The sequence below is a fragment of the Poromitra crassiceps genome (genome assembly GCF_964638095.1).
Source record: "Poromitra crassiceps genome assembly, chromosome: 9".
Classification (NCBI taxonomy): Eukaryota; Metazoa; Chordata; class Actinopteri; order Beryciformes; family Melamphaidae; genus Poromitra; species Poromitra crassiceps.
Window position 1 is genome coordinate 51,015,063 of NC_139630.1, and position 106,958 is coordinate 51,122,020.

At 43.6% G+C, this 106,958-nt stretch overlaps 7 protein-coding genes across 10 annotated transcripts; 4 read left to right on the plus strand and 3 right to left on the minus strand.

Moving 5' to 3' along the window:
* Positions 1-2,565: 2,565 nt before the first annotated feature.
* Positions 2,566-20,996, minus strand: LOC310782698 (jun dimerization protein 2-like). The gene is made up of 5 exons (XM_083643423.1): positions 20,886-20,996; positions 19,905-19,957; positions 9,584-9,801; positions 4,562-4,666; positions 2,566-3,636 (listed from the first exon to the last, which is right to left on the minus strand). Exons 3-5 carry the CDS (start codon positions 9,776-9,778, stop codon positions 3,445-3,447), a joined length of 492 nt encoding a protein of 163 aa, XP_083499549.1. The 5' UTR covers positions 9,779-9,801; positions 19,905-19,957; positions 20,886-20,996; the 3' UTR covers positions 2,566-3,444.
* A 9,716-nt stretch (positions 20,997-30,712) lies between these two features.
* Positions 30,713-33,257, minus strand: LOC310782619 (protein c-Fos-like; the record flags this gene model as incomplete). The annotated part of the gene is made up of 4 exons (XM_083643302.1): positions 30,713-31,399; positions 31,687-31,791; positions 32,390-32,608; positions 33,126-33,257. 4 exons carry the CDS (start codon positions 33,255-33,257, stop codon positions 30,713-30,715), a joined length of 1,143 nt encoding a protein of 380 aa, XP_083499428.1.
* A 4,897-nt stretch (positions 33,258-38,154) lies between these two features.
* On the plus strand, positions 38,155-40,555 carry fosab (v-fos FBJ murine osteosarcoma viral oncogene homolog Ab). Its single transcript, XM_083642545.1, has 4 exons — positions 38,155-38,425; positions 38,887-39,117; positions 39,236-39,343; positions 39,456-40,555. Exons 1-4 carry the CDS (start codon positions 38,291-38,293, stop codon positions 40,116-40,118), a joined length of 1,137 nt encoding a protein of 378 aa, XP_083498671.1. The 5' UTR covers positions 38,155-38,290; the 3' UTR covers positions 40,119-40,555.
* Positions 40,556-47,888: 7,333 nt separating this feature from the next.
* On the plus strand, positions 47,889-59,333 carry tmed10 (transmembrane p24 trafficking protein 10). Its single transcript, XM_083642827.1, has 5 exons — positions 47,889-48,116; positions 48,937-49,057; positions 50,077-50,150; positions 57,487-57,613; positions 57,860-59,333. Exons 1-5 carry the CDS (start codon positions 47,940-47,942, stop codon positions 57,979-57,981), a joined length of 621 nt encoding a protein of 206 aa, XP_083498953.1. The 5' UTR covers positions 47,889-47,939; the 3' UTR covers positions 57,982-59,333.
* A 607-nt stretch (positions 59,334-59,940) lies between these two features.
* Positions 59,941-64,612, plus strand: eif2b2 (eukaryotic translation initiation factor 2B, subunit 2 beta). The gene is made up of 8 exons (XM_083643185.1): positions 59,941-60,178; positions 60,975-61,095; positions 61,575-61,726; positions 62,118-62,281; positions 62,823-62,918; positions 63,582-63,719; positions 63,832-63,898; positions 64,428-64,612. Exons 1-8 carry the CDS (start codon positions 60,007-60,009, stop codon positions 64,583-64,585), a joined length of 1,068 nt encoding a protein of 355 aa, XP_083499311.1. The 5' UTR covers positions 59,941-60,006; the 3' UTR covers positions 64,586-64,612.
* Positions 64,613-69,898: 5,286 nt separating this feature from the next.
* Positions 69,899-86,441, minus strand: zc3h14 (zinc finger CCCH-type containing 14). 4 transcript variants are annotated; one of them, XM_083642784.1, is made up of 17 exons: positions 86,307-86,441; positions 85,911-85,953; positions 85,525-85,639; positions 85,282-85,322; positions 84,972-85,152; positions 79,384-79,717; positions 78,563-78,732; positions 77,526-77,626; positions 77,265-77,429; positions 76,612-76,692; positions 76,070-76,211; positions 72,634-72,845; positions 72,183-72,324; positions 71,868-72,007; positions 70,603-70,682; positions 70,331-70,437; positions 69,899-70,117 (listed from the first exon to the last, which is right to left on the minus strand). In XM_083642784.1, the coding sequence occupies exons 1-17, from the start codon at positions 86,340-86,342 to the stop codon at positions 70,114-70,116; spliced, it is 2,094 nt and encodes a 697-aa protein (XP_083498910.1). In that variant the 5' UTR covers positions 86,343-86,441; the 3' UTR covers positions 69,899-70,113. The 4 variants fall into 4 exon arrangements, with proteins under 4 accessions (XP_083498910.1, XP_083498909.1, XP_083498908.1 ...); XM_083642783.1 differs by having other exon boundaries at positions 78,563-78,729; positions 79,384-79,720; XM_083642782.1 differs by having other exon boundaries at positions 76,612-76,689; positions 79,384-79,720.
* Positions 82,357-83,944, plus strand: LOC310782959 (cornifelin-like; the record flags this gene model as incomplete). The annotated part of the gene is made up of 4 exons (XM_083643737.1): positions 82,357-82,468; positions 83,111-83,247; positions 83,506-83,598; positions 83,870-83,944. The coding sequence occupies 4 exons, from the start codon at positions 82,357-82,359 to the stop codon at positions 83,942-83,944; spliced, it is 417 nt and encodes a 138-aa protein (XP_083499863.1).
* Positions 86,442-106,958: the final 20,517 nt, after the last annotated feature.

Here is a 106,958-nt window from a genome sequence, read left to right on the forward strand (position 1 = left end):
CTGAGGCGTGAAACCACAAGCTCCAACCTGCTTAACAGCAATCCAACTGACTGAGCTACTGGGTCATAATGCTTATGACAGGTTTTTCTCAGAGCTTATCAGTTTTTCCTCTGGCTCGCAGCTTTCAAAATTCACTGACTGTGGTGCTGGAGCGGGAAACAAACCTGCCACGCTCATGTTCCCAACAAGTCCATCCATCGCACCACCAACTCCCCTTCACACTAGCAAATCTTCTCTGGGAGCTCTTGTCTCTTTCCTCTGGCTGTCACCATTCAAAACTGACTGAGGCTCGAACTGCACAATCTGGCCAGACTTCTTAAGCTGGGTTTTCTCAGGGCTTTCCACTCTTTCCTCTGGCTGCTGCTGTTCAAAACTGACTGAGGCTCGAACCTGGCCACCCTTTTCTCCATATTTCTGCCATGGAGGCCTGTAATTTGATTGATTGATTGAATGATTGATTAATTGAACTAGTGGGGGGGGGGGGGGGGGGGTAGTACTAATCATGAGCCCAGTAAATTCATTAAAATATTCAACTTGCACCATGCTCTTTAAACACAGCACTGCAATATACATACAGAAAACATCAGTCACATAAAGTTAGCTGCATTTTCACCTAGTCCATCTAGCTTATACAGTTCCAGGCAGTATGCTAGCTTAACGAGCCATGAGGTCAGAAACTATTAGCTTGCTGAACACACATAATAAATTATCTATGTAATAAATTATCTATGTTGATATCTCCAACATACAGTAGGCTATAACCACAACAATGACATGTTCACCTTAGCAAAATAACTAAAAGCTATGCTTATCACAAACACACACAAATGTCTGTGGCCTGCAGCAACTAGCAGCAGAGCGAGCAGCCGATGATGTGACGTTCGCGAACGATCCGAATCTATTGAACGGCTCTTTGCTATGAACGAAGGGAACCGAGTCCTACTTGAGAGCCGTAAATGTCACTGCCTGGCGCTCCCCACCACACACACAGGGTATACCTCCCCTCCCTCCCTCTGCTAGCCCGTGAGCCGGGAGGATATTTCTGAAACCAAATAATATAATAGTAGTAGTGTTTTCCAGCAGTTGACCTAAAACAAATTAGTGCACAATGGTGTAGTAGTTGGAGAAGAGTTCCTCCCCTGCTGCGATGTCTCAGAAAGGAACGGAGCCATAAGATCCGGCTCCCTTCAAAGAGCCGTAATTCCCATCACCATGTTGTGGCACGCATTGAGAAATTCCAGTCAGTACCTCCCTCTACTGGCCACAGTCACATAGAGGGCAGCACCTGAGGCTTCTGCACACTGCTGTTACCCTTTTCATAATTCAAGTTTTTTTTTAACACAGCAAACATCGCCCCGGCCGTCTCTATACGAAATTACACCCGCGACCGCGAGACATGGATAGTGATAGCCTCAACGCGAGACTCTTCAGTCATTCTTCCTTCAGAGTCTCGGATGCGTGGTCCCCACAGCCACTGCAACCAGCCGGCTTGTGGCTGCACGCGATATACACGTTATCAATCACAATAAAACTGTACTTACCTCCGAGCCAATGTTGTTATCCAAGATGACGGTGCCCTGACACTCCCAAATAGTGCGTAGTTTCCAATACCGAGCACTTTTCACATGCCAGTGCCGAAGTTTTTATAGGTGCTCCACAGCGCCGGATGTATCGGTTCGGTGCTCAGTGGTTGGGAGGGTGTAGTGCAGCTTACAATTTTGAGCATCGGCTCCGCCAGCGTGTATATCGCGTGCAGCCAGGGGACCACGCATCCAAGACACTGAAGGAAGAAGTGAAGAGTCTCGCGTTGAGGCTAGGACAGTGCCTGAGGCTATGAAGTCATCTGCCCCCAAAATGCCGTCCAAATTATAACGTTTTTTTAAGCGTTGTGTCACTTTTTCTGAGTGTAGAAAGATCACCGAAGAGCCACAGAATTGAAGAGACAGTGTTGCCTAGGTGAAAGAATCACATTCAATTCACGAGCAAGGATCCAGTTCAGCAGGCTGATGTTGACAGACACCACAATTATGTAGTTCTCCAACAGCGCCACTAGATGGAGATGTTGACCGACCGTGAGTAAGATGAACACGTTATGTGAGTTACATGTTACATTAGTTCATGTTCCCTGATTAGGATTGCATGTTAGGCTTCGTGTTTGTGTGTGTGTGTGTGTGTGTGTGTGTGTGTTCCCCTTTTTTGTAAATAAATGAAATCTGTGACAAACCACTGAATTCTTACATTCCAAACTGATTTGAGTGTAAGATTATCCATGAGTGTGTGTTGTCTATATCTGTGTAATATATCTATGTACATGAGACAAAAGAGAAAATGATTTCCAAGGCAGTGACACTTCAAACTATAGTGACCTCTTACTGCTGACATAGAAGATGGGAGTGTTTGCTGGCCAGCATAACGAAATCCCACCAGATCCTCCTCTCCTCTCACCGAACACCTCGACTAGCCTTGCAAATTACCGTACATGATGCCGAAAAAAGAAATGCTATCTTCTGTAGTTAGAAAATAGAATTTAATCTATTCAGAGTAACAAAGTCATACATAGTAGATACAGGTCCAAAACAGACATTGAAATACTGCTCAGCTGATAAGATTTCTGCTTATTTTCACAGCTGTTTGACAGCGCAATATTGATGACATAGAAAGACTGGAAAGATCGAGAAGTTAAAACAAATCACATCAAGTGATTAACAAGCATTTATATAGGTTTATGTATATAAAGCAGTATAAAACAAGTACAATAATGGACATACAACAAGGCAACAACAAAAAACAATAGTGTAAACATTTTGTGTATATGTGCTTTTCATGACGCCAGCGTCACCACAGATCGGATCAACCGGTAACTGCCATCGTCAAGGCAGGGTATAAAAATCAACGTTATAAAAACAAAAACTCTATTCCATCTGGTGTACATGTATCGAGTATCAGATCCTAAAAACACTACACCTGTATATTTCAGCTAGCATACAAAGGAAAACCGCAGAACACTAAGCCTTTGTGGGGCCTCTAAATCAAAACAATGCCAAACAAACCTACTCAGGGCTTTTTGTAACAGAGCACCATATTGATATTAGTGTGTTTCCTCAGTGTTGTTTCCAGTTGTGCACTACTTTTCCATCGGTCCCTTTATGTAGAGATGGTTGAAGTAACAACGAGGCACGGCGGGTGTCAACGACAACACTTAATGCAGAGATGAAACCGGATTTTGTTCCAGTCTTCCAATGGACAGAGCCAGCTCATGTGGCAATACTGAGGAAAGCCCTCCAACCTCCAGGTCTTTGGGCAAGAAGAGTCTCCGAAAGTCTCCAGCTCGGAGCTCAAGTGCTTAATTAGAAATGTATTGCCAGTTCTGTTTCTTTTCCTTACAAAAAATGGCTGCCACGGCGGTGCTAAATGTTGGGTTCCAGAGATTCTACATTCCTGGTTTCACTTGGCGTCGGCGGCCAGCTGCTCCAGCAGGGGGTTGGCTTCGCTCTCGGGCGTTTTGACGCTGTCCGTCCGCACGATGCAGGTGGGCCGGTGCAGGTTGAGCATCACCATGAGCTGCTGCCTCTCCAGACGCAGCTCCTCGATCTGAGCCTTCAGATCCGAGTTCACCATCTCCAGACGCTCCGATTCCTGCACAGAGATGTTCAATTGATTAGTTTACTTCAGGGTTCCCACACCTTCTTACAATGTCAATTTCAAGGACTTTCCAGGCGCAATTCCCTCAAATTCAAGGACCTAACATGGAATAGTTTGAGACATGGATCAAGGTTAATTACTGTTTTTTATTTTTATCATGAGAACTAGCAGGCTTTACAGAAGCTCACTGCTCACAGACAACAATTAAAAAGAGAGAGCAACATTCGTGAACACTTCTCAACTGTGCTGTGTTAAACTCATTACACACTAGCTGCATTGTGTGTGTGTGTGTGTGTGTGTGTGTGTGTGTGTGTGTGTGTGTGATTCATTTGCACGCCAATAATATTTTTCGAACCTATATCCAGTCAATGCAGCCATGCAAAGTTTTGCTGAGCGATTGCGGCTTTTATTTTTTCAGACCAAGGTCGATTTTTCAGAAATTCGCTTCTGAGTTCCGACATGTACACATCTTGCTGTGATTGACAGGTAGGTCAAAATGTGCCTCACAATTTTCTGCTGAATATTATGCTCTTGGTGTGTAACAACGGTCTTTACACATTAGGTTAAAAAAAATCAAAAGAACTTCAATTTCTATTCTTGCACAAAAAGTATAAATTCAAGCACAAAGAGGGGAGGAAACTACTAGAAAATGGAGGCTAGTGAAAAAGACAAAGTTTGCCCATGTTAAACAGATTTAATTAGTGGAGAAAATCGTGAGGGATTCATCTGGATCGTCTAAATAAACAACCTTTTCTTCCGCAGATTCAATTTAAACTACTCTACAGGCTGGAATTAAGAACGGAAAAGTCAGCCAAGGGGAGTCCCCACTTGACGAAGGGAAATATTGAGGCGTACTGTATAAGGACTGAGGCTGCTCTGCCCCTTCTCATCAGTATGCTGTGCTGCCTTGTGAACTCACCCTTTGAAGGAAGTCAGTCCTTTCCTTCTTTTTGTTTCGGCATCGCGCTGCTGCCACTTTGTTCTTCTCTCTTCTTCTTTTCCTCCTTTCCTCATCCTCATCCATCTGCAAAGAGGGCATCACATGGTTAGCCTTCTGGAGATGGTGAGGCTTAGGTTGGATAACACACAGCATGAACAACCAGTAACAGATCTTATATCTCTAGATTACAAGATGTTCTGAGAGAGGCAATATCATATTATTTACTGTAGGGATTTTAGAACAACAGATATTACAGGTTTATATTTTGTTTCAAAAGGAAATCAGAAAATTATTTCAATTACAATGATTAGTTCAGCCTGAAACAGTGGTAGTGACCATCACCATGAAGCAAAGACTGTGTGAAGACAACTTCTGTGGGAATTCATGTTGTGTAACCTCTAAATAATTCCTGTATCGAACACTAGAGGGGGGGAAATCTAAACCTAAAGCTCAGGACTTGTACCATGACAACTAAACACATGGGCAAATATATATGTAATTTATTTAAATGGATTATGCTATGCTAGTTTTACTTTGTCAACTTTTTAAAATAACAAGCTAAGTGAGCCACTCTGAGCAGTGCATCCACAACAACATTATTCCAGATATGTTCCATTGATGTTCCACTTGAAGGAAAAAGTTCAGAAGAAACCTCTAAGGTTTACTGATGCTACATGATGAGTGATCCAGCTCTCTGGACAGACACAAATGTTTTGATACTGATGTTTGTTTCGGAGAAATTTGCAATCCAATATGAAGACATTTCAGTCCTTTCAAAAAGCTTTGTTTCCTATTCTATATGAACTGGCAATCTCGTGCTCGGTTCCTAGGCTCGGCCGCTGCGCGGGCATCGCGGCCTCGTCCGCCCTGCAGCTCACCCACTGTGTGTCGCATACGCAGCTCGGCCGCTACGCGGCCTCGCCTTCTCTATGACATCACTGATGACATCATCACTGATGACATCATCACTGAAGTTATAGCCTCAGCCAGGAAGGATAACATCACTCAAAGTTCCAGCCTAATTGCACGTAAAACGGCATAGCCGTGGCCGGCCAGAATTCTGCTCACAGGCACACTTCTCATTCTTATTATTGGATACGTGTTCAGTTTGGTTTATCTGAATATGGGCCATGTGGGCACGGTGTTGTTCTCGCTGGGCGTCTGCATGAGCTGTGTAGATGCCCTCGTTCACGCACTGTTGCTCCTGAATTTGATCTGGCTGTTGTGCACTGTGGTCAGCCAACTTAGGCCGCTTTGATGCCTTTCGTTTCTGGTCAGCTGTTTTTTTTTTAAATAACGTGTGCTTGCGTTTAATCGGTGCTGGCTTTGACCTGGTGACTTGAGTTCCATTGGAAGAACATGGTCCTGTATGTATGTTATTCATTTTCAGGATATTTTCCCACCACTATGATCTCGGATTGATTCTCCCTACTGAGCTTAGTTGTAACAACTTAAAGAGAGCCTGGAACGGGATGAAAACCATAACAGGTGCTCAAGTTAAGCGTGACAAAAAGGTTACCCTGGACGGTTATACCTCTGATAAACCCCTGGCTGATGATTTAAATAGTTTTTATTCAAGATTTGATCACTTAGATTTTACTGCTCAAATGAATGAAATAAGAGAGGAGACCACCACCCCCCCATCATTTGATATAAGCGCGACTCGAGTGGCAAACCTTTTCAGGCGTTCCAAAAACAAAAGTCCAGGCCCTGACAACATCTGTGGCCAGGTATTGAAAACCTGTGCTGACCAGCTGTGCAATATTTTCCAGTTCATCTTTAATCTGTCTCTCACACTACAGAAGGTTCCTAAATTATGGAAACACTCTATTGTCGTCCCTGTAGCTAAATGTAATAATCCTAAAGTGTTAAATGACTTCAGGCCTATAGCCTTGACCTCATTAGTTATGAAATCATTTGAGAAAATAATCAAGTCTGAGGTCCTAACGCAGGTTGAAGAACGATTAGATCCATTACAATTTGCTTACAGGCCTGGTAGAGGTGTGGAGGATGCTGCTGTTACTTTGTTAAACTTTATTTACAAGCATCTAGAGGGTCCAAAGTCTCATGCTAGACTTCTTTTTATTGATTTTTCTTCGGCCTTCAACACCATTCAACCATTTCTGCTTGCCGATAGACTCCTCAAGAACTTTAATCTTGATCCAAACCTGATTGGTTGGATCATAGATTTCCTAACGAATAGACCACAGTGTGTAAGAGTTAATGGTGCTCTTTCCAACCTGCTTTTCTCTTCCACCGGTTCTCCTCAAGGTTGCTGTCTCTCCGATCTCCTTTTTATTCTGTACACTAATGATTGTTGTAGTAACTATGTGAACAGATACATTTTAAAGTATGCCGACGATTCTGTCATTGTCAGCCTTTTAGAAGGGGAGAAACAGGACCATGGGCCGGTTGTAGATGATTTTGTTACTTGGTGTGATCAATCTTTCCTCCAGTTAAATGTGTCCAAAACTAAGGACATGATCATTGACTTTAGAAAATCACCACCCAGCTCATCATCTACTGTGATCAAAGGTGCTGACATTGACATAGTAGATAACTATAAATATCTGGGTATTGTTATCGATAACAGACTGTGTTTCGAGTCCCATGTTAACGCTACCTTCAATAAGGTCCAACAGCGCCTTTTCTTTCTGAGAAAAATGAATTATTTTAGTGTTTCTACTGAGATGATGACTCTATTTTACAAGAGCTTCATTCAGTCCGTTTTAACCTTTTGTTTTATCGCTTGGTTCGGCAACTTAAATTTGTCAAACACAAACAGACTTAATAGTCTTGTCAAAATATCGAGCAAGATCTCTGGGACCAACCAGACCAAGCTCTCAGAGATCTATTCTCTACATGTCCTCAGAAAGGCACACGCCATTCTGGACTGCCAGAACCACCCACTACAAAGTGAGTTCGAGCTCTTACCTTCTGGTCGGCGTTTCAGAGCGCCTGCCAGGCGCACAAAGAGGTTCCACGCCTCTTTCGTCCCTAGCGCCATCAACAAGCTTAACAGCAACTAGCTCCCCACTGCACTCCTTTCGGACACTCGCATATTTGCACATTATTTTTTGCACTGTATCTACACTTGTGTTTGCTCTGCGGTATGGGTTTGAAAATGACGTTGTGTGCTCGAACTCCTTGTTTACTTGTTTGCTGTTTGCCGTTTGTCATGCTCTCTTGTTGTCTTTGTTGTACTTTGTTTTGTATTTTATCTTGCTGCAAAATCAATTTCCCCTAGGGGACAATAAAGTGAACTCAACTCAACTCTACTCTCCATCTCTTAGGCCACGTTCACATTACAGGCAAATCCGATTTGCTGTTGAAGTCATTAATCATCATTATCTTGATTGGTTTCCTAAATCTGATTTGGGAGTGTGTCCGCACTGCCACAAATCTGATTTGGGCAAGTGTTCAAGTCGGATCTGTGTGTCCAGATACAATGAGCCAACAATGTTTCTGGCAGTGTTTGCATGTCTGCTCTCTGCTCTTCAAGTCTCAAATCTGATTTGGGTGATCAGCGCGTCCACACTGAAGTCACATCAGTCGAAAGCAGATTGGAAACTACCTCCATAAGTGACACAAATCAGACTTGGAGCATCCAGACTCATAAAACCAATCTGGATAGAATCATTAATAGGTCATTAAAGTTCACAAATCAGATTTGGCCTCCTAGTCTGAACATGGCCTTATATAGCCTCAGAGTGATGACATCATCACTGATGGCATCATCAATTAACTTATCCACCTTATTTCTAGCTGCCATGATGCCTGATGGGTGCTTCTTCCGCTTCCGGTGTAATAGACTGTTTTACAGTCTATGGTTTTAACTTGACAAAAAAAACGTCTATGAAGATTTTACAGCAGAGCCATTCTGCTCTACAGCCGTGTCGTTTGGGTGCTGGGATAACATAATGCATTGTGGGTAGTCGGCTACTGTGGCTAATGCTAGCGGCTAGCATTACTTTACATGGCAGTAAAACGCCACTGAATGACCAAATTGATTTAACTTTTATCCATTTCGAGTAACACTGTTTCCATACGGAACCCCAGCGTTGGTTAGTTGTTTATAACGTGACTATATTTATAACTTTTATAATGTAGCCTACTCCAGTTTCCGGTTTATAATTCGGGTCTGCAGCGTCTGCAGCCGAGTATAACAAAGGAAATGGCAAGCTGCAACAATAAGTCACGTTAAACCGGACCTTGTACCCACAATTATTTTTTACAGTGGGGCATTCAAAAATAAGGTGGATAGCCTCAGCCAGTAGCCTCAGACTGATGACATCACTGATGACATTATCACTGAACGGTAAGGACCGGTTTCAAACAGGGCTTTTGAATTATCCCTCCTCCTCGGACTAGATGTACAGTATGTCTTTCAAATGGAATGCATATATATACTGATGACATCACTGATGACATCATCACTGATTACATCATCACTGAATGCCTCAGCCAGGAAGGATGACATCATCACTGATGACATCATTGATAACATCCTTTGGTAAACATGGTTGCATTGCATTGTGGTATATGGAAGAAAATGTAGGGTACATTCCCTGTTCACTAGAAATTCCAGTGCATTGTGGGCATTTTATAGTGGACAGTTGACAATGTGGACACTAGTAAAAAATGGCGAATACATTATATAGTCCACTATTTCTGTAATAAGGACCGGTTTCAAACAGGGCTTTTGAATTCTCCCTCCTCCTCGGACTAGATGTACAGTATGTCTTTCAAATGGAATGCATATATATATATATATATATATATACTGTATATATTAGTGGCTGTATACATAAGTAAAGGTAAAGGTAAAGTCCCACTGATTGTCACACAATGTGTGAAATTTGTTCTCCGCATTTGACCCATCCCCTGGGGGAGCGGTGAGCGGCAGCGTGCGCCGCGCTCGGGAATCACATGGTGATTTAACCATTGCTTGCGTTACACCAACTGTACTCCCTAGCTCTGCACTCTTTCCTCCTCTCTCACCTCTGTCTTGATGGCCAGTGGCCTCTTCCCCAGCCTCCCCAGGAAGTGCAGCGGGGAGAGCATGGCGCCCAGCTGGCGGAAGTCGGCCAGCTTGAGCTGATCGGTGAGCGTGGTGGCCGAGATGCCCGCCAGCGGGCCCAGGCTGGGCAGGGAGCCCGCCGCCAGCGAGGGGTCAGGGATCTGTCCCGGCATCATGTCCGCCCCGGCCGCCACCGCCGCTGTGGGGGGAAAGGGGGGGGGAGGGGAGGAATGGGTTGGGAGAAGAGAGTCAAGATTAAAAAGAGCTCACTGACAATGAAAGCACTAGGGCTGCACGATAAATCGTATTTTCATCATCATCACAATGAAAAATATGAACACGTGCAATATGAACACGTGCAATAAATACATTGCAAAGACTGCCTGAAATGCAATGAATAACAAAAAAGACATTTTATTTACACGTGCCATGCATTCACACTCAGCATGCGATCGTTTTGTCTTGTGTTGTAGATCCAGCACACACCTTTCCCTTCACCCCTCCATCAAAACACGCTGTGTTTCAGCTTGAGTCATGACAGATGCTTGTGGGCATCATAGGCTGCTATTCAATGATTGAGGTCTATGTTGGCAGTATTAAAGCAGAAAAGTGTATAGCTAATATGCATAGTTCAATATTTGTTTGTCGCAGGTCATATCGTCATCGCAATATTGAACAATGTTATCACACATCGCAGATTTTCCTCATATGGTGCAAGTACTATGCAACTTAAGTGGCTACAAAAGTCTACACACCCTTTTAAGTATGCATTATGTATTGCCTTGTGGGCTGAAATATAAAAGCTCATGAAATCTTTCATTCAGATATCGTAAACAGCAAAATCAAGGTACAAACAAAAGGCCTAAAACATTTAAACCTCAGTTTTGTAAAAAAAACAAAAAAACAAACAAACAGACAAACAAACAAACTTGAAAGCATCTGCAGACTTTTGATATCCACAATATTTGCAATCAGCGTTTATATGTGCTGGAAATGCATGCTACAACGGCTAGGATTAGGCTTGCATTAGCATGTGCATGCGCTGTGTGCTGGCCCGAAACGCAGCATCATTTTCTATGTGATCGTGTTGTATAAATAGAAACATTTTTCTCTCATCTGTTCTGTGACTGATCACGGTCATAGTGCGAGCTGTAAAGCTATATCCTTCATCCACTGTCAGACTGTAGTAATGCAACAGTATCCCGTGTGCACAAAGTAGCTTCACCGTAAATCCACAATAAGTCTGATTTACTACCTGCTGTTCATGTCATACAATACTTAACTAACTGCTAGTTGTGATATCCAAGACTACGTTCAAACGTTGACAGCTGTGTTCTAATCTCTTCTCAGTCAGATATATAATATAAAGTAAACATCACACAGTCACACTTCTGTAGAGCTCGACATGAAAAGAGACGCTATGAAACACATTACTTAATACGATCACATAAACTGAGGCTCAACTCTCGTGTTAACAAGCTTCCCGGAATTCACCGAATTAATTCAGCTTGAATATTCATTGACTTTTTTGTGTGTGAAGCGAGTTTAAGGGACATCAAAAGCATTCATGTTGGGACAGAGGGGATAACACTCATGCATTCCACAACCACCACCCTCTCTTTCAACAATTTTGGGCAGTTTGGAGGGTTTGACCACAGCACTTTTTTTTTATGTAATCAGGGAGGAATGGAGGGGAGTAAGGAGAAGAAGGAGAGCCTGTGCAGGCCTGGAGGAAGTGGCTGGGGAATTAAGACGTCTCTCTAATTACTGTAAGACCAAGACTTGGAAAACCTCTGATGGCCAAATAAAAAACAAATGTTACAGATGGGAACAGTGCAACATGAGCCGACTCTACCCTGCCCATCCCTGCAATCTCCACGGAGAGGCCATACCACTGGATTTCAGAAGTCAGTCTACAAATGGTTTCTCCCTTACCTTATAGTGTTTGTTAGGGAAATCAACATGATGCGTTAAGTCATATCCAGATCAATTATGTCAAATGAATAAAAGATGGAGGCGAAATATTCAGCTGCCATCATGGATTTATGCTGAAGAAATGGTAGAAAAGCAACTTGCTCAATGGATCTTTCTTTTTTTTGCGAGACCCTAGCCATGACTGAGACAATTAAACAAATAGTCGTTTTGGCACACGGATATGTCAGCCAGGATTACTGGCCATACCTCGAAGCCATCAGGAAGGAGTTTAAAAAAAAACGCCTGATGATATCGACACGTCTGGCGCATTAAAAGCTTAAGTCACATTTACCTCCTGAGTACGCAGCCCCGCTGCTCAACCTCCACAGGTTGGGCACAAACTGTACAAAGCACCTCTCTCATATGGGCCCAACAAAGACATGTATTGTGAGCTGGTGCGAGACAGCTGACTTTGCTGGTGGGTGACTCGCTGACAGGCTGACTGTATTGTAAGACCACGTTTCTCTTTCTTGGCAGCAACGGATAAAAAAAAAAAAAAAAAAAAATCACTGCCTGCTGAAAGACTCGCTCTATTACAAAAGCCATAGAGAAGGTAATGAAAAAAGAAGCAGGGTTATGTAACTCTATTCTAATGGACTCCACCCTGCTCAAAGTGTTGTTGGAGTGGGACTGGAGTTTACTGTCGAGCACGGCGAGACCGAATCAGCTCGATTTGACTGGGAAGTGAAGTGATCACTTTCAATATCTCTTTCTGTTATAGCATCGACATTACAACTCCTTTGAGTTACAACAGTCAGAGACAAGTTGATGGGGGAAAAATAGTCAAACAAATCAAGTTTGAGGCAGAAATACACACAGAATCCATTTTCCTTGCCATTTTTTGCTAATTGGGCAATTATGTATAACCCGGCGTTGCGAGATGGTTTGTTTTCACATGACCGTCTGGGAACGAGTCGCTCAGGAAACCGTTTCAAAGGGGCGGGCGCCTTCAAAAAAATACCTGGCAGGTGATTGGATGAACCATCTGTCTATCAGGGGGGCTCTCTCTCTGCAGCGTCACGCCAAAGCCGCCTCGTAGGGCGCTGATTGGTCCGAACCGCAGGTGGCTTCAGATTCAAACCAATAGATTGGAGCGTGACAAGATGAATTTGTCTCTCATCTGAATCTCATGATCTCACGTGAATTCAGCTGCCTCGCACGGTTAAATCATGTAAGCAGCATCTATTAACAGTTGGAGATGCTGCTAACCATCCAACATGAAGTCGTTAAAACATCTTTGTTCTAAGATCATTATACAGTACATCTAGATTCAGCTATGGTCAAAGACCTTCTCAGTTCATCTCCAGACTTCCCTTGACCTGTCATCTCCCACCTTCAGCCCAAATGATTTATTGGCCCCAAGGAGGAGTTGCTGTGTGGAGCCAGTCTGCAACGAGGCATTTTATTATTTAATTCCTCTCTCTCTCTCTCTCTCTCTCTCTCTCTCTCTCTCTCTCTCTCTCTCTCTCTCTCTCTCTCTCTCTCCCTCCCTCTCCTCTCTCTCTCCCTCTCTCCCCCTCCCTCTCCCTCTCCCTCTCTCTCTCTTTCTCTCTCTCCCTCTCCCCCTCTCTCTCTCTCTCTCTCTCCCCCTCCCTCTCTCTCTCTTTCTCTCTCTCCCTCTCCCCCTCTCTCTCTCTCTCTCTCCCTCTCTCTATGTATACTCCCATTTACACTGCACTTGGCAGCCGCCTGTTGTTTTTTCTGGAGAGGAAAAGAACAAGACAGCCCTGGTAAAAATCTGCCTCAGACAAAATTCCCTCTCTCCCAACTCCCAGCAGAGGTTTAGGCCTCGAAAGGTGCCAAGGTCTGCTCATTCTACACGGGGACTGTCGAAGAACAAGGCGAACCATATGCTCGCGAACACAGAGAGAAGGAGATGATAAAAATAGCCAGACAGCGGTAGGAACTGTCGGACCGCCGCAAATTGAACTGTCGCTGCTCAGGGCCCAGACGTCCGGGGCCCACATCACATCCACCATGAAGTCTTTGTTCGAGACTTAACCTCAGTCAGTCCGTTTACAACACAATGAAATCTGTACTGTAACATCCATTACTGTATTCCGGGCTGTCCGCCATCGTTACCGAGAGCCGTGTGGTGTCAGAGACTGAAACCATCATCATTGCTTTTGAATAACCACAGTCCCCCTACAGAAGAGAAAGTAGACTGACCTTAATGTGAGTTTCTTGCGTCTAGTCTCGAGTTATGTCGATTCTACTCTGTCCAGAAGTCAGGCAAACACAAAGCGTTAAAGATGCTGACTTTGGATTGAAGAGCTTGCTCGCTCGCTGTGTGTTTCTCTCTCGCATTGCTCATTGCTGACCGATAACTGCGCTGGAATTCAAAAGATGGAATCCATCTTGGCCCCTGAGCCAAAAGAACAGCCACAGGAACTAAAGCGCCCATTAGGAATGACTGAGCAAATCGCTTTCGGAGCCAAAATGGAGTCCAATATCCCGAGTTGGCCAGACAGTACAGGACCGGTTTACAGACATGGATTAGCCTCTGTCCTAGACAAACATGATTTTTCAATGGAAACTGACACTAACAAAATAAGTCAGTTAGTGACTAACCTTATTTCATGCCTATTCTACTGGCTCATACACAGAACATTATAATGTACTGTATATTTGATGTTTTCACTCAGACACATGGCGAGGAAAGCCCCCATTCTTGAGTGTGGCTTGTTCAAACATGCTAGCTCATCTGAGGCCACCTCTGCTGCCACCGAAGCCCCTACCTCCCACCCCATACACACACACACACACACACACACACACACACAGATATCTTACCAGAAAATGACGTTGGGAAAAGTTAAAGTCACCTAGGCTATTAGAATATTACTAGAGTAAATGTCTTAAAGTGCCTGATATTACTACTAAAGTAATTTTCTGATAGCCTATTAAATGTACTTGTGTATTGAAAGTAAAAGTACAACTAAATGCTGTGAATAAAAAAAGCAAGCTTCGTTATGACCGCATTACCGCAACAAACTGGAGTGGGGATCGTGATTGGTAACATAAATTGCAAGCTAGGAACACTGATTCGCCAAACCTGCTTGGCTACCAAATGTCTTCTGATTGTACTTTGTAACTAGGATGCTTAGGGGAAATGTAGTGGAGTAAAAGTATCTCACTACTATAATCAGGTGGCCGGCGGTTCTGCATGGTGCACAATTAATGCACTTCGCATGCTCCCGTGAAGCTAGACATGAGCGTGCGAAGCGCACAATATTTCTAGTACATTATATTTAGTAAAAACGAAAGTTGACAGAAATATCAGTACTCAAGTAAAGTACAGAAAGACACTCCAAAAATACAGTAAAGAAGTATTATTACTTTGTTGTTACATTACACCACTGCACATGCACGCACGCACAGGCACACACGCACGCATGCACGCATGCACGCACACACATACACACACACACTCACACACATAACCTGTTGTCTAGTGTTTATCTGCATGAAATAAGATCGCACGAATTAAAAAATCCACAGAGAGGAGAGATTTGCCAGAGGGTTGCAAAGTACAGATGGAACAAAGTATATAAGATTCCTTTCAATTATGAACCATAAAAGCAGATCACACACCATTCCAGACGACTTCTAATCCTGTTGTAAACTAAAGCACAAGATTGACTCTTGACACGGCTGGCTTTGGAGTTCAACTCCACTTTTAAGTCAAGTTGAAAGTTTGTTTTGTGTTTAGTCTGTTCAGCCTCTTTCAAACCTGCCACAAAAGTATTTAACCCCCACCCCCCCCCCACCCCCCGCTTGCAAAACCAACATCGCTTCAAGCCTCAACAACATGCAGTCAAAACATGAAAACCCTAAATAAGTCTCATCTGTGCAACACGGGGGGAAACTTCGCTCAGGCGTTTCGCTGAACTACGATAATTACACCCAAAAGCATGAGTCAAAGAGATTTGACACGTTACAAAAGAGAGAGGTATTTCTTTTTCTCTCTCTCTTTTTTTCGGTCAGCAGCGCCGGCAGCCTGCAGCCTGCTGCCTGCTGCCCGGGCTTAGTGGTCAGCGTTTGATGATGCAACGCCGTCACTGTGTTTTTGCAGTGGAGCAGAAAAGCCAGTGGCTCGGCGTCGGCCCACTCTGCCCCTCAGACAAAGACACCTACACAGCCCAGCAGCAGCAGCAGCTAGCTAACAGCAGCAGCAGCAGCAGCGCTGTGGGGCCACTGCAGCTAAGCTAGCTGCTCGGAGGAGAGCCCAGCGCACCGAGGAAGGCAGGGCGGGGAGCGGAAATGTCATGTATTAGTTATGAAATATAGAACCGCGCTCAAAGCCGGGCTCCGCCTGGCAGCCGCCCAAGACCAATCCAACGGCATGCGGCGAGCCACGGCCGGGCGGAGGTGTGCGTGAAAAGAGTGTGTGCGCGCGTGTGTCAACCTGTGTGTGTGTGCATGTGCATAGGTGTGTGTGTGTGTGTGTGTGCCAGGGGCCGTATAAGCGAGTGTGCAGGCTATGGCCTATATATATATTTACAATCCCCGAGTTTCTCCGCTCACGTACTCTATCTGTCTTCAGTTCAACCCAATGTGTCCATTTCCTCCTCAGCCATTCCTGAGAGCAATTAGCGGCACTGAGGAATTCAGCCCCTCGCCGATCGCCAGCAGCACGACTGGAGGCCCTATGCTCCCCGTCCCCTATAGAGAGGGTGTGTGTGTGTGTGTGTGTCTGGGTAAGTGTCTGTTCACAGAGAGAGAGAGAGAGAGAGAGAGAGAGAGAGAGAGAGAAGAGAGTAACCGTAAAGAAACAGTGTGTGGCAGCAGCACAGAATGGTCAGCAACACATTCACAGTTGAAACTGGGCTAATCTCTCTGACACACTGCTTGGTGTCTAAAAAGCAGGAGTCAGCAGGAGTGTTTGCTGGCAGCACTCAAACTAGCTAGAAAGAAGCGACGGCTAACTTGGCTTTGCTCTGGGGAAAGCGACGTAAATCGCTTGTGCTTCCGGACGGCGTCGAGTCACGCTGCAACACGGGGAAGAAGTTCAGGCGCGCTTCTCTCTCCCAGAAACGCCTTGTCCGCTCTTTGTCACCATACTTTATCGACTCCCATCTTGGAGCGAGGCATCGCTCGGCCCGCGCGTCTCGCAAATCTCGCCGTCGACGCCGCCGGGCGCCCCCCCCCCGATCTCTCTACGCGAGCGCTGCGAATGAACAATGAGAGCGAGGCCCGGGGCCAAGGCACGCTCTCTCGCTCCCCGGCCAAGGTCTGGGCGATCATCATTACCGTCTGTACTCAGTCAGGCTTGTGTGTTGAGTTACAGCCTTTCGCAATCCTCTGGAGAAAAGCAGGGAATTTGGCAGCGTTTTTCACGAGGACAGGACAGTCCAACTATACAGTATCAACATTCCTCCGGGGCCCTCGCTGTATTTTCGTTGGAGCGACGGGACGAGACGCAGGCGGGGAGGAGAGACGCGGCTCTGATCTGATCACGCCACGGTCATCATCTCTGGTCATTAAACTCAAGGTTGTGTGTGTGTGTGTGTGGGGGCGTGGGTGTGTGAATAATATCACAACAGAAAAAAAAACAGGATCTCCTTCGCAGCTTTCAGTTCTCTTTGGAACCTTCTCATGGGCTCATCAGCAGCTCTTCTTGGACGTGTGCGGCCAAAGTTAGCCCCCGGCCAGAGAGGGAAGGGAACCGGTCAAAATGAGACTTGTGGTGGTGATGACTAAACACTCCTGACACCATTCAATGCAATTATGAGTGTTTAACCTCGCGATACTAGTGTCAACGAGGATGCTGATGATGATGATGATGATGGGCCCCCCAGCTGCAGATGTAATTAGCAAGCTTCATTTACCTTCACAGTTCTTCTGGCTCTGCTGCCTCCAGCAGCAGCAGCAGCAGCAGCAGCTACAGTACAGTGGCTGATGATCTTTTGTCCACACTGAGATTACTCCAGGTCACAGGAAGTTGAACTATTGCTACACTGTTGACTTTTTTCCCCGGGAAAACGAATCGGTACATTTTTCAGTCAAATCCAAGCACAAAGCACCTCCAGATAAGCACAAAGCACCTCCAGATAAGCACAAAGCACGCCGATCGCGGTTACCTACAATTCAAACACTTATTATTACACGGCTTTGTTGAATACCTTATATTATTACCTTACCCGAATACCTTTGGGGTAATTCAGTCCCTGCATGGCGCTGTCGGGGGTTCATTTTGCAATAATGACCCCACTCGCTGTGTACATTATCTCCTACTTATGTGATCACTGCCTGGTCTCCTGCTTGGCCTGCTCCATGCCATCCATCCAGACAGGCAGACATCTATATTCTTCAGCTGGGTGGTCCAGCCAGGTTGAGATATTATATCGTTGCTACTTCTCTCCAGGTTGTAACTCAGGATTAGACTCTGCGTGAGGCAGATTTGGCTCGGCTCAGCCGTGGATTAAATGAATCAAAATATGATACGCAGACAATGGCTGCTTCAGATCTATGGCGTTGGAGCCCATGACAAAACCCTGGCAAAGTTTGTGCAATCCTTGACATTGAACTTATTGGCCAACCAAGTCCAGAAAATGAGATTTAATGCCATCTGCTGAAGCAATCAGCGTTATTATGTAAGATGTGGTTGTCACTTCAATGTTTCATACTTTGTCCTCTGATATTAGCTCATGTCCTACCAGCACAACGTCAGACAGACAGACAGACAGACAGACGTTTGTCCTGATTCAACAACCTGCCTGCACTGTATCTTCAATCCCTTTTGTTGCTCTCAAAAAGGAAAGTGTTTGCAAGCTCGAGGTCAAACTACACTGTAGGCTGAGATTATGCAACGAAACGGTCGTCTTTGTGCAGGCACAGCAAATTGGTTTCACTTCCAAAATGCTCATACTGTACAACAAAGGAATTGAGGAAACCTGGAAAGTCATAACTATTTCAATGCCTTTTAAAAAAGGACCTTTTCCTGCGCCCGTTCAATTTGCAAAACCATGTTTTTCCAACACTGGCTCTACAAAAATGCCTCTTCTCTCAGTTCCACCCTTGTCCTTCTGGGTGTTTACCTCCGCAACATACTTTTAGACTTGCTTTGATACAGTGTTTTGACATGGCATGTGGCGAGGCTTACGGGGACTTTGAAATAACAACATGAGAACCACAGCCCTGAGTAGCGAGCATTAGTATTAGTAGCATTGAGCTAGCTGTTGCGTGGTTGGCTGGTTCGCCTGCAATGCGTCTAGTGTCTATTCAGTGTGCTGCTGGGGTGCAGCTTGGCAGTTCCAGCTCTCCAGAGAGGCACTGGAAGGCATTTCTACTTAAAATAAACCCAGTGCGCCCACGTCCAGCCTCTCAGCCCTGTCGGCCCCGCGCCGCGCCGCGCCGCCTGTCGGATTGCCAGCCCTTCCCCATTACTCCACAATGCAGCGTTCCATTTATGCGGAAAGCCATCCTACGGATGTGCCCGGGCAGGCACTGGGGCATTTAAACCCTCTCTGCAACACACGCTCCTCCACTTAGACACACACACACACACACACGCACATAAACACAGACAAAGGGCCATGCGCACGTACAGTACACACACCCACCCACACACACACGCACGCGCACACGCACACACACACGCACGCACACGCGCACGCGCACACGCACACACACACACACACACACACACACACACACAGATATGTCTGCACTGCATGGCATGTACTTGTACATGCAAACAATGCACCGTCCGGAGAGCAGTCACCATATGAAGGCGGAGAACTAAAGCTACCTCTGGCCTAGATAGAGTTTACTGTTCCAGAAAGTGTCAATCTTTCTGAAGCCCTCCATGTACTGTGTACACACACACACACACACACACACACACACACACACACACACACTGAAGCCCTCCATGTACTGTATACACACACATAACATGATAGTTACTCAGTGCTGCAGCTGGGGGAAGAAGACAAAGCACTGCTGTAGTGATCGATCATGAAGAAGTGTAATATTAGAGTCTGGTGATCGTGCGAGTGCACGTGTGTGATCTACGCGCACACACATGCAGTTTCTGTTGCTGTGGATATACAGATAAACATGCTGAGTGAGTAAACTTTGCTTGGCCAACAGAAGAAGATATATATACCGTATATATATATATATATATATATATATATATATATATATATATATATATATATATATATATATATATATAGACATATAAATGATAATTGATATCACTTGTGTTATAAGGTGAATTAGCAATGCAAAGTTAAGTTTCAGTGCAGCAGGAGCAGGAGCAGATCAACACCATCATCAAGCTTTGACAGTTTTGAGATTGAAATGCAGGATACTTACTCAGAGAAAAGTTGTCAGTCTTCTTCTAGCAATGATGCAGTTGTGTTTGGACGCTATAAGAAAGCATTAAGAGTTCATTATTATTATTATTGTTGTTGTTGTTGTTGTTGTTGTTGTTGTTGGGTTCAATCTATCCACAGGGAAGCCCCTCACATTTATAATGAAGTGTTGTTCTCCTTGTAGCCTGTTCATAAAGTTTTCAATCTGTTGAATTTCAATGAGGGGTTTATCAACTGCAGTAGATTATACTATAATAACAGTTTAGTCAATTAGAGTCCACTATGGTTTCCTTTCTATCCTCTGCTACAGCACTGTAGACTAGCAAAAGGGCCATGTGACTTTATACAGTCGAATTCATTTCCATTGGCCTATGTTTCTATTTGAAAATTAAACACACCGTAGCACTCCACCAACATCGCGAACCCGTTTGTCTCGGTTGTCTAGCTTGTTAATTTGGTGGGAAAACTCACAATGTTGCGTGAATCGCGTTACATAACTCAAGTAATTGACACTTCACGTGTGTGGCGACATTGAAGCGAAAAATCCCGGGAAGAAAAATCTTCATCCTATAGAATTTAAACGTGGTGTGTGTGTGAGTGTGTAGCCTCCTATGTGTGTGTGCTAACCGAGTCTGTAAATAACGAGCCGTTAAGCTAACAGTTGTTGCAACAGTTGTAACAACAATGTAACAGTTGTGGCAGCAACAAATTGGCTACAATTACGCGGCAGACTTTCAAAGTATTAAGACCCGCAGACTATTTTTATAATAATGATCACCAAAGGCCATTCACAGAGATGGATACTGGCTGCCACGAATAGCGCTCAATAACGAGCCTATTATTACATACAATTCAGCTTATTAAACCTAGAAAGCCAACGTGAGGGGGGTAAACAAAAGTTTTTCGAAAATTCAGATGTATCCACCCTGCATGTGCTGCGATTTACTATCACAGAAGAAGGAGACGGTGTAGGCAGACTTACCTGTTATGCGTCCAAAATCCGCAGTAATATGGGAGGGTGCTGGAGTTGGGAATCGGATGTAGGTTTGGGGACTGGAAGTCGTTGCATCAGCCCGTTTAAGTACTGATCATGTCTGGGAGGGCGCAGGAATGCGGAACTGCCGTCCCAGACGTAAGCATGGATGAAAATAATATGAGAGGCGGGCCCAAACCGACAGAGGTTTGTTTGCTCCGCCCCCTAGCAACCAGAAAAACATAATAGAGAGGAGAGGAAAGTTTCAGCCTAGAGGAGAGTCTGGCAAATGCACACCCCTTGCTTGTACCATCATAAACAAGTCAATAAATAAAGCTAAGGCTATAAACACATAATACATACACCACTTGCAAGTGCTTTATCGTTTGACAGTAAATGATGGTGACTTTTTATGTGGCCCTTGCAAAATTGTAAAATGCTTCACCATCAGCTCTAAAGAGAATAGCTCCAACTTCATATCAACAAAACTGCAGCTAAATTGTCAAAAAGATCAAAGCAGCACCAAGACTCGACAGATAATTCAGGTGGATCTGATGATAACCTCCAGGCATGTCCATGTGAGCAATTCAGTATATTTGGATGCATTAAATATAGCTAGAGTGGAGGAAGCTCCATCCAGGCTACATCATTTTACCATGCACCTGTTCTGTTTCAAAGGCAGAGAGAGGACTCTGATGATGTCTTACTCAAAGTCCTGCTATTTCTGTTCAACTGCTCAAATCAGAGAATGTGTGTGCAGCTTATTGCTTGATTACATTTAGAGGAAATTTTGCTTATGCTTATAAAGCCCCCCCCCCCCCTTCCACACACACACACACACACACACACACACACACACACACACACACATACACAATATCCATTTGACAGTCTAATGTTTGGAAATAGTTCCTCTCTCATATCAAATCAACCACCTCAAATGAGAACAGCAAAGCCTTTCAACTGGTTATTGTACTTGTCGCTTACAAATAAAATGAGTCATTTAGAATATTTATAAATGTTTATGTAACAGATGCTTTCAAATCCTTAATTGTCCACTGGCCTAAGAACAGGTGTCACCACCTGTTAAGTCATTTTTACTGCGGTGCTGGAGCAGCGGGGTCATGACTCAGGAGATGGAAAATTCAGGACAGGACAGTCAGTCAGTCAGTCAGTCAGTCAGCCAGTCAGTCAGTCAGTCAGTCAGTCAGTCAGTCACACACATGGACATTTAGTGAGTTTAGTGGTTAAAAGGCGATAGCTAGGGATAGGAAGGTACTAGAGAGTCGGCAGCAGTGGACCTGGCTAGGGGAATATGGGTGGTGTTTGGGGAGTGCCGTGTGGTCTAATAGGTTTGCACTTGTTACCTTCTTACTTGTTGGTTGTTGCTTTTGTTATTCTTAATGTTGAGGCTAAAAGGCATATGCAGAATTTTGTGGCAGTGAAAATCCTATATCAGCAACAATTATGATGTTCAAGTTAACAGTAGTTTTTCAATGTATTTTCACCCTCTTGTCCATTCTTTAACTGGAGGACATTTTGGCCTTCGAAGTTACCCGTGAGCCTTCAGGCTTTTGTGGAGAGTTATCCCCAATACAGCTATAACAGCCATAACATTAAGATTTATAAGACTGAGAAGGAAACCCATCATCGTTTTTTCTCAGACAGATTCTCAGCAAAAGTGAAATATTAGAATTTCAGTCGGCACAGGATATTTGATGCCTTAAATAATTCAATAAATCTTTCAATGTTCACATAGCTTCAGCCGCAGTGAGATCCCATTTTCTTTTCTTAGATCTCCCCTTTATTTATGTTATTTGATCCATAATAAAAAAATATTTTAGGGGAAAAGCAAAACTGCTAAGCTAAAACAGGCATGCACTACATCATAATGTGAGTGCATCAGCGACTTGGAGGTTCCAGAAAGTTCCATAAAAAATATCCTGACACTAGTCTCCCTGCTGCTTCCCTCTAGTGTGATCAGCTGTAACTACATGATAACCCCCCCCCCCCCTCCCCAAAAGCATCTTAGTATTAAGAGCAACAAGTTCATCATCTAAAAGTACCAAAATCATCTCATGCCATGATGCTGCTAGATGTTTTGGGGGGAATTAACATGCTGTTTTTTGTTTTTGTTCTTTTTTATCTTTGATCTTTGATTCTCTGGTAATGATACAAACAGTCGCAAAATATTACCACCACCAAAGGGTAAATGAATTTAAAAATAACAACATGATAATAATCATGATAATAATAAATGAGTCACAGAAGCATGGCATCCAAAGAACGTCTCACTTCTTGGGTATCATGGTCCTTTTGAATTAAATAAAGCTTCTGAGATCATATGAAACATCTGGTGACGCACCTTGAGCAAAAACATGTCTCATGGCCATATATATATATATATATACCGTATATATATATATATATATATATATATATATATATATATATATATATATATATATATACAAGTTGTTTTTTACAGTTTTACTGCCAGGACTGAGAGTGTTAGTCAAAGCAAGAGTTTTACACGAGGCCATCTCAACTGTTCCACCTGGAACAAGCAGCTATCAGAGTCTCACCAAAATACCCCCTTTACGCTCTTCCTTTTTTAGATTCTAATTTGGTTCGTCTGTGATTTATGTCTAGCATCTGAGAGGATGAGGGTGGTGGTGGTGGAGGTGGGGGGGGGGGGGTGTTGCTATGTGTCAGACTCTCTTAACATAGATGACAAGGTTTGTTTTTTTGTTTTGTTTTTTGGGGGGGGGGGGCACTTCTTGAGGACCATGGTGTTCAAAAGCAGAACTGAACCAACATGCAGACATGCCACTTTGGAGCATCTGGAGACAAGACACCTCTCCCTCTCTTTTCAGACAGACACTTACCTGAACCCCCTGCCCCCCCCCCCCTGGACGGCAGCCAGCAGAGATATCACTCAGTACATGGACACACATGGGCCAGTTGGCGCTTTCAACTTTCAACGGGGGAACTGCCCCTGCCAAAAACAATAAGCCTTGATAATGACACCGTAGAGAAAATATACCAGTCTGGGTATGCAGTCCAAATATGCAGAGTAATTTGTTCAGTAAAAAGGTGAATCAAAGAAACTGATTATTACCTTGCTTGCTTTACTAGAAAAGAGTCTTATCCGTTTCAGGATACAGAGGAATGCCTGGAACTATTAGAAGTATTAGAAAAACCAGTGAGACAATCACATCTGATTTGACCCAGCAGGAGAACAACAGTGAAAAATGAGCATTTCAAAATTGGAGTTCCTGTGCCCAGTCTGGAGCTTCAGGCCCTGACCTCAACACACATATCAGGAGCTTCGTTACGTTCTCCTCCAATCCTCCTTAGGTCTTTGCATTTAAACATCAGCTGAGGTGCAGATGCCAGCAGCTGCCCAGATGATGAATGGAGGGCTAGAGTGCAGTTTGTGGTTTTTCAGCTTTGCCAAATTCAGGCAGTGTTCTCGCCATGAGAGTGTCAGTATATAGTCAAGATGAAAACAATGAAGTGGCTTTTTCCTCAGAGTGGTGCTTTTCTCTGGACTTTTTTTTCTTCTGAGTTACACAGATATGTGTTTAGAACCATTTCTGATAAATAAACATCCCATCCCAGGGTGATTATTACCACAATATAGGCAAAGAGATATATTTTAATTTGTTTAACTCACTTTTTAACTAATCATTTTAACTAATAATCAATAAGTTCATGATTGGATAAACATGTTTTGACATTATATTATCTACAGTCACATCAATGGGAAATACCCAGACAGACACCTCCAGACACGATCCTGACTCATCATCTATTCACCACACTGCAGACTCTATAGACAAACTTTATTTTTACCATGCGTACATTTGATTCCCTTCCTTCCTTTTTTTCCATTCAAAATACTCTCTGACCGTTGTCGATCACGTCAATATATGTCTGGCGACGTGTAAAGACGAACACTTGCAGACAAGCTATTTAAAACTGTACTGGAGAAGTTCTACATTTTGCCATTTTGGAAATCAAATGTGGAAATGTCTTCTGCAGAAAAAAATACATTCAGTTTGCTGACGGCAATGAAAATCCCAACTGAAGTTTGAGTAAGAGAAGGTGCAAAAGGAAGTCAACGTTGAAATTCGCTTATTGGTCAGAATCGTCCATGGTATTCCTAAATGACTCCAATCTGTTTACCCATGCTTATAAACACATTATAAACATGTAAGCACATGCATATACACACACACACACACACACACACACACACACACACACACACGAAAACATATACACATATAAATGTTTCATATGATGTACACATCTGGTACGGGAACTGTACCACCATGGACCGCAGGGCGCTACGAAGAGTGAGGCGCGCGGCCCAGCACGTAACAGGATGTGAGCTGCCAGAACTGCAGGAACTGTATAACCAGCGGTGCCTCAGGAGGTCCCTGAAGATCATCAAAGACACAAACCATCCCCACAACAGCCTGTTCTCCCTGTTACCCTCAGGGAGGAGATACAGGGTCCCAAAAGCACACACAAATCGCTTGAGGGACAGTTTCTTCCCGCAGGCCATAAGACTCCTTAACATACACAAATAGTGTAGTAGCTGTACTGTACCGTACTGTAGCTGCTACCATTATGTATGCCTAATGTTTAATTGTATGTTTAATTAGATATATGCTATTTGCACCTGTACGTCAAATACGTTGAATTTAAAATGTTTAAGCACGTCTAAAGTATGCACATGACATGTGCACCTATGTGCAGTGAATATGCCACTGTCTCTGACTTGTCTTATCACTATACTGCCTTATTGCTTGTTGTGTCTCTTGTTGTTTTTGCACTCATATGCCCTGTTATATTTGTACTATGTTGTAAACGGAGTCCACAGCACAAGAATTTCACACGTGATACTTGTACTACGGAGTGACAATAAAAATCTTGAATCTTGAATCTTTTCATCATCCATCAGTGTCCCAACTCAGATGTTAATGTTTTATTTTGCAACATCCTCCTTTCCTTCCACATGCATGAACATGACAGACCACCCACCTATGCTCACACAAGCACGCATGCGCACGCATGCGCACACGCGCACGCACACACACACACACACACACACACACACACACACACACACACACACACACACACACACACACACACACACACACACACACACACACACACACACAGCAAAAGTCCTGTTGACAGTGGCCTGAACTGTCATGCTATAGCAGCTTTTTCGACTCCATCCAATGAGATCAACAGTCGCTCAGCGCACCAATGGCATGCAAGCACCGAATCCCCCGCAAAGCTGTCAAGTCCTATCATCTCTCTCTCTCTTTCTCTCTCTCTCTCTCTCTCTCTCTCTCTCACACACACACACACACACACACACAAACACACACACACACACACACACACACACACACACACACACACACACACACGCACACACACACGTTCTGTTCCATCTGAATAAATGCGTCCAATGTTAGCGGTGCTAGGAGACATAGATTCACTGTTTGGTATGTGCAAAACCAACAGTATCACACACAGTATCTAAGTCTATTAATAGAAACATTGCTTTTCCTAGAAGAACTGGATCCTTTACAGCAGTTGCTCTCAACATGGGGTGCAGGGAGCACCAGGGGTCCTTGAGGGGGTTCTAGGGGGTCCCCAGCAAAGCAAATGATAAAGTGTTAAGCTTCAGAAATATTTAATTTACAAGAAGATACAGTAACACAATTTGAGAATGTAGAAGAATGATTATTTTGATCATAGTTTCACTATGCTCTCTGTAGGCCTATAGGCCTACCTAAAATAAATAGTCATGGAACTATGGAACATAGGCTACTACCTGGTAGTAGCCTAGCGTAGGCGTACAGATTTGGGTCTGAAAGACAAAATCTCATCAAATGGGGGTCTGTGGCTCTAATGTGGACTAAATAAGCCTTGATATGAAAACGGTTGAGAATCACCGCTTTAGCCTCCATCTCTCATTGACAGTAATCAATTGCTACTGCAGTTGAATAGTATAGTACTGTATCTATGGAAAGAGAGTGAGATACACAAGAGTCGTGTGTAAACAAACTAGGCCTACTCCATCAGCACCAGATTGCTGTATCCTAGCAGGTGTCATCTTTACTCAGAACTGGACAGTGCCGTTTGTTTGATCTGATTCCATACACATTAATAATATGGCCTTTGGCTCCAGGAGGTTGCTGATGTGTCCAAAGCGTCACCCACAGTCAGGTGACCCAGTCATCCCAAACCCATGTGACATTGATTTATCCATGTAAATATAGCACTTCCTTGGGAATATCACAGCCAGTGGGAAAGGAGGGACGGAGAATGAGATAACAGATTTGGAAGGAATGAGCGCACACTAAATAAGAGAAAGGTAGAGTTCTGTAACCAAGCAACATGAGAGATACAGTACATGTATGACAGGGTGCTGGTGTTGTCGAGGGATCTCCCCCTGAAACATTATATGAGGGTGAGCTGACATAACCTTTTGTTTTGAAGTTTACAAACAACCAACAAACATACAGCTGTAACAGCCAATTCACATTGTTTGAAATCTGATAAATCTATATTTTGGAATACCGTAAGTAATATTATAATATTCACAAATAGTACCGTAGTAATATTGCACTATTTTTTGACACCCCCGATTGAATCTAATTCTTGTTTTTTCATTCTCTTAAAGCCATTTTGATTTGATGGTTGAAATTAGTTTCTTAGACCAAATATAAACATTGAAGTTGTATGAATTTCTTTGCAAAGCCGTCGTCTTTCCATCAAAGCAGAATCTAAAAATATAAGATAGCTTTGATTTGTTTAACACACTTTTGGTCACTGCAAAAAATCACACACACACACACACACACACACACACACACACACACACACACACACACACACACACACACACACACACACACACACACACACACACACACACACACACACACACACACACACACACACACACACACACACACACAAAAGAAACTGAAACATGTGCTAGCTAAAGGAATGCTCGCTTGCATTGTAACTGATAATAATAGCTTCACCCTGAATGGTTGCAGGCACTAATTTAGGAATAAATGGGTGTAAAGCAGGAGGGGAATCAGGTGCACTTAGCTGACCTGCGTTTATTATTTTTAATAGAATTGACCTAGCTTTTTACAAACACATGTTTATGAAGTCATAATGTGTATAGGCCTACAGTATACCATCAACGTGATACGGGATATTATAGGATAGGGTCATTTGAAAGATTGAAAGAGGAATGCTTTACTGAAAGTAGGCTATTGATAGTATTCTGTTACATCATCACACGGCCATCTTGGTAGGAAAATCACAGGTGATTGTAATAAATTAACAGGTGATTCCAATCAAAGGACACACAGCCAATGAGCTGTGTGTGTTGTAAAGCATCATATTGGTAGGAAATGCATGTGACATCATGGAATAGTTCATATGGATTGCAATGCAGTAGCCTAAAAAAAACAACAACATCCTAAACTCTCTCAACACGTCTCTGACAAAGGAAGGCTGTGGCCTGGTGGCTGGTTGTAAACTGATGACTGTATGAGATATTTTACAACTCTAACACAGGGATATGTGTAGGAGATGAGCAGCACCATAGGCATAATCGTAGGCTATGTTTTAATGTGAAGTCTGGAGTCTGAGTCAGAAGATATGTGAGTTGTTGACAGGCCCATCCATCACAACACTAAAATAGCATGGCGCTAATCACTAAACCAGTGGTTCTCAAAATCGGGTCCGGGAACCCCCAGGGATTCTTGAGGGGGTTCCAGGAGGTCCCCAGCAAATAGGGGTAATTTATTTTCACTGGAATTCAATCCATAATCAGCACAAGGACAAAATGTTTGACTATTTTGCTCATAGGTGTCATACATTTTCTGTAATAAAACATCTAAAAGTGTGACGACCCTCCCACTCTCCTGGGCGTCCTGAACCTGGTGTTGTGGTCGTTGGGTTGATTGGGTGCATCTGGGCCCGGTGCTGACCCCAACACCAGGCTCCTGCAAAACAGGGCCAGCAGAGTGGGAGGGTCGTCACTCGTCACAAACGCTAACATCTTATCAGAAGGGGCCCAGGGACCAAATCTTATCAAATGGAAGTAGCCTGTGTTATAATTTGTGTCGGTTAATAGGGGTCCTTGACGTGAAAAAGTTTGAGAACCACTGCACTAAAAACACATAGGCCTACTGCTGGATAAAAATGTGGGTAGCCTACCGGTGGTCCAGTTGTTTTGCCACAGCTCGTGCTGCAGCGACCCCTATCGATGCCATACCAGCAGTCAGACAGGCATCTGCAAACCCGTCACAACTCTGTGACGGGTAAAAATGACACAAAACAAAGGTAGGCTACACAAATAATAAATAACTAAATGTTGCTTGAATTTGTTATGTTATTGTTGCCTTGAAACAAAGAGCACTACAAATAGCCTATTTAACGTGCCCAGATAGCCTTCAGGCAGAAACTGCAATGCTTGCTGTTCAAGGCAAAGTAGATTAGGCTACGGTACTTCAGTAGGTCTACTTGGCAGACCAATTATCATTATGCACGAAACGTGATGCTGCCCGCTCTCGCTCAGTCGCTCTGTCATTTCTAAGGTTTCATTTGTTTCTCTTCTCGACACGAGGCTCGGCGAGACTGCTTCGTCTTTTTCCGGTAAAGAGCCTCCAGCTCGAAATAGGACACCGTCACCATAGAAACAAAACAACTGCATCCACCAAATATGGGCAGGGAAGTGAGGCGATTGTGGCAATCGCGTCTTGACGTCACGCACTGCACGCAGACGCACTTGCACGCAGCCAAATCTACGGCTTTGCACGCAGCACGCTACGTGCCGGTGGAACCAGATTCCCTTGACCGTGAGGAAACTGGAACGACGAACAATGAATAAATCATTAACTCATCTTTATGCTCCCACTCATTAAAAACATGACAGGAGATAGTCTATTGTGCACGTTATAAAAGTCTAAAATTGAAATATGCATATTCATGAGAACAGTTGTGGAAAAGACAGGCTATAGGCTAGGGGTTGATATCTCTTTTTATTTCCAGCATTATATATTATTTTGCATCTGAACGAGTTTTTCATAAGTAAAAAAATAAACTATGTCATAAAATACATCTCGAAAATAGCCTACATGACATGATGTTTTCATGGAAAACTTGAAAATAAATGTCAAGTCAGGGGACACACCATACAGCAAGATGATACACTTACACATCAGTAACCCTGCTATTTTCACTTGTTACAACACAACTTGTTAACAGTAGTACACATATTGAGCACAGTCTAACTTCACAAAACATTATAGAGATGAAAAATACTAAAAATACAACCTTTTAGATCATGAATGATTTATATTTGCATGCACTTTGATGCCAGCACAAAATCTCATTCCAGAGAATGAACTGCCATTGCACCTGTCAACCCTGTTACAGTCACAGAAAACATGTCATGACCTCGAGGTTAAAGGAGAACCTCGCTGAAAAACATTGCTGATTTATTTTGCACATGATGCAAAAACTGTCAACCATTTTGCAGGTACTTAGTTTGACAGTTAGTTTGATTAAGTTGTGGACCAGTGATGTCATTTGTGCATGATATTATCATCAGCATTGTTTTTGGTGAAATTCTCCTTTAAGGTTTACACAACATCGAAACTTAAGCTAACGTTACACTACAAAAGATTATTGAAGAGAGACCATAGCTTTGTTGGCTGGTTACCAAATACAGTTACGGTAGGCTATGTCCAATCATTGCATAACTCATTTTGCATTCACAAGGCCAGAAGTGTTGGAGAATTAAGACTATCTTTCATGAGCTCGGACGCAGCCAGGCCACTTTTGAGGCTCTCGCAGCCCTCAGCCAAGGAATCAATCTCAGAGAAGTTAAAAGAAAACACTGTGCGGTAATTGCTACAATTGGGACTGCAAGACATGACCGGTGTGCTCAGAGACTCCAGGTCGTTCGCCACCGACTTGTACAGGGTCTCCCAGTCTGAGAGACAGAAGGGCCCGCCGAGGTCAATGTCGGGGACGGACGCGGCCGCCTCATCGGCCACTCCACCCATCTCCAGGCTGGGCACCAAGTCGTCCAGGTCATCTCCTTTCAAGTCCTCCAGAGGTTCTTCTTCTGCGCTCGAGCACAGGAGGATGTTAGAGTTCCCCAAAATGGCTGCTGCGGAGATGCAAGGGACCATACTGTCCATGTCTGGGACAGCGTGGGCTTCTTCCATCGCTGCGTCACCTTCAGGAGTTTCGCCGTCCTCGAACATGGAGAGCAGCTGCGGGGAGGCTGGGGGGTCCAGATCATCTTCATCTTCCACCTCTTCGTCATCACCGTCAGCTAGTTTGCAGGATGGTTTGTGGGAGGCTAACATCTGCTCCAGTCTCTCCTTCTCTTTCATGAGATCAGCTATCTCGGTCTGCAGAGCGGCCTTCTCATCTTCAAGCTCGTCAGTTTCCTGAGGCCATGAAGGGCAAAATGAGAAATTAGACTTGGCATGAGGATGTTTGCCCTATGGTGTTCTGCAGTCATCTCTGCTGCTTGTTAATACTACACTAAATATAATTATAAAATATAATAAAAATATATTATATTCTTTAATTATTATAACAAATATTAACAAATTTCCAATCCCCATAAAGATGTTTTTTTTTAAAGCATTTTCATTAATATGCTGAGGCCCCTAGTGCCCCCTGGTGGCCCCCGGCCCCCACTTTGAAAACCACTGATTAGCCAGATACTTACAGCTTGTAAAGTGTCTGTGAGCTCCCGCCGTCTGTTACGACACTTTGCTGCAGCAACCTTGTTCCTCTCCCTCCTGATCTTCCTCCGCTCCTCCTCTTTGGAAGGCTAAAATCAATCACAGAAACCCGTTTAAATGACCGCGCATCCTGCACATTCTTGCAGTATCATCATTTGGCTCGTGGAGATAATTCGCTTGCCAATGAAATAATCTTTCTTCGTCGCAGTGCCGAGAAAATTGTCGGTGCAGACTCCGATTCTGTCCAGGCTACAGCTGCACCACGGGCACGCTCTAACCGGCCACGTGAACGCGCATTTTATGTATTTTTCCCATCCACTCATTCATAACAGTGCTGGCTGTGCTCGTTACTTAGGCTATAGCCTAATAATGTAGCCTATAGAGTCTTTGATCGTTACTCGTTGCTTGTAGACCTATCAAACGTAACGCTCCTTAAATGAGCAGTGATTTGAGGTAGCATGCTATACAGCAAAAACAGATCCTATGGGCAATTTACCAAAAAAAACATGTCAAATTAATTCATCTCACTCAGGGGGAAACGAATCATGGAATGTGCAGATAGAGTGGGGCAATAACAGATTTAGCATGTTAATTGCTTGATTGATTGCTTGATTGCTAATTTAAACAAAGCAATTCGTCGCAAAAACACTGTGTGCTGTTAAAGCCCAAATCCCTGCATGCCTATACCTGGTTTTTCTGCCCTTTCCTGCTGGAGGGCTGCGCCTTGGTTGCACCTGCTGCCGGGGAAGACGCCCTGGTGACGCCGTGAGCTTTGGGCTTTGCTCGGCTGGATGAGGGGGAGACAGACGTGATGACTGTCGGCTGCACCATCCACCTCAGGTCCGGAGAGGTTGAGATTGCAGTCACAGTCGGAACAAAGGAGTCTGCTGCACTTGTCTCAGTATCCTGGAAAACCCACATACACACATTCGTGCAGTCAAACTAACACTATTTTACATTTTAATATTTTATTTTCCTGCAGTAGGCTATCTGAGCTTGTTGCTGTTTGTATTGTTCTAAGAAAAACTGCAAAATAAAATATTGAGAAGAAACAAATCAATAGGCCTGGATATGTCTATGAATCCATCAAAAAGCCTCATCATCTGCTTCATTCATCATCATCATCACCTTCATCATCATCAAATATTGAAAGGTCACGAACAGGACATGTATCTAAAAGGATGAAAAAGGCTTAATCGACAATAAGATTGAAGCTATTTTTACACAATGCGAACCTGCGCGTTACACACGGAGTTATATGGGCACGTCATTCTGTCAGGGAATCTCTATGGAATGTGCTTGGATATGTGTCAGGAATTCGATCAACCGCCACATATCAGCACATCAGGCTTGTGCATGAATTGTCCTGCTATAGATGGTGATGTGGATTTTTTTTTTCATGCAAAGCATTATCCACTTGTACCTTGGTGCTGTCCATTGATGATGCGCTACAAATCGAGTCAGGAGGATGGCTGCACCCAGGGGTGTCCCCACCAGGCGATGCTGTGCTACAGCTGGACGACGAGTCGTATTCAGGGCTGGAGTTTGTATGCATGTTTAAAATCATTCGCAGCATAAAAATACAGATTATCTTTTGCAAGTAGAAGATCGAACACCTATAGCCTAGCCTATATCACTTGTATTCCATTTGCCATGTTCATAAATGGTAACTGTGCAGATAATGGAGAGGCCCGCCTTTTATAGTGAGCTGGAATTTTATGAATGAAATCTGTGTGGTGAGACTGAACCATTTCAGACAAGGAGAGGTTGAGAAAGGGCTAAACGAAGCGAGCAGATGTTTTCCAATTTAACAATTACAGCGCTAAAATAGCCTACCTGAACATGTAATACTGCAGCAGCCCGTCCATGTGAAATAACCATCTTTATTCAAATATGATACAAAATTGCAAGCATGTAGGATGTAGTGACCCCCCCCACAGAAGTTCCCACTGCCTTATTATGAATGAACCACGTCACTTAGGCTATGCAGCATCTGCATCATGTAGGCACATTACGTTCCCAATAGGTCGGCGCAGTTTCATCACATCCTATGGCTATATAGGCTATTATGACGTTTCTTTAGCCTATCGATATAGCCTACCTGCTCTCTGAATTCAAACAGACCCCCCCCCCCCCCGACAGTAAAAGCGATAATCGGTAGACCTCGTTATTGCCTTATATTAATCAATTGTTGTCATTGGAGTCAATCTGATTAGAATTAGGCTATTATAATACCACAACATTATTACCTCAGAATGATCAATAGGCCTAAATTTGTATGTGAAACCTGCATGATTACATTCGTGCATTGGATTTATTTTAGACTATAAGCCAATAACCTCTAATATTAAACCTACTTATAGGCTAACCTATATGAATAGAGCTCCAGCAGCAGACTTGTCGCTGCAGTAAAGTAGCCAATCACCAAGTCGACCGGCCCAACCATATATGGCATTTCCGGTTCTCTGTGTGTGTGTGTCTCTCTCTCTCTCTCTCTCACACACACACACACGTCTTGCTAAACATACAAGCGTGCTCGCACGCATACGCACACGCACACGCACACGCACACACGCACGCACGCACGCACACACACACACACACACACACACACACACACACACACACACACACACACACACACACACACACACACACACACACACACACACACACACACACACACTTGAAACATGCGCATGTCTTGGCTACCTGATAACAATTAGGCTAATATTAACTGGCACTAATTTAGGGATAGGCTATGGGTGTAAAATATTAACAGGCACTAATTTAGGGATAGAAGGTAAAAGGGGATAAACAGGTAGGTTATAAACTCAGCTGACCCGCCTTTTTATTTTAATATAATTCTCCCCTGCACTTTTTAAGGGACTAGCCTACCTCCCGCTGCAGCCTCGTAGGGGGAATCGAACCCAGGTATTGTTATTGCTCCTTTCATTAAAGTCGTTTCATTAAACATAGCTTTTTACCGATAGCCTTTAGACTAGCCTACTGCATCTCTTTCGTTATTTGCCTTATCACTGTTTAACATGAGACTAGAATAGCCTACGTTATAGTTGTCCGAGCTTCCCACATGCATGTCGGCTCCTCAGATGATAAATATCTGGCATCTATCTTCTATATTTAGCCGTCAGATGAGCTCACGGATCCTCTCAAGTGAAAGTGATGGGTCGTGAATGGAGGGGCCTGCCTCTCCCCCTTGCTCCGCTTCCCGGCAGTCCCAGCCCCTCTCTGGGGTCATTTACTGGCACATCATTAGGTGGTCGTTTAGGCGCATTCAGCAGCGGAGAGTTCAGAGGTTGGGCTTAGAATTACACTCCGGCTCAAAGACGTGTTTTCATCCAAACAATTTGAGCGTGAATGTGGGAAACCCGGTGACGTTTATTTTTAGACTAGATGACATCAGCGTTCAAAGTTCAAGCGTGTAAGGAGCTAAAATTACAGGTCTCTATGCAAACTCCAGGTTTAATCATGCCAGTGATTTTTATGGGTTTGTGTCTATGCCAAAAATAGCGTTAGAAATCATGTCCGATTACAATGCATGGACTGGGGTAAAACAAAACTTGCAGCCTATAGTTTATCCACCTTTTAGCCTATGAGGAATAGTAGCTAGTGAATCCAGTTTTTCAGTAAAATAAGCAAATATCAAAATGATGTAGGCCTATATGCATATATAAGGTAGCCTATATGAAAATAGGTTTTTGTAATGCTTCTTCTTCTGTATGCTCCTACTTGAATAAGTTAACTTATTTATGTTTTTGATATGCGTGTCTTATGATCATGGTTTATTATAATATATTTGTTGTGTCTTGTAAGCCCATCTGGGCGGCTGGGCACTGTCAAAAGTGCATGACACAATGGGGGGGGGGGGGGGGGGTGTCAAATAGCCTAGCCTACTAGGCTACTTAGCCTACATCCAGTCGAGTCTAGTCGCGTAAAGGAGTTAAAACCTCTGCCTGTCAAACGTCCGCAAATGGATTATTCTAGATTGCAGTCTTGCCAACCGGTCAACCAAACTCAGGGTCACTAGGCAAATTGGCTGCATATGGTGTCCGATTGCACTTCGCTGCTCGGCAGACAGACAGCAGAGAGGAGAGAGAGGAAGGGGGGCGAGAGAGAGAGAGAGAGAGCGCTGATAAGAGCTCTCACTCTGCCGCCGTTTCCCGGTGACATAATACCCTACCGCGCTGTTTCCAGACAGCCACTGTGACCACAGACTGTATAAAGATATAAATAATAAGTAATAATAAAGACGGGTTTGGCAGTCTTGTGCTTTTGTTTGTTGTGTTTGTTTTGTTTTGAATTGTGTTGCGTGCCTGGGGAAGTAGGTCTGGTTTTTTCTTTACGAGTGATTTACGTCACATGCGATCTTTGACGCTAAGCAAAACGTGAACGTCACTGACGCGAAGGGGAGGAGTGTTGCTACGGCAACCAGGAATGTTCAACAAAACATGGACGCGGGGACAAAGTTATTTTGTCTGGCAAACATTGCTGCGTTTGTCCCAGAAACAATTGCTTACCCATATTACAATAGATGTAACACTAACGCAACTTTAGTGCAATAGCCTACATCAACTGCTTTATGTTTAAATAGCTGCCCAGCCTGATTGAATGTTGAATAGTGATTATAGCACTGGTTAAAAACGTGGGGTTCAGGGATCTAGAAGGGTCGTTAGGGGTTTCCAGAAGCCCTCCAGGAAAATGAGGAACCAATTTCACTATGCTATTTCATTCAACAGCCTTCTGCATATGAGAGAATGAATAAGATAATGAATAAAATAAAATAAATTTATTTTTAACAAATAAAAATAGAAGCGTCTGCTAAATGACATAATGTAATGTAAAGAGAGACTGGGGGTTTAAAGTTTACTCAACACCTATAGATAGTTCTAAGTAATATTGCTAGCGTTGGTAATGTTTGATGGGGTTCATTACTATACAAAATCTTCATCAATGCATTTCTGGCAAGGAGTCCTTGACTTAAAAAGTTTGCATGGATTTCTCAAAGCTGCATCTGAGGCATTAGTCTAAATCACAGAGGGGGAGGCCTAAGGATTCCCACACCACACCTTGGCTTAGATAAACAACCATGGGGAAGACCTTTATGAACAATGTAGGCCACCTGGGAAAAGCAAGCACCTGCGCATGGAAAAATACACACAACAAAGCAACTAGACACACCCCTGCCTGGATTGCAGCACACTGGGTACAAACGTCGCCTGAGGACATAGTACACATACTAACTGGGTCACACGGATCTTGATGTGACATCAGCATAACCGGTGTGGCTTGTGTTGTGATAATCGTTCTGGGCGGCGTCCAACTTGGCCACACTCCTCTGTCTTCTACCTCAACCAAATACATGTTCATCCTCGGTGTACTATGAGACTTTCAGGAGAAACTGACAAGAATCATCTGGAGGCATTAGGGGCTGGGGGTTGAACCTGCAGCTTCCCTAACCACTGATATCGTGTTATAACACCCTAACACACAATCATATATAGCCTACATCTATTTTTAATTTCTATGAGAAGTGTGTATAGTAGCCTATGCCTCAGTCAATGTGCTGATATAAAAATGCACCCGACTATTTAGATTGAGTTTCGAACCAAGATGTGTTAAAATCAAGAATATTGTTGTAAATGCGTACTAGCATGTTAATAAATGAACTATTTATATAACTGTTACTTACTTGGTCATAGTAATGATATATTGATATATTGATTTTGTTGCACCATAGCTACTTCATTCACCAAATCCATTGGGCTGAGATCTATAATGCATGTAATAATACTGGGTCAGATTTAAAACAATAATAATAATAATAATAATAATAATAATAATAATAATAATAATAATAATAATAATAATATCATTTCACCTGCAATTCATTTTGGGTAGCCTAATAGATCCAAAGACTACTGACACTGAAGTAAATAATACTTTAGTGTACCGGCTGTAGGCTACTTTTGCTGACCATTATCCCAGTTCTTAAGTTTTCACAACAGCCTCTGTGTTTGTTGCCTTACATAACGTCATGTCGCTGTGGTCCAATCCTCGGATGAAGCATTTCCCAGCATGACCCGCCCATTCACAGGATGCACCATATATGGAAAATGACGTACTGGGGATCCCGTTCTGGAATATTCCACTTCTTGAACATGGGTCTCCACTGTTTTGCAAACGTTTACTTTAGACCTACAATAACATCATAAAGTGGCATCAGTGTTTGAGTTATATTCTATTTTAATAATTAGGGCGCAGTACGTGGCATAATTACTGCGTCGTTATCTCGTTTCTTACCGTTTTTTAGCGATCTTATTTTTCTCTTGCTGAAGAGCACTCCCCTACCTGCCTACGTCATTTGATTCCGTCCGCGCGGCTATATAAGCCGGAGCCACCACAGTTGGCAGTCAAACTTTCAGCAACTAAAACAACGACTACCACAAGGGGAGCAGAGCTCAGGAGTAACCCACAAACTTACTAAAGGGATTCCCTCACTTTACATCCCACTCAGTAGAGTTTGTCTGGATCTACTGCTTTCTTCTTCTTGCCTGTTTTTCGGAAACGATGATGTTCACCGGTTTCAACACGGAGTGCGACTCCTCTTCCCGCTGCAGCACCGCTTCCCCAGCCGGTGACAACCTGGGATACTACCCGTCTCCAGCGGGGTCTTACTCGAGCATGGGGTCTCCCCAGTCTCAGGTATGCAGTCTAAAATAAACTGTTATTCATAATTGTACAATAGCATAAAGTAGCCTACATCAGTTTATGTGTTGTTGCTTGACATGCAATTAGCATGCAAAGACGAGCATGGGAAGATACAGCTGTACAAAGCATCCAGTCAATTAGCCATGTATTAATTCAATCATAGTCAACAGTATAATTATGATCAATATGAATACTGACAAATATAAAACTATGAAGCAGCCTGAGCTGCACTTAGAGTATTGAGCTGCAACATCTTCATTCATTCACTTAGAAACTCCAGGGAGAAAATGTAACGTCATGGCTGACATCACATGGATATTTATAACCCCTGCAGCTTTTTATAGACCTCCCGCTTCATTCATATCATATGTATCGTGCAATGCCCCACCCACCCACCCACCCATACTGAATATAAACCCAATGTGCTGATGATTCTCTTGCTTCATTCCTTCCAGGATTTCACTGACCTGACAGCAACAAGTGCCTCGTTCATCCCCACCGTCACGGCCATCTCCACAAGCCCGGACTTGCAGTGGATGGTGCAGCCTTTGATCTCCTCGGTGGCCCCTTCACACAGAGCGCACCCCTACAGCTCAGGCCGCCTGCCCCCCGCTTACTCCAGAGCAGTCATGAGTTCCACAGCAGCCAAGGCTCACGGCTCTACCAAGAGGGGCAGAGTGCACCAGGTAATTACCATGTTCTTCCAGGTGTTCCATAACAACAAGCCACCGCATTACAATGTTTCCTTGCTGCACGGATAGCCCAAAGAGCTCGGGACTTAATGTCTTCTTGTATTCTGTGCAGGTTTCAAATGAGGAGGAAGAGAAGAGAAAAGTTCGCAGAGAGAGAAACAAGCAGGCAGCAGCAAAATGCCGCAACAGGAGAAGGGAGCTTACCGACACCCTGCAAGCTGTAAGTATTTCACAAACCAACCATATCATGCCTTAAGACATGTTTCTCGCCAGCGCTATTAGCGATGTTGACCCAGCAGCCAAGCTAACGCCATTTCCTCTTTTTCTCTCAGGAAACAGATCAGCTGGAGGATGTGAAGTCCGGCCTGCAGAACGACATCGCCAACCTCGCCAAGGAGAAAGAAAGGCTGGAGTTCATCCTGGCCGCGCACCAGCCCATCTGCAAAATCCCCTCGGAGCTGGACGTCACCTTCTCCGTCGCCTCCGTGTCTCCCGCCCACTCCTACGTGTCGGTGGGGACATCTCCCCCGCCCCAGACCTCCACTTCTGTCTCCACCTCCAACCCTATCTTCTCCAGCGGCTCGATCCTCTCCACCGCCACGGTGTCCAATGTCCTCTCCACCGCCACGGTGTCCCACAGCACGGTGAAGATGACCGACCTGGACGCCTCCGCCCTGGAGGAGTCCCTGGCTCTGCTGGCCAAGACGGAGATAGAGACGGCGCGCTCGGTGCCCGAGGTGGACCTGTCCAGCTCCCTGTATGCCTCTCAAGACTGGGAGCCCCTCTACACCTCGGCCAACGGCGGCGAGTTTGAGCCCCTGTGCACGCCCGTTGTCACCTGCACCCCGTCCGGCACCACCTACACGTCTTCCTTTGTGTTCACCTACCCTGAGGCTGACACCTTCCCCACCTGCGGCGTGGCCCACAGGCAAGGGAGCAGCAGCAACGACCAGTCCTCCGACTCGCTCAGCTCGCCAACCCTGCTGGCTCTTTAAAGACTCTTCCAAAAACAATGATACTCCCTATCAAGTGCATATTATACTCAATGTATGAGGTAGATGTGCAGATCACAGGGCTATGGGATGGACTTGTACTACTACCAGGAAGCAAAATATTTAGGATTTTATTTTGCCTTTATCTATACTTGCCTATTACAACTATGTAGCAAGTCGAAGCATGTTTCAACTAATACCACCTAGTCGTTTTCTTCGAGTTTACAATTAATAAGGAATGTGAGAGTATTGTACTGTTTGTGATATTTAAAACTGATGTGCTTTGTCTAACCATGGTCTGAGTGGTCTATCTTAGAATGAGGTTTTCTGTGAAAACATTTGTGGTTTTTAATTTATGAAATTCAATTTTATTTTTTTACATAGAGAGTAAAGAGGAAACTGTTGAATGTCGTTTGTAAAATGTGTAAATAAAAAATAGCAATATTTAAATTAAGTTATTTGCTTGGTGTATTCTCTACTCTCTCCCCCTTGTGCACGCACGCACGCACGCGCACGCACGCACGCACACACACACACACACACACACACACACACACACACACACACACACACACACACACACACACACTGCTGTTAACAAGTTGCCATTGTGTATAGATCTTTAACACTTAGATGGAATACCAGTTGCAGCGATATTCATTAGGCAATTAAAATAATGTCTAAAATTAGAGTTCACAGGGGATAGTGGTCTTTTTCCTGCACCTCACTGGCTCTATTTATTGTTCCGTCTGTTGCCAAGGTTATGTACGTCAGGGCGCTTACGTCAGTGCGTTCTTTCCATTTTTTTTATCTGCAAGGCAAGCGCGTTGACGTTTCACTTCCGTGCCCAAATATAGATTTCTGCAACAGCTCACTGTTTTCTTCCAGCAGCAGAAGGTATTTTGTCGACGTTGCCCCGGTCAGAGCAGACGCGGGCGCCCTGCTCGGTCATTTCCCACTAAAACACGTGCACCTTACAGCCGAAAGTCTGCTCATTTCTGTTCGAAACCAGATCAACCGAAAAAGTCTCTCCACGACGCGTCTAGGAAGGGAAAACGTGCTTCGAGCGCTTCCCATATCGACGCAAGATGTGATTTTGCAAGACGCTGGCCGCACAGATATGCTGATCTTGAGAGGATTTCGAAAGCTACATTTTAACGACACTGACGTGACGTCGGTTTAATTTGTTCTGTTCTCTCATAGGGGCTGAATTGTGTAACTACCACATTCAAACAAGACGCAAGAAGTAGGATAGGCTAATAATAGGCAACGCGAGCGAAAGCCTTTGGGGGGGAAAATCGCATTTATTGTGTGGTATGATTAATAGGCCCCTATAATTTTTGCAATATTTATTAATTGGCACCCAAGGAACGAACATACTTTGTCTATCCATTACATTATGAATCTGAAAAGATCTTTCTGGATGTAAAATGTGATATTGAATATTTCCAAAATACTTCAGGAGCCATAGGAGCCTACTGATATTTTCACAAATTGGTATACAAGGTGGCCAAACTATTTAGCTATTTTTGTCTTCCATATGTCTCTCTATTTTTACAGTCAATGCCAATGCAGTAGGCTACAGTAGTTTATTTTGGTATGATAACCCTGCTTATCTTGTAGCTTAAAATCACTGTAAATAAACCAGATATAAAATGACAAAACTCTGATTTATGTAGTCCTATTACTATATCATTAAATTAACTTCTAAACAATATTTTTTGGAAACCAATGGTCTTACAAACAGCAAATATGTTTCCAATGTGTGTTTTATCTTTCATACACACTCAAGCATTGGTATAAAGTTAGTTATAAGAGCATAAGCAGATACAACAATGATGAGAAAAGGACAAAAGGTTACAAGCAGTTTCTTCCCCATACAACACTTTTCAAGAGAGGCTGTTATCTCATCAACTCTCCTCTACTGACTCTTCAATCTCTGTTTGCCGCAATGTTGCCTCATTTCCCCTTTTCTATGGTTATTACAACGGACACTGCTCTTCTGAACTCTCACATGCCTCCTCCTTTAAGGAAGGGGCAAAACAGGATCACACCCATTTTCTATCTAACTCTCTAATGCAGTGTTTCCCAAACTATGGGTCAGGACCGGGTCTTTTGTGAGTTTTTTTTAAATAGCTCATCAATAGGACGGTCTAGGTTGAAAGTGCTCAGTTTGCCAAATCAGCATTTGTAATATTCTTTTTACAATTAGCTCATAATGGAATAGCTATATGTGTCACCCCTAGAAACTAAGCCAAGTGATGGTCAAGTGACATAGTCTGTAAATCCAGAACCTGATCACAATCTGTCTCATGTAACTCCTGGTTTATGTGTTTCCATTACGGTAGTTTGCATCATGATGAATGGAGGGGATTTTTTTCACGGGCCACTTGGTAGACTACTGAGTCCCTGAAACATAGAAACTGACTCAACACATGGAATTGTATGGGACGGGTTTGTTTTCAGCGATTCTATTGTTTGAGGTGGGACATTTATAGGAGGTGCACAGAAAGTCTCCATCTCTCCGCCAGTATCAGGTTGAGCTCTACCAATAATCTGGAACGCATACACTCAACATTCAACAACTAATGCCATAGACACGGTCATGATTTGTCTACTTGATAAATATTCAAGTAGTAGGTGAATGTAGATGAATGTGACAACATGGTAATACTATATCACAGTAGACAATGTTGTGTTTTAAAGTAGTTTTGATGAGCAGGCCTGAACCAGTAGAGCAAGTCTTGATGATCATTTTGGCCCTTAAAATGTTCAGCACTGGTAACTTTTTCAATAAAGTTGCTGTCTGAGGATTATGATTACTCAAACCTCACCCACCACACTCCCTTCTATTGGTCAATCTTTGAGACTCATTTGCTCATTTCGTCAGTATCAATACTCCACCTTGTATATATTCATCTGAAGGCAGATTACTTCATGGCTGTACCCAGGAAATGCGTTGTGTGTGTGTGTGTGTGTGTGTGTGTGTGTGTGTGTGTGTGTGTGTGTGTGTGTGTGTGTGTGTGTGTGTGTGTGTGTGTGTGTGTGTGTGTGTGTGTGTGTGTGTGTGCATGAGAGGCGTGCAGCGTGGAAGTCTAGCACACAATAATGCAACTTCCGCATTCTGACCGTTTCAACCCTTCCAGTGCAGACACACCCTTCAGTGCAACATGGCCAAAGTCTCAACATCAGCTGTAACACTGCTCCCTTTACAGATAGGAGGCTATAGGACTATTCTTCCAAAGCACGCCCCGAAACAAATACACATTTTAAGGATTGGCTCGCTCTAAAGGGTTAAAACTGCACCAGTACAGTGCTACATCCTTGCCTCTTGCTTGAAATGCCTGGATTGAACCTCTCTTCCCAACAAACACCTGTGTTCATAATATGACACCAACACCAAACGGTTAAGCCTCTTGTTTCATAAGCACACGGATGGTTTCATAACTGCTGAATTCTGAGTACCCCAGTTCCCCCTTGCACTTAAGCCGAGCCCCCCTTCTCCCCCCAATAAAGCTTCCATGTGCGATCATGCAGCATCTAATAACTGTCTCTATTATGATGACATCCTTGCTGGCCTCAGGGATGCGGGGTGGCAACAGAAATAGCAGGTGCCCGTTGCTTCTTTTAACATCAGCATCAACAGCAGTAAAATTAGACCACTATGACGCCAGCCTGCGTCTGTGCTGCAACCCAGGGGAGGAAGCAGGCAGCGTATGCCTGAGAAGAAGAGTGAGGCGAGGGGAGGAGGACGAGGGACAGCGATGAGGAGGAGGAGTGTGTGAGGTAGAAGAGTGCGGGGTGAGCGAGAGACAGCGAGAGAGAGAGAGAGACAGCGAGAGAGAGAGAGAGAGAGAGAGAGAGAGAGAGAGAGAGAGAGAGAGAGAGAGAGAGAGAGAGAGAGAGGGGGAGAGAGACCCTGGTTGGGTGTAATTTAGAGTGCAGCGATGACGAAACAGCTGAGTTTCGCCTCCGCGCGCGGCGTGCTACGACAACCAGCGCTCAATTTGGATCATCTCCATATTCACACTCACAGAAAGCCATCCCCTGACACCTCTGCAGGCTCTCCAGAGAGGATGCAAATGCTTTAGGGATCCATAAATACTTCAGTGCCTTCCCCACTCTGTGCCCGTGTGTTCTGTCTGACGGCCAAAGTGATACATACAGTTATTCAATAGTGTGAGCAGCACACTTACAGTATAGCAAGCAGGCATTTACTGAAGCAAGTAATAAAGCACATTCAGAGGATTTGTGAAACTCACAATTCACATCGGTTCCTGACATTTCAAAATGCTTTGATACAAATGTTCATACAATTTCTATATGACACTCTATGTATATAATTATATTCCAGTGGTTCTCAATGTGGGGTCTGGCCGGGGACCACCAGGGGGGGGGTTCCAGGGGGTCCCCAAGTAAACCGACAAATTTGTAGACTTCACGATTATTTGACAAGAAGTGAACACAATTAGAGGATGTAGAGGATCTAGACAAAACCATATCTAACAATAAAAATGTTCTCAGATTTGGGTCAGAGAGACAAAATCGCATCAAATGGGGGTCTGTGGCCTTAACGTGGACTAAATTAGGGTCTTGATATGAAAAACATTGAGAACCAGTTATAGACCCTTATCAGCAAGTAAAAAAGGTATAACCAATGCCATTAATGATGGTATTTGGGTGTTCCAATGCCAGGGCCCTCATTAATGTTCTTGGTGACACCTGCTTTACTTCCTGTTGTATCACCTAGAAACGGTTGTTGCTTCATGTTGGGGTTGCCATCTGAAGCAGCACCCAGAGGTGATGCAGGGTTTGTCATCATTACTGAGACAGTGATCTAACAGGCATCCAGATTGCAGTGTCGTTAAAACATGGCACATCTCCAGAAAAGAACGGAAATCCACACCAATCGCAGACATACAGAATGTGATGTTTGCCATCTTACTTTTATTTTGAAAGCCTAACAGCTCTGTCGTGTGTAGGAGTGTGTGACATGCTATTCTTTGGAGGGTATTTGACGCACTAAGCTACAATACAAGAGGGATTTCTCTAACAAATAATTACTGTTCACACGACAGACTCCCCACTCAGCAAAGCATCCTTGTCTCATCTCGTGGGATCAGTAACATTAATGTTTCCCTGGAAACTGGACAGCTCTATATGTAACTGGGTAATCCCTGACCTGCTGACAGAAAAATAATAGCTTTTGGGATTTTCAAAATACCCCAGCCAACAGAGTTGGCCCCACAAAGGAATACATAATATGTCCACTTATTCCCATTTGATAACATTTCAGTGCCAGAAAGATTAATCTGAAAATATTCTTCAATTATAATGTAGGCCTACTGCCAAAAAAAATGGCACAGCTGTGTGATATGATATGACTTTTTTTTATGCGGATTTACCACTCATATACTCGATGGGTTATTTTGCGATTAATATTAAAATATATTTTTTAAAGAGTGAAAGCTAGTTAGGGATAGGTAGGTCGTAGAGAGTCTGGATTCGAGGGGTGAATAGGGAGATGTGGATGGTGGGAGGGGGCGTGGTCTGGAGGGGGGCTAGGGAAAAGGGGCTGTTGGTGGCTGGGGGATATGGGTGGGTCTGGGTTCGAGTTCCGATCCGACTCACAAAATGTGCACATCATAGCAGATATGCGCTCTCCGAGTGCACTTCTAGTTGTCAATTAGCTAATTGTAAACAGTTATAAGGCTACCTCACCAAAATGATGATAAATCAATGTTATAATTACGATGTCTGATCTGAGGATCATTGATCTATTTAAGGACCAATACGTTGCTAGAGAAGCTAAAATGACAGAAGTCTCCCACAAAACATCTCAGAGTAAGGCATTGTCTGCAATGTCTGAAACAGGGCCAGTCTATCCACATGCATCCGGGTACTAACGTAAGAGACCAGACTCCACGCCACAGAACAGCAAACACCTAAACTACCAGGAAACTATGAGGGAATTGACTCCCACTGTTAAGATGCCCCACAAAGGAATACTATTATGTCCACTTATTCCCATTTAATAACATTTCAGTGCCAGAAAGATTCATCTGAAAATATTCTTCAATTATAATGTAGGCCTACTGCCAAAAAGATTGCACAGCTGTGTGCTGTAGCTCTGCGATAGTGGAGAAAGGTGAAACCTATAATCAACCGACCTATGTGTGGTTTGAACCACAACCATCCATTACTTACAAGATCAGCACAACAGGGCCAGTGATTGGACTATTCACATTTACATAAGGGGGTTCACAGAGGGGGTTTATGACTGTCAACATCAGGGCCAGTGATCGGACTAGGGAAAAAGTGAACAGTGAGCACACTCCAAAAAAATATATATCACTTCGGTGCAGGGCACAAACAATATCAAGTCACAGCAGGAAACGCCAGCACACAAAAAAGTATTTTTGAAGGTTTAATACTGTACCTGTAGTCTGGGTAGGGCAGCAGCACAGCACAAACAGTTTCGGCACACAGGCCTGAGGAAGGCCTGAGGAAGGCCTGTGTGCGGAAACTGTTTGTGCTGTGCTGCTGCCCTACCCAGACTACAGGTATTAAACCTTCAAAAATACTTTTTTGTGTGCTGGCGTTTCCTCCAGTGATCAGACTATTCACATTTACTTAAGGGGGTTCACAGAGGGGGTTTATGACCGTCAACATCAGGGCCAGTGATCAGACTATTCACATTTACATAAGGGGGTTCACAGAGGGGGTTTATGACTGTCAACATCAGGGCCAGTGATCGGACTATTCACATTTACATAAGGGGGTTCACAGAGGGGGTTTATGACTGTCAACATCAGGGCCAGTGATCGGACTATTCACTTTTACATAAGGTGGTTCACAGAGGGGGTTTATGACTGTCAACATCAGGGCCAGTGATCGGACTATATTCACATATACATATACATACATGTATAATGTAGGCCTACTGCCAAAAAAAATTGCACAGCTGTGTGCTGTAGCTCTGCGATAGTGGAGAAAGGTGACACCGATAATCAACTGACCTATGTGTGGTTTGAACCACAACCATGCATTACTTACAAGATCAGCACAAGACTTGTATGAGTGAATTTCAGACAGTTATATTTCAGACAGTTATATTTACCCAGATATTATTTAACACGTCCATCTATGTTTAAACTGATTCTGCTACTACAATCAGACAGACAAAAAGTCATGTGTAAATTAGGTGCCTTTTTGAAGAATGTCCTGCCTTTGTTCAAATGACATGCTCTAGCCATGCCGTGTGCCATTGTATATTGTTTTTGTATGTTTTGTTTGTGCTCCATACCATGTGATCATGGTCAATGAGTCACATTAAATAAATAAATGAAATGAAATGAAATGAAAAAGGGTAAGGCTAAAGCATTTCCATCCTACTCAGTACTATTACTTCATTCCAGGCATTGCATTGGAACCTATCCAACCTATTGTGTGCCATGCTGTTTGAATGTACATACTGAATATGTGTTTGTATACAGAGTGATATGTATACAGAACTCGATCTCAATACACCTGTCTTGCTGAAGGAATGTCCTTGAGCAAGACACCAAATTGCTCCCAGAAACCACCAGCCCTCCTGCTCTGTGTTCTGACCTTCATGTGGAGGTGTTCAAGCAAGTGGTTGTAGTAGTAGTACTAGTAGCAGCAGCAGGCAGCAGCTAGGTGTGTTCTTCCAAGTTCCTCCAAGTCAGCGGTGGCGCCACAATGTCCAAGCCGAAGCAGTAGCAGGCTCAGTACTTCCTGTGTGCAGCTGCTGCTAGGCGCTTAGCTAGCTGCCTGGCTGGCTCGCGTTGGTTGAGGGTAGCCATGGCTCGATTCGCCGCACTACTGCTGCTACCGGTTCTCATTGAATCGGTATTTTCAATTTCTTTCTTTTTACCGGTCAATTCAAGAAAGTGTTTACGGGAAGAGATCCACAAAGACGTACTTGTCACGGGGGAGTATGAGATAAGCGAACAAGCAAACACCAAAACTAATCTGAAGGTGAGCAAAGATCTGCAGCTAACGTTCACTAAGCAGCTAGGTTAGCTAGCTGCGCGAATAGCTTACTTTTGGTTAGGCCGTAGAGTCTTCAGTCTCCGCCTGTCACCGCTCGAATCTATGTTGTGGATGAGGGGTCGATTAAAAGTTGAATTCACACTTGCGTTCAAGGTTCACGATAGTTGTAATTACCGGTAGAATGTGGCTAGTATGTAACGCTAACGGGATTGACAGCTGTTATTCTCGGGGTAGCTTGCTACTAGCTAACGTTAGCGGAACCGGGGCCTATTCGTCTTCCTGGTTTTAGTAATTAACGTTAATGATCGTTTTAACTGTTAGTCAAAGATATTTGTCTTTTGACTTAAACTTGGGTTACTTTAATATTGATCAGGGCCCATTTCTTCGCTAATACTGTGTATTTTATAGCACAATTGTGTGTTCTTGCACCTAACGCTAATCTCGTTTGCTGCTCACTCGGGATGTTACACGTCAGTCTTATCGTCCATTCAGATGGCAGCTACAAGCTAGCACCTTTAGCACACACACGTAACGCTATTTAATTACATGCTAATACACGCTTGGTTTGTGATTGTGATGTTAAAGGTACATACGGTATGCATTGTACCTTTAACATCACAATTTAGTGACCAAGTACACCTTCATAAAAGAGATGTAGCGCACCTGCCGGGCTATTTAGCATGGGTCTAACAGCTGTCACACAATGATGGTTTGCAGACCAATCTTTGACATTAACGTGTACTGTTTGGCTTGCATTTATCATGTAGTCGGTGTTGATATGTTTTTATATTTTTGCACTTTGTAGATCACAGATTCCTCTAGCCACACGCTTTACTCAAAGGAAGATGCAACAAAGGGGAAGTTTGCATTCACCACAGAGGACTATGACATGTTTGAGGTGTGCTTTGAGAGCAAGTCACCCATGGGTAAGTGTGTTTATTCCAAACCAGCTAGCCCTTTTAGCACGTACAGACTACAAGATCCTCCTGAGTCGTCAGTCTCTGTTCCACACAATACAACGTTCTGTCTTGTAATGGTGCCGCGTCTATGTGCCGACTGGCCGCAGTGCCGACAGGCCGCAATGTCGATAGCCCACAAGCAGAACCAGCTGAGCGAGGCGGTGTGCAGCGTGTCGGTGGACCGGCTGGAGCTAAGCTCTCCCAGCCCCCACGCCTAAACCTAACCTCCTCCCACGCCTAAACCTAACCTCCCCCAGACCGTCACCCTAAACCTAACCTCTCCCACGCCCCACGCCTAAACCGAACCTCCCCCAGACCTAACCCTAAACCTAACCTCTCCCACCCCCCACGCCTAAACCTAATGTCGGCATTGCGGGTGGTCGGCATAGCGGGTGGACACCCTTGTAATCAGGAGTCTTTGAGTCGTTTTGGTTTTCACACTGTATGACTGAGCTGCGACAGGGGACACATTACAAGATATTTCACCAGTAGAATCCCACAAGTCCGCAAACGCTGCAGCACCGTGCCCCAGGGAGAGGGAGCAGAGAGGGCCAGTGAGGTGGAGCAAGCACTGTCTCTCCACTCAGACTGGAGCCCCGCTCAGCTCTGCCTGTCTCTCCCTCCCAAACACAGACACACACGTTTCAAACAGCTCCCTTGACTTTTGAGTGATGCAAAAAGCGCAGGAAAATCTAACCTGTTCTGAAAAGTTTGATGCACGAAAGTTTCGGAGTCAGTGTGTAAACATGAGTGACACAACATGAGGTCGTATTTATTCTTAAACGTGAAATAATTTTGGACAAAAAATACGGACTTGGTGTGCAAAAGCCTTTAGACTAAGAGTAAACAATTTTATACTTGCCATGTAAATGAATGTGTTTGCAACATTGTGAATAGGCTGGGTTTGCAGTCTACATATTTTGTGAATTTACTATTCTTGTTTAATTAATGTTATCCTAAATTATTGTATTATTATTGTCGACCAGGAACTGGGAGGGTTCCTGACCAGCTGGTCAATCTGGACATGAAGCACGGTGTGGAGGCCAAAAACTATGAAGAGGTGAGTAAAAACCTTAGCCCTCGTTCACACCATACGCCAAAGCCACGCTGAAGCCGCACAGTTTCATTTTGGCATCCTTGTGAACAGGCGAGACCGTTCACACCAGCCGCACGCCACGCTGAAGCCACAGTTCAGGATTCTGTTCTATTTTCCAAGCATGCAGAGCGCTGAACCCGAGCTGACAGGCATGAAGTCAATGCAAGTTGTTTGCGGGGGCAAGGCGTGCCGAGCGAGGCACTGAGGGAAAGAGAGTGCTTCTTGTGTGACCGGTTTAGCGTGACACTCCGCTTCAGCGTGGCTTTGGCATATGGTGTGAACAAAGGCTTAAAGAAATCTTAATGATTGGAAACACCAGTTGATTTGGAGCCTGTTGCCTGCTTCTGTAGAATGAAGTTGAACAATTGAGAAGTGTCTGCCTGCAGCTCGTATGAGTGACAATACAGACAACTAGACTTCCCTCTGGCGCTTTACCCTGGACATTCATTCACTATTAAAGTCCCCTCCAGTCAGTTTTTCTAATTGTTTGGTGTTCTACTTCAAACACTCTTAACGTTCTATGGGTTATATATATATATATATTAGGGGTGCTCCGATCCGGTTAAGTCACGATCCATTCCGATTCCTGGGGTCACGATCCGATTCCAGAATCGATTCTCGATTCCAACGATTCTCGATTCCAGAATCTAGAATCGATTCTCAATTATGTAGTTTTATATTGCAATAACACACAAAGGTAAATCTAAGACAAAAAATGACAAATGTATTAATGCTGAACTTCAAATTCAACTTCTGAAGTATTACAGTCGGGGCCTAATTTCATTTTGCAAACTAGGGGTGAATTTCCCCCTTATGTTCTTCAGATAAAATGGATTTATAGGCTGGGGGGATCTGTAGACTTTGAGAAGGATTTATAGATTTTGGGGGGAATACATTAACCAGAGTTCTTAAAGGTCCCAATTCGTGCAGCTGTAACCTCTTAAAAACGTGTGTCTCTGGTCCATAAAACATGATTCTGGATTAATCTGTCGAAAATATAGCAAACCCGTTTGTTGTGACGGAGTTCTCACTTCCTCATCTGGTCGCTTCCCAAGAACGGCCTGTTTCTATAATATATTCAGAACTAACAGTTCCCATTGGCCGCTGAGGGAGAGCCCGCCCCAGGCTCCCAGCGGCCAATCAGATTAGCGTCTGTGGACCAGCACGCTAGGTTGCGAGTTATCGTTAACTAAACGGTACTACGCTAAAGAGGACATCTCAAAATGCCTAGACTTACCGAATGCACCTCTGCAGTTGCTGGATCACGTACAGTTGGCGTCGCTCCAGCTAGAAGTGTTAATTTTGTGGCTATAGACTAAATGGTGCAGGTAGCTTGTGTGAGAGAGACCCGCGCAGTATGCAGGAGGAAGCTAGTGACGTCCCGATTCCCCCAGATTCCCCTCTGGGCAAACGAAGCGTTTGGGGGTGTGGCTTGGAGGAGACTGCAGAGGGACGCTGGATAGGGACAAATCCAACTGTGGCAGTTCTGAGCGTGTGACCACTCATTACAGGGAGGGCTGACAGCAGTATATATGCATTTAAACAGCTAAAACAGTAAAAACAGCTTTTGCACGGAATGGGACCTTTAAGTGCAAGAGGTGGTGGCACCGTGGCAGTACAGTACACAAATGACATGAACATTTGGACACTTATTCAGCCGGTATCTTGCATGTTGCCTTCAGGTGCACTGTAAAAAAAAAAAAAATACCAAGAAGAATCGATTCTTGGGAGTTTGGAATTGATCCAGGAATCGTGGCATTAACACGTTCACTGCCATTGACGAGATATCTCGTCTTAAAAAATCCAACGGTTGACTGCCAATGACGAGATATCTCGTCTTAAAAAAAAAAAAAAAAAATTTGACGGTGGGACGTGGATCAACGCCCCCCACGTCTCCTATAAAAATATTGGAGCCACCGAACGTGTACAACCCATTCCACCGACCCACTAAGTGGCGACAGTGCTCGCCAGACTAGAAAAAGCCGAGCCAAAACTGCAGGGGAACGCGCGAGGAAACCATTCTCTCATACTGTAAAATGGATTGGCGAAAACGCTTTCGCGCATTATCGCGCTGGGAGCTGGCGGTGGGGGGATTGCAAATTTGCATAATAGATTATGCGTGCAACACACTTTGAAACACCCGCAGAAAGCCCACAATCGCACGCAGCTTCATTGCAGCTGAGCTCACAACCGAAACGACTCATGCAGACTCGCCCAAAGAGCAGCCGCCAGCAGCCAGGCAGCACAGACAGGCAGAGCCTCGCTTGTGACAAACGCTGCAAAGCCACCAGACACACCCACGGAGGGAGGAGTTTGAAGGAGAGGGGGGTTTCCTGCTGCTATGGAGGAAATTACTGTTCAAAACTATTGTTTAGATGTCTGACGTCTTACGCCAAAAATAAATGGTTAAAGTGACTGTTCTATCGAATTTCACAAAAAGCCATTTATCTCAGAATAAATTTTCAGACGCTGAAACCATGCTGTATTCTACTGCTAATGCCTACATAACTACTAACTCTACAAACTAACTCTTTTAGACAGAGAAAGCACACATTCTATTAGTTCTTTTGAGATCATTTGTGTTCACAAAATCTTAGCAGAAAAGAATCCTCGGCTCTTGAAAGATGAGCCAGAATCCTCAAAAAAAAAACTTGGCAGAACCTACCTACAGTATTGAAAAAACGGCTGGCAGTGAATGTGTTAAGAATCGCGATCCTTTCAGAATCGATTTTTTTGGAGCACCCCTAATATATATATATATATATACGGTATATATATATATATATATACCGTAAATTCCGGACTATAAGCCGCGGCTTTTTTCCCGTTTTTTGGCCTTTTTTGCCCCCTGCGGCTTATATAACGGTGCGTCTTATCTATGGATTTTTTCCAAAAAAAAAAAAAAATCTCTCTTTTTTAGCACTCTTTCTAACTATAAATCCACTTCTGTTTTAATTTCCTCTCTTGCCCTCTTTTAACAACATAACATAACATAACACAACACAGGTAAGCAGAAAGAAAAAGACGAAGCAATCACGCCATGAATGAGGAAATGACTCACCTGCTGGAGGCTGGAGATACACCGCTTGGGCTAAACTTTTACTCCGTGAAACACTATCGATTAAGTCCGACATCGCTCAGAGGTTTTGAGCAGCTTGAAAACAAGTTTGAAAACGTGCAGAAGTCCATCCACTCACTCACTAAAGAAACTAAGGCAACCGTGAACAGAGTTTATAATGCGGAAAAGCGCATCCGCGCACTGGAGGACAAAAACAACACAGTGAGTCCGAAAATGGATAAAATGCAAAATCGAAACCCTGCACACGCAGGTTGATGACTTAATCAGCAGGAGTAAAAGAAATAACATTCGCCTGATCAATGTAAAAGAGGGAGCTGAGATTGGTGACATGGACGCTTTCGTGGCAAAATCCTGTGTTACATCCTGGACCTGAAGGAAGGCGAGAAACCACCAGAGGTGGACAGGGCACACCGGGCGCCCCGGCCTGCCACCGAGGGCCATCTTCATCTGCCTACTCCGCTGGCCCGACCGTCAACTCATCCTCCAGGCTGCGGGGAAGAAGCCCCTCACCTGGGAGGGTACGCGCTTTTTCGTCCGGCAGGACCTCTCCGCGTTGGTGCAACAGAAACGCGCAACATACAACAGCATCATCGAGTCAATGGATATCGCTTTGGCGTACTGTACCCAGCGAGACTCGTCATAACCATTGATGGACAGCGGCGGAACAAGAGCTCAAAGTGAAACTGCCGAATATCTTTTGAGTTGGACTGGTCAATAGTACTGTGAGTAACTAAAATAAAAAAATAAAAAACGGAATTCTCTCTTCTTTAGCACTCTTTCTAACTATAAATCCACTTCTGTTTTAATTTCCTCTCTTGCCCTCTTTTCACCACACCGCGGACACTGTGTGCACTGTAAAAAAAACAAAAAATACCACAATGTGTGATTTTGTCTGGGGATTAGTGACCTGACTTTTGTTTTGTTGAAATGTTAATAAATGGGAGCTTCCCCAAACAGCCATCTCTTTCCCGACAATCCCCTCTGTGCACGAAGCCTTACATATGGTAATTAAACATCAAAACACCCGCGGCTTATAGACCGGTGCGGCTTATAGAAGAAAAAAATAGTCACCTTTGAAGGTGCGGCTTATAGACCGGTGCGTCTTATAGTCCGGAATTTACGGTATATATATATATATATAATATGCAGCATTTGTGTGTATATCCCTCATTTGTGTGTGTATGCCTTTAAGACCTTAAAGGCATACACACACAAATGCTGCATCAGGTATCAGTGGGTTAAGGTGCTTTGATTTAAGAAAAAATTATCAGGACTTCAGTGCTCGGATTTATAGAGGCCCTTAAATGTGCTTGGATTGAGCCTACCGGAATCTCTGTTTGGGCCTCAGGCACTCCGTATATTCAAAATTCACCTATGATACCATTTTTATACATCATTATCAGTAGTGCTGGGCCAAGCTTGATACACTTTCTTCCCATCTACAGTATCACTCTCTGTGTAGGCTACAAGTATAGAGCGTTTTGTCGCTGAGCTGTCATTGGCTGTCGTGTCGTAGGCGTTCTTAGCTGAAATATGCGGCTGGTCGCCTAGGTAACCTGCAGTGGCTACATTTTTGTTTTAATAATTTTTCCTCCCCTCCGGCTTTATTGCTTGAATAGTCCTTGAAAAGTATCATTACAAAACAGTGGCAACCCTGAAGTATAAAGCATAGTGTGTGAACAACAGCACGGTTTGTCTTGGACTCTGAAAATATGCTGTTAGTCCTGATACAGTAGATGTGAAAGTACACCCGTAGATAGGATTAACAGTCGTTCCAAGTAGAGGTGTACTGTAAACTCTAGTCTCTAGATTGTCTGATGCTTGGATTTATTTTCATTTGATGTCATTGTTTGATACTTGATTATGTCACAAGGTTCGACTTCCTGAATTAACTCTTTTGAACGAAAAGCCAGCCACTGATTTTTATCAGTAACTCCATTACTCAATTCAGATTCGTACAACCCTCGGGCTGATAAAACCCTTTCCTTTCATCATCAAAACTAAAAAATCCATGGCCAATCAAGCTAAAAAAATTTTTTTTGCTATTTCCTGAAAAGTTGACAATATAAGCATATTAAAGCATACACAGACACAGAATTATTAATCGTTTTGTTGTTGAGATGGTGCTAGTACTACTACTACTACCAGAAAAGGCATATTCTGAAGGTTAAAAAAATAATTTCCGGCCTTGCAGAAACTTTTAAACTTATTTATTAATATTATCTAATAGTTATTGGGTGTGCATTATTATGTCGGTAATCAGTATTCGTCCAACTATCCCAATAGAAGCATCTCTATCTAAAATAGATTGTGATGACAGCAAATAAGCCAAATGGACGAATAAATCCACATATTCTTGCAGATGCTTGTATTGCTTTATTGACAGCTTGTCAACCTCAAAGCTGCAGATCAGTTTTAGGACTGTTCTTCTCTGAACTAGAATAGTTTTGTGTTTGGTTGTGTGGCTGCTTCAGTCTCCTTCTCTGAACTAGAATAGTTTTGTGTTTGTTGTGTGGCTGCTTCAGTCTCCCTGAGGGAAGGCCATACTAAGTACAGAAGTGAGAAAGGAAGCCCTGCGAGTGTGAGCTGAGGATCACCCTCTTCCCACGCATACGCGCGCACGCTCCCACTGCAGTGCACGAACATGGCGATCCATTTTACTGCGTGTGCGTGGGCTGGTGGGAGCGCTCAGAAAGTAGCAGTGGGGCATGCCTGCATCTGTGGGCGGGTGGAGTTGATTAAGTACACTCGTATAGGCATACGTCTGTTTGCGAACGACGTTTGCGAACCTACTGTCGTAAACGCACTCCAGTGGCAAGGTGAGATTTGTTAAATGTGCTGCCAAGTTTCCCCTCCCTGCCTAATGCCTATTGCACAATGTTTGAACAGTGTTAGAAGGACTTGGCAGAGACGAGCAGCAGCAATAACTAGTGCGTCGTCATTCTCTGCTTCTTTGACCTGGTTGGCATGTGGTCGCTCATGAGGAACGCAGTGTATCGCACGCTGCATTCCAGGCACACATTCTAGCTATTTAGTTATGTGCTTTCCCACTAAGAAACAAATACGGATGTAACATCTGCTGCAGGTCTGGTGCTGCTGCACAGTTAAAGGGTGACACTTGCTGGACAAAGTGTATAACAACACCCTAAGGTTCAAAATGTTTTTTATTTTATTTTTATCAATCACTATTCTCTCAATATTTCCATCTTTTCTAGCTGCATTAAACAATTATCAAGATGAAGCCAATGACTACCCAGCCATCACATGTTTTTTTTTAACACATTCACTGCCAGCCGTTTTTCAATACTGTAGTTAGCTTCTGCCAAGGTTTTTTTTTGAGGATTCTGGCTCATCTTTCAAGAGCCGAGGATTCGTTTCTGTTAGGATTTTGTGAACACACAATATCTCAAAAGAACTAATAGAATGTGTGCTTTCTCTGTCTAAAAGAGTTAGTTTGTAGAGTTAGTAGTTATGTAAGCATTAGCAGTTGAATACAGCATGGGATAGAACAGTCACTTTAACCATTCATTTTTGGCATCAGTAAGACGTCAGACATCTAAACAATAGTTTTGAACAGTAATTTCCTCCATAACAGCAGGAAACACCCCTCTCCTTCAAACTCCTCCCTCCGTGTGTGTCTTCTTGGCTGCAGCGGGCGTGTCACAAGCTCGTTTCTGTTGCTGCTGTAACCTCGCGTCACCAGGCTCACTGCTTTGCTGCTGCTGTGCCTGTCTGCTGGCGGCCGCTGTGCAAGTCTGGATGGGCTCGCTCGTTTCTTGTGGTTTCGGTTGAGAGCTTTGATGAAGCTTTTGCGATTCTGGTCTTATTTATGCTGTGTGTTTCAAAGTGTGTTCCACCCGTAATCTATTATGCAAATTTGCAATCCCGCACCGCCAGCAATCAGCGCGAAAACGAAAGCGTTTTTTCGCCAATCCATTTTCATGAGAATGGCTTCCTCACACTGCTTTTTGCTTGCCTTCCTCTAGTCTGGAGAGGACTGTCGCCACTTAGTGGGTCGGTGGAATGGGTTGTACACGTTCGGTGGCTTCAATATATATATAAGAGATGTAAAAGGGTTAGATGCACATCCCACGGTCAAAAAAAAGAAGTCATTTTTGACGTAAAAACACGTCATTGGCAGTCAACCGTTGGATTTTGTTTGACGTAAAAACACGTCATTGGCAGTGAACGTGTTAAATAGTGTCTATTATGTCCTGTCAGATTGCCAAGGTGGAGAAGCTGAAGCCTCTTGAGGTTGAGCTGAGGCGACTGGAGGACCTATCGGAGTCCATCGTCAATGACTTTGCTTACATGAAGAAGAGAGAGGAGGAGATGCGGGACACCAATGGTAAGAAAATGGTGGAATTTGATTAACCATAATCAAATGAAGAAACTGCACATACATGTCCTCGAATGGACAACAGCTTGATCCCTAATCTGTTATTCTGTTTTTGAAGAAACACACTTTGTTACTCTTGGCTGCTAGGAAGTTTGGAAGTGGACGAACCAAAGGTATTGCTGTCTCCGTGACCGATAAAATGACAAACCTCTCCCGTTCTACCCCCCCCCCCCCCCCCCCCCCCCCCCCCCGCAGAGTCCACCAACACGCGTGTGCTGTACTTCAGCATCTTCTCCATGTGTTGTCTCATTGGCCTGGCTACCTGGCAGGTCTTCTACCTCCGGCGCTTCTTCAAGGCAAAGAAGCTGATCGAGTAGGGCGGCCCCCAGCCCCTTACCTCAGGGGAAGCTGCCTGCCCAGTCAGCCAACACATCCCAACATCCACCCTCCTTGGACTAGCTTCAGCAAACAACCGCAAGCAGGGTTGAAGGGGGCTCAAGCTCTAGTTTTCCGGGCTGCGAGAGAAGGAGTACCAAGGTTGTCGTCTGAAACATGATACACCTGCTTATTTAGTGGGTTGAAACATGAAAAGCGATGTAGGGAGAAATGCACTGAGACCTGGCAGGCATATCTCAAGTGAGATATGTCCATTTCCGTGGTACTTCACGTTTCTGTCTGCACCGTTTGAATGTTGCAGCGTACTGAATAAGAACTTGCTTCATTCAATTGAACAGTTATGTTTGGTTTTGAGCTCAGTTTGAATGGACGTGCCATGAGAGAATGTCTTTTGCCCTTCTGTTGACGTACAAATTATTTGCCATGCCAAGCAAACTAGATCCTTGGTGCCCTTTTATCAAGTGAAGGCTTATTTGAATCGTAAGGTGGATTGTTGTTACTTTGAAGAGAAAATTGGCAACCACTGAACTTCTGTATTATGTCACCTGATTTGCATACATGTTTGCTAGCTCAATTTGACCGTGTATTTAGTTTGTTTTCATATTGTAAATGCTACTTAGTTGCTTCTACAGGTGTTTGTGTGGGGGGGGGGGGGGTTTGCAAGTTATCAGGGAGAGAAATATCCTCTTAAATTATAAATTAGGTCACTTCTATCAACTCTTGCACATTCTAATTTTGTTTAAAAAAAATTTTTTTTTTAGATCAAGTTACCGTCTCAAATACCCTTGCATCACCAATCGAACTGGCCAGAAACCAAAAACCGTGTTTAAACCTATGGAAAGAATTGACGGTATCATATGTGTGGCTATGAGTTATTTCCATGTGAGCCGTTTTCTATGATGCAGTTCATGCTCAAGTAAATATCATCCTGCCAGTCTCCCTCCCTTGCCAGATTGCAGTGGATGGAGGTTTTGAAGGGAGATGTAAAGTATCCCAACTTTTTCTATGAAGTGTTCCATCAAGTCATGCGCCTCTTTTCTGTATACACTGGCAGGTGATGTTTTCTTACTGGTCATCGGTTCCCAATTACAATACGTACAGATCCATCCAGTGTGCTTCTTGTTTCTATTTTCTTTCTTTTGTTGAAATTTTAATTATAAGGCTTGGGTTACAGGTGGTTGCAGGTATTCCAGCTTGTTTTTGACCGGTCATGGGTACATTTTTAACAGTGAACATGCGCGTTGTGCGCAATCAATGATTTTTATGTTGGTTGATACATTTTGTAAAGGTTTGTGTTGGGCTTTTATTCAATAAAATATTGGATGGATTTACATTTGTGATGGTGTAAGAAACGTATACCCCGGGACTGCTAATGCTAATGTATGCACATGAGTGCATGGCTCTGAAAGACAGACACTAGCATTTGGAGAGCAGTAACACTGGTGAAATGGACACAAACAGTATTCCAGAGTAAAGCACGGAGAATATGTTGATGTACAAGTTAATTAAAGGACATGTATAGTTTTGCTTCTTAATGAGGCATCCATGATTGCCAAAGATTATTTATCTGCAGATGTCCAAATCTTGACAGATGATGTAGTACCAGTCCTCTCAGCTGTGATTGGCTGAGTCTCGTTAAAATAGTAAAGCACAGTCTCTTCTGGCTACTTGCCTCAATGATAAGGCATGTTGAGTAATATGTAATACATCCATGAGGAATATAATAGCTTTATACAGCAAAATACATGCAATACTAATGTAGGATGTGGTCCTCCAATCAGGTGAGTCCTTGCTAGAATGGATCGGTGGAGGGACTAGGAGTGGTGACTGGTTGGGAGTTTAGGTCCCTCCGACCGATCCATTATAACCAACCAATCAGGTGTGGGTCCAGTCATACTGACCCGGAAACCCTTCTGATGTACACTTCCGCGTCAAGGACACTGTTGCAACTGTATTGACATTTTCACCCATAGAGTAGAGTAGCCGTCTAACGTTAGGTAAGGATAATGCCGGGGGCAGATAAAGAAACTGACCTCACAGAGAGAATTGAAGCCTTTCTGTCGGACTTGAAGCGCGGCGGCAGCGGGACAGGACCTCTGCGAGGCTCGGCCGAAACTGCCCGAGAAACGACAGCCTTGCTCCGCAGAATAACAGCGCATGCACGATGGGGCAGCGCAGGTCGGTAACGTTAGCTTGGTTGCTCATCAGCTAGCTAATTGAACCATCATAACGTTGGCAGCATATTACAATTAATTAGTTTTGAAAGCTTTCGTTGGAGTTGTAGTGATTTCTCAAATCCGCTGTATAGCTGTTTAGCGTTAACATAAATTACGCGTTTAACACTGTAAAGTGACCGTTAGCTTTGACAGCTGTCAAACGTGTGTATGGTGACAGTGTGTCGCTAACTAGCTAGACCCATTTCACAGCAAACCGTTTTGAGGTGGTAAAGGAGGTGTAACAAATACTGTTGACAACAGTAATGAATTGAATGGAACCATCAACTGTTGTTAAATGTTAATGATGGCTCCATTCCATTTAGGCGATCCAGTGCCAGGGCCCTCATTAATGTTATTGGGTTACACCTGCTTTAATTCCTGCTTAACCACTTTTGCTGTGAAAAGGGCCTATAGACGTTTTTAACTTGACAACATAAACATTCTAAATTGCCCCCAGCTTACTTGCTGTTGCAGTGTTTGCTAATGCAATAGTTGACAGAAAATAAGCTACGTTTCAAACTGTTCCCTAGTCTAAGCTTGCCTTGAGAATATCCCTGATACTAGCAATACAATTCCGTGAAAATCGTCTACAGGGCGACATTTCTTGGGCTGCCCCTACCATCCTGCCTTTCAGCTATTGCCAATTTGCGCTTGTTTTTCTATATGAGAAGGCTCAGTCAGTCACAGGTCACTTTGTCACCAGCCTAAGTATTCAGAGATCTTCTGCATTAATGTCCCTGAAACATCTTCTGTTTCAGGCGATCTGATGGAAATCATACGGAAAGAGGGCAGGAGGATGGCCGCGGCCCAGCCCTCAGAGACCACTGTGGGTAATATGATCAGACGGGTGCTGAAGATCATCAGAGAGGAATATGCCAGGTGAGACCTGAGGGACTGGACAGGTAGACTGTTTTCTCCAAGCACTGCACTGTGAAGGTTACAGGTTGTCGAGGCCCTATTACACACGCACACGCACAACCCAGGAATACTTGTGGTATGGTGATATGATGTCCACATGTGTTTGGATTCTATGGTCAACATGATGGTGATGCTGCAGATATTGAGCAATTTCGTTAGTGTCTGAACTTTCATACCAAGTGGAACAGAGTTTGACCCAGCTGTCAGGGTCATTTTCTGTTGACTTGTTAGGGATCGACCCTTTCACACATCACATATTTCCTGGGTTACTAACCTGATGTGAAAGGTTATCATACTGTAGAAATTGAGTGTAGGAACGTACAGAAGGTCTATTGGCTAAACGCCTCCTCTTTGTAGTCTGTTCAGGACATTCTCCTTCCAAAAAACGGCTTTGCAAAAATACCATTTCCATTTCTTTTCGTCCCCCTTGTCTTCTGCAGGTCCCGAGGCAGCAGTGAAGAGACGGACCAACAAGAATCTCTCCACAAGCTGCTGACTTCAGGAGGACTCAGTGAGGAGAACTTCAGGCTACATTTTGCCCCGCTCAAAGCCAACGTCATAGAGGCGATCAATGAGTTGCTGACAGAGCTGGGTAAGATACTTTACTTTATACTTTTTCAGTTAATTTATTCATCAGCAGGTATTAGACATTCAAATAAGCTTGATTGACTCACTAAAGTTTCATCTGATAAAAGATTTGATCAAGAGTAGGGATGCACCGATCTGAACATTTGGCCGATACCGATAATCGATATTAACATTGCTGTTATGGCCGATAACCAATATTTACCGATGTCGATATGATCTTTTTGAATACACATTTCTATGATGATACAGATGTAACAAAAGCAATTGTACAGCTCATGCTAGGAATACAGAAACCTAACAGGCGTTTTGCTGCCTCCTCTACTCAAAACAAAGACTTGTTGTTTTGCTGCTGGTTTAATTTAGGTTCTCCATAATTTCTTCTTACCGTTTCTCAGAGGGAACAACAGACAACATTGCTATGCAGGCGCTGGAGCACATCCACTCCAACGAGGTCATCATGACCGTGGGCCGCTCACGCACCGTCGAGGCTTTCCTCAAAGACGCCGCACGCAAACGCAAGTTCCACGTCATTGTGGCGGAGTGCGCCCCCTTCTGCCAGGTAGCTGGAGGAACCTCCTGTTGAACACATCCAAATGACAAGACAACACCTTTTTACAATGTGTTTATGTAATGTGAAAAAGAAATGAGCTGGTCACATGGGTCAGCTGTAGCCTCCTTAGTTTAATGCCAATTTCTCTTTTTTATTTATTTTTTATTTTTTACACGTAACAAACACTACAACATTATGACAACACAGCCGAAATAAAAGACAAAAACTAGAAATAAAATGACCAACAACACGCAAAAAGCAAATAGAAATACACTGATGAATCACAGTTCAATTCGGTAGGATCCCCTCAACAACGATCATTGTTTGTCCCACTGCTCACTGGAGGAGACCCTCTCCCACTTCTTGTCATGCTGCACCCCACAACCGCCTGCAGCCACAATCCCCTCCAAAATAAATTGGCCTCTCAATACATACAAAAAATAATCTATCTGGAGGGGGTTTTCAATTTCCGTGTGTTACTCAGATGATCTGTGATTACTGTACTGTACTTCTTTTCTTATTCTCATCTAACTTTTGTTCACCTCTCCAGGGACATGAAATGGCAACCAGTCTCTCAAAAGCTGGCATTGAAACAACCGTGATTGCAGACGCTGCCATATTTGCAGTGATGTCTCGTGTTAATAAGGTACATGTCAAATTACAGCTGGCTTTCCCAATGCTTTCCCCACCTGAGGTTCAGCACTCCTCTGGTACAGAAATTAGGTCGTCTGAGAATTAATTATTGCATTTTGTAATGTTTGTATCGTTTGTTTTGGGTTTTATCTCCTTGTTAATTTCCTGTACTTTCTCCATGTTGTTCAGATGTGTGTTTCGGGGCAGGCTCACCAGAAAAACACATTTGGTTCAAGCTTATTTGTATACTCCTTTCTTTCTTTCATTCTCGAAGGGCTTCACAACGGCCTCATTATGAAACGATAAATGAAAACAAACAGAAACCACTGTGAAAGCCACGTGGCTTATTGTTCAGTGACCGGCATTGGAGAGCAGCTTAATTTCTCTTGTTTCTATAGGCCTGCTCCAAATATTATGTCCCCGCACACATGTCTCATGTGTTTTGAAAAGTTTGGCGTCACAGGAATAGTCTTACCTTCTTATAGGGTCAGTGCCTGGGGGGCAAAAAGTCCAGTGCATTATATCATTATTATCATATTATTATCAATCAACTTTTATTAGCGGACACATAGTCCATAGAAAGAACAGACAAACATCTATAACGTCATAAAGACATTAAAATATTGATGTTCCTGTCCGAGCCTCTTGGTAAGTTTGTATGTTGATCTGTCTCCAGGTCATCATTGGTACACAGACCGTTCTGGCGAATGGCGGGCTGAGGGCCCTCAATGGGACACACACTCTGGCACTGGCGGCCAAACACCACTCCACACCCCTCATCGTGTGCGCTCCCATGTTCAAGCTCTCGCCTCAGGTACAAAATAAATACGTCAAAATATCGACCACAACATGATGCTCCAGTCTACCAGAACTGTATCGCGTCATTTTCACTGACACCAAACCATAATGTATTTTTGTGCCCTTAGTTCCCAAATGAAGAGGATACCTTCCATAAGTTTGTCTCTCCGCATGAGGTGCTCCCATTCACTGAAGGTAACACACATTCCTAACCTGCATGTAAATATGCCAGCCTACCAATACAAGTGGAAATGTTAATTATCTATGAGCGCAAAAGTGTAAACGGTGTGCAATGTCGTGTGTGTGTGAGAGATGGGTAGGGGGGGGGCATTGGTAGCTATTTCATTTGTAGTACGGTACTTAATGTCAATGGTTGTTCAAATGATCTTAAGTAAATCATCATCTTTGTAAAGTTAGTGCTTTTACCTCAAGGATCCTGACCTGCAGTCCTGTTTTTGCCATCTTTCTTTTATGTGTTTTAATTTTCTGAATTTAATTAAATGCTATAGCTATAGATATATTACTGTCCACAGCAGTATGTTTCAGTCATTTTAGGCAGTGCAATTCAATGCTGTCACAGGATTGCATTTTTCTGTCTTTTGAACGTCAACTTTTGAGGACGACTGTAAAAAATCCTGAGAACTTTTACAATGAAAATCTTCTGTTGCAGAACAACCTAAAAGTCAATTTTGGTGGAATTGACCTTTAAGCGCTTGTCTTCTAGGTGAGATCCTCTCTAAGGTGAATGTGCACTGTCCGGTGTTCGACTACGTCCCGCCTGAGCTCATCACGCTTTTCATCTCCAATATCGGAGGACACGCGCCTTCGTACATCTACCGCCTGATGAGCGAACTGTACCACCCCGAAGACCACGAGCTGTAATCAGTGTATAACGAAAAATAAATTGAAAAATAGTTCATGCAATTTTGTCGTGTGTGTGTTTTTCTTTGACGTAGGCTATTCTATGGGGTATTGGCAACTGTTTAACCTTTGATATTTGAAGTTATTTTAGAAACTGATAACAATCTCCATTACTCATAGTTTAATCAGAATGCAAAGTGTCTGTGTGAATTCTGTTCGTCCACAGCTATGCCATTTTACGTGCGATCTGAATCTTTTAGGAAGTGTAAAGAGCAGACCTGCTGGGTGACCTAATGGAGCCGGGTTTTTTAATTTGGTAATTTGTTAGTCTTTGGTTGCATCTTTTGGCTCAATTCCACCACATTTTACAGCCCTGCACAGCCCGTCACCACTCGGCTCTACTTGCTTCAACCCGATGGACGTTCTGCTTCGACCGCCCTTCATCTGCCCCCGCCCACACCTGGTCGTCACAGCGACCGCATATCTGCCCTCCACCCATGTTCTGAAATAGGCTATAACATAACGTTACAATTAAATCCATACACAGAACTTTTAAACTGTTTATGAAATACTGGTGCCTCTAAATTACCTACAGTGTGTGTGTGTGTGTGTGTGTGAGAGAGAGAGAGAGAGAGAGCAGTGCTGGCATGATCACAGTCCTTGATCCTGGCCTGAGCAGCCAGCTCATAGCATCACAGCATGTTGGGCGGGTGTTACAGTGTACATGGGCAAAAGTGACAATCGACCAGGAGAATGGATATCACTTTGTTGTTAGTCAAAACTCACAAGCGCTGCACGAGGGACGGGCGCGAGGGACGGGGGTTGCGCTAGAGTGAAGCCTCTACCCCCGCGGCCTCTCACCAGGCAAAACCGCGGCTTCACCAGGCGCCTGCGGCCTAGCGGAGCCGACGCAGCACTAACTACACAAGCGCTTCAGAGCAGCGGACTTTTGGACAATTGAAACCACCGCGCCGATTTTATTTCACCAGAGGCGAAGGCAGCAAAACAAAAGACTGATAGAAAAGCATAATAGAAGAGAAAAGAAGGTAAACTGGTATGCAGCGCTGCATTGACAGTCAGTAGGATATAGAGAGTAAACACGATTCTGCCTGACCAATCAGTCGCCTACAATGTTTTCACGTCACGGTATGGACCCGGGTTGGCAGAATAGAACCACGACGAGGCAGGTACTATAAGTAGCCCAGCTCAGCCCCAAATCTAACCGAGCTGGGCCGGTTTATACCGGTGGGATGAGACCAAAAGTCGAGTCGAGCGGAGCGGGACCGCGCTACTAGCTGCGGTGGGATTGGGCCATTTGAGTACCTAGAAAAGCGCTATACAAGTCCTGTGTATTATTATTATTATTATTATTAATTGGGGATGATTATTTGCCCTAATTACCCAATGTTGGATGTCACTCGAGAAATGGTGACATCATCACTGATGACATCTTCATTGAGTGTTCGAGTGACATCACTGGTGACAATTCTATAGTGATATCAGGGATTTATGATGAATTTGAGTGTGTCCCGGAGGCTTTGGAGACTAGGCTACTGTAACTCGCGGGGGGTGGGGGTCTAACTCCCATGGGTCCACTAAGTAGTTAATAGTTTAATACAATTAAATAGATATACAGTTACCCTTTTCTTTAGGTTCATAGGCTTGGCAGTTGGCACCAATGGTTGGCACCAGTGGAGGCTTGCTAATGTAAAATGCACCGGGAAATGTCTCTGTGGGAGGCAGTTGCAAGCATGCTGAGGAACATTTTTCAAGAAACATCTCTGCAATACTAATTTCTATAGTAACTTAAAAAAAAAAGACTATCTGAAAATAAAGAATGACTCAAGTGCTTAAGTGACAGATCCAACAGTGTTGATTACAGGCTTTCAGCTAATTGATATTCTCAGTGATATATTCACAAGTTCATTTCACAAGAATAACAAAATTAGCATACAGTCACACTCAGCTTCAAACGTTCGTTTGCGCCGCTAGATGTCACTGTCGCATGCTTCAATGACGTCATGTTTTTAAAAGTCAAAAGCCCTATGAGCCAGGCTGTTTCTCGCCGGGTGTGGTGGCGCGCGCCTGTAATCCAAGCTACTGGGAGTCTGAGGCTGGCGGATCGTTTGAGCTCAGGAGTTCTGAGCTGCAGTGGACTATGCCGATCGGGTGTCCGCGCTAAGTTCGGTATCGATATGGTGCTCCTGGGGGAGCTCGGGACCACCAGGTCGTCTAAGGAGGGGTGCATCGGCCCAGGCCGGAAACGGAGCAGGCCAAAGCCCCCGTGCCGCTCAGTAGTGGGATCGCGCCTGTGAATAGACACTGTAGTGCAGCCTGAGTAATACAGCGGGACTCAGTCTTTTCATGCTGCTTCTACTGACACATCTTTTCATTCTGCCTCTTCACATTCACTTCATTTTTACCTCTCATAAAACGTATGGTCATGACTGTCAGAGCTTGTTTATCTGCTCTTTCCCGTCACAAACCTTCCTAACAGAGTCTGTCTTGCTTGTCCGACACCGCCTCCACTCGGAGTACAGGAGTAATAACCACAACCCAGACCAATTACTTCTACAGCTGCCTGTAGGTGGCGCTGCTTATAGTTATACTGATGAAATTCCACCACTGCTTAAATGTTTTTCTTCTCCCAAGCAGCATAGTTGCGAAGCTGAAGGACGGCGCTGATTTTTGGTTGGCGCACTGCTGACACACGGACAAAGGAGTGTGTTCTCAACATGTAGGTTTCCATGTTGTTTAAGAAGGGAAAAAACGTTCCAAGTGCAGAAAATGTGTTCCCTGACCGGGAATCGAACCCGGGCCGCGGCGGTGAGAGCGCCGAATCCTAACCACTAGACCACCAGGGATGAATGAAACAGCCTGGCTCATAGGGCTTTTGACTTTTAAAAACATGACGTCATCGAAGCATGCGACAGTGACATCTAGCGGCGCAAACGAACGTTTGAAGCTGAGTGTGACTATGCTAATTTGTTATTCTTGTGAAATGAACTTGTGAATATATCACTGAGAATATCAATTAGCTGAAAGCCTGTAATCAACACTGTTGGATCTGTCACTTAAGCACTTGAGTCATTCTTTATTTTCAGATAGCCTTTTTTTTTAAGTTACTATAGAAATTAGTATTGCAGAGCTGTTTCTTGAAAAATGTTCCTCATGGGGTGCATAATATAATAGTCACTAGTCTGTTCCCTCATTGTTCCCTTCTGCAATACAGTACGGCATGTGTGTGGTCATTTTTCAGTGTAGCCTGTCATATGTCTTTGTTTTGGATAGCATACTGTAAAACACTGAGTGTGTTTACATGCACACTAATAAACTGTTTATTAGCGGATTTCTAGAGTTACCAGATTATTCTCAGTTATCCGTTTATTGTTTGCATGTAAACACACTCATTGTCTCAGATATTCTCACATCTGAGAGAAGGTTTATGGTATTACAGCATCCAAAACAAAGCAGACAGTATAGCCTAATAACCCAGATCCTGTCTAACATGTTATGCCTGCTGCACTGAAACCAGCAGTCCTCTAAAATAGCCTATAGTGAGTGATGTTTTCGTAGCCTACACATGAAAGTACCTATTCTGTGGCGGTGTGTGTCACGATTGTGATGTTGTGAAATGAATGAAAAGATGTGTCAGTAGAAGCAGCATCAAAAGACTGAGTCCCGCTATATTACTGGCTGCACTACAGTGTCTATTCACAGGCGCGATCCCACTACTGAGCGGCACGGGGGCTTTGACCTGCTCCATTTCCGGCCTGGGCCGATGCACCCCTCCTACGACCTGGTGGTCACGAGCTCCCCCAGGAGCGCCATATCGATACCGAACTTAGCGTGGACACCCGATCGGCATAGTCCACTGCAGCTCAGAACAAGCTAACTTATCGGGCTTTTGACTTTTAAAATAGTGACATCATCAACAAGTTAAGAGCTACATCTAGCGGCGCTCCCCGTCTAAGTATCTGATTGTCTGGGTTCTGATCCCCTGGCTGTGTGTATTATGTTTATTGTATTTGTATTTCATGTGTTGACGTTTACCAACTGTACTACGCTATTTATTAAAAATAAACAAACAATACCAGCACTCCAAATCCAATTTTGGCCACTTTTGATTGAAGTTGAGTGTATGCAAATTATTATTCCTCTGAAATCACAGAATATATCACTGATCACACTGTACACATTACTTACAGTAAATATGCATAATATAGATGTTGCGTTTCTAAAGTCGGCAGGCTGCTGACTCAGTTTATTAACTTGCCAAGACCTTCCTCACAAAGGGAATCTGGTTATTGGTCATTAATTACAGCATAAATGCTCCAAATCTGCCTGGTACTTATATACAGCATCTTATAAACTTCTGTAACTCTCCATTTACCCATGGGGATCAATCATTTTTAACCTAATTAACAAATCTGTGCTACCCAGAATAAAATACTGACATTAAATAAATTACCGTATGACACTTTCACTGTAATATACCTGGAATTTTCAGTCATATCATGAAAGTTTTTGCATTTAGAAAACATGTGTCTTGTGCCTGTTTCTTGGACAGAACAAAAGCTCCAGTGGCACACCCCTAGCACCTAGCAGCCTCACCCTGCTAGCCGGGCGCACTCATACTGAGCATTAGCCCCCGGGGACCCTATTAGCATCTTTTATCAGACAGCCGCGCCGCTCTCCCGTCTAGGTCTTAAAACGAGTCCTTACCTGAGCCAGAAACTTGAAGTGAAGACGCTATCCGATGCCTAACATCGTCTTCTAAATAACTGTTGTTGCTGCTTCCAAATTGTTGCAACAAAAAAAATCCACTTTTATATCGTTGGTATCAAAAAATCCTTGATCTAATACCATTCAGGAAGTGTGGGGGGCAGTACGGACAGCGACGCACTGTGTTTACACTACTGTCCCCCACACTTCCTGAATGGTATTGCATCAAGGATGTTTTGATATTAACGATATAAAAGTGGATTTTATGCAACAATTTGGAAGCGGCAACAACAGTTATTTAGAAGAAGAGGATGTTAGGCATCGGCTAGCGTCTTCACTTCACAGACCTAGACGCGAGAGCGGCCTGATGGGAGATGCTAATACGGTCCCCGGGCGCTAACGCTCAGTATGAGCGAGGAGTGCCCGGCTAGCAGGGTAACTAACAGCCTAACCTGATTTATGTGAGTTACTAACTTACTGGATTAAAAAACAACAAAAACAACAAAACACAACAATCATAATTCATCTCTGATGAACACAATCATGAACTGAGACTTGAAGTGCCATCTAATCAAACATGAGATAAATGTTTTTCCAAGACATGCCAAAAACTTGTTGGGTGTTTTAATCGACTCACAGCGTTCGCAAAAACTGGCCATTCATCTTACAAAACACTTCTTTTTAAAAACACTGTTCACAAAAAAAGAAATAAAACAAACAAGGTTCACATCCGGGAATCAATCAACCACAGACATTTTAATGGAAAATCTTCCATCACTTCACAATTCTTCCGTCCTGAAATTTCTTGGGACTTTCTTGCACATTTAACTATGAGAAACAAACAAAATAAGAACCATTAGTAGATGCAATACAATATAGCATATTACTGACAGAGTGTTACATTTGAGTTAACAGTTTTTCATGGATATGAAGCTTTTGGAATGAAACCCCTTCACACTTTGGTTGAACTTCCTCTTTAAGCTCTGATGAGGGCTTTTTCACATGGTGGTGAAATCACTGCATTATCCCCGCTCTGCTCACCTGGTCTGAGCTTTAGTCCACTTCAGAGCATGTCTCGGAGGCACGGCTGTGGTCGGGTGGTAGAAGGTACATCCCGCTCTTTTGCACTGAGCAGCAAACCGACATGGCTGCGGGTGAGAGGACGAAAATAAGTTGGAATGCACTTTTGTCCCTCCGATGCGCATACAAAATGTCCTCAGTGAAGGCGTGAGTAGGAATAGTGCTTTTCCTGGCAAAACAGAAATTACCTTTATGCAATTAAAGCTTAATATCTAGAGATAAACATGTTTTACCTTGGGATGATAAAACAGACAGTCCATCTTCTTGCACTCTGGGAAGAAGCGGCACACACTGCTGGTTTTTGCTGCGGGCACTGTTGGGAAAACACACACACACACACACCTTAGTTACACAGGCTTACACCACTCTTCAGAAAGAACCGATATCTGCCTAAATACAAAGTAACGGCTGCATAAATGAGGGATTCAAAACACATAGACAAATATATAGAAGTACAATGTACATACAACAGCAGTTTCCAACCTTTTACGACTCATGGCCCACTTGAAAATCCGTAAACAGTACGGAGGTCAAATAATGCATTGTGAGCACTAACGATAAAAGGAGCTGTCCATCAGCACCACGCAGAAATCAGAAACTAAAAGAGAGGGTGTCGGTGCAATTTCTGCTCGGGTCCAATTTCAGTTCGGGCAGGCATTTTGATTGGCTGTACGTTGGGCATGTGGTGGGATCAACGTGGGCAAAATGGCAGACAGCTTTAGATTAGCTAACAAGCTAACGCTAAGCTACTGATGGTATCAGACATGTTAGACATTAAAAATATGAATCAGGGTTAGGGTTTGGGTTAGGGTTAGACCCCGTCGTGGACCCTGAGCCGAGCACTTCTGTAAGCCGAGTAGATCCTGTACCTACAAGGGCTGTCCACAAAAGGCTAATTAACAAATAATTAATTCCAAATTATATGACGCCACAAAGATTGTAATGTTTTAATGATTTGGCAGCCCACTTGCAATACCTTCGCGGCCCACAGGTTGGGAATGGCAGACACAGAATGTGCAACTACAGAAAATATGAATCTGTATATTTTGCACCTTCTATGTACAAAATATACAGAGAATCTGTGTCATTCGCCTCCCTGTCATTTAACTCATCTGCGTGATAAACTGAAAAAGAGCACGGGGTTATTAGTGCCATCTTTAGTCACAGTGAGACAGTGAGACAGTGAGACAGTGTGACAGTGAGACAGTGAGGCAGTGAGACAGTGAGACAGTGAGACAGTGTGACAGTGAGACAGTGTGACAGTGAGACTGTGAGACAGTGTGACAGTGAGACAGTGAGACAGTGTGACAGTGTGACAGTGAGACAGTGAGACAGTGTGACAGTGAGGCAGTGAGACTGTGAGACTGTGAGACAGTGAGACAGTGTGACAGTGAGACAGTGTGACAGTGAGACAGTGAGACAGTGAGACTGTGAGACAGTGAGACAGTGTGACAGTGAGACTGTGTGACAGTGAGACTGTGTGACAGTGAGACTGCACCTGGTCTGGGCGGAGGGGCAACTGTGCTTCTGCGGCTGACGTGAGTGAAGGGACAGTCTGGCTTGGTGCACCTGGCATCGTATTTGCAGTTGGGATGGACGAACAGGCATTTATCCCCAAACTTGCAGCTGGGAAAAGTCCTACAGGAAAACAACAAGACAGATCAAACTGAATTAATTTTTCAAGCACTTTAGCGCCACATTAAATCAAGTTGAATGGCCCGAGTGATCAAAATGATTTTGTCCCTTCTTCTTGTTTGGTAAACTACATTTACATTTAATTACTAAATAAACTAATAAACTATAAACTACTCACTTGCACTGTGTTGTAGGGTGATGATACCGACAGTCATCTCCAATTTTACAGACGGGCCAGAACTTGCAGCGCTCCGGGAGCTTCTGTTTCTTGAAGGGGGCATCGTCCTCCTCCTCCCCAGGGTCAGTGTCCATCGCATCTTCTGGTGAAGAAGAAAAAAAAGAGGACAGGATGGAAGAGTGAAGCGATGAGAGGACGAATAGTACAGATAATATAGACGATAGATGTTTAGCTAGTGAGGGCGTTTATAAACATCCCCATCTGAAGAGCATCCTCTTCAGTTGTTGGAAGAACTTATACACTTGAAATTGTCTTGTAACTTAATTCACTCTTCAACAAATTACAATCTATCAGTTTGCTGTATTTCAGTGGACCAGTTTAGTTGACAAGAAACCCAAATCTGTAAAAGAGCCATTTTCCCCAAGTGATAACTATTAGAAAGAGCCCGTACCATCTGACTGGTTGACACCTCCCTGCAGCCTGTGGAGGACGCTGACTTTGGATTCCCTGAAGTGGATGCTCCCATCGGTGACCTTTGACGGTGGTCTGATATCTTCCACCTCCATGTCCCCATCCCCCAGGTTCCCCAGGGGGCTGGGCACCCCGTCCAGCGTCACAATGAACTTGGGGCTGGCAGAGTCCGTGGTTTCGCCCTTCTCTTTACTAGAGAGAGAGAGAATACACAGAGCGGGGATTGCAGAGATGCAAACTCATGGAGAGTAAAAAAGGTGACAGATCTACCAGGGCAGACACAAAACCACTAAAAATCATTCATTTAAGCGTCCTATTTTGGGATGAAAAGGTGACTGTCACCGAAAGGTGACTACCGGTAGTTTGCATCCCTGGGATTATGAGGGGATGACATAAAATCAGTGTCAAATCAGCAAAGACAAAAATAAACTATAGAGACCATGGGATGATACCAGCCGCGATGCCCATGACTAAAATGATTGTGGGCCACGGGCATAAAGTGTGTGTGTACATAATGCATATTTCATAGTTTGCCAAGATGAGTATTTTAAATCAAAACCAAATTGTTGTGTTTTTGACTCGATTCTACCTCATGTACATTTACAAGAGAGAGAGAGAACATATGATCCAAGTCTGCGTCTGAATTTGTTGCTACCTTACACTTTTGAGCTGCCTGATATCTCCATTCCTGTAACTCTGATCTCGTTCTGTCCTCCCCGAGTCTGCACTGTCACGTCATTCTACATTAAGGAGAGCAACACGTTATGACTACACTGAGCTGCTTTGAATGAACTTAGGCTACTCATGTAAAGAATGCTGCTCCAATAATACACTACATAGTAGGGATGTTCATCAATTATCGAAAATCGATAATTGATCGTTAAGGATTGGAATCGATCCTGTGGCATTGGGATCGATTTTTTAATTATAAAAAAATAAAAAAAACAAAAATAAAAATTGGACTACCGGTAGGTTTGGGTGGAATTCATTCCTCCTCGCCCCACTCCATTGCACAACCGACTAACGTGAGGTGGAGCTTCATATAGTCTCTAGTTTTCTGGCTGGGCACGGGCCTTTGTGCCAACAAAACTGTTTTAAACATGGGAAATTCACACCGGCATGCGCCGGGGACAGCAGTGTTGGAGAGGAGACACATTGAAATAAAGAGTTCATTGAGGAGAACACGTTGTCTTTCGTATTTTCTGCCATAGGCATTCATTTTGTAAAAAAAAAAAAAAAAAATTGAAAAATTGAAAATTGAAAATATTGAAAATTTTCTAAGTATTAATATGATCGATAATCGATAATTGATCGTTAATTTTCACCGATTATCGATTTTGGAAAATTTTCAAAATTAACATCCCTACTACATAGCCAACAGACCTGGATGGCTGTTTTAGCTTTGACATCCAACAAGCTATCTAATCTACTTGTTCCTGTGCTTCGGCAACCATCGGGTCTCTCCTTCTTGCTGGGCAGTTTGAAAAAAATTCAACAAACTTAAGAGCGTGACGTTGTATTTGTCGTCTGCACCAACAGAGTCAGAGTGACAGACGTCGGTCTTGACTTGTCCGAGTGCGGCGCAGTGGCTGCAGTTAACATGATACCAAAGTGCTTACACGAGCGCTAAATATAACGATCATCTGGTTCCTCCACGACACGAGGGCAAGAAGGTGTGTAACATGAGTGAGGTCGGTGTGTGGTGGCTTGTTTCACCCATGTTGCACGTCCCAATGGAGGAAGGGCTGGAACTGGAACCGAAAGGGGGGCGTTAGCACCTCTGATGTAGCAGGGTGGATCACGGCTCACTAAGGGGAAAGTAAGCACTTCTCTTATTTTGTGGGTGGTCCTTGGGCAATATCTAGTACCAATAAGCCTCTCCTCATCAGGGTTACGTTGAAAAAGGGAAGGAAAAACCCCAGAAAGAAACAGGGCAAGTCCCGACACCGCAAGTTAACAGCGCCGTCACTGGACTGGGGTGCGTATCGGTTAATCACTCGACCACCCGAAGACACACGAGTACAGAAACCACAATGGAGAGTCCAGCTCTTCTCTTCGGTGGGCCTCTGGTAGCCTGGGTAAACCCAGCCGCCACGTGACCTGCTCTCAGACCTGCTCTCAGTCACTACCTTGTGACTAGTGAGCAGGGTCTGTCTGAGAGCAGGTCACTGGGGGCTGGGTTTACCCAGGCTAGGCCTCTGGTAGACCCAAGGACCAGTATGATCGCAAATAGAAGTAGCAGGATGACACCAGTGTTGTCGCCAAAAATAGATGAAAGTCAGGTGCTGGAATGCAGCCCAATGCGACAGTTGGCGCGAACGGATCCCGTAAAGTAGTAGTAAATATAACGATCGCATTGAGCTGTGCATTGACATGCTCCACTGTATGAAATTAGAACAAGATTTTCTGACATGCACAAAAAACACTGAATCCAGCGCTCTAACCAGCGACGGTTATTTCTTTATTGCTGTTCGTTCTGATGAAGCAAGAGTTTTATCAAAACATACAACTTCATAAAGTGTCCAAAAAAGATGTTTTGTTTTGCCCCTGCATGGGTCAATGTGTCATTTTCACCGCTGTAAACCGAAAATAGCCTGGAGAGGCGGAGTCAGGACTTGATATAAAAATGGGCTGCACTGCCTAGATCAAACTTGAGCGACCCACGGCTAATAGCAAGCACACTTATTGAAAACCAGACAGATATTCAGAATGCAGTGATGTAGTTAGCGCCGCTTGCGTTGTTCTCCAGCTGTAAGAGGACGGGATGCTACTACAAATGTAATTTTTAATTGATATACTGAAAGAGCCAGCTATAACCAATTTTGATCCAAACTAGAACAAATGTTTAAAAATAGCAAAGTTGTAGGATCAAAACGTGGGGTGCTAACTTTATTGTCCACCAGGGGAGAAATTTGTCTTCGGCTGGCTCACCAAACACACAAAACAACATAAGAAGTCAATTAGTGAGACAAAACACACATAGACAGGGTTAGATTACACATTCAAAGCAGCTCATGTCTGTGCTTTAAATCTGGTTGGTCATTTGCTCCCCCATGTCTAATAGTGGGGGGGTGCAGCTGCTGTGCTTGCTCCATTGCAATGCTGAGGTGCCTATGACATGAGCCGCACGCTGCAAAGAATGAACAGCAGGTTAAAAAAATGGAGTCCGCACACCACATAATAGACTTAACTCCCAGTTTATTTGTTAAGTATTGACGTTTCGGTCGTGACGTTTCACATCAGAAGGTTTCTGATGAAGGTCGCCATGACCGAAACGTCAACACTCAACAAATACACTTTTAACCTGCTATCGATCGTCTGTTGTCCTTGCACCTGCAACACTGAATATCACTTGTGTATTCACATACGTATGAACGGATAGAGCCATGAGCATACGCTTGTAAACGTGTGTGTACCTGGCCTGCACCATGCGCAGTGCAGCACGCTGGACGTCCTCTTTGACCTGGGGACGCTGTCGCTCTTCCAGCATCGGGCGACTCATGATGAAGGAGCGCGTGTCAAAGGCCTTTGACTCACTGCCCTCAGCCACCTCCACACCTGGGTGGACATCACGGAAACATCTCCAATATGTTGATACAGACATACAGATGTGATAGAATTTGGGCTAAATCACTATAAAGCATCTACTGCCAAATGTATCATTCATTATTTGGGGGAAATAAATAGTAATAGCAAACAAAAGCTATATATTAACAGATAGAAGGAGGATGTTTGCTTTCCAGTCTAAACAGTTGCAGAATTGATGCATGTCTCAAGGCTCTTGGTAACATTATTATTTATTTTTTCCCAAATGAGCACGTGTGCTCCTAAATGATCCAAAACAGGAGAGGCAGTTTTCTCGGTTGCATGAAATTCTGCTAAGGAGTACACACTCCTAACACTGTAGAAGCCTTTGCCTGCCATAAAAACAGACAAAAACAGAGTAAAAGCAGCTCACCATAGTCACACTGCTCTTTTCGGACACTGCTCTCTGGTACCTCCAACTGAAGGCGTGAAGCTAGAGATCTGGCTGGAGCTGCTGGTGGGGGGGAAATATACAATTTCAATTTGAGGGTTCCTCAAATGAAGAAGTGTCCATTTCAAATACAAACTGATTTCCTAAAACATAGCAATATAACTCAGTTTTTTAAATCCAATGGAGTATAAGGAGGGTGACCGTTTTGGTCTAAGACCGAGATCACATTGAATGCACTGAATGAGTTACTCACGAGCATTACATGGCATGGATTTAGCGTAGTCATTAGTTGATTATGTGTATGCAAAAACAAATGTGTGTTTTCCCGGTTAATTACTGTTCCCTGTTAATTGGTCTCTGAAGTTTGCAAGATGAAAACATTTAGTCAGTGAATTAAATTTGCAATGAAAATGTATGATGTAGCAATCCATATGTTATGGGTTGCATCTCAATGCATTTGAGACATGGGGTTACTGCAGAACTCTGCACATAGTTTGCAACAACATAACTACATGAAGATTAAGTGTGAACCTGGCCTTAATGACAGGGCGTCTTGGAGGAGGCACACATTTGAGTGGCGTTATCCCTCAGTAAACCGCATCTACACTAGTAATATGCTCCAGTTCTACTCATACCAAACATCCTAGAGGGCGGCATCTCAGAGGGGTTGTAGGACTGCTGCGCCCTGGGTGCGAGGCTCTGGAGGTGCTCTTGGACCAGCTGGATGGCTGCAGTCATCTCCTCGTTGCTGGCCAAGCGAGTACGAGGCGCCACAGGGACAGTCTGCCTCTGTGGTGCCGCTGAACAAAGCACAAAGGAAGAAAGTCAATTGAGAAGCTTGGCCTGGATTTCAAATAATGCTCATGGTTAAGACATCATGGCAGCGTCACACATACATGATGGGTAGGCTGTAGTCTTGGTGATGGAGTCCTGGGCTTCAGAAATGGCTTTTAGTATCAGGTTCCTGTTAGCTTGCTTGCCTGGTGGCAGAGTAGGTCTGAAACAATATAAATTATAGTAGTGTTAAAAGCACAATACATGACTTGAGGATTGTGTTCCCCTATGAAGAGATCATGGCTCGCTACTTGCTGCCTTTGTTTACATAGAGATCTACTGGATTGAAAATAGTTCATCCAATATTAATGTTTGTGTACATATGAGTGTACAAAGATTTTGAGGCTGGAAAAAGTTTATTTAATGTTCACTGGCAATAATGAATATAACTCATCTTGTGCTGCTTTTAAGTTGACCATGTTCTATTCGTTTAGAATGTTACTGAACAGTGTAATTACCGTACGTACATACCATGAAAAATTACCTTTTTCACAGTGTTTGAAAATAAATGACATCACATGTGTTTCCGAGATGCGAAAGGCTGAGCCAAATCTGAATACTTCTCACGGTTTGAAATGTATCCCCCATTTGTTCGGATCAATCTGGGAACCCAGAGTCTATTTTCAAGAAGACTCTGGGACAATTTTCAAGAAGACTCTGGGACAGCGACAGCCCTACCTTTTTTCCCAGCTTCCTGTACAGCGCGTCTCTCCTGCCACCGTCACTTCCTTTTCAGCTATTCGCTAATAACGTTAACGCAAAAACACACTGCATAGAAGACATCAACTCGTCTCACAACAACAGTGGAAAATTACTGGAGGTGTAGTTGTTGTGACTAGTAGTATCACCAAAGTCAAGGCGCAAGTTGCTATTCAGCCTGTAAACAGTGGAGCACGGAAAAGGAAGTGACGGTGGCAGGAGAGGCGCACAGGAAGCCAGGAAAAAAGGTAGGGCTGTCCCAGAGTCTATTTTCCAAATAAAAATAGACTCTGGGTTCCCGGATTGGTTCTGATTAATAGTGTCTTACGGCAGCTTTGCATCAGATGCAAAACCTCAAAAATAAATAAATGAATGAAAAATATGTGGTGCGGCCACTGACTTGCGCTCCTGTTTGGAGGGCAGGGACACCCTACTGGACAACAGGCCTCGGCCCCCATAGCCTTCATCCTCCTCCTCTTCCTCATCGTCGCTGTCCCCGTCTGCCGCTCGGTTCACCCGCACCACTGAACTCGCCACTGGAGCCTTGCGCTTCCTCGAGGCCTCCTCCTGCTGAATTGGTCAAAAGTCAAATGAATTGGCCCACATAACGTTTTCCATCGTCTGGTTTCCATTACAGAGCAGTAGAAGCAGATAAGACGAGATCATTCCATTTCACTATGAGTGTGTCTTACAACAACTTATCAAGGGCTTAGGTGAATTTCCAACTGGTCTGCAGTTTGAAATAAATGAAAGCCTATTTAGTCTCAGAGGCAGTGACATTTTGTTTAGTCTATCAGATAAGAACAAGCACACCCAGGCCAGATGCGGCAGGTGCTGAGCCGAAGGTGAACAAAACATGAGAAAGGAGTAAACCGCTTGCAGGGCTCCAAAGTTCAGATGTAAGTTTCGAGCAGCCTCACCGCTCTATCAGACAAAGTGACAAAGCATGACGGACACCATCTTAAAGCCCCTGGAAACCAAAAATAAATGAGTTTTGAGTTTGTCACTCCACAGAAAAATGTGTTATTAACCACCCAGCCAAATTTGAACGAGGGGAGGCGTCGCGCTTCTTAACTTTGTCTGATGAAGAACTGTGAGGCTACTCGAAACGTTACATCGGTGCAATAAATAATGTAACTGAACTTCGGAGACCGGCGAGCTGTTTTATTCCTTTTTCACACTTTGTCTAGTCCCGTGGGGCAAACCCTACTCATCACATACCTTACTGGAGCCATTTCTCGATATCCTGCTGCTTCTGTTGTCCGGCACGTGGCTGTGCTGCTGCCTGCCGTGAGAGGATCCTTCCATGGGCCGACACGTGTCTGCAGACCTCATTGACATGAACCTGCTCTGAGACGGCCTGTAGATCTGGGCTGTGGGTCTGCCAGGTGTGCTGCGTGTACGACCTGGATTGGTTGCCATCTCCACGGGCTCCTCAGCGATCAGGTCGTCGTCCAGCTCAGGTTTGATGTCGAGGACGGCCTCTGAGGGCAGCGGCTCCGCAAGGGGCTTAACAGTGGAGGTAAGGCGAGACGAACTCTTCTCCAACGAGCCTCTTCTGATAAGAAACAGCAATATATTACAATTAGTGTTTTTAATTTACATATAGCTTCAGTCTGGAATGTCACTTAGAGCTGCAAACATTAGTCGATAAGACAGAAAATTAATCAACAACTATTTTTATAATCGATTAATCGTTTACTCATTAAAAAAAATATATATATATATCTTATTCCACCTTCTTAAATGTGAAGTTTTTTTTGTTTCTTTAGTCTTCGATGAGAGTAAACTGATTATCTTTGGGTTGTGGAATCTTGGTCAGAACAAAAGAAGACATTTGAGGATGTCATCCTGGGCTTTGTGGAAAAAGTGATCTACTCTCTGATCTCTCCGTTTACTCTTCATCAAATTAGTAGCTATAGTTGGGAGTGATGGGTGTTACAGTAGGCTACTGGTGGAAGTGCACGGCCACAATCTGGCCCTCTGGTAGCGAGGACATTTTTTTGTGGCCCTCTCTATCATCAAAGTTGCCCATCCCTGGACTAGAATACGGCACTTCATCATTTAGTTGAGGTGAATTTCTGTGTCCATCAGGTTTATTTAGGGTGATAAAAAAAAGACCATCAGCCTCAGATGATCAGGAAATGACGCTTTGTGGGTGTTATTTTAAAAGGATGGTGTAAGAATCAGAAAACCACAGCACTTCCCTGCAACCGAACTGTGCAGATTTTGCACGTGAGATTAGAACGGCATCTGAACTGTATACTGAAGATATTTCTCAGTGAACTGTATTTGTGTGGTGATTAACTATTCGGTAGCCACAAAGCGGAGCAGCAATTCTTGTAAAATTTTGCCTGTGAATCTCTACAAAGAAGGTCTTGGTCATCCTCGGAAGCAGCAGTTTTACAGCTCAAAGTTGTCAGAACTGTGGTGTGCAGCATCAGCTTGATCGGAGTGCAGAGTAACAGACCCTTCTGGTGAGCGACATCTTTTTCCCCCTCTCACGGTTGTAGATAAACGTACAAATTTAAAGTTAGTTTATTGCTCACACTTGATATGATCGAGTTTGTTATTCTTTTTGATGGAAGTCTTATGATGCAAAGCTCTGAATAACGATGGTTTTCTAATAAAATGATGACATTTACCAACATAAGTCCCAGCCTGACTCTTTCTCTTTAGATCTGATACTGAACTGCAGACATATTCCTAAAGGGGAAATACTCAAAACCAAATTTAGTGGACGATATTCCTGTATTATTTTAATGGTTTATTTTGTGCAAATATGCCTCCCAAGCTATAGAGAGCCAAAGTCAACTGTTAATTGCAAACGTATTGTTTTTCTAACTAGATCCTTCTACTGGTGGTGCATATTGTGTTGGTGCAAAATGTTTTATTCAATAATTGAATGTACTTCCGGTATGATTGTATATAGCCGTCATCTTTGCCTGACACAGCACAACGCTGAGGTAGCCCTTTGGCTGAAACGTTCGTTGTTGCTGCTGCCCAAATTGATGAGTTATTAAAACCGTGAAAGGACAGTTGGAGTGCTGGCATTTTTCTCACTACTGAACTCTTTGCTTGCCCTGCACCCGAGTGAGTTTTTAATCTATTTTGAGTGTGCTCGCTACCGGTGAGCCAAAGTCAACGTCACTTCCTGCTTCAGCATGTACACCAAGAGATTTCATCCACCATTTATTTTCCCATAGACATTTCATAAAATTCTTGTAAAAATAGTTTTTACTTAGTCAAACCAAATGATTCAGCTATATTTAGAATCAGGAGAGACCATAGACCATTTCACTCAGAAAGAAACCCATAAAAAAACATTCTTTTTTATTTTTACGTTTTGGTCCAAGTGAAATGTTCTATGGTCTCCCATATTTCTAAATCTAGGTGAAGCGCTTGGTATGACTAGTATTTTTATAAGCATTTTATGAAACGTCTATGGGAAAATAAATGGCGGATGAAATGTCTTGCTGCGCATGCCGAAGCAGGAAGTGATGTCAAACAAACTGAGCTGCATTAGTGGATGGGAGTCTGGCTTGGTAGAGAGGATATTCTAGAAATATGGGTAGATTTCTGGTCTGGCTCAGAACTATATAAGAAATTAGAATTATGAAAAAAATAAATAACATTTTCTCAGTTTCTGGATCCCGTTGGAGTGGCGTGTCTTACTGCTTTATTGCTTGTTGCCTCTTGTTTTTTATTTATATATATTTTATTTTTTGCACTATGTTGTAACGGAACCTACAGCACAAGAATTTCACACGTGATACTTGTACTAGGGAGTGACAATAAAAATCTTGAATCTTGATTTCCCTGGGATCTTTGGTGGCTTTCCATTACATTTCCATTACATTATACATTACGTCATTTGGCAGACGCTTTTATCCAATGCGACTTACAATAACCCAAGTAAAGCAATGTTTCACTTTGATACCATACTTATAATTTCATGAATCGTTATATTTTGACATTAGCATTGTATAAAAGTATGCTGTGCCATTTTTCTGCCATACGGAAATGTCAGGCTTTGCAGCTGCAAATGTCTGACCTATAGGCTGCACTAGATCTGCAAAAGCTGCCTGGCTGCCACACTATACATTTTACACTTGCATTTAGTAAATATGTGCTCTCGCTCTGTCACAGTACAGTAGTAGCTGAAAGTGATCTCTACAAGTCCAGTGATTGAAAATGTCCAACCCAGTGATGACACACCAACCAGGCGCAGGCTCCCATGGGACAAACCTCCAAACAGGGGAGTGGAGCACAGGGTTGTGCTCCTGCTGCACCGACATGTTGGTCTGTGAGTACATTTCTGAGAGATCCTTTCCTCAACAAACTCAATTCCTATTTGAACATTATTCTATGTCCACACACCAAAGGCACTCGGGCATCAACAAACTTACAGATTGTCTGAGCTGTTGCTCGTTTGGCCTGGCCGCTCCGCTGCCGGTTCTGGGCGATAAATGTCAGACTAATCGTTTGTTATCTATTCAGTGACATCATATCGCCTGGTAATTATCATACATGATAACTTGATTGCTAAATTTTACTTGCTTATATGAACAATATTGTGATATACATTAGTACGTTTCAAAACTGACCTGTGACTATTCGTGACCGTATCGCCCAGCCCCAGCATACCCTGTCTGCTCTTGCTCTCTCCTCCTCCCTCTCCCTTCCCCTGCTCTCTTCCTACCTTTCCCCCCTCCACCTCCTCCCTTTCCCTGTCTCTCTCTCTAACGTAAGATTGTTCAACCATGTTATTATTATTTATATATACGGTATGTTATTATGTCAGATAGATCTAGCTAGACATATTCTCTGTGAAGCCCTCTGAGACATGCTTGTTAATTAGGGCTATACAAATAATGTTGACTTGACTTTCCCATAAGGTAGAGATACTATTCACTCTTTCACAGTGCAGTACACTTCTTTTGTGCAGGTGCCATTGGTTGTATCTGTCCACCAGCAGTGGGCTGCTACACAGCAAATAAGTATGGAGAAAACTGCTGCTTGGGTTGTCTACCAGGAGGTATGGCGGCCCTGAGGACCCATATGAGACTGACCTATGGTATTCAGGTATGTTCCTCATACAAAACAAATGCTATATGTCTCAAACTCCTCAGAATGGTTGCTCATGTACTATCTTGAATGAGCACATAAACCTCGTCATTTTAAAATTTCAACCATACAGGCCGACTAGTTATCCATAACATTGTTCTTACGGAATATGAAATTCCATCAACATCTTCAGAAATTGTTGGGTTGTCCATCAGGGTTTGTCATAACCGGTGGAGATTTTCCATGTTGTGATTTTGTTGCAATCTTTCACCACAGGGGACAGTATGCAACGATGCCTTGATGACCTGCTGCTGTGGCGTTTTCGAAAAGTGCAGGATGGCGCGAGAAATCCGCATCAGAAATGGAGAGGTTTCAAATTCAAATTTAATTATCATAATAAACCACTATCCATTTTCTGTTTCTTTACCATATCTGGCTCGTTATTATAGAAGTAATCCATCCAGGCCTCTGGCTGAAATATAGTAACAACTTTTGTTTTGACAATGACTTCTATCTCCAGATATCTGGTACGAGTACGGGCTCTATTTGTGCAACATAAGCCAGAAGCCCTGTCATAATGTCCATTATTACACACTGTATTTTCTTCTCTTCATCACGTGCCCCCCCCTCCCCTTTTCAGTGTTGTAATCCTCATGCTCAGTCTCCTATGGTAGACGAACAGCCCGTCATGACTTCTACCCAACGCTGTGAGTAAATCTCAAACTCCTCATAATGGTTGCTCTTCTATCTTGAATGAGCCTATAAATCTCTCATCACTTTTACATTTCAACCTATACAGGCAGACTGACTAGTTATCCATAACATTGCTCTTACGGGATATGAGATTCCATCAAGACCTTCAGAAATTGTTGGGTTGTCCCTTTAATTGAGAAACTCCATCAGGGTTTGTCATAAAGGGTCGATATGTTCCATGTTGTGATGTTGTTGCAATCTTTTACCACAGGGGATCAACTTCAAGACCTGGGGCTGGTTTCCACCTAGAGCTGGTATGATGACCGCATCACCGCAAAGGCTTCAGCTTCAACCATTTACCCATTATTATTAACACAAGCAAACACACAAACCTGGATATATATATATATATATATATATATATATATATATATATATATATATATATATATTTGTTTTAGGACTGTGGGTCCAAAATAAGGTTATTTGTCAACAAAATACACTGGGGAACACTGTGGCTAATCAGCAGAGCAGGGAAAAACACAGTAACCAGGGTTTTCCATAAGCGGCAGGTGCTAGCTAAATGGCTGGACACTGAAACATTTCCAGCCGGCTACTTTCTTACTGTCACAATAACCAATATTGCAATATTGTGCTATAGAGAAGCCAGCCACCAATATTGTGCTATAGAGAAGCTAGCCACCAATATTGTGCTATAGAGAAGCCAGCCACCAATATTGTGCTATAGAGAAGCCAGCCACGGTGGATTGCAAGCAACTGCCACAACCGTGCTGTTATTGTGTGTAATTCAGGTGTTGCTTCATGAGATGGTCTCTAGTTTCCCGGTTGGGCAGTGTTCGGACCTTCAGGCCGATATGCAGATCCCCCCCGCCCCTCCTGGCTACTATTTTCACCCAGCTGGACATTGTTATACACTAGTGGAGTAACAAATGAAATATCTTAAAAATTACAAAATACACTGGAGGGGGGCTTTAAGGGCATGAAATGAAAACAATGCAGGTGAAAACCTGAGGCAATGTTCTACTCACCTGTTTTCATAAGCAGAGCTAGACACACGGGCCTCTGTCCTATCTGAGCGTGAGCTGGACACAGCCAAGCTCTTTGACTCCTCTCCCCTCCTGTCTTCACTCACAGAGACACGGCTCTTCCCAGCCCAGGAAACTAAGCTGCCGCTGTCAGACTGAGGTTCAGCGCTGAGGGATGCAGGTTCTACAAACACCATGTAGACATGGGGGGGGGGGAGAAGACATGAGATTTACAAGTCCACAGGTGCTCATCAAGTGTGCAAAAGCAGGCTAAAAAGCACAGATAATGTTGGAAGGGTGAGCCACCACATACCTACTGGAACAGATCTTAATTTCTCCAAGACTCCATGTAGCCTAAAAAGAGTTAACAAATTTATGTTAGAGCTAAAACAATTACCGTAAACATGTTAGAAACTCCTACATGCAGGTACCGACACAGTGCAATCATATTTCACATCACAAAGCCATTTGGCCACATAACACACTGATTTAGGGAGGATAACAGAGAATTTGATTAGAAAAGGAGATTTTAAAAAAATTGTGTTGTTGATCATACCAGGCTGTGAACTTAATGGTGTTGTTTCCAAGGAAAAGGGAGAGGTCATCAGCCATCTGCTGAGAAGTCTTCTTGTTTGCCACCATCACCATGATGTAGTCAGGAAGCTCTTCATCTACAATGGCAAGGAGATCAAACAAATGAACATCGACAGCATAAATGGTTACCAAAGAAGTCTAAACAACACCTAATGTTCACCACTGAGTTAGTAAGAGCCAAAGGCCCTTTGCACAGCAGCCGGTTTGAGTGTAACCAATCACATTAATGAGGGCCCTGGCACTGGAACATCCAAATGGAATGGAACCATCGATGAATGGTATTGGTTACACCTGTGTTGGCTCTGCTTTACCACCTCAAAACTGTTTGTGAAAAGGGTATTCACTTACCAACATATGCACCGAGCTCTTGAAGCTTGCCCTTGATGGCAGCCTAAAACAATGAAGCATAACATTAACTACAGTTTTAAATGCTCAATGTGTTTCCAAGTCAAAGAAATGTGGGACACATTTGCAAAACTAGGCGAGTATAGTTACGCCGACAAATTACTTAGGACTACACAACGGTTACCTTAAACGAATAATCTGATGATAAAATATTTCCAATGCTATGTTTGCAGTGCACGCGTTAAACAAACCCTTGCAAATCAAAATAGTTGGGTTAGCTAACTGCTGCTGCTGGACTAAGCTAGCGTTAGTGAGCTAATGTTAGCTAGTTCTGTGCTAACGGTACGCTAGGAGCGTAACCTGGGCCAATATGCAGGCAAAACACTCAAATTAACTCACCCTTATTTTCTTGCTGATCTCTGTCCCGATCTCCATGTTTTGGTGTTTGCTCCACAATAAAATAAACTATTATGATTACGAACGAGTCGTTTGCTCTCCGAACGACGTGCCAAGCAATTGCTAATGCTAACGTAACTAAACTCGACTTCTACTGGGAATGGTCTTCCTGTGCCAACTTCACAATAAAATAATCAACACTGATTTGCATGGCATCATCAAATCATGACGATTCGCGAGGGGCAAGTTCGATCTTGAAATGTACATTCAAATTTGTGCAAGTTTAACGTTGGTATGCATTTCTTTGTGCAGCCTCAGAATTCGACTACTTGTTCATCATGCTGTGTGCACCGTACAGGGTGCATGGTATCGTATGGGGTGTGGAGTAGGCTTCTGTTTGAAAGTACAGTATTTTTGATACATTATTGTTCTTCTACACACCCTGTTTTAGGAAATAGGAGGCACAGATGTCCTACTTTTATTTTGAGGGCCAACCAAACTGCTTCCGATGTAGTTCTCGCTATTTGGCGAAAGTTGGACGAAAGGCGATTAGTACCACCTGGCGTTGTAACTGTGTAATTACACGACATTCTCAAGATAACTTTATGATTTTAGTAGGTACACGAGTATTTTTTTCAAAATCCTGCCCATACAAAAGTGTTTGCACATTGCATTGTTGTTTACAAATTTGCACTAAAAGGCCTACTGTAGGCTATGTCTGTACAGTAGGCGTATATAAGTCTTCATGCAATATGCCACTTTAGCTTCAATGTTTCATGCATAGCCTATAAAAAAAAATAGATTTGTTCACCAACAGAAAGGTGGATGCTGATAAGGTTAAACAAATCTCACAAAAATAACATGATATTGTGCAAATCTACTAGGCCTATTATTTTTGCTACATAATATCATCTGCCATCTGGAGTTTTTTGTTTCTCTACTGTTGTCTCAAGTGTTAAATAAACATCTTAAAGTTGATTTTGGGTCCATTTTGCCCCCTTCATACAACCTGGTACACAACCTTGTCCTTGAGCCACATTGACCAAAACAAAAACAAACAAAAAACATTGCAAGAAATCCACAAAAAGTCAATTTCCTCCCTTTTTTTTAAGATTTTTATTTTTATTTTATTTTTTAATTTAAGTAGGACTTTAAACAGCCCTACTACCCATAAAGAAGCCACATGTGGCTCTAGAGCCTTAGGTTGAGTATCACTGTCTGAAGTTTTATTTCTGATTTGTTATTAGACAGAGTTATGTATGGGAGTGGACGTGATCGAACGTAAAGGATTCTCACTGTTTTTATGAGAAAGTATGTTTGATGATTCAATAGGTAGCCTATAGGTATATGTTTACAATCTGAATACATTCCTGAGATTGTCTTACTCGGTCTTTGATTTCTAAATGGGCAAACTTAGAACTGAACATAAATAAAACATTCAAACTCATGTTCACATTATTTCTCTTCCTCTTAAAATGTGACTGAACGCTATCCACAAGATGGCACAAGAGACCATTCAAAATCAGCTCAGAACAAAAACAACTGGAGAGCACACCACTGTGATCTGATTCTCTGAGAACAAGAGATTACTTACTTACAAAAATAATAATAATAAGTTCAATAAACAATTCAGCAAACCAGAAATGGCAGACACAAAATTCAGACAGTGATTGAAAAATAAATCAACAAGGACAGTTTAGTAAGCCTAGGCAGGTTAACAATATGCCAACAAAGAATTGTATTAAATGTAATGACATAATTTGGCTTGTTTGGAAAGAAGGTGCAGTCCAAATAGAGCAATGACTCCTGAACAATCTATTCAACCTCATCAGGACCAAATGTGTCACTTGAAGCACATCTGTCAGTGGGCTCGTGCACAGTCATGCACACATGCTGCTGCTCTCAGGGGATGCAGATCAAACAAATACATATGTGTTGTCAGATATGAGGTGCATGAAGCAGCACAACTCGTGTTTTGTTGGACCAGATAGTCAGTTCAAGCCTGTTGGACCCATGCTGGACAAAGAAGGCTAAATCAGCTGTCAATTATGCACTGTTCCGCATCTCTTTAGCTGCTAACTAATCATTTCATTATTTTGACCATGAGCTGTATTTTACACCCTATGTGTTTAAATTCATAGGGCTCGTGCGGCTGTAATTTTTCCATCAAGAATAATTTCCTGTTTTGCAGCCGCGGTCAATGCCAACCAACAATGACGGGAAGGATCTTGCTTGCCGTCTAGACAAGCGTCTACTACACTCTCAACCAGGGCCGTCTGCTCCATTCCTGCCTCTGTGTTGTTGACACACTGTCTGTGTTAATCAAAGCTGATGGGTGCGTTTTTGATCTCTGATGAATAAGATATACAACTTGATCTCATTTTCTTATTACATAAAAACTATTAGTGACTGTTGTTGACATTCCTAAGGACCCATAATTCCTCTATTATAAATTATTTCTCTTTTAAAACATTGCAGCTTGCTTTGTGAGTTTTGATGGGAAATCACTAGGGGCACACCCTATCCAGTTCATGAATGGGGCAGGCCTGGCTACCTAATGCCAGAGCACCAGACGTCCCATCATCACCATTGAGCTGCCTGGTAGCATTCATTCATGCCCACTCAGCATTTCTGCACTAGTGCTGCTGCTGATACCCATTGGAGCAGACCTGTGCATTATGCGGCCCGGGGGCCAGAACCGGCCCTCATGATGGTTCTGCCTGGCCCGGGAGGTCTAAGACAAACCACACCCTTTTACTTATGAAGCTAGACACATTTAACGGGATGACCTAAATTGGCTGTTTGGAGTGATTTTCAATATAATAAATGCTGAAGAATAAGTGCACAGTCAGATAATACAAAACCCAGATAATGTTTACAACAAAAATATAACATTCCGTGGGCATTTTGCCCTTGTGAAAAGCACAGGTGATATTGTTTGTTTATAGGACAGGTTTATCATCCCCATTCCCAAGCAGCAGAAAGTGACCAGCCTCAACGACTGGCACACAATAGCCCTCACGCCCATAGCCAGCAAGTGCTTTGAAAAGCTGGTTATATCACAGATGCACCCCACACTCCCCCCGGACCACGACCCGCTACTATAGACCCTTTTCACTGGGGCCATTTTGTGTCGAAAAGGCAGGGTAAACACAGGTGCAAGCAAAACACTAATGAGGGTTTCCAACTTCCATGATTGGAATTTGGAAGCGCTCATTAGTGTGTTGCTTGCACCTGTGTTTACCCTGCCTTTTCGGCACAAAATGGCCCCCGTGAAATGGGTCTATTTGCATACCGCCCCAACAAGAGCACAGGGGATGCAGTAGCACACGTGCTCCACACCGCCCTCTCCCACCTGGAGGGGAAGGACACCTATATGAGAATGCTGTTCGTGGACTACAGCTCAGCATTCAACACCATAGTACCCTCCAGGCTGGTACGCAAGCTCAAGGATCTGGGACTAAACACAGCAATGTGCGACTGGATCCTGGATTTCCTGACAGATCGCCGCCAGGTGGTGAGAGTGGGCAACCTCACCTCCTCCCCACTGACCATCAGCATAGGAGCGCCCCAGGGGTGCGTCTCCAGCCCCTTCTGGTACGACCTCTACACCCACGACTGCGTGGCGACTCAATCTTCGAACACCATCGTGAAGTTTGCAGACGACACAGCAGTCGTGGGGCTGATCTCCAGGAGCGACGAGACGGCCTACAGAGAGGAGGTGGGGGCCCTGGAACAATGGTGCCAGGACAACCACCTCTCTCTGAAGGTCTCCAAGACCAAGGAGATCATTGTAGACTACAGGAGGAAGGGGGGGGGGGGGGGCGCACACCCCCCAATCACCATCAACGGCACAGTGGTGGAAAGGGTGGACAGCTTCAAATACCTGGGAGTCAACATCCACCAGGACCTGACATGGGCTGGTCACACCGCCACTGTTGTCAAAAAGGCCCAACAGCGACTACACGGACTCAGGCGCCTGAAGAAATTTGGGCTAAGGCCAGAAATCCTTACGGACTTCTACAGAGGCACCATTGAAAGCCTGTTGACTGGCTGCTTGAACTACTTTTTCTAAGTGGCTTTAGTTTACCAAACTACATTTCTCCCAAGGGTAGCTTTACTGTTCAACTAACGTTACTTCCAGTGTGAAGTAATTAGTAGCACAAAGCTATGCATTCAAAGTAACGTGCGCCTCAACACACGGTGTTCTGTCCTGTCACACCGTCCTGTCACACAACGGTGTCACACAGCAGTGTTCTGTCCTGTCACACAGCGGTGTTCTGTCCTGTCACTGAAAGCTCCCAGCTGAACAGGCATCACACAACGCACGCACGCACAGACACACGCACGCACGCACGCACACGCGTACACACACACACACACACACACACACACACACACACATACACACATGCACACTCAATTAAGCTCCCAGCTCAACAGGTGTCACACAGCGGTGTTCCGTCCTGTTCCTCGCATCCATCTGGTCCTCATCACTTGGTCTTTCTTGGTCGTGGTGAAGGAAGCCCAAGCACCCCTGTATCGGACATCCAGACGAGCGATCCTGACAGACAGCCACTTCACAATTAAGGCCTTGTTCACACAGACCATAGAAATATTGATCTCCTCCAATGCTGATTTGTTATTCTTCTTAACTGAGGAGTGTCAGGGCCCCAGCATGCGTCAAGGGGTTCTGGGACAACCTGCGGACCCTGAGGGTGCCGTTGGTGGCCAGGCCCTGGCACAGCAGCGCGGCAGCCTCGTCATCGATGTTGACGTTGCTGAGGTCCAGCAGCTGCAGGGTGTTGTGCTTCAGCGCCTGTCCCAGCGCCCGAGCCGCATGGCGGCCAAAACCGTTCCAGGACAAGTCCAGCTGCTTCAGAAACAAGTTGACCTTCAGCCCAGCACACAGAGCCACCGCACCACTTAGATTTAGTACCTCAAGACCTTCATTAGTGACTAGCAACTGACCCAGATGCTCTCCGCCAGTCTCACATAACTTGTTGTGACTAAGATCCAGCTTCTTTAAATGAGGGTCACTCGCTAAAGCAGCAGCCTAGTATTTAGCAGCTTCGTCATTGAACTCATTTCCTGAGAGTTGGATGGATTTGACGTAAAGGTCCGGCCGGGTACAATGGGAGGGAGGATCATTGAGGAGGGAAGAAATGAAAGCCATTAGAAGAAGAAAAAGAAGATGTCATCAGAGTGAAGTACTCCGTGAGTGATGTCATCAGTGAGTAATGCCATCAGTGAGTGATGTCTCCAATGATGTCATCACTGAGTGATGTTATCAGCGATGTCACTCAGTGAATGATCTCATCAGTAAGTGATATCATCAGTGATGTCACTCAGTGAGTGATGTCATCAGTGATGCCACTCAGTGAGTGATGTCATCAGTGAGTAGGTCATGGGTAGCGTAGTCCTGGAGCAGGTGTGTGTGGCAAGTGCAGTCCTTGAGCAGGGGCTTTTGGGTAGTGACATTACTGATCATCACACCCTGATGATGTCACAATTGCTCGACTGACATCACTGATGACAGCATCACTGATGACATCAATCACTGATTACATCATCACAGATGACACCACAATTGCTCAGTGTGACATCATCAGCGAGCTGCCCACTTTCTTTCTTTCATGGGGACATAACTCATCATCGGCAACCTGGCCTCTTTCTTTCTTTCTTTCTTTCTTTTGTGGGGACAGACATTACGGACAGACATACTGTACAGAGATACAGACAGACATGCATATGGACAGACCCTCTTCGATGCCTCGGCCCATAGTGGCCAGGTCGTAAAAATCGTACACATTTATCACAGTGCTATTGAATTGACTATCAGGTTGATAGTAAGAAAGTTGCACTAAACCTCTCTCTTGAATCACACCTTTAAGCGAGAAACATGCTTCAACGTCAGCTAGACATAAATACTCAAAATGAGTAAATTGTGTGATTTCACTATGATTTCAATGACTAGAAGTTAGCCCAAGGAGAGAATGTGGTCACTAGTGCATATATATGTGGTCATTTCACGTATACTTGTGCTGTCCACGTCAGCTGCGTCGACCCAATGGTACGTCACATTTTTGGGGAGATGCACGCCGGCAATGCCGCTGGCTCAGTTGTGTATGTGTGTGTGTGTGTGTGTGTGTGTGTGTGTGTGTGTGTGTGTGTGTGTGTGTGTGTGTGTGTGTGTGTGTGTGTGTGTGTGTGTTAATGCCAAATGCAACTGCCTTCTTGTCACAATGGTCTGCATGTACACTAGTATCTGACCATACATCTCTTTTCCTTTGGCTGACATCACTTCCCTCCACACCTACAGTATACACAGGACTGTGGTAATGACACTTCCCTTTTCTTTGAAATGTCGCAAACTAAGAGTCTGAATCAATCAACTGAATTCTGCCACCGCACGTGTAGCGATGACAATTAAGGTCATCCTGTTGCCCACCTTGCCTGTCGCTGACCCAAAGGCACAATGAAGTGCTCCGGTTGTCCCCTCTGAAACTATAGTCCACCATCAGGGAAAGTAATCCTCTTTTTAGTGTCACATTACAGTGCAGATAGCCTAAGTCATGGTGCTGCTGCCCTAAGGCGGAACAGAGAGGAAAGAGAGGAGGAAGAGAGAGAAGGATAGAGACTGGACAAAAGGCTTTTACAAAGAGGTGCATTAGGAGATAATTCATTGCACCTGTACTGACAGTGTCCAGTAACCCAATACAGGCTTTCCTGGATGAGATGACACCTGTATGAATGCAGCTGCTGTAGCTGGGTGTCCCCACACAATCACACATTCATATTGTGGGCACGCACGCACGCGCACGCACACACACACACACACACACGCACACACACACGCACGCACGCACGCACGCACGCACACACACACACACACACACACACACACACACACACACACACACACACACACACACACACACACACACACACACACACACACACACACAAATCAGATCATGGTCACTTTTCGAGACATTACGTAGACTTACATTCATTCCCTGGGGACTTACCCTAACCCAGCGGTTCCCAACCTGGTTCCCAAGGGGTACGTGGAGCTACAACAGGGGGTACTTTAGAGAAATTAGAAAATTGAAGAATCTAAGAATAAATCATGAAAATGAATGAAACATTAAAATAAATGTCCTCAGGAGCCACTAATTGCAACTCTTTCACTCTATTTCTTATTTTGTAATGTTATATTCTTCAAAGCGGGGGGTTATCATTCATTCATTGATGCATCATATGCTATAGTTTTCTCTTGCAGTTTTCTAAGCAAAATGTTGTAGTCGGGTAAAGGGGGGTACTTGGATTCAGAAATCAGGGAAAGTGGGTAGGCCTACTGAAGGCAAACACGTTTGAGAACCACTGCCCTATTTCCCAAACCCACCCTAACCTAACCTTAACCTAAAGCAAAGCTATTTCCAAATTGCTGACACAGCTTTTGTTTTCACTGATGGGGGAGCGTAGCCACGCCATTATTAGACCCTGACTCTAAGTTCTAAATTATAACAAAATTATCTTATATACACCTTGGCATCTCAGGGCTTGTGGAGCCTTGGATTATGGGGCATATCCTTTTGAACTGGGAAATGGGAATCTGATGGTTCAAAGGTCATGAGCTTGAACGGTGACGTCACCAGTGCTCGTATTTTCTCTCCCAAACTCGTACGAGCCTCAGCAGCCCTGACCTAAAAAATCCAAGATGGCTGCTCCGCGCCTCAACAGTAGCCTAGTTAAAATCGTAGTAAATGTTTATTAGCACTTGTCTTTTTTGTGTCTCATTAAATCAGCTGTATACACAGCACTGTCTAACTTCTATCTGTTGTTGCAGTGTTTGTATGCGCAAAATACCGCAAAATGCATTGCTATCAACTGTTATTGCTAACAATGGCTAGCCTGGCTAGAGCTATAGGCTAGAGCTAGCCCTGGCTGGTTTCCCGACTGTTTTAATAGAACGTTGACAACTCGGCTGTGATGTCACTCAACCGTGAAATCCTTCGCTCCCAGTTTTAAAGGAACAGGCCATTTCTCCAGGTGAGCAGTATGGAGGCATTTTATCTATTTTTACTACTGAATGTAGTATGCAAGTAGCCTACCTCACCTCATACAACCCCACATAAAATAAAATAAATCGAACTATCCCTTTAAAGCCTGGTGTGGAGCCACCATCTAGTGGGGTGAAAAAAATGCACATTCCAGCATGTAAATGCAAAGATGAATTTGATGAAGTTTTTCTTTAATTATTTTTTCTTCTGATTCTCCCCTCCGAAATTCAGAAGAACTTGGGCTTTTGACATTTAACGTTACACAAGTCCAACTTGTCACTAGTCCAGTGGCTGTGAGTGTGACAAAGGAAAAGTGGTTAGGAAAAGGAGCCAAGAAGGACAGGCCGCAGCCGAGGAGTCATCAGTGCTCATTGAGTACACCTGTGCAGCCAGCTGTAGCTCGTCTATCAAGAGCCAAAGTCATGTCCACTTCCGGGTTAGGTATGCGCACCAGGAGGGTTCACCCACCATTTATTTTCCCACAGACATTTAGTAAAATGCTTATAAAAATAGTTTTATTTAGTCAAACCAAACAATTCAGCTATATCTAGAAACAGGAGACACCACAGAATTTCACTATGGCCAAAATCAAAAAAAAATAGGGATTAAAAAATATATATATGTGTTTGTTTGTTTGTTTGTTTTTTTGGTCAGAGTGAAATGTTTTATGGTCTCTCCTGATTCTAAATATAGCTGAATTGTCTGGTTTCACCAGGTAAAACTATTTTTACAAGCATTTTACAAAAAGTCTATGGGAAAATAAATGGTGGATGAAATCTCTTGTGCATATGCCTAAACCAGAAGTAGGTGTGACTTTGTCTCTCTATAAAGCTGCCTGTCACACAAATTCCATTTTTTTCCCTCTCAACTGCAACTTGAGTGGTGATAATCCTTTTGGCATCTACATTTCACCTCTTGTCACACACACAAGGTGCTCACCTTGACTGGAGAAACGGTGAGTGTGCCTGAAGTTTGTGAGCGATGGTGACTAGCTTCCTGCCTTGTTTCCTTCACTTGTTTTAGTATCTTCAATTACAAATCCAATACTAACTTTTTTTTTCTCCCTACCGTGAAGATCAGAGTCTGGTGACTGAAGACGCGTCATTTTGAAACGTGCTGAGCTGACAATAGGTTAGCGTGGTTGGACCCATGTACAGTTTCATGACCTTTAACCCCTGGGCAGTTTTCCTGGGCTTCCATGCTGTAATTGTATCAAACTACAACACATCTTATGATAAATAATGAATTGATATCTTCGTTCTGCAGTGACGGGATGTCGAAATTCATCTGGACCAACACTGTCAGTGAAGCAGTGAAACTGCACCAAGACCAAGCCTTAAGAATGACTGCGTTCCTCATTCAAACCTATGGGCAAACATCCTTCCTAATTAAGGAGCAGCGGGGAGAGGTCTCTAGGGACTTGAGGGTAATCACTCTGCATTTCACGACCCAGTTGCACAAAGCACCCTAGGTTAAGATTTTCCTTAGTCAGAGTTAAGGTGTCCATAAAATAGAATCTGCTGCACAAAAACACCCTTAAATATTGTGCTTATGTTTTCCTTAAAATGTTTAACCTTATGGAAAAGATTTAAGGGTGTTTTGTGCAGCCGATTCTATTTTATGGACACCTTAATTCTGACTATTGGGAAATCGTAAACATAATTGGTGCTTTGTGCAACTGGGCCCAGGCATCCATATTGCCTCAACAAAACTATCTTGGATTTACCTTAAATATATAATATACCTGTATTGTTCTCCCTAACAGGTGTCCTTGGGTGACCCGCATGAATGCACCTGTTCTATGTTCCGGCAGGTCCCATGCAAACATATCTGCTGGTATATTTCTCACGCACGCACACACCCCATATCAATAATATTGTACAGGATTAGTTTCAGCCAAGCATCTGATACAATACTTGAAAGGTCATTGGTTAAGTAGAGAAGCACCTGTGATGTTTGTCTGTCTGAACGTAATGGTTTTAGGTTTAGATGGCAGTTGCTGGTCTGAACTCGAATCTTATTTCAACCGTAACGCTAGAAAGTACTTCTAACCCTTCATTTCATTCCAGGGTTTTAATGAGGATCTTCAGAATACCAAGAGAAGATCCCTGTAAGTTGAATGGATGAATTGTAGACTGCCCCCCCAACCCTGCCCCCGGTACATATTAATTCAATTCCTTCTGATTGCATTTTAATTCTTGGAGTCATGGATGGGTTGTGAGTATTGCTGACCCAGACCCCAGTCGACTCCAATAATTGTCACTGGAAAAACCAGCACGTAAAGTTATAATCTCAGATTTTTGTAAATGAATATCTGTTAAGTCACCATCTAGTGAGTTAACTCAATGGTGATTGAGCATATGGCCCATTGATGGAAGCCTTTGCATTCTCAGTAAGTATTGTAGCATTTATGAACTTGGTGTCTGTGTGGTTAAACTGGTGGGCGGAGCTAACACAATAGACTCACAACTCTGTGTGATTTACCTTTTTCCGGTGGTGACTAAAGTCACATAATGCAAGTTTGTATCTCCTGCAATTACAACTCATCACCATAGCGGTCACCCAAAGAACAAAACGGAAGTCTTATTAACACTGGAAGATTTGCTGCGAGTGATTTTTAAACTGCCCCACCCCATGCATTTGAGCTTGCATATTGAGATGTTAAAAATAACTCTGCTCTAGACTCTTTCCAGAAAGGGCTTATGGAAGGTCAAATTTCTGAGATCAGCCGACGCAGGGTTCTGGAAGGCCCGGTCCAGGAGGGTGGAAACCTCTGCCAGAAAGTGATCCAAGCCCAGGATGAGTGTCCGATCTGTCTAGAGGAGCTGCTGAAGACAAAACGGCCTGTGTCTTGGTGCAGGTCAGAGGGGGGCGCTGCTTTTTTCACTACTCATGTTGGACGATGTACGATTTGCTGCTGGTGTTGGCTAGCCTGGGTAAACCCAGCCTCCACGTGACCTATGTGCTATCAGTCTTGTGACTGATAGCACATAGATAGAGGTCACGTGGAGGCTGGGTTTACCCAGGCTAGGTGTTGGCCTGATCATTATGGAAGCCCATTCCTGCCACTCAATAAAGTTCTCGCAAGTTTGACATTTCAGAATTCTCTCACAATTTTGACTGATAGTCAGAATGCTGAAAATCTTGTGAGAAATGGTTGCAAACTCTCAATTCAGTCACTAACTGGTAGGAATGTGCTTCCATAGCACATGACCCTGCACATGCAGTGTAAATCCTAATGTGGTTGTCAAATTCATACTTTTTAAAATTGTATCTGCACATTTTTGTACAGTCCTTCAAATTATGAAGGATTTAATCAAACTGGCTCACTGTCACTATCATAATATTGAGTACTGATTTTTATCACAAGACGTTTCGTTCAGTTTGTTTCAAACTATGAAGAAGAAATGTAGGAGATGTAATTTATCAGCAAAAAGCGTTTGTGGCTAGAATAATCGTGCAACTTTTCTTGATTCTCGGCTTTCCTTTGTCGCAGGTTTGGTTGCGGCAACAACGTCCACGTCTCCTGCATGAAGATGTGGGCGGACACAAAGGCCCACTTGGGCCAGTACGTGGTGAAGTGTTTCTTGTGCTCAAAGGTCTTCAGCTCCTTGAATCTCCTGGTAGAGGAGGCGAAGACTGCAGCCCGGTCATGCACTGATGCGGAGAGGGAGAATCTTAACAGACATTTAGGCGTTCGCTGCCACCGATGCAATGTCTGCCCTATCACCGGCACATGCTTCAGGTAAGCTAGTATTGCTAACTGAGTTGAGGGTTGCCATGCAGTAGCATCCTTTTTGTTTTGCCGAACAGATTACCGCAGGAATGAGTCCGCAACAGCACTTCGATTCGTAAGTGGAAAAGTGAATGGGCTTTAGTAAAGTCTGGTTAACAAAAGTTTATGGGAGTGGAAATGTGTGTTCAGCAGGATAATTGTCACAAACGTGGATCACTTTTATGACTTTTGAAGCGTAAATTTGTTTTAATGCAATTTTCAGAAAATGTTTTAAAAGTCATAAAAGTGGTCCTAGTTTGTGATTATTATCCTGCTGAACACATTTCCACTCCCATAAGCTTGTGTTAACCAGAACTTATTTCATGCACTTAACCTTTAACCAAAATCCCCTTCTAAAATCTCATAGCCTTTTCCCCTTAACCCATTGATACCTGATGCAGCATTTGCGTGTATATCCCTCATTTGTGTGCGTATCCCTTTAAGGCGAACCGCAGTCTTAAAGGGATACACACACAAATGCTGCATCAGGTATCAATGGGTTAAGAACAAACATGGCAGTGATTTCTGGTTAAGCCTACAAAGATGTCATCCCTGCAGTAGCCTACTCTAATCAAATATTACAGTATGATACAACCAGTTTACTCTATTGCATTTTAAATCCTCTGGCAACCGTCTCAAATGCTATATATTTTAATAAGCTATCACATTAATTACCCACCAAAATATAAGTTTAAAAAAGTTCACAACCAAATTATTATAAAACAGAACTCAAAAGAGCCAATCTGGCTGCTCTTAAGACTGTGGGGGCATGGTCACATCCTGCAAACAGTATGAAACAGTATTGCTGTGCAGCATAGATGCCGGCTTATGTTTGGTTGGAGATTGCTGACAATCTTCCTCATAACTCAGCACACTACTCTTTCAAAAACATTTTTGAATCTGAATATAATTTAATTTTGTACAGTTTTTATATGAATTATAGACCATAAATTATTTACAAGAAAATCACAGAATTGCCTTGCCAGGGGTTTTAACTGATCATGTCTGGTAAAATAAGAACTTTTTAAATTTTCATTATTATACAACTTTAGTACATAATTCATTAACCTTAATTTTGACTGATTTAGTCATAAATACTGTGTTCTGCCTGATGATACTTTAATGTGTTTTAGATGCACGGTCTGTGAATACTACTACCTATGTGGGAACTGTGGAGGGAACCGATGTGAGAACTGTGGAGTGGACATCAGCCACCACCCAGACCATCAGTTTGTCTCACGCACGGTAAGCAAGTTGGATTCAGCCTTGAAATGATCCTCACACAGGATCAGTTTTTCTTACCACATGGGGCCTCAAGCATTTCACAGGAGCAGTGATGATGCCAAAATCCGATCAGGCAGCACTTTGCAATACCCTTATTCCATAAGTACCCGCAATACCCTTATTCCAGAAGTACACAATGCATACAATGAAAATACAGCTAATGCGGCTACACATGCTGGACGTGGACTTGGTTGAAGCATGGCAAAATCAAAGTAAAATATTTGCACACTGTGCACGCACTTTACGTTACTATGTATGTAGGCTACTATTTAGAATAACAAGCACTACCATGTAGGTCAACAAATTTAAAAGGTTTTATAAAATTGATCAACACAGACCACATGTTTTGAAAATCCAGACTCTCTCTCCCCCCTCCCCCTCATCTCTCCCCCCTCCCCCTCATACATTTTAATTGCAGAGGTGGGCTCATCTTTAAAGCTAGACTAAAGATATTGCTGTATGAAGACCTAGGGCATCCATTGGTACCAACTTTGTCATGCCAGCTTGTCGGTAAGGGGGCTGAAAACACCAGAGGTTAGGCAAAATTTTAGCAAGGTAAAATTGGCATGGCAAAAGGCATCCCTTTACTTCTCACCTCAAGATATGGAATGAGTTATGGGTACCCACAAGTCTCTCCTTTAAGGACATGCCCGCTTTATGATAATCCCATGCAGCTTTAGAAAAACCATGCCGTAAATATTGACTATTTCTGCATACAATAGTCTTGGAATTGCACTCGAAAGTTGACCTCAATAGACCCTTTTCACCGGGGCCATTTTGTGTCAAAGGCAGAATAAACACAGGTGCAAGCAAAACGCTAATGAAGGTTTCCAAATTCCAATCATGCAAGTTTGACACCCTCATTAGTGTTTTGCTTGCACCTGTGTTTACTCTGCCTTTTCGGCACAAAATGCCCCCCGTGAGAAGGATCTATAGTGAGTACCTAGGGATGATGTAGTATTTTAGGCCACCATCTGTAGAACTGTGGGAGCGCACCACTATTTTACTATTGTAAAAACGAACCCCTGGAGAGAAAGTGTGGAAGCTCCCACAGCACTATACCCCTGATCATGTTGGTTCTTAGGAGGAAAAGGCTATGGGATTTTGGTTAAATGCTTGAAATAAGGTCTGGTTAACACAAGCTTATGGGAGTGGACATTTGTGTTCAGCAAGAGAATCTTCACAATCTACCACATATCTTCAAAAATGAGGACCACTTTTTTTATGTTTTTTGAGAATCACGTTAAACGCATTTACACTTCAGCAGTCATAAAAGTGGTCCACGTTTGTGAAGATTATCCTGCTGAACACAAATTTCCACTTATGCGTTTAACCAAAATCCCCATACTAAAACCACTTTCCCCCTGAACTGAAGTACTACTTCCAGACTCATTCCTGAGGTACTCTATTCAGGTGCGACGTTAGTCCCCATAGTAGCCATTTCATTGTAGTGGGACCACTTTTTGAAACTTTACCTCATTGTATGAAATGACCTATTGTGACCTCTAGGATAATCACAGCCATGAAACATTAAACCACAAACTAGAGACCTATAGGGCATTCAGGCGATGTATGGCTTCACTATATGTATATTGACAATAAGGGGGTTTCTGAGCAATTTCCAGAAGAGAATTGCTCTCCACCCAATCGCCAAAAAATACAACTTTGATTCCAAATCACAGCAGGAATTGTTTACGTTCCTCAAGGTCTTGGTCTCGGTGTATTTGGAGATATTTTTGACCATTTTCATCAATTCTTGAATGGTCAAAAATGGTTAAATCCCAAATGACTTGAAGATGTCTTTAGCTGAAATTCACTGTAGCACATCTGACATCTTTTCAAGTCAATTAAGTATGGAGGCTTTTTTATAAAGTTGGTCCGTCACTTAAATTGTTTAGGAGAATTCTACAGCAGTGTTTTGCTGTGAGTGAGACTCAATAAAAGTTTTTGTGGACTAAAATGTCACCTGTCCTGCCACCTGCATGGGTGTGAGTAACAAAGAGGTCGTTAATAGAAAACCCTATGTGACCAAACCGAACAGGAAAGAGGAGCAGAGTGGCACCATGTGGGGACCATGGGGGGAGACCTCGCCGCTGATAGAGGGGCATCTGCTCAGCCAACCAATCAAAGGCAAGTTATTGAACAAGTCCAAATCATCCCCTTCCTGATCCATAATAACTGATAAGTAAATTTCCTTCCATGTGCAAACATACTTTGTCCAAATAAAATAATTTAGTTTAATTGTACGTACGTCCTGAAGATGGTCACAGGCCTTTAACATTTTATGTAAGAATACACCTGGCTCGATTGAATTGGCATGACATTTTTCACCCTCTAGACCCCTACCGCTCTTACAAGAAGACATTAGGTCAAGTATCCTTGCTGCCACTTGAGTCACCAAAATATTGTCGTTGCCTAATGAATCTTTAAAGTTTGACTCTAAATTATTGTTATGCAATGGCCAAAGTTAGTCCATGTGATTAATTATGGCAAAGAACAAGAATTAAAGATCACTTTGGCATTCATTTCAAAACGGACTCCTGAATTTGCATAATGGCTGTGCAGTGATTATTTTTTTAACACCTTAACTGTCATGTCGTGTCTCTCCTCAGCATCTCTGCTGAGCAGGACCCTCTACCACGGTGGATTTTGGTCCGTCTGTTGCCTGCGGCCCCAGTGATTCGAGGCTCTCGCCTGCTGGCTCCGGGACAGCAGTGTCGGGTGTGCCTACGGAGTTTTGCCCTGGGCCAGATCATCCGGACCCTGCCCTGCAGTCACCAGGCAAGCAGACCGGCCACTCAACTTCCTTAACAATGTATTAACCTTTGTACAAAATCACAGGAGGGATAACGCCATAATGCTGTATACTTAATGTAAATCAAATGCGTGTTTTTTTTTTACTTGTGCAAAGAGGTTTGAGTACTTTACAGTAGATTACAGGATTATTATTAGGCCTTATATTTTAATTTCTTAAACCTATGGGAAAGTATTCAAGTACCACAGGACCTGAGACTTATGAACCACCCTGCTTATCTATTTTCACTCTGCTTGTTTTCCACAATGAATGGAAAAGTGAATGCAAAAAACCTTTCCCCTCACACTTCAGTTCCATGCGGACTGTGTGGACAACATCCTGCAGACCTCAAACTCCTGCCCAGTGGACGGCTCGCTGATCTACTGTCCCCTCACAACTTCTCCTGCACCGAGACGCTGAAATCTACTGTCCCCTCACAGCTTCTCCTGCACCGGTACGCTGAGATCATTCTTTACTCTTTACAAGTGTCCCACAAAATGTAACTACTAATGATGAGGCTTGTGTATGAATACGGCAGATGCTGACTAATGCTGCCTACACACTAGAGGATTTTCAAATCTTAACCGATTTTAAAAACATGAGAGACCACAGACATGAGGACAATTTCATCAGATTTTAACATTAAAATCGCCTGAACACACACACTAGACGATTCGGCCAGACTGCGAGACCACACACCAGCCGTTTGAAGTACCGACTCACAGCGATTCCAGCAACTAGACTGTAGGCTGTTTATACAGTATCCCACAGAACCGCAATTTTTTCCCACAGACAACGGCGGATGGCTCTCCAAACATGCGCCGAGCGGCGGGTCCGCTACAAGCGGGCGGACACCCTCGCAAAATGAGATAAAACAACGTCCTGTCTGAGAGCTCATATTGCAGCATGTCCGCTCCCTTGAAGCAAACCGCTCCACTCGGCGCATGTTTGGAGAGCCCTCCGCCGCTGTCCACCCTGTTTTAAGCTGCTGTGAGGATGCTGGGGAGAGAGGACCTACATGGCTCTGCTGTTGCCATGGCTGTTGCTCGTTTGTTGTGAGCGCTGCATTAACATCCGGGTATGACGCGTCGACGGGTCCCGGTCTGCTCGCTCTCATTGGCTATTGCGGGTTCCGTCGGGAGACAGCCATCATAAATATCAAACATGTTTGATATGCCCGATTCGAGATCGGGCAGGCTCCGATTCAATCAATAATTTATTGACACCAGACACTTGACAATTATTTTGACAAAAAATCGGTTGAGACTAGCCTCGAATCGGGCCACGCCCCCCCGAGGGGAATCGGGCATTAAATCGGGCATTTTATCCTCTAGTGCAGTGGTTCCCAACCTTTTCCAACTCAGGGCCCACTTTTATGTCTCAAAAATGTTCGCGGCCCACCTCCGACCCCATAAATACAAAGGCCATATAATGCGTTCTCAGAGCACTTTTTTATTGAAAATTGAACATAAAGGACTGAACTGAATACAGGAGAAACATGTTGGAAGCTCCACAGTCACTAACACAGCACCTGTAACATGTTGCAACACCTTCAGTATTACAGTTTTCAAGGAGCTGTCCACACATACACACACACACACACACACACACACACACACACACACACACACACACACACACACACACACACCAATCATTCAAGGAGCTGTCCATCAGCACCACACAGATGTCAGAAATGACAAGCAAGGGGCTGTCTGTAACAGGCTAATTAACAAATGATTAATAAATAACGGTATCCTTCAACAATGGAAAAATGCATTCTCATAACAATTTGACATCCAATATCAGATCCAAACAAAATCCAAATATCAGAAGAAAGCCCATTAAATCGATAGGGTTACAAATAAACACAAACCCAATATAAAGATGATGTAAAGATGAAACTTCAATTCAAGCAAAAGCAATAACATCAAAGAAACAAAAATCATACTTTTTCAAGTATGATTTTTCAAAATCTTTCAAAAAAAAATTTGTTTTTTTTTTTTTTCAAAAATCATACTTTTTTGGAAATGATTTGGCGGCCCACTTGCAATACCTTCGCGGCCCACCAGGGGGCCGCGGCCCACAGGTTGGGAATCACTGCTCTAGTGTGTGGGAGGCATAAGCAAGGCAAGAGTTTCATAATCGTGTGTTCTTTTGACCGGTAAATATGACGCAACTCTTTTTGTAGGTGTAAGGAGACCAGGACGGGGGCAAAGGAACCTTGAATGTCTTGTCTTTATTTATTTTAAAATTTGAACAATAAAGATTTTTCTCCACAAAGTTTCTGCTTCTCAAGTTCTTCTAAACACTTAAAATGGCAGAGTGCTTGTGAAATGATATTGTAAGAAGTGTTTATTAATTTAGTGCACAAAAAGGCAAGATCAAATGGCTTCTGAGCTTGTTTTCTGATCGCTTTGAGTCTTTCCTCTAGATACTGGCTGCTCTTGTACAGTCAGTGGTCCCGAAACTGGGGTACATGTAACCCTAAGGGTACATGCAGGCACTACAGGGGGTACTTGAAATCATTAATTAAAATAAAGCTCAGAGGCACCAAGTGGAACGCTTTCACTCCCATTTATTATTTTGTGGTTTTATTCTTAAGTGCTGCTGGCTGGCTTTCTCCTGGAGAAGGCTGTAGAGCTGGTCATGAGCAAACACTGGCTGAGGTAGATGGGTGCCAACTCAGTCATTCTCTTGCCTTGACCTTGGTTGATGAGCCAATCTAATTGGGAACTGCGGTCTGACAAAGGTGAAGGGAAGCTAATTTGTTAAGGTGAGAAATTCTTGGCAGGAAGATCCTTTCACCTTTGTCCCTATACAGAAATCTCACATTAAACCATCGATTGCTGCCTGGGACGTTTGGGCTTTAAGGGTGCTTCCCCCCCCTTCCCCATGTCTTCAGTGCCTACTGCCCAGGCAGGTAGGCTCTCGTCAAAAGGCTCATGTCAGTGATGTAGCGAGAAATTGTGATGTCATCAGTGATGTCACTTTTTGTCCTCAGGGTTGTGAGTCAGTCAGCCTTCATCGGCTACTTGCTCAGGGTTGTCAACTTCAGACGGGAGCAGATTTAGGCTGACAGCCAGCTGTCTGGTAAAAACTCTACACGGCTAAAATTACAATAACTTTCCATCCACGTCCATGGCCTCAATTTTCTGAAAACTGCACAAGACAAGTCGTCGACGCTTCAAGAAAATGTCCTTACCAAGTTGTGAATACCACATGAGGGGGGCGTTCATATGGACCCATGTCGTATTCACGCTAAACGCGACACCATGTGAAGGGGGGAAATCTTCTTCCAGAATAGACGTGCATTTTATCATTAATCATTTTCAACAAGATCAGCACTTTTCTTTGTGGGTTTTGTTCCAGGTCTCAAGAATCGGTGTTACCTGAGCTCGACTTGTTTACAATTACTTGCACATTTGGTGAGACTTTGTTGGTCTGACTCGATGGCAATGACAGGTTAGTTTAGAGTAGATGTAACCAAAGCCTGTTAAAAAACCTCAGGTCTTGCCACACGTCATGTGTAACAACCTTCACTGATTGCATTTGCAGCTGGTTGGCTTCAACAAGTGTTTTTTTTTACTCCATTTGAATACACATGTAGAACCTCATTCTTTGCAACCCCCCCAATACTGTAGCATTCAAGAACAGTATTATTCCTCTAAGGACATCTGGGAGCCTACCTCCGATCCTACATTTCCTAGTTGGTAGAGAATTATAGAAAATAAGGATGTGAAATGAGGCTGTATTATATTCCAATAGTCATCTTCTTTTGACAGAGGTCCACAAAGCTCCCATATTCTTTCCAGAAACATTTTGGCTCCACCTCTCCTGAATCATGAAGCGGAGAGAGGAAAGCAAAACAAGAGTAGGACAATCATACTTCCATAGTGACATACAGATGTACCAGAGAATGAAAACAAGATAATTATGTAAATTTCATCTCTTTGAGCCGGAGGTATTAAATTAGTTTTTTTGTGTTCATCTCGTTGAATCGAACGATGACACAATACATCCATCACATTTTCAAAGCACGCAGGTTGAGTTGAGGCAGCCAAGAAATATTTCACTCATGGAAGCAACAGTTGACCTGCTGACCTGAACTTTGAAATTTCTGAACTTATAACGGCGCTTCTACTTTGGTGACTTCTGTCAGAGCATCACAGAAGAGCTATGGAAACCAAACATCTCTTCAGGCTGCTCAGTCACGATCCCACTTCTCCTTTAAGCTAGAGTGATCTGGCAAACGGCAAAATAGGCAAACGGTTAAATGCTACACGATCTATATCTGCGCACAACTTTTTCAAAATCCTCTATGAAGCAATGTTGACCACAGGCAGCCACATGTCACGATGCGTTGATAGTGGAGGAACAACGTATGTGATGCAGTTCAACCAGTTGAACAATTCATTATTTTACCCACTGGTGCATCTGGCAACGTGACTGAACCATTTAACAGAAGATGAGTTCATTAGCTGAATAATGCTTGACTGGGAATGGATCAACAGTGAGTCTTTTGTGTCTGAGTGAAAGTCATGCTGCATTAAAACAAGCCTATTACAGTACTTTATAATGTTATAATGATCAGATATCAGACAGAATGATCCAGTCAATCGGCATTCAGGCCTTCGTTCTCTCTAGATAGATATAGATGGATATCAATTACATGTACATTTGTTTGGCAATTTGTTGGAAAATCGGCTGTGACTAAAGCTAAACAGTTCCCACAA

Excerpts from the sequence above, each read along its gene's own strand:
- LOC310782698 (XM_083643423.1), bottom strand. The coding sequence starts at position 9,778 with ATGATGCCGGGACAGATCCCTGACCCCTCGCTGGCGGCGGGCTCCCTG. Across the intron at positions 4,667-9,583 it reads CACTGGCCATCAAGACAGAG|ATGGATGAGGATGAGGAAAG; the intron begins GTGAGAGAGGAG and ends CCCTCTTTGCAG. Across the intron at positions 3,637-4,561 it reads GGACTGACTTCCTTCAAAGG|GAATCGGAGCGTCTGGAGAT; the intron begins GTGAGTTCACAA and ends ATCTCTGTGCAG.
- fosab (XM_083642545.1), top strand. The coding sequence starts at position 38,291 with ATGATGTTCACCGGTTTCAACACGGAGTGCGACTCCTCTTCCCGCTGC. Across the intron at positions 39,118-39,235 it reads AGAGGGGCAGAGTGCACCAG|GTTTCAAATGAGGAGGAAGA; the intron begins GTAATTACCATG and ends TATTCTGTGCAG. Across the intron at positions 39,344-39,455 it reads TTACCGACACCCTGCAAGCT|GAAACAGATCAGCTGGAGGA; the intron begins GTAAGTATTTCA and ends TTTTTCTCTCAG.
- tmed10 (XM_083642827.1), top strand. The coding sequence starts at position 47,940 with ATGGCTCGATTCGCCGCACTACTGCTGCTACCGGTTCTCATTGAATCG. Across the intron at positions 48,117-48,936 it reads ACACCAAAACTAATCTGAAG|ATCACAGATTCCTCTAGCCA; the intron begins GTGAGCAAAGAT and ends TGCACTTTGTAG. Across the intron at positions 49,058-50,076 it reads TGAGAGCAAGTCACCCATGG|GAACTGGGAGGGTTCCTGAC; the intron begins GTAAGTGTGTTT and ends ATTGTCGACCAG.
- eif2b2 (XM_083643185.1), top strand. The coding sequence starts at position 60,007 with ATGCCGGGGGCAGATAAAGAAACTGACCTCACAGAGAGAATTGAAGCC. Across the intron at positions 60,179-60,974 it reads TGCACGATGGGGCAGCGCAG|GCGATCTGATGGAAATCATA; the intron begins GTCGGTAACGTT and ends CTTCTGTTTCAG. Across the intron at positions 61,096-61,574 it reads ATCAGAGAGGAATATGCCAG|GTCCCGAGGCAGCAGTGAAG; the intron begins GTGAGACCTGAG and ends TGTCTTCTGCAG.
- zc3h14 (XM_083642781.1), bottom strand. The coding sequence starts at position 86,342 with ATGGAGATCGGGACAGAGATCAGCAAGAAAATAAGG. Across the intron at positions 85,153-85,281 it reads ATTAAGATCTGTTCCAGTAG|AACCTGCATCCCTCAGCGCT; the intron begins GTATGTGGTGGC and ends TGGTGTTTGTAG. Across the intron at positions 76,212-76,611 it reads AAAAGAGCAGTGTGACTATG|GTGTGGAGGTGGCTGAGGGC; the intron begins GTGAGCTGCTTT and ends ATGTCCACCCAG.